Here is a 112,500-nt window from a genome sequence, read left to right as displayed (position 1 = left end):
TTCTCCAAATTATTACCTTGGTCCTATGTTGAACATAAAAAGTGATAAAGCATGAGTTGCAAGCTTTCCTACCAGGATTTTTTTTTTCTTGGCTAAAAATGGTATCCTCGGGACTCTTCTCTGAAACCAAAGTTTAAGTGCATCATTCATTCCATTCTGCTTGTTCCAAGTTCAACTTTCACTTCTGTAGAGCACCATCAGCAATTCCCAAAGTCTAATTCTGCATTAGGGCTCTTCAACTTTAGTCCTAGGTAAATTTTTAGTGTAGTTTTCTCTTAAAATATTTTTTCCATCGCATAATGAGCAACATTGATATTTGCAAAAAATTTAATTTCCAATATTTGTAATTTGCAAAAATTACCCCCCATTTAAATCTAAATATTCTAATGAGAAAATTGCATACTAGACTGTTTAACACATCTGAACTATTTAACTTCTGCTGTAGAATTCTGAATCAATTCTATAAACATATCCTAGCAAGAAAGCTTGTAAACACTCTTTATCATCTCTCAGGTTCAATGAAGCATCACATAATTGTGCCATTGTTGATTATTGTAGCTTTTTATCTCCCCATTTGTAGTTTGCACTATATGAGCTGTGAATTCAAAATAATGTAGCTAAAGAGAGGGAATATCTTGAGCAAAATGCTTCAGGCTTAGTGTATTTGTCTGCGGAGAGGGGCGGCATACAAATATTATTATTATTATTATTATTATTATTATTATTATTATTATTATTATTTATTTTATTATTATTATTATTATTATTATTATTGTTGTTGTTGTTGTTGTTGTTATTATTATTATTACTACTACTACTATTACTATTTCTCTTCTTTGGATCTGTGTAAAAAAATTCTTGAAGACATTCTCAGCAATCTCCATCCAGAATCCTACACTACTGATAACAAGCCGCCTACTACCAGAACAATTATTTGGAATGACAGTGTTAGAAATGGAGAATTGAATTTATAATTCAGACACTGCATGGTGTTCAGAGGGTCTGACGAGGTTGATTTTTTGACATTGCCCACTTTATCTACCTTAGCTCTGTTTTATGTCTATGACGTGGTCAATTTTTCACTGAGGAAGGTGAATCTTCCTTATTGTCCCCGTTATGACTTGTTCCAGTGTCCACCAAGGAAATCTTAATAAAAAGAATCTGATATATTCCCAGTAAATTTTGATGGACAAAAGCTCATTAATTGATGATCCTGAGCAAGTCCTCAAGGAATGAGGAAATGAATCTATTGGTAGAGGGCAGTTTGCATTATTTATATAATTAAAATTCTTAGCTTACAATCAGCAAAATTGTTCCTACTCTGCAGAAACAAAAATAACTTGGCAAAGAGCTTCATACATTTGATGAAGTGTGACACTATCAAAATATCAGACTTGAAAGTGTGACACTTTCAACCAAGAGAGGCTTTTTTTCCAGAATTTGATGTCTCTCCAGAAAAGGGTTGTCATTTTAGCTGCCTAATTTAATGTGAAAGTAGCTAACTTATAAAATAACATCATGAGGATGTCCTATTTATAGCTCTTCTAATAAAGTAAAGTGTTATAAAGTTAAGAAGGGCAGTAGGCTTTTAAAAAAGCCTACAAAAGCTTTTTAAAGACAGCGAGCAAACAATTAGAGCAATTCCCAATCAATTTCCAAAGATTCTGTATGTTATAGATCAGAGGCTTTTTATATCCTTAAAACAAGGGACAACAAAGTGGCACGTTTTGTTGAAATAAGGCTGTTTTCCAGTCATATAGGTAATGTAACTATATGAGTTAAATACATGGACATTCTACGTCTACAGGCATGGACACATGTAGGTCAGTCTTCCAGAGTTTGATGCCCTCCAGGTATGTCAGGCCAGACATCTGACAAACACCAGACGTGCTAATGCTATCTGTAACTTGGTATTCACAAGCAGTACAGTTAAGAATTAATGTAGATTATTCTGATGAAATAACTAAGAATTATCAGTCTATATTTATGTCTGTACAGAAAAACTTTGGGTTGAATTCTCTATCTGCAAATACATTTGTGATTTTTGACCTCTTCTTTGGATCTTTCACTTTCTCTTCTAACTTCCACCTCACTTCCTGCTTAAGCCACCATCAGAGCGTTCCTTGCAAAGGATTTGCTTATCTATCGCTCCAGGAGCTGTTATCTCAAGACCAGCTTGCCTGGTGCCCCAGCTGTTTTTATCAGCTTGAAGTTTAAATAATCATTGTCAGATGCCCTTTGTCAATTCTAAATCACTGCACTCAACACCAGAGGAAGAAAAAAAAATGGAGCTAATTTCTATTAAAGAATGTCTGCAGATTAATGCAATCCTGGGTCTAGAAAGCTTAGAACTACGACGCCTAAAACACGATTTAAGTATTGCCCACAAGATCATATGCTGCAACGTCCTTCCGGTCAATGACTACTTCAGTTTCAACCGCAACATCACAAGAGCATGCAACAGATTCAAACTTAATATTAACCGCTCCAAATATGACTTTAACAATCGAATTGTCGAAGTGTGGAACTCATTACCAGACTCAATAGTGTCAACCCCTAACCCCCAACATTTCTCCCTTAGACTATCCATGATTGACCTCCCCAGGTTCCTAAGAGGTCAGTAAGGGGTGTACATAAGTGCACTAGTCTGCCTTTCATCTCCTGTCCAATAGTCTTTCCTTTATCTCATATATCATATATATTTTCTTCCGTTCATATATCTTCTCCTCTATTTTTATATATTTTCTTTATATATATTACTACATGTCTACTCTCTTCCATATGTATTGTGTATCGGACAAAATAAATTAATAAATAAAATTAATAAATAAGATTAATACAATAGATAAGACAGACTGCTCCTTGGAGGATTATTTATCTAATTCATGGCCATTGTCTCAGTAACCTAGCCAGTGCCATTATAGTTGACTGACTTATTCATTTGCTTCTCCTTTCTAGAATGATACACCACGCACCCATCCAAACCCACACCAACACCTCTGCTCCCACACTCATCCACTTACACCCACACACATGACGATTCTCTTCTTCCTCTCTCCGCAGAAAGATTCCCAAGTGTGCTCAGTCAGAAGTGCAATTCAGCCAGAAGACAAAAAAAAGGTTGGACGGCGAATCTACAGGTCTGTTGATTGCCCTGCACAATGTTCTGTGGCTGTCTGGTATCACTATGGAGGAAGAAAGGCATAGGTCACAAAGTGCCAAAGGAATCCAGCTGTGAACCCTATTATCTTTCTCACTTGACAGGCCCTCTGCTTTGTGCTAGACTCCCTGCGAAGTCTTAGCTTGGCTATCTTCTTATATCAATGTGTGTTTTGACGCTTATTTTGACTCTTACTATTTCTTTCTCTCTTATTTCTCTCAGCAGTGAGTGACTCTGCCTATAATTTATTTTCTTTGTTTTTACTTTCAAGTTTCATTGGGAAGAACCTGGAGTCTGGTAGAATCTTTCCGGCCTTCACAAATTTTATTAAAGGGCATGAGCTTTCATGAACTGCGGTTCACTTCATGAGATACAACTAGGAAAGTAAGCTGCAGCTCAGAAAAAATGTATACCTCTTAATAATGTTTGTTAGTTTATTTATTTATTTTTATTTATTTATTTATTCATTTGTCCAATACACAAATACATAGGAAGAAAAATAGCCATGTGATAATATAAAAGAGGGTGAAAGTGAACTTAGAGGAGAGGATATATGAAAGGAAGATAATATATAAGATAGGTGAAAGAAAGGAAAGACAATTGGACAGGGGACGAAAGGCACACCAGTGCACTTATGTACACCCATTACTGGCCTCTTAGGAACCTGGAGAGGTCAATCATGGAGAGTCTAAGGGAGAAGTGTTGGGGGTTAGGGGTTGACACAATTGAGTCCGGTAGTGAGTTCCACGCTTCAATAACTTGATTGTTGAAATCATATTTTTTTCAGTCAAGTTTGGCGCGGTTCGTATTAAGTTTGAATCTTGTGTTATTGCGGTTGTGCTTTTGTGTTATTGCGGTTGATGCTGAAGTAGTCATTGGCTGGTAGGACGTTGCAGCATATGATGCTTTCAAGGCCCAGGCTTGTTAGTCTATTTTCGTAGGATATTCTGTTTCGGGTGGAGGAGTGAAGGGCTCTTCTGGTGAAATATCTTTGGACATTTTCAAGGGTGTTGATGTCTGAGATGTGATATGGGTTCCAGACAGATGAGCAGTAGTCTAGGATGGGTCTGGCAAAAGTTTTGTAGGCTCTTGTGAGTAGAGTGAGATTGCCTGAGCAGAAGCTGATTTCAGACTCCTCTGATTTTTATTTTTTTTGCCGCCATAGACTAACAAGGCTCTTCTACAATGGGAAGAATCTAAGAATAATGGAACTGCCTCGGTTCAAGCCAAATGATTACTCGGGATAGTCAAACTTTTGAAACTGAAATTGGTAATTTTGCATGCACTCACACAAACCTCTCTCTTTATATTGTTTCCCAAATTCACATAGATAAACATTTATATTCAGAGATGTTTGTAAGAAGCAAAAGTCAATGTACATCTCTCTGTGTTTGCCTATACAGATATAACCCAAATATATGAAAAAATAAAGACAACAATATTAAACAAGGATAGGTTTGTTCATATAAAATATTTCCACTTACTGCTTAAAAGTACTGTATGAAGAATACATCTGGGTTAAATCATCTTGGGGGGGGGCATTGCGCGTGTACATGTTCATTCATATATAAAACACATATTTCATTTATTCATTCATTCATTTATTTATTTATTTATTTAGTCAAACAATTATAGGGTGGTAATTTGTACAAATCAAACATTAGATAAGTAATGATAAAAAGTAACAAAAGAAGACAATAGGACAGGGATGGTAGGCACAGTGGTGCGCTTATGCACACCCCTTACAGACCTCTTAGAAAGGGGGAGAGGCCAGTTGTAGATAGTCTAAGGATAAAGGTTTTGGGATTAGGAGTAGAAACCACAGAATCAGGTAGTGCATTCCAGGCGTTGATTACTCTGTTGCTGAAGTCGTATTTTTTGCAGTCAAGTTTGGAGCGGTTGACATTTAGTTTAAATCGATTTCGTGCTCGTGTGTTGTTGCGGTTGAAGGTGAAGTAGTCGTATATAAGAACAGTGAATGTGTTCACAGGATGGGAAGACACAGGAAGTTGTGGTCAGATGGAGTAAATGGCATCCTGAAAGAGAGAGAGAGGGAAAGAAAGAAAGAAAGAAAGAAAGGGTTAAAAAACAAAAGACAACATATTCTCAAAAAGCAACAAAGATGCTTTTCCAAAAAGTAACTGGACTTTCTTGGTTTTTTTCCTTGAAGACATTTTGCTTCTCACCAATGTGCATTCACTTCCAACAAAATATATTTCCTGATTCATTTTCTATACATTTACCATAATTTCATCTCATACACACAGATTCTTGAATCTCGATACAACAGAGAATCAGAACTATTGGATTGGAAATGGTGAAATTAAAAATAGAAATACTCCACATTTTTTTGAATTTTATATTGGATAAAATAGGTCCATTCGTTTATTTATTTATTTTATTTATTTATTTATTTTGTCCAATACACAATGAGGGTTTTAGTGGGTATATATATATATATATATACACATAGTAAAATACATGATGAAGGTTATAGAGGAGATACTCATAGTAAAATATATCTAAGAAAAAATAGAAAAGAAGATATAGTAATAGAACATATCAATGAAAGAATAGAAGAAGAGATATAGTAATAGAAGAATGATGTAAGTGTTCACATTGCTTCTTGTTGCTGAATTGGATAGGAAACCCAATAATTGATTTCCAGTGTTGTATTCCATCTCAGCAACTTATAGATAACAGATCACTGGATACTTTAACCTATTATTCAGAGTAAGAGAAAGTGATGAAATGGTCCATCCTTTCCTCAAAAAAACCATTGTTAGATCCACCTGGGTTTGTCCCATCTTCAGGTCCTTCTGGTACTTTTCTACCTTACTGTGTTAAGTGGGGCTAATTGGTATTGATAAGAGGTGGGGATCTATCACTAGATCCTGACTCCTCGTGTGTCTTCTGGGCTCCACTTATACTTTATTTTTACTTTATTTATTACATTTATTTGCTGGCTACCTATGGGGCCACCCTAGGCTACCTAGGCGTCTTTCAACAGTAAAAACAGAAAGATGAAAAGAAGTGTAAATGTAACAGTAGCAAAATAGTGAAACAATGAAATATATGAGGAACATACAGTAATATGAGATTTAAAAAATGGGCAACAGGGAAAGAAGCAGGGAATGAAGTCGGAGGGTGGGGGGGAGGATTTGCTATGAATTTAGTAGCCATCTACAGTGTGAAATTATCCCATTGGGTATCCAGCAAGTTAGTTGATCTAAGTCTTCGGGCTCTTAAAGGACAGGCAGATGGGGATGGAGTTCGTGCTGGGGACAGGATGTTCCAGGGGGTAGGTGCCATGCAGTGATGGACTCCTATAGCAGTGATTTTCAACCTTTTTTGAGCCGCGGCACATTTTTTACATTTACAAAATCCTGGGGCACACCACCAACCAAAATGACACAAAATGACACCCTAAGACACTCTCCTCTCTTTTTCCATCCCTGTCTCTTCCCCACCCTTGTGTGTGTGTGTGTGTGTATACATACTCTTGAACCATTTCCAAAAACAGGTGAGGGCTGGGTTTTTTCTCTTATTCTTTGGGTGCTTTTTATCATATGCTTTAAATCAAGAGTCACTTCTCTCTCTCTCTTTTGTTTCTCTCTCTTTCCTTTCATTCTCTGTCTCAATCATTTTCTCATTTCTCTTTTTTCCTCCCCTTTTTGCTCATTTCTCTCTCTCTCTCTCCCTTCCTCTCCTTTTCTCTCTCTCTTGCTTTTTCTCTCTCACTCTTGCTTTCTCTCCCTTTCTCTTTTCTTTCTCTCTCTTGATTTCTCTCTCACTCTTTCTCTCTCTCTCTTGATTTCTCTCTCTCTCACTCTCTCTATCTCTTTCTTTCTCTCTCTCTCACTCTCTTTCTTTCTCTCTTTCTTTCTCACTCTCTCTCACTCTCTCTCTCAGCAAAAAGTTGCGAGACCGGAACCTGAGCTTACTTCTTCGCGGCACACCTGACCATGTCTCGCGGCACACTAGTGTGCCACGGCACACTGGTTGAAAAACACTGTCCTATAGGTATGGGCAGGTACGTAGTACCGGTAGAAAGATTTTGGTCAGGTACATAGTACCTGTGAATTTTTTTTCTTTTTTTCCCTTCTGGGCTCTGAGTATGTTTTTCCTATTGCAGTAAATGAGATTGAATGTGTATAATTTTAGAAGAACTCTGTGTGTGTGTGTGTGTGTGTGTGTGTGTACATAGACATGCTGGTTATATAGTAGATAATGTATATTTCTGTGTGCCTGTGTGTGTAATATGTATGTACACTTCTGGCATATATACTGTATTTTTCGCTCCATAAGACGCAGTTTTTTTCCTCCCAAAGTAGGATGAAAAATCAGCGGCGTCTTATGGAGCGAAGCTGCAGGCAGGGAGGGGGGGGGGGAGGCGCTGGAGCAGGGGGGGGCGGCGATATACTCACCTAAAGTGTCCCGCCTCTGTCGCCGCCTCTCCTCTTCCCAACCCTGAAGAGAGCCGCGCCTTTCGGCCTCCGGGAGTGCTGGGCCGGGGGACGCCTCCACCGCGCAGGTTTAGGAGGTGGAGCGGCACCGGAGGAGCGTTGGCGGTTCCGAGCCTTTGGGAAGGCTACGGGAATCGCTTCAGGAGGCGGGGAGGTCTCGAAGCACCGTTCACCGTGTCTTCGCCTCCGTGCGCCGCCTCCGCCCGGCCGAAAACAAAACGGCTCCAAAAGTTGGCCAGGCTCCCGGGAGGCGGTGCGCGACTGTTTCCTCTTCGCTGCAGAGCCACACGGAGGCGAAGACACGGTGCCCGGCCACGCTCCGCCTCCCGGGAGCCCAGCCGATTTTTGGAGCCGTTTTGTTTTCAGCTGGGCTCCCGGGAGGCGAAGCGTGGCCGGGCACCGTGTCTTCGCCTCCGTGTGGCTCTGCAGCGAAGAGGAAACAGTCGCGCACCGCCTCCCGGGAGCCCGGCCGACTTTTGGAGCCGTTTTGTTTTCGGCTCCAAAAATCGGCTGGGCTCCCGGGAGGCGGTGCGCGACTGTTTCCTCTTCGCTGCAGAGCTGTCGGGAAGAGGCGAAGACAACGGCGCCCTCCACTCTCTCCCTCTCTCTCTCTTTTTCTCTCTGTTGCCGGCGTGGTGAACGAGAGAGAAAGAGAGAGAGAAAGAAAGGAGGGGAGAAAGAATGAGAAAGAAAGCGAAAAAGTAAGCAAGAGAAAGAGAAAGAGAGGGGGGAAGAAGGGGGAGGGAAAGACATAGAGGGAGGGAAGGAGGGAGAGAGAAAGAACAAAAAAGGGAGGAAGGAAGAGAGAAAGGAAGAGGGATGGAGAGAGAGGGAATGAAAGATGAAGGAGGGAGAAGGGAGTAGTTAGGGAGAGGGAAAAGGAAGGGCTTGGAGAAAGGCAGGGGGAAAGAAAGATAGAAAGGAAAAAGAAAGGAAAAAGGGAGGGAGGAAAGAGGGAGGGAGAGATAGAAAGGAAAGAGGGAGGGAGAGATAGAAAGGAAAGAGGGAGGGAAAGATAGAAAGAAAAGAGGGAGGGAGAGATAGAAAGGAAAGTGGGAGGGAGGAAAGAGGGAGGAAGACATAGAAAGGATAGAATTATGGATGCAAGAACTTGCTCATGTGTGATAGCTACTTTTTGGCTCAAAATATTTTTGTTCTATTTTCCTCCTCTAAAATCTAGGTGCGTCTTATCAGCAGGTGCGTCTTATAGAGCGAAAAATACAGTACATAGGATTAAATAGTATATTTTGGATGTTTAATAGTAGTAAATAGATAAGGAAATTGTATCTCTTTGTATCTCCTTGACGTGAGTGATGTCAAGATGGCCACCTTTAAGTCAGTCACGTGACCTTTAAGCCACCCCCCCAGGCACATGATTGGCAAGCCACTCCCTCCTGGTTACATGGCCAGCAGCCCACACCCACAAAATAAGCCATGCCCACAGTTTGGTAGTAAAAAAATGTGCAGCCCTTCACTGGTGCCATGGCAGAGAAAGTGCTTTTTCTGGATCTCAGCAGTTCTTTGACTGAGTGGAGTGGGCCTGACCTAGCGGGATGAGATACACAGAATAGAATAGAATAGAATAGAATTTTTTTATTGGACAAGTGTGATTGGACACACAAGGAATTTGTCTTAGCACATATGCTTTCAGCGTACATAAAAGAAAAGATACATTTGTCAAGAATAATAAGGTACAATACTTAATGATAGTACAAATAAGCAATCAAATCATATTAGGAACCAGTCAATATAAATTGTAAGGATACAAGCAACCAAGCAAACAAGCATACAGTCATTTGTGGGAGAAAATGGGTCATGGGGAACGATGAGAAGATTAATTGTAGGGCAGACTTAGTAAATGTAAATATAACATCACATCTGGTTTGCAACTGTTTCTGTATATATGTGAGTTTAGAGATTATTATGGGGTTTTCTGTTCTTATTACTAATTATTTGACTTTTTTATTGTATGTACTATTTATTGTTATAAGCTGCCCTGAGTCCCATATATATAATATCTATCTATCTATCTATCTATCTATCTATCTATCTATCTATCTATCTATCTATCTATCTATCTATCTATCTATCTATCTATCTATCTATCTATCTATCTATCTATCTATCTATCTATCTATCTATCTATCTGAAGGTCTTGGCATATTCGGGTTTCTTCCCGTGTAGGATTTAGAGATTTCTGGCAATATTTTGATGAGGTCCCACTCGTCATCTTTAGGCTGGTGCTTCTGTCCTTGTTTAGAGATTTTGCCAGAAATCTGTAAATCCTACACGGGAAAAAAGCCGAATATGCCAAGACCTTCATACCTCTACCCATGAAAATCTACGAACACACACACACACAATATATATATATATATATATATATATATATATATATATATATATATATATATATATATATATATATATATTATTAATTAAATATTATTAATTAAATATTATATATATATATATGTTTTCATAGATTTTCACGGGTACAGGTATGACAGTCTTGGTATATTCATGTTTCTTCCCGTGTAGAATTCGGAAATTTCTGGCGACATTCAGAAGCACCAGCCTGAAGATGATGAGTGAGACCTCGTCGAAACGTTGCCAGAAATTTCCGAATCCTACACGGGAAGAAACCCGAACATGTCAAGACCGTCATATATATAATATTAAATTTCCTGACAGTAAGAACAATCAACTAGTGGAACTACTTGCCTTCAGAAGTTACTTGCTGCTCCAATGTTTGAGGCTTTTAAGGGGCTTGTCTAAAATGATATAGGGCAAGGGTGCCACAGGTGGCACGCGGAGCCATATCTGCTGGCACGCGAGCCGTTGCCCTAGTTCAGCTCCAATGTGCATGTGTTTGCTGGCCGCTGATTTTTGCTTCTCGGAAGCTCTGGGATGGCATTTTTGGCTTCCAGAGAACATTCAGTGGAGTGGAGGAGGGCTGTGAGTTGATTGTGTGTGCTTGTGTTTGTTTGTGTGTGTGTGTGTGTGTGTGACTTTTTTCTTCTGTTTTACTTTGTGGATGTATGGGTTAATTGCAGTTGAAACTGGGTGGCCGTACGAAGCAATAAATATAAATTCTAGGCATACACTATATATATGTAGCACATAAAATTATTCTTAAGGACAGAGTTTCAGATAAAAACTTTTTCCACAAATTCTGGATAATCTCACTCATGCAGATTACATTGCTTGGCCTGAAACTCAGTTTTAATCCATGTTATCTAATGATGAAATGGATTGTTTCTAAAATACATAATTTATAGCAGCGAAGACCATTGGTCTGTCAACAGCTGTGTAACCAATGTTTCCAGCGCTCCAATGGCTGGCCTCTAACAGATGTGAATTATCTCATCACATACATATGCTGTGGAGAAAAAATGCTTGGTTTACAGTTCCCTATTGAACAAGTATGACTGGTACTACCAGTTTATGCTGACATAAATAATAATTACTCAACATCTACTATAACAATCTATGAGAAAATCTTACGCAGCAGATGTTTCAGGTAAAAATCACAGCCTGTTTGTCTCAGTCACATATAGCTTATCTTTTTTCAGGCACCCCAACTTTTTAAGTATTTAAATACTTACATTTTTCTGTGCTATGCCTACAGTTCTAACCATGCTTGTGTGTACAACATGCTGCTTTAATAAGCACAGGTAGAATAGAATAGAATAGAATAGAATAGAATTTTTATTGGCCAAGTGTGATCGGACACAAAAGGAATTTGTCTTGGTGCATATGCTCTCAGGGTACATAAAATAAAATATACATTTGTCAAGAATCATGAGTTGCAACACTTAATGATTGTCATAGGGGTCAAATAAGCAATGAAGAAACAATCAATATTAATAAAAATCTTAGGATTCAAGCAACAAGTTACAGTCATACAGTCCTAAGTGGGAGGAAAAGGATGATAGGAATGATGAGAAGAACTAGTAGAATAGAAGTGCAGATTTAGTAGAAAGTCTGACAGTGTTGAGGGAATTATTTGTTTAGTTGAGTGATGGCGTTCAGGGAAAAACTGTTCTTGTGTCTAGTTGTCTTGGTGTGCTCTGTAGCGACGTTTTGAGGGCAGGAGTTGAAACAATTTGTGTCCAGGATGGGAGGGGTCAGTAAATATTTCCCCCACCCTCTTTTTGACTCGTGCAGTATACAGGTCCTCAATGGAAGGCAGGTTGGCAGCAATTGTTTTTTCTGCAGTTCTTATTATCCTCTGAAGTCTGTATCGATCCTGTTGGGTTGCAGCACCAAACCAGACAGTTATAGAGGTGCAGATGACAGAGTGCTTGTTTCACATTTTCAAAGTGTGCATACCCCACAAAACGCATGGTAGTTTATTCCCTGTTAGAGACTAGACTAGGGATTCCCAGTTCCAGGTCCATGGCCTGTTAGGAGTCAGGCCGCATAAGTGAATAAGCTTCAGCTGCACAGCATGGGATCTAGGTAGTGAGTGAAACACTAGTGGCTTTTAAGCGCATGCGCAGAAGCATCCCTGGCAGATGGGCAGAGCCTCCCATCACCACCTCTACTGGCTCACAGAACCAGATGGAATCAGGAACAAGCCTTCATGGCATCGGACCAGAATATCTCCACCTTCTGCCGCATAAATCCCAGCGACCGGTTAGGTCCCACAGAGTTGGCCTTCTCTGGGTCCTGTCGATGAAATACAGTGATCCCCCGCTCGTTGCGAGGGTTCCGTTCCAGGAGCCCCCGCAACGAGCGGGTTTTCGCGAAGTAGCGATGCGGAAGTAAAAACACCGTCTGCGCATGTGCAGATGGTGTTTTTACTCCCACAGCGCTAGCGAGGAGCCGAAGATTGGGGGCGGCGCGGCTGTTTGCCGCCGGCATGGAGGGCTTCCTAGCAGTCCCCCAAACCCGGGTTGGGGGTCCGGGGGGCGCTGTCTCTCGGCGCTTTCGAGCTGAGTCCGGGAGCGAACTCGCTCACGGACTCGGCTCGAAAGCGCCGAGAGACAGCGTGGACAGGCCCGTTCCTTGGCGCTGTCTCTCGCCGCCTTCGAGCCGAGTCCGGGAGCGAACTCGCTCACGGACTCGGCTCGAAAGCGCCGAGAGAGAGCGTGGACAGGCCCGTTCCTTGGCGCTGTCTCTCGCCGCCTTCGAGCCGAGTCCGGGAGCGAACTCGCTCACGGACTCGGCTCGAAAGCGCCGAGAGAGAGCGTGGACAGGCCCGTTCCTTGGCGCTGTCTCTCGCCGCCTTCGAGCCGAGTCCGGGAGCGAACTCGCTCACGGACTCGACTCGAAAGCGCCGAGAGAGAGCGTGGACAGGCCGTTCCTTGGCGCTGTCTCTCGCCGCCTTCGAGCCGAGTCCGGGAGCGAACTCGCTCACGGACTCGGCTCGAAAGCGCCGAGAGACAGCGTGGACAGGCCCGTTCCTTGGCGCTGTCTCTCGCCGCCTTCGAGCCGAGTCCGGGAGCGAACTCGCTCACGGACTCGGCTCGAAAGCGCCGAGAGAGAGCGTGGACAGGCCCGTTCCTTGGCGCTGTCTCTCGCCGCCTTCGAGCCGAGTCCGGGAGCGAACTCGCTCACGGACTCGGCTCGAAAGCGCCGAGAGAGAGCGTGGACAGGCCCGTTCCTTGGCGCTGTCTCTCGCCGCCTTCGAGCCGAGTCCGGGAGCGAACTCGCTCACGGACTCGGCTCGAAAGCGCCGAGAGAGAGCGTGGACAGGCCCGTTCCTTGGCGCTGTCTCTCGCCGCCTTCGAGCCGAGTCCGGGAGCGAACTCGCTCACGGACTCGGCTCGAAAGCGCCGAGAGAGAGCGTGGACAGGCCCGTTCCTTGGCGCTGTCTCTCGCCGCCTTCGAGCCGAGTCCGGGAGCGAACTCGCTCACGGACTCGGCTCGAAAGCGCCGAGAGACAGCGTGGACAGGCCCGTTCCTTGGCGCTGTCTCTCGCCGCCTTCGAGCCGAGTCCGGGAGCGAACTCGCTCACGGACTCGGCTCGAAAGCGCCGAGAGAGAGCGTGGACAGGCCCGTTCCTTGGCGCTGTCTCTCGCCGCCTTCGAGCCGAGTCCGGGAGCGAACTCGCTCACGGACTCGGCTCGAAAGCGCCGAGAGAGAGCGTGGACAGGCCCGTTCCTTGGCGCTGTCTCTCGCCGCCTTCGAGCCGAGTCCGGGAGCGAACTCGCTCACGGACTCGGCTCGAAAGCGCCGAGAGAGAGCGTGGACAGGCCCGTTCCTTGGCGCTGTCTCTCGCCGCCTTCGAGCCGAGTCCGGGAGCGAACTCGCTCACGGACTCGGCTCGAAAGCGCCGAGAGAGAGCGTGGACAGGCCCGTTCCTTGGCGCTGTCTCTCGCCGCCTTCGAGCCGAGTCCGGGAGCGAACTCGCTCACGGACTCGGCTCGAAAGCGCCGAGAGAGAGCGTGGACAGGCCGTTCCTTGGCGCTGTCTCTCGCCGCCTTCGAGCCGAGTCCGGGAGCGAACTCGCTCACGGACTCGGCTCGAAAGCGCCGAGAGAGAGCGTGGACAGGCCCGTTCCTTGGCGCTGTCTCTCGCCGCCTTCGAGCCGAGTCCGGGAGCGAACTCGCTCACGGACTCGGCTCGAAAGCGCCGAGAGACAGCGTGGACAGGCCCGTTCCTTGGCGCTGTCTCTCGCCGCCTTCGAGCCGAGTCCGGGAGCGAATTTGCTTCAGGACTCAGCTCGAAAGCGGCGAGAATGAACGGCGTGGGCGGGCGAAGGGCGGGCGGCAGCGAGGAGTTTGCGTGGGCGGTGGGGAAACTCCTCGCTGACGCCAGCAAGATGGGGAAGACCCAGGAAAGCCACCCAGCAGCTGATCTCCCAGTTGCCATCTACGCATGCGTGCCCATAGAAAAAACACACGCATGCGTAGATGGTATTTTGACTTCCGGGTTGAAAAATCGCGAAGTACCCTGTTCGCAATGGTTGGGGACGCAATAAACGGGGGATCACTGTAATGTCATCTGGCGGGACACAGGGGAAGAGCCTTCTCTGTGGCAGCCCCGACCCTCTGGAATTAACTCCCCCCGGAGATTAGGATTGCCCCCATCCTCCTTGCCTTTCGCAAACTCCTCAAAACCCACCTCTGTCGCCAGGCATGGGGAAATTGATTCTCCTGGGCCACTTCCACTTTGTGTATGGTCTGTAGGAGATGCATGATTGTTTTTATATTAAGGGTTTTAAAGTGTTTTTAGGTATTGAATTTGTACTGTTTTTGTTGTGAGCCGCCCCGAGTCTGCGGAGAGGGGCGGCACACAAATCTAATAAATAAATAAATAAATAAATAAATAAATAAATAAATAAATAAATAAATAAATAAATAAATAAATAAATAAATAAATAAATAAATAAACGATAGATAGATAGATAGATAGATAGATAGATAGATAGATAGACAGACAGACAGACAGACAGACAGACAGACAAACAAACAAACAAACAAACAAACACCCACTGCTGGATTATCTTCCCCCCCACCTTTTCTGGCTCGTGCAAAAATGGTTTCCCCTCGTCTGGTGGTCCCTGGTACAAAAAAGGCTGGGGGGCCCTGGTGTTCAGCAATGTTTCTTAACCTTAACAATGCTAAGATATGTGGATATCAGTTCCCAGAATTACCTAGTCAGCCATAGGAGTTCTAGGTGTTAAAGTCCACACATTTTGAAGCAATGCAGATTGAGAAACCCTTGTCTAAAGGGACCATCTAGAAATAGAAACAGCACTTGGATTTATATGCTGCTTCATCTCTCTCTTATTTTATTGATTGATTGATTGATTGATTGATTGATTGATTGATTGATTTTGTCCAATGCACAATGAGGGTTTTAGTGGGTATACACATAGTAAAATACATAATGAAGGTTATAGAGGAGATACTCATAGTAAAATATATCTAAGAAAGAATAGAACAAAAGATATAGTGATAAAACAATCAATGAAAGAATAGAAGAAGAGATATAGGAATAGAAGAAAGGTATAGGAGATATAGGATAGCAATAGGACAGGGGACAGAAGGCACTTTAGTGCACTTGTACTCGCCCCTTACTGACCTCTTAGGAATCTGGATAGGTCAACCATGGATAATCTAAGGGTAAAGTGTTGGGGGTTTGGGGATGACGCTATGGAGTCCGGTAATGAGTTCCACACTTCGACAACTCGGTTACTGAAGTCATATTTTTTACAGTCAAGTTTGGAGTGATTAATATTAAGTTTAAATCTGTTGTGCGCTCTTGTGTTGTTGCGGTTGAAGCTGAAGTAGTTGCCGACAGGCAGTTTATAGAGTCAGCCTATTGCCCCCCAACAATCTGGGTCGTCATTTTACTGACCTCAGAAGGATGCAAGGCTGAGTCAATCTTGCAGAAAAATTAAGTTAGAATTTCCAGCAAGCCCCATTCCACTCAGTTTTGTTACTAGTATAGAGATAATAGAAGGTATTTCAAAGGATTCGATTTTTCTCCAAGCAGTTCCTTAGCTTCTATATAGTTTTTCCAATAGCTTTTGTGGCTTCATTAGGGAAGCCCCTCTTCAGCCTTAAACAGGAAAATTCAGACAAAATTTCTTCAGTCCAAAGAAATTATGTTTGAGAGACAGTTTTCTGTAGTAGTTAAAGCACCAAGCTATAAACTAGGAGACTGTGACTTTTAGTCGTGCCTCAGACACAAAGCCAGCTAGGTGACCTTAAGCCAGTCCATACTCAGCCCAAGGAAAAAAGCAATGAGAAACCACTTTGAATTCTTGCCAAGGAAGTTGCAGGAATTATTTCAAATAGGTTACCAGTAGTCAAGATTAACTTGAAGACAACACACACACACAGAAATTGTTTAGTCCAAAATTAAGACAGGGTTGCTGGAGATTAAGAAAAAAAGAACAAATACCATGACCCCAGTTTACAAGCCCGTGTTCAAACTTTTTCTTCTTCCATACGTGATGAAAGTTTTGGAAAAGAACAGCCAGAGGAGACTTTCTCGGCACTCAATTTCTATGGCCATTTTAACTTCCCAACCCCTGCAGCTACTCAATGAGGTAGAGCTTAGGTAGAAGTTATAAACTTAATTATAGTTCATAAAATCATACACCAAAATGTCCTACTTGTTAATGACTACTTCACCTTCGACCGCAACAACACACAAGCACAAAATCGATTTAAATTAAATGTCAACGGCTCCAAACTTGACTGCAAAAAAATACGACTTCAGCAACAAAGTAATCAACGCCTGGAATGCACTACCTGATTCTGTGGTTTCTACTCCTAACCCCAAAACCTTTAACCTTAGACTATCTACAATTGACATCTCCCCCTTTCTAAGAGGTCTGTAAAGGGTGTGCATAAGTGCACCACTGTGCCTACCGTCCCTGTCCTATTGTCTTCTTTTGTTACTTTTTATCATTACTTATCTAATGTTTAATTTGTACAAATTATCACCCTATAATTGTTTGACAAAATAAATAAATAAACAAGCAAGCAAGCAAGCAAGCAAGCAAGCAAGCAAGCAAGCAAGCAAGCAAGCAAGCAAGCAAGCAAGCAAGCAAGCAAGCAAGCAAGCAAGCAAGCAAGCAAGCAAGCAAGCAAGCAAGCAAGCAAGCAAGCAAGCAAGCAAGCAAGCAAACAATAAGTGAATGGAATGTTTTAAGTTCCTGCTTAGCAGCGCCTTCTCCCTCCCCAATTGGCAACTCCAAATCTCAACCAAAAAATGCTCTGTCCTACATATTGGCAAAAAGAATCAGAACACCAAATGCAAGCTGAATAAACAAGATCTTACAGACAACCCTCACTCCGTAAAAGACCTTGGAATACTCATATAAAATGACATAAATGCCAAAGCCCACTGCAACAATATCGCCAAAAAGACTTCAAGAGTTGTTAACCTAATCCTACGTAGCTTCTGCTCCAGTAATCTCACACTACTAACCAGAGCATACAAAACTTTCACCAGACCAGACCTTGAATACAGCTTATCTGTCTGGAACCCATACTGTATTTTGGACATAAACATTCTAGAAAATGTCCAGAGATACTTTACTAGAATACCCTACAAAACTAGATTTACAATCCTAAATTTAGAAAGATTAGAACAACGTTGCCTTAGACACGACCTAAGCAGAGCCCATAAAATAACGCCGGCTGACTCACCGGCCCCACGGCGATGTTGCTGAAGGGCCGGGCAGACTCGGACCCTTCAGATGGCGGCCGCCATCTTGTTTTCGGCCGAAATCTCGCGAGACGAGATTTCGGCCGGGAATGCCCTGCCCACGTGGCCGGGCATGACGTCGGGTCCGGGCGGGGCCTGCTGGCCCTATTTAAGGGGCAGCAGGCCGGGAAGCAGCCTTTTCGCCCGGACCTGGTTGCCTGAGCAGACACTCGTTTGGTGCTGCTCGGCCGCCATTTTGGGTCTCCCTCGTGTTGCGGCCACCATTTTGTGGCCTACCGAGGGGGCGAAAAGTGCTGTCAACGAGGTTTATTCGAGGCGCGATTGTCGCTTGAAAACTTTTCCTGCTCCAAGACGACGTTGAGGCCTTACTCCTCTCCACCTGGGAGCAGTCTTCAGCGATCCCCCTCGGGCCCGAGGGGGACTGGTAACCTCCTCCCGGCTGGGAGGAGGGCGCGGTGGGGGGTGTTCGGTCTGGGCCCCCGGTCTTGGGCGGTTGTTGTTCGGGAGGCCGGATTGCAGGCCTTTAAGGCCTGCCTGCGCAGGGAGGCCTGCCAAGAGCAATATAATACAATAAAGAATAATAAATACTGTATTAATATAAATATAATTATAAATATTATATTACAATAAAGGGGTCGAGGGGGTAGCACGGGCTTCCCTCCCTTTTTTCTCTGGAACCAGGCCCTAGGTAGGGCCCTGCGGTGGGGGATTTGTGCCTGCCACTCGTTCAGGGGGTTCGGTCCTAGGTTGTTTTGGTGGCTCATTGCATTCTAGGGGAAAACCTGTGATGGCTCCTAAGAAGAGGCCTGCCACTGCTCCGATGGCTCCGCCAACGGCGCGCCCCAGGAGGGCCCTTAGGCCTTCTGCCCGGGCTCGGGCCAGTAGGGAGGGGACTGCGGGGGTGGTCCCTGACCAGGGGGGGGTGGTCTCGTTGCCTCCTGCCCCTCAACCTGATCTTTCTCCTGCTATGTCTTGGGCCAGGGTGTTGGAGAGGCTCGACGAGCTCGAGCAGTGGAGGAGCGGTGCGGTCCCCGGAGCGTCCAGCGATCCAGTACCCGCGGCGTTGGGGAGAGATCCGGCAGCGGCCCAGGCTGGGCAGATGGCTCCGTTCGGACGACAGGCCCCGGCAGGGCCTATGGCGGCTTTCCCGGGCCCTGCAGCATTGGGCCCCCCGTGGATGTCATCAACCCCGTACGGGGCAGGTGAGGCTGCACCACACACTACATCACTGTCCTTTCTTCCTCCCCCCGCCCCGGGTTTTCCCCCGGCGGGGGTCGGGAGCGGGTCCAGTTTTTTGGGGGCCTCCGCGGGCACCTGCGGGCAGGTATGGGCCCCGCCGGTTCCCCCTCCGGGGCCGCAGGCGGCCGGTGCTGCCCCGCTGTCCGGGACGGGCCCTGCGGGGACACCTGCGGTGCCAGGTACAGGGGGGTGGGTTCCCCCGGCCCCTCCTGTCATGCCCCCGCTCCCGGTTTTCCCTTATCCTCACGGGGCGGGAGTTTTTGGTGTGGCGGCCAACTCGATATGGGACCCGTTCGCTTGTATTAAAGCGGGGGCCATACCGTGCGGGCTGCCGTCCACCCCTCTAGGATGCCACCTTCACCCGTCGGTCAAGGAGGCTATTTGGCGGGGTGAATACGTGGATCTTTTTTCGCTTTTGAACCGTGAGGTTCCCAAGCAGGAGAAAGAGATTGTCCCGGGGGAGAAAACGAAGAAGACCAAGGTAACGAAATGCTTCAGCTCCTGGCTGTACGCTTTTCTTACCTACGGGTCTGTGGTGATCCAAAGGCAGCCGGCTATGGCCTCTGCCATGTTTAAGTATATAGACTTGATTGCCAGGGCCCACTTTGAATATAAGGGCACCATCTGGCGCCATTATGATAAGGGTTTCCGTATGAGGATGTCGGTGGAGCCTAACTTGCCGTGGGATATGGTGGTCCCGGACCTGTGGTTCCGGGCCACGCATATGTCCGGGAAGGAAGGGTGTGAGCGCACGGATAGTGGGCACTTCATGGAGGAGGAGCCTGGCGCGGCTTCGCCGGCCAAGGCGACTCCTGGTGTGGCTGGCAAGGGGGCCTCGCCCGCTTGTCATGAGTTTGCTGCAAAAGGGGCGTGTTTTCGTCCCTTTTGTAAGTACAAGCATGCCTGCGGGAATTGTGGGGGGTCCCATGCAGCTTCAGTCTGTCCCCGCCCCAAGAAAGGGGCGGAGAAGAAGGGCGGGGGTCCAGGAAAACCTCCCCCACCGGCTGGGGGAAAAGGGGCCCAGCCCAATTAATGTATCTGTGCTTGAGGGTTGGTTGTTCGACTACCACCCTCGCCCGAGAGCCGAGTTGCTCTTGAGGGGCTTCTCCGAGGGATTTAGGATCCCTTATGTGGGTGTTAGGAGGGCCTTCATGTCCGACAACCTCAGGTCGGTTGTCGGACATGAGGACATTGTACGGGCTAAGATTCGAAAGGAGGTGGCTGAGGGCAGGGTCCTCGGGCCCTTCCCGGAGCCGCCCTTTCCGAATCTTCGTGTGTCCCCCTTAGGTGTGGTCCCCAAAAAGGCGAGTGGTGAATTTAGGTTGATTCACCATTTGTCTTTTCCAAAAGGGGAGTCAGTGAATGACTTCATTCCTGACGAGCTGTGTTCGGTCCGGTACGCATCCTTTGATGCGGCCGTGGCCATGGTTAGGGAGTGTGGGGTGGGAGCCCTTATGGGTAAATGCGACATTAAGTCGGCATTTCGGCTCCTCCCCATTCACCCAGGCGACTTCGAGCTGCTGGGCTTCCATTTCGAAGGTGGGTTTTACGTGGATAGGGCATTGCCTATGGGCTGCTCTGTTTCATGCTCCCTTTTTGAGAGCTTTAGCACCTTCCTGGAGTGGGTGCTCAGGAGGCGTAGTGGCCTGGGGTCCGTCGTTCATTACCTTGATGATTTCTTGATGGCCGGGCCTGCGCAATCGGAGCAATGCTTTGCTTTGATGCGGGACTTCGAAGCCCTTTGTGCTCAATTGGGGGTGCCTTTAGCCTCTGAGAAGACCGAGGGCCCTGCCACCAGGATTACCTTCCTTGGTATTGAATTGGATTCAGTGGAGCAATCTTCCAGATTGCCCCTGGATAAGTTGATTAAAATCAGGTCCAAGCTTGAGGCGGTCTTGGGCTGCAGGAAGGTTACTCTTCGGCAGCTCCAGGAGTTGGCTGGGATTCTTAATTTTGCTTGTCGGGTAGTGGTGCCTGGTAGGGCCTTCTCTCGCCGGTTGTATGATGCGATGAAGGGGCTAAGTTTGCCCCACCATCGTACCCGCTTATGTGCAGGGGTCAGGGCTGACCTCTGCGTGTGGCGGGAGTTTTTGGAACGTTTTAACGGGTTGTCGTTTTGGCGGCAGGAGCTTCTTTGGAAGCGGAGCTGCAGCTGTGTTCCGACGCCGCAGGGACTTGCGGTTTTGGGGTAGTGTTAGGTGACCAGTGGTGCTGGTCGGCATGGCCTCCGGAATGGAGTGCCTGTTCATTGGTTAAGGACTTAACTTTTTTGGAGCTTTTCCCCTTAATAGTGGCCTTAGAGCTCTGGGGGGAGCAGTTCAGGGATAAGACTGTGCATTTTTGGTGTGACAATCTAGCGGTTGTCCATGTTGTGAACGCCCTGTCCTCTAAGAGTGATAGGGTGATGCGGCTTGTCCGCCATTTTGTGCACAGGTCCTTGTCTTTGAACGCCTTGTTTTTGGCTAGGCACGTCCCTGGTTTAGATAACGGGGTGGCTGACGCCTTGTCCCGTGGTCAGTTGTCCAGGTTTCGGACCCTGGCCCCGTGGGCCCGAGAGTCGCCAGAGGTGTTTCCGGCCCACCTGTGGAGCCTGGGCGGGCTCTCGAGAGCTGGAGAGACGAGGCCTCCAGGGCGATCGCCTTATCGGTAGCTCCTAGCACCCTGCGAGCTTATCAGCGTGCAGGTAAGGAGTTTGGGGATTTCAGGCTGGGTAAGGGTTACCCCCATTGCTGGCCTGCCCCGGTTGAGCACCTAGCTGAATTCTGTGTCCTGCTGAAGGGGCGTGGCCTTTCAGTGAGGACTATCAGGGCTAGGTTAGCCGGCCTCGCCTTTCTGTCCAAGGCGGGGGGGTTTGGTGATTTTACGGGTGATTTTCGCATCCGGAGGATGCTGGAAGGTTGGGTGAGGGAGCGACAGGGGTTCCCCTCTGACACTCGTCGGGCCCTGACGGTTCAGCAGCTGTCTCTGATTAATCAGACATTTGGCAGTCTGTGTGCCTCTCTTTACGAGGCTCGGCTGTTCAGGGCAGCGACTTGCGTTATGTTTTTTGGGGCCCTCAGGGTCAGCGAGGCAATGGCCTCCTCACAGTCTGACTTGTCGCTCCGCGCCTTCCAGCTCGCTGATCTGACCTTTAGACAGGGGGGTGTCTCTCTTTTGGTGAGACACTCCAAGACAGATCAGTTACACAGAGGGGTTAGACTTGAACTTAGCGCAGCCACCGATAAGTCTGTTTGCCCGGTGGCTGCTTTGCAGCAATTTTGTGTTTTGCGTGGGTCAGGGCGTGGGTACCTTTTTATACACCAGGATGGTTCCCCCCTGACCCGGTATCAATTCTGGGCAATAGTGTCTCAGGCAATGTCTCAGGTAGGCATGGATCCCGCCGGCTACGGAACGCATTCGTTCCGCATCGGCGCCGCCACTAGCGCGGCACTTTCTGGTTTCCCGGCCCAACGGATTCAGGAGATCGGCCGCTGGCGGTCAGCGGCATATTTGGGTTATGTTAGGCCCGCTGAGGATTCTGGGCAGGGTTTAGGCTAGGTAACCTCTCTGTGTGTGTCCTCTTCCAGGTTCCCAGTCCAGGCAGAAACCGACGGCGCTGCTGTGTGGCCACAGCATGGTCTTCTGGGCCGGCCGCTCCGCAGCCAGAAGCACCATCGGGACCCAGCTGTCGTTGGGACGGTGGGTCAATGTTGTTTGGATGGGCCGGAGGGGTATGCGGTGGGAGGGGCTCCTACCGACGTTGCTGGGTACTCAGCATCTCAGGGCGGTACCCGGCGCTGCTGGGCGGGCGGCTACCCAGGGTCGCGCCCAGATGGGACTGGGTGGTCGGCAGCCCATAGCCGCACCCAGATGGCTGGTCTTGCACCTCGGTGGCAATGACCTATGCCTGCTTGGCGGTCTACCGTTGATCGTCCAGGCGCGCGAAGACCTGCGGCGGCTTCGCACGGTATGGCCCACCACGCAAGTGGTGTGGTCAGAGATCCTTCCAAGGATCGTTTGGAGGGACGCCATTTCCCTTAGGGCCATCCACCGGGTTAGACGCAGGGTGAATAAGGCCGTGGGAAAAACTGTCAAAGAATTAGGTGGGGTGGTAGTGGCCCATCCCCTCATCACCGTAGATCGGCCGTGGCTTTACCGGGCCGATGGCGTTCACCTGTCAGAACAGGGGAACGCCATTTTCTTACAGGACCTGCAGAGGTCTCTGTGTGAGCTGGCGCAGATAGAGGGGGGAGTCGGGGGGCCAAGATAGAGATCTGACCCCCGCTCCGTGGCAGGTTAGGGGCGGAAATCTGGGTGGTTTCAGCAACTGCGCGTTCTCCCTTGGGCATCTTTGGGGATGATTGACAGGTTCTCTCCAAGTCCATGGTGGGTGCTACCTGCGCACTTGGGGGGAACCTGTCTTTGGGTCCCGCTATTGAAGTCCCAGGGTAGGGGTGAGCCGGCGGGACCCCCCTCATGCGAGTGTATGGCAGGGTCTCAGGTGAGGGAGAGGTCCCTCACCTGGACCAGCATCGATTACGCCCATAGTTGCCCAGGAATGTTGACCTTTTACGTCATTTCCGCCCCGGAAGTGTTTGTTTGACCCTGCAGGTCCACTGTTTCCGGGTCATAGTTGAGTATGTTGATTTATGCAAATTTATGCTAATTCATGCTAATTTAATTAATAAATTATGCAAATTTATTATAATAAAAATGACCCAAGTTTAAATCCAGCTCTGGTGTCCGAGTCGTTACTCCGTCTCTTCTGCAATAATCTGCTACAATGTCCTTTCTGTCAATGACTACTTCAGCTTCAACCACAATAACACACAAGCACACAAAAGATACAAACATAAAGTAAATTGCTCTAATCTCGACTGCAGGAAATACTACTTTAGTAACCGAGTAGTTGATGCGTGGAACTCACTATCAGACTCTGTAGTATCATCACATAACCCCCAAATATTTTACCCTTAGACTACCCACTGTTGACCTCACCTGATTCTTAAGAGGCCAGTAAGGGGTGTGCATAAGTGCCCCAGAGTGCCTTCCGTCCCCTGTTCTAATGTTTCTCTCTTACTAATATCATGTATATAAATATTGTTGTATCTTTGTATATCACCAATGTGTACTTAACAAAAGAAACAAATACAAATAAATAAATTTTGTCTTCAGTGGTCCTCTCTGCCTTTCTGTAGCATTATTTCTATATAGTTTTCTCTCCAGGTAGGAAAGATATGAAAAGTATGTAACACTCAGCTGCTGGAGGGTGGGGGTGGGAGATGAACAAGGCATGGTGGCTTATGAGTTACAGACTTAACCCATTGCTGTTCAGAGTAATTTATGGCAGTGGAGGGAAAACAGTTCTGTGCCTGGATCCTGGAAGCAATTAATGTGGTAAAGATGGTGTTAAGATAAACCGCAGCAGCAAGAGCTGCAGCTGGGAAGCTGCTATTTGCAGTTCAATGAGATTTCTTTTGAAATAAATAATTTGGATAGTTGATTCAGGGATGGGCAGGCACCTGGGTGCCAACCCATTGCACCAATGTCTGGTCCCATGTCCTCTCTGACCAGCCTATTAAATCAATCCACTCTTGATAGGGGTATATATTTATCCCCATTTTTAGAAACCAATAATAACAAAAACAGCTACAATCTTTCACAATTAAAGTTCTGATTAAAAGCTGTGATTTATATTCTAGGACTACTGAAAGGTGAAATCTCTTACAGGAAGGATTTATGAAATTCTGCAGGAAATCAGTATTACCCATAATTGTTTCCTGCTGGGAAAGATCTTAGAGAAAAACATTGCTTTGCTTCTCAGCTATCATTTCTTTAATGCAGATTGAAAGAGAGCTTTTCTCCCTATTGCAAGATCCCGCAGCATATTTTGCTAAAATATTGACACATTATATTGCTGGAAAAATGCAAAATTCTATTGTATGGTTTTAAATGACGGGTTTTTTAGATTTTTTTAAAAAATATTAGATTTGTTACATTGTCATATTGTTATTATTATTGTTGTGAGCCACCCCAAGTCTGCAGAGAGGGGCGGCATACAAATCTAATAAATAATAATAATAATTATTATTATTATTATTATTATTATTATTATTATTATTATTATTATTATGTCAGTACAACACAGCAAACGAGATCACTATGCTGGATTTTGTATTTCATCACCAGTCGGGCGCTTCCCAAGCACCTAGGACTGCGTGATGTAGTGGCGAATTATGTTTGCCAATCCCAGTAAAGCGGCCTTTTGCAATTGACAGATGGAGATTTTGTCAATTCCAATGGTTTTCAAATGTCTGCTGAGATCCTTTGGCACTGCGCCCAGCGTGCCAAGTACCACTGGGACCACATTCACTGGCTTATGCCAGAGTCGTTGCAGCTCGATTTTTAGATCTTCGTATTTCACTAATTTCCCTAGCTGCTTCTCCTCGATTCTGCTGTCTCCTGGGATTGCGATGTCGATGATCCATACTTTCTTTTTCTCCACGATCACAATGTCTGGTGTGTTATGCTTCAGAATTCGGTCAGTCTGAAGTCGGAAGTCCCACAGTAGTTTTGCTTGCTCATTTTCGACCACTTTTTCAGGCTTATGATCCCACCAGTTCTTTGACACTGGGAAATGGTAGTTCCGGCACAAGTTCCAGTGGATCATCTGTGCCACAGCATAATGTCTATGCTTGTAGTCAGTCTGTGCGATCTTTTTGCAGCAGCTGAGTATGTGATCGATTGTTTCATCTGTTTTTTTACAGAGTCTGCACTTTGGATTATTATTATTATTATTATTATTATTATTATTATTATTATTATTATTATTATTATAACTCTGCAAACAACAAACAAACCAATTTGACATGTAAGCAATCTTCAATAAGCAAGTTATCAGTTAGCACTGACCTAAGACGTGCTTAAGGATTCATTGGAGAGAGAAAAAATTAAACAGTGCTATAAACATTAAAACCAATTGCCAGTTAGCTAACAAGCCATTCGTCCAGCACAAAAATTCACATCAGATATATATATTTTTAACTAGATACCAAGGTAATCACATGAATTTTATTTATTTATTTATTTATTGGATTTGTATGCTTCCCGGGGAGAATGCAATAATCACATTAGCTTAGCATGGTTCTAGTTACCGTTGAATGCATGGTGGTAGTAGCATTAGCAGCAGCAGCAGTAATAGTAATTATTATGAAATATGAGATTTCTCTGAGCTCTTTCTGATTTATAGCCTGGTCTCTTACCCAATGTGCCCTAAAGAACTTATGAATTGTACAACAATGAACAATAATTTACAAGATGCTTTGGGAAACCATAAGTGAAAAGATAATTCATACTGCTTCCAGCATGCAGCAAAAAATATATCATTGCAAAATTTTGTTAATTGATATTTCATTCCAAATTATATAACATTATGTGATGTTTTTCTCTCTTAATCTGTTTCCCTGCTTGTATTAAGCAGGTGTTTTTATATTCCTGCTAGCAAATTAGAGAAACATCTTTCCGCTGTGGCGAGGGGGGCATTTGCCCAGGTTCACCTGGTGCACCAGTTGCGGCCCTATTTGGATCGGGAGTCACTGCTCACAGTCACTCATGCCCTCATCACCTCGAGGCTCGACTACTGTAACGCTCTCTACATGGGGCTACCTTTGAAAAGTGTTCGGAAACTTCAGATCGTGCAGAATGCAGCTGCGAGAACCATCATGGGCTTCCCTAAATATGCCCATGTCACACCAACACTCCGCAGTCTGCATTGGTTGCCGATCAGTTTCCGGTCACAATTCAAAGTGTTGGTTATGACCTATAAAGCCCTTCATGGCATCGGGCCAGGTTATCTCCGAGACCGCCTTCTGCCGCACGAATCCCAGCGACCAATTAGGCCCCACATAGTTGGCCTTCTCCGGGTCCCGTCAACTAAACAATGTCATTTGGCGGGACCCAGGGGAAGAGCCTTCTCTGTGGCGGCCCCGGCCCTCTGGAACCAACTTTCCCCAGAGATTAGAATAGCCCCCACCCTTCTTGCCTTTCACAAGCTTCTTAAAATCTACCTTTGTCGTCAGGCATGGGGGTATTAAGATATTCTTTCCCCCTAGGCTTCCACAATTTATGTATGGTACGTTTGTATGTATGATTGGTTTTAAAATAAGGGTTTTTAGCTTCTTTAGTATTGGATTGTTGCACGTTATTTTTATTACTGTTGTTAGCCGCCCCGAGTCTACGGAGAGGGGCGGCACACAAATCCAATAAAATGAAATTAAATTCAATTCAATTTTTCCACGCTAGTTCTATCCATCCATACACACAGACACACACACACACACACACACACCCTATGCATGTATTCATCAAGCCTCATCTGCACATAAATTGAGATAATTTGATTTTAAATAAAAGTGATCCTTCTGAAATGAAATTCTTGGATAGACATAATATAATGTCAGGCACATAAAAGGAGAAAAGGTCATAAATCAGCATGCTTGCACAGGCAAGGAGAATGGGCTCCAATGCTCTTTCAAAACTTGCTTTATTTTTGCAAAATGAAAGTGTGAGTCATCTCAAAGGTGCTTTTTCAAAAGGACTGTTTTTTTCCTTGAAGAAGGGCAAAATATTTCTCATCCAAGAAACTTCATCAGTTGTGATGGGAGAGTGGATGGAGGGATAGGTACTGGCAGATGAAATTGGATGATGGGGGGATGGGGGAATGGAAGGATAATAAAGGTAGAAAATAAAACCAATAAAGAGATAAAATAAACAGAACTATTAACACGGAAAGGTATCCTTCGGAACTTATGCCTCCATCAAATCTAGAAAAAGATCCATCAGGAGCTCCTCAATTACCGACAAGACGAAAACAACAAATATAGCAATGTTGTTATTCCAAGAGACATACTGTGCAATGTAATCTATGCAATATAAATGCAGTGAGATTATGGCAGATTTGTACCTTGGTGAAACATAACAACCACTTCACAACCACATAACCACAACAGACGAGATCCAATCCATCAGGGGAGTGCATAAGTGCACTAGAGTGCCTTCCGTCCCCTGTCCTAATGTTTCTCTCTTACTAGCATCATGTATATAAACATTGTTATATTTTTGTATACTACCAATATGTACTTGAAAAAACGAATAAATAGATTCAGAGGTCCATCTGCATTTGAAAGACACTGTTTTGAAAGCAACGTCCACATTTTGGATAGAGAAGAACATTAGTTTGAAAGATGGGTAAAAGAATCCATGTACAGTGGTACCTCTACATAAGAACGCCTCTACTTACCAACTTTTCTAGATAAGAACCGGGTGTTCAGGATTTTTTTGCCTCTTCTCAAGACCCATTTTCCACTTACAAACCTGAGCCTCCGAAACTGTAACCGGAAAAGGCAGGGAGAAGCCTCCGTGGGGCCTCTCTAGGAATCTCCTGGTAGGAAACAGGGCCTGAAAAGGCAGGGAGAAGCCTCTGTGGGGCCTCTCTAGGAGTATCCTGGGAGGAAGCAGGGCCTCCACCCTCCCTGTGGTTTCCCCAATCACACACATTATTTGCTTTTACATTGATTCCTAAGGGGGAAAATTACTTCTTCTTCCAAACTTTTCTACTTAAGAACATGGTCACAGAATGAATTAAGTTCATAATTAGAGGTACTACTGTAAATCATAAGGAGAGGAATATTCTACCTATCTACAGTCTACAATGCAATCCTTGCAGCTTTTCCAAGAAGATTCCACAACCAATTGCACCCAGATTCAGATGTCCGTGAGATCAAAGTTACCCCCCCACCCCCCATAGCCTCATGGCCTCACCCTCTCAACAACAAGATAACTGCAAATAAATTTGTTTGTTTATTTGTTTTGTCCAATACACAATGAGGGTTATAGAGGATATAATCAGGTAGAATGTATTAAAGGGGGAATAGAGCAGAAAATAAAGGAGTGAAATATAACTATGAGAGAATAGCAGAAAAAGATATAGGTATAGAAGAGAAGAGAAGATATAGGAGATATAGGAGAGACAATAGGACAGGGGACGGTAGGCACTCTGCTGCACTTATGTACGCACCTTATTGACCTCTTAGGAACTTGGTGAGGTCAACTGTGGATAGTCTAAAGGCAAAGTGTTGGGGGGTTAGGGGATGATACTACAGAGTCTGGTAGTGAATTCCACACTTCGACAACTCGATTACTAAAGTCGTATTTTTTAGTCAAGTTTGGAGCGGTTAATATTAAGCTTGTATCTGTTGGGGGCTCTTGTGTTGTTGTGCTTGAAGCTGAAGTAGTCTTTGACAGGCAGGACGTTGCAGCATATGATCTTGTGGGCAATACTTAGATCATGTTTGAGGTGTCTTGGTTCTAAGCTTTCTAGACCCAGGATTGTAAGTCTAGTTTCGTAGGGTGTTCTGTTACGGGTAGAGGAGGGAAGAGCTCTTCAACCCTTCAATTCCATCACCATCACCATCTGGTCAGAACCTACTCTTCCATTCCCTTCCAACATCCAGTCTCAACTGTCAGTAACTATCTTTACATTCCTCCCCATCACAACTGAATGAAAGTTCTTGGATGAGAAATGAAAAGGTTTTGTTCTTCTTCCTCCAGGAAAAAAAGCACTCCAATTTTCTTTTGCAAAAAAGCACCTTTGAGACATTGATGACCTGATGGCTGAGAATCTCCTCAAATAGAAAGGACGAGTTCAGCTGATTTCAAGACATTCCTCATTTGCCTGGGACAGGTTGTTGACTTCAGCAAACAAAAGTGGCAAGTTACGATACAGTTTTCCAGGTAGAATATGACACCTTTAAAAAGCAGGTGGGATTTTAGGACTGGAATGCAAAACGGGCAATTCTAGTCAAACTGGAATGTAAGATAAGCCAGTTCCCGAATCCACCCTGTCATAATTGTCCAGAATTCAGCTGCGCAAGTGGTTGTGGGTGCACCTAGGTACATTCACATTACATCAATCCACCACAAGCTGCACTGGCTCCCTATTGGTCTCTGGGATCAATTCATGGTGTTGGTTATTACCACCTTCTACCTCATAGTTCCCAGCGATCGGTAAGATCCCACAGAGCTGGTCTCCTCCAGGTCCCGTAACTAAACAGTATTGGCTGGTTGGCCCGCAGGGAAAGGCCTTCTCTGTGGCTGCCCCGGCTCTCTGGAACCAACTAGCCCCTGAGATCCAGACTGCCCCCACTCTATTGACCTTCTGGAAAACATTGAAGACCCGGCTTTTCCAGCAAGCTTGGGGGCGTTGATCTCGCAATTTTACCAGGTCTGGCCTTGAATGCTATCTAAGTGTGTGATTTTTAAACTGTTTTTTTCCTTACTCTTTTATGATGTTTTAAAATGTGTTTTATATCCTGTTGTAAGCTGCCCAGAGTGCTTCGGGTGTTGGGCGGCACATAAATACAATCAATCAATCAATCAAAGACGTGTGCTCCTTCTGGGCTATGAAGTACAGTAGAGTGGTACCTCTACCTACGAGCGCCTCTACTTACAAACTTTTCTAGATAAGAACTGGGTGTTCAAGATTTTTTTGCTTCTTCTCAAGACCCATTTTCCACTTACAAACCAAACCCTCCGAAACTGTAACCAAAAAAGGCAGGGAGAAGCCTCTGTGGGGCCTCCCTAGGAATCTCCTGGGAGGAAACAGGGCCGGAAAAGGCAGGGAGAAGTCTCTGTGGGGCCTCTCTAGGAATCTCCTGGGAGGAAACAGGGCCGGAAAAGATGGGGAAAAGCCTCTGTGTGGCCTCTCTAGGAATCTCCTGGGAGGAAACAGGGCCTCCATCCTCCCTTTGTTTTCCCCAATCGCACACATTATTTGCTTCCTATGGGAAAAATTGCTTCTTCTTACAAACTTTTCTACTTAAGAACCTGGTCACGGAATGAATTAAGTTTGTAAGTAGAGGCACCACTGAATAAATTACGATCAAGTCCTATTTATTAAATTTGTATGCCGCCCATCTCCGAGGACTTGGAGTGGCTCGCAACAAGCAGTACAAAATACAAATTCAATATTAAAAACAATTTAAAAACCCTTATTAAAAAACAACCATACAACCCAAAGAAATCATACATAAAATGGAACAGCCGAGGGCTATATATTGATTCCAGAGGGTTGGGGCTGCCTCAGAGAAGACTCTTCCTCTGGTTCCCACCAGACGACATTGTTTTGTCGATGGAACCTGGAGAAGGCCAACTCTGTGGGACCTAATCGGTCGCTGGGATTTGTGCGGCAGAAAGCAGTCCCGAAGGTATTCTGGTCCGATGCCATATAGGGCTTTATAGATCATAACCAACACTTTGAATTGTGACTGGAAACTGATCGGCAGCCAGTGCAGGTATAGTGCAGGTATTACCCCAGGTATAGACATCCTGCCCTTTATCTACAGAAGAAATCACAAACTTGCTATGGAATGCCTATGCAAAACATAACTCATCCATTAGTATAATGGTCTGCTGCAATGGTTCCCAACTGTTCTAATGCCGCGACCCCTTAATGCAGTTCCTAATTTTGTTCCTAAGTCTAGCGCCAATTCTCCCAACAGAGCTTAAAGCTGATTGGCAGGAAGGTCAGAGAGACAACCCCACTGCAAACACCTGATTGGTTGGATTGTAAAAATATGTTCCAAGGTGCCAGAATAGAAGTTTTAGTTCCTAACACTGTGGGAAATTTGTCTCTCCCCATGATCTTAGGCGATCCCTGTGAAAAAATTGTTCGATCCCCAAAGGGCTTCTGATCACCAGGTTGAGAACCACTGGTCTACTGAAAGAGCACTAAGTTTTATTACTTTGGTAGGAATGCAGTAGAAACATAGAAACATAGAAGACTGAGGGCAGAAAAACACCTCATGGTCCATCTAGTCTGCCCTTATACTATTTTTTGTATTTTATCTTAGGATGGATCTATGTTTATCCCAGGCATGTTTAAATTCAGTTACTGTGGATTTACCAACCACGTCTGCTGGAAGTTTGTTCCAAGGATCTACTACTTAAGCCTAAAACTTATCAGGAAAAACTTAATGAACTCAATGTGTATAGTCTAGAGGACAGAAGGGAAAGGGGGGACATGATCGAAACATTTAAATAGGTTAAAGGGTTAAATAAGGTTCAGGAGGGAAGTGTTTTTAATAGGAAAGTGAACACAAGAACAAGGGGGCACAATCTGAAGTTAGTTGGGCGAAAGATCAAAAGCAACATGAGAAAATATTATTTTACTGAAAGAGTAGTAGATCCTTGGAACAACTTTCCAGCAGATGTGGTTGGTAAATCCACAGTAACAGAAGTTAAACATGCCTGGGATAAACATATACCCATCCTAAGATAAAATACAGGAAATAGTATAAGGGCAGACTAGATGAACCATGAGGTCTTTTTCTGCCATCAATCTTCTATGTTTCTACATATATGAAGGTCTTAGCATATTTGGGTTTCTTCCCATGTAAGTTTTAGAGATTCCTGGCGACGTTTCGACGAGGTCCCACTCGTCACGTAGTTGCCACACGTGTTCGCCCTAGCACAAGGACAAAAGCACCAGCCTGAAGATGACGAGTGAGACCTCATCAAAATGTCACCAGGAATCTCTAAAACTTACACAGGAACAAACCCAAATATGCCAAGACCTTCATACCTATACCCGTGAAAATCTACGAAAACAAATATACATATATATATATTCATATAGATACATACACACATATATATGTATACATTTAAATACATAAATGCACACACACACACACACACAATCACTAAAATAACACAGGTATGATTTGCAAATTAGCCAATCATTTAAAACCGGGATACTGTTTATTGAAGATAGTTGGTGATCTCCAGTTAGTATAAAAAAACCAAATAATATATTTTCTAGTGTGAATTGCACTTTAGTAAATTGCACTTTATCTCTATATTAGAACATTGATGTCTTATCCATGTTGGAAGAATGGTATTTTTAGAAAACCTAGAAAGCTTAACAGATCTCAGTACTCATTTGGTCCCAGAATCCAGAGCAGTTGTTATAAAGTTGGATTGACTCCAAAATTGCTTGATTTGATTCATGTCCCAGATTTAAAATTAAATTAAGAAAATCAGTGTTCTTTGCCTCCTATTAACCATCATGGGTATCCAGAAATGGCAGTCACTTCTTTGCAAAACAGGATTAATTTGTAAGCAAGGAAAATAACCCCAAGAGGAAACTGCTGTTTAATTCAGAGCCTAGCAAGGCTCCTTTAAATGCTGATTTAAATAGAAACAAAAAAAGGCTTATTTCTTTTTTTTTGCCATAATAAAATACCTTTACATGAATAGTTGCTTTCTTTGGTGGGAATAAAGCCTACTAAAGCTTAGAAAGCTAATCATAAGAAGGGTTGTGCAAGGTGAATTTTTATAGATTTGGTTGTTTTTTTTAAAAAAAAGCTCATTTCCTTTATTATATTGAAATGGTTATTTATCGCTTTTATTGTTCAATTAGGAAATTTTACAAAATGGCATGGATTGCTAACAAACTTCGAACATAGAGATGGCTAAATTTAAAATTGAGTTAAGTACCAGGTATCAAATGGAGACTTGACTTTTACTAAAAAGCAGGAAATAGCAAAACACTAGTTTGTATAATATGCCCAAATTCTAGCTAAAGAAATTTGCCCTATTGTGCAGGGCAAATCCAGACAATGTTGTTTAGGTATCATACAAATCTAGAAAATTGGATTCAGTAAAACATAACTTCATTATGTTGTACAGCCCACCACATGTACAATGCAGCATCTCCCCAGAGCATTATGATTGGAACAGGCCTTGATATAGTCCATTATCTGCAATCCTTAATCCCTGATTTAGATACAGTATATGGGAAAAGAACAATTCTCTTGCATGTTGTCTTCTGGGCTTCAAAATATTCAAAAGGCTCAGTCAAATGTGGCAGCTCTAAAGGGAATCCTGTTTTATCTAATTCCACAAATAGCCTAAACCAACCTGCTTCTATTAAATCCAGTTTATTTTTCTAAATATCAGCATATCTGATCGAGCATTTAAGGGTCTAAGGCAGTGGCGGCGAACTTTTCCCCCCCTTGGGTGACAAAAGAGCGTGTGCATGTGCTATCATGCATGTGTGAGTGCCCACACCCATAATTCAATGCCTGGGGAGGGCGAAAACAGCTCCCCCCCCCCGGAGGCCCTCTGGTGCGTGGAAATGGCCTGTTCCCCTGGTGGACCCAGTAGGCTCGTGTTTCGCTCAGCTCCAAAGGCTTCCCTGGAGCCAGGAGAGGATAAAAACAGCCTCCTCCACACCCCTAGAGGCTCTCTGGAAGCCAAATATGCCCTTCCAGAGCCTCTGTGCAAGCCAAAAATCAGCCGACCAGCACAAACATGAATGTTGGAGCTGAGCTAGGGCAACGGCTCACATGCCAACAGATACGGCTCTGCGTGCCATCTGTGGCACCTGTGCCATAGGTTCACCAACACTGGTCTAAGGAAAAGAAATGTAAATACAGTGTTCCCTCGATTTTCGCGGGTTCGAACTTCGCGAAAAGTCTATACCACGGTTTTTCAAAAATATTAATTAAAAAATACTTCACGGCTTTTTTCCCTATACCACGGTTTTTCCCACCCGATGATGTCATACGTCATCACCAAACTTTCGTCCGCCTTTAATAAATATTTTTTTAAATAAACTTTAATAAATAAACATGGTGAGTAATAATCTAAATGGCTGCTAAGGGAATGGGAAATTGTAATTTAGGGGTTTAAAGTATTAAGGGAAGGCCTGTGATACTGTCCATAGCCAAAAATAGTGTATTTACCTCCGCATCTCTACTTCGCGGAAATTTGACTTTCGCGGGTGGTCTCGGAATGCATCCCCCATGAAAGTAAAGGGAACACTGTATATATAAAAACGAGGCAGGGCATTAATAGCACCATCATAGATGTGCACAAACCTCTTCTATGATCTTTTACATTTCCCCCTGCAATCTCTTGAAATCTCTGTGATCGAGGGAACACTGTATAGTTATTTGAATTAAGGAATTGGAAGCACAACACATTTAGAATGTTTTATTTTTTTCAATTTTTTTAATTTTTTAATTTTATTGTTTTGTCAAGTGCATATTGGTGATATACAAAGATACAACATTGTTTATGTACATGATGCTAGCAAAATAGAAACATTAGGGCAGGGGATGGAAGGCACGGTGGTGCACTTATGCAGACCCCTTAATGACCTGTTAGGAATCGGGAGATTGAATGTTTTTCTTTTTTCAAGGTGCAGATCACTGCGCTTGTACCACATGATGAGATTAACTCAATCCATGAAGGGTTATTATGACTCCGTGTGACACACTGAACCATAAAATATCTGCTTTGCCTGAATTTGCACAACACATTGCTAGGGTGAAGAGCTGTGACAGATTTGTATTCTGAGCTAACAGAATCAAACTTGTAATACAGTAGCTCTATGCTAGTTCAAAAGCAGTTTTGTGATCCTATTAGGTTAGTTCTCTTTGAAGGCTTTAAAAAACAGAGTACGAAATGACCTTGGATATCTTGTAGTCCAACCCCCCATTCCATACAATTTTTTAAAAATGGTAGTCCAATCTCTTCTTAAAGACTCCAGTGTGGGAGCACCCACAACTTATGAATGTGAGTCATTCCACTGATTTATTGTTCTAATTGCAGAATATTTCTCCTTAGTTCTAGGTGGCTTCTCTCCTTGATTAGCTTCTACCCATTGCTTCTTGTCCAGTCCTCAAGACAACAGCAACAAAACAGCAACAAGAGCAGCATTGAAGGACTACCCCTCTAGTTGATCCAGCATCACTCTGCTTAGAAAGGAACCTGGGGTACACACTTTGCTCTCCCTAAAGCAGTGTTTCTCAAATAGTGGGGCGGGGGGCCCTGGGGGTGTAAGGAGTGATGCCAGCGGGGCACGTGACCCTGGGGGTGTGCTTTTTTTGCCGCAGTGAGTAGGGGTTTTTTTTTTGCACCAAACAATAGCAGACAGCACGCAGTAGGAGATATGAAGTGCATATAATAAACTCTTAAGAGACACCATGGAAATATATTTAACAGGGATGAAAAGAAAGGAGGAGAGAGACGGAGATAATGAGACAAACGTAAGTCTCCCGAAAGCTAAGATGAGATGAGAGGCGAGGAAAGACTGGTATGTTTACTGTTTACTGTGTCTAAAAATGTTGGCAGCAGACAGCATGAAGCCAAATAAACACATCACTTAAACACATTACACCCCAATCACACTGATAAGCAACTTGAGTTTTTTCAGCGAAAGCGTGTTGAATATTGCAAACAATTGTCCCACTGGAGAGTTGGGGGGACATTGTAAAATGTTTATTTCTTCTTAGGGGAGATGTAACAGAAAATAGTTGAGAAACACTGCCCTAGAGAAACAAACTCTTTGTGTTGATCTTGCGCATCTATCTTCACAATATCCTAGCCATGGTCTTCCTCTATCGTGTCCAAGAGGCAGGAGTTACACTTTGCCACTTTCATTATGTTTTGAAGGGCTTCTACTGCCAGACCCTCAAGAAGGTTCCCCTCTGCTTAGTCAGGAAACCCTATACTACAAATGGTTATCCAACATCTTCTTAAAAGCTTCCAGTGTTGGAGCATTCACAACTTCTGGAGGCAAACTGTTCCACTGATTAATTGTTCTATCAGGAAATTTCTCCTTAGTTCTAATCTACTTCTCTCCTTGTTTAGTTTCCACCCATTGCTGCTTGTTCTACCCTCAGGTGATTTGGAGAATAGCTTGACTCTTCTTTGTGGCAACCCCTGAGATATTGGAACACTGCTATCATGTCTCCCCTGGTCTTTCTTTTCATTAAACTAGATAATATATCCAGTTTCTGCAACTGTTCTTCATATGTTGTATCCTCCAATCCCTTAGTCATCTTTGTTGCTCTTCTCTGCACTCAACTTCCTTTTTGCATCGTGGCGACCAAAACTGAATGCAATATTCCAAGTGTGGCCTCACCAAGGACTTACAAAGTGGTATTGACACTTCACGTGATCTTGATTCTTGATTCTATCCCTCTGTTAATGCAGCCTAGAATTGTGTTGGCTTTTTTGGCAACACACTGCTGGCTCATATTTAAATGGTTGTCCACTAGGACTCCAACATCCCTCTTACAGTTACTACTATTGATCAAAGTACAGTACTATATATACTGTACCTGTGCATTTTGCTTCTATTGCCTACATATATAACCTTACTTTTTTCACCATTGAATTTCATTTGAGATTCCCATGTCTGTAGAGAAGAATTTCTAAATGACAGCCCTCACAAAAAAGGAAATAGAGAATTTTAAATTTTCAGGAAGCTCAAACTGCCCAAGAAGCTGCTGATACAGTTCTAGAGAGGATTCATCGAGTCTGTCATCTGCACCTCTATCACTGTCTGGTTTGGTGCTGCAACCCAACAGGACACAAACTCCCGAGGATAATCACAACTGCAGAAAAAACAGTTGCTGCCAACTTGCCTTCCATTGAGGACCTGTATACTGCACGAGTCAAAAAGAGGGCGGGAAAAATATTTACTGACCCCTCGCATCCTGGACACAAACTGTTTCAACTCCTACACTCAAAACGTTGCTACAGAGCACTACACACCAAGACAACTAGACACAAGAACAGTTTTTTCCTGAACGCCATCACTCTACTAAACAAATAATTCCCTCAACACTGTCAGACTTTTTACTAAATCTGCACTTCTATTTCTACTAGTTTTTCTCATCATTCCTATCATCCTTTTCCTCCCACTTAGGACTGTATGACTGTAACTTGTTGCTTGTATCCTAAGATTTTTATTAATATTGATTGTTTCTTCATTGCTTATTTGACTCCTATGACAATCATTAAATGTTGTACCACATGATTCTTGACAAATGTATCTTTTTCTTTTATCTACACTGAGAGCATATGCACTCAGACAAATTTCTTGTGTGTCCGATCACATTTGGCCAATAAAATTCTATTCTATTCTATTCTATTCCATTCCAATCTATTGAGGCCTACTGTGCTTCATGAGAAAGGAAATAATTGAAAGTGGAGAAACATTTGCAAATTTTGATGTTCATCAAGAACAATTACAAGCATTGACCCTCTTGGCAAAAGGTATGGCTCATACAAGAAAGAAATAACCCAATGTTTCATTTGGCAGAAAGAGGTATCTCATAAAAGATCATGTTTAATAAGAGGACACTATTTGACTCAACACAGAGATTGGAAACCCTGCAGCAGCTCTTTCATATGCCAAGCAATGTATCCTAGCACACTGATGCTAGTTCCAAAGCATTCATTTACAAGATAGCTTTGTAGAGTTTCAACAACCACTCACCAATGCAATGTAAACAAAAGCCATTTATCTAACTGGCTTGCTTTGAATGCTGGTTATTTCTTTCCCTTCCGTTTCTTATGGAAACTGCAGTTTAATGTTTCCAAATGTAAAATAATGCACTTGGGGAAAAGGAATCCTCAATCTGAGTATTGTATTGGCAGTTCTGTGTTAGCAAATACTTCAAAAGAAAAGGATTTAGGGGTAGTGATTTCTGACAGTCTCAAAATGGCTGAACAGTGCAGTCAGGCGGTAGGGAAAGCAAGTAGGATGCTTGGCTGCATAGCTAGAGGTATAACAAGCAGGAAGAGGGAGATTATGATCCCGCTATATAGAATGCTGGTGAGACCACATTTGGAATACTGTGTTCAGTTCTGGAGACCTCACCTACAAAAAGATATTGACAAAATTGAACGGGTCCAAAGACGGGCTACAAGAATGGTGGAAGGTCTTAAGCATAAAACATATCAGGAAAGACTTAATGAACTCAATCTGTATAGTCTGGAGGACAGAAGGAAAAGGGGGGACATGATCGAAACATTTAAATATATTAAAGGGTTAAACAGGGTCCAGGAGGGAAGTGTTTTTAAAAGGAAAGTGAACACAAGAACAAGGGGACACAATCTGAAGTTAGTTGGGGGAAAGATCAAAAGCAACATGAGAAAATATTATTTTACTGAAAGAGTAGTAGATCCTTGGAACAAACTTCCAGCAGACGTTGTAGATAAATCCACAGTAACTGAATTTAAACATGCCTGGGATAAACATATATCCATCCTAAGATAAAATACAGAAAATAGTATAAGGGCAGACTAGATGGACCAGGAGGTCTTTTTCTGCCGTCAGACTTCTATGTTTCTATGTTTCTATCTTAATTTACTCTGGGTGTTTTCATGTGACATGCTCCTCACTTTTAAACAATTCATTCAAACCCAATTTTCTGGATTTGCAGGACACAACAAACCACTCGCCAAAGCTGAGTTTGCAGAATTTGCTTAAAATGTGTGTGGTGTCCTAATGTGTTTCCTGGACACAGCCTCTGAGTAGCAATTGGGGGTGGTTGATGAAATGAAAGTTTATCAGGCCTGCTTTTATTTTTTGTTAAAGACAAATGAGAAGATAACAGCAAATCCTACATGGCAAAGAGGGAGAGATGCCTCTTTAAACTGGCAATTTTAAAACTTGTGGACTAATTAAGCCTATGCTGTCTAGAGAATTCTGGGAGTTGAAATCCACAAGTCTTAAAATTGGCAAGTTTGATGACCTCTGCTGTACAGCACAAACAAATGACATTGTCACTAATGCTACATTGATGAGATGACAACATCTCTTGCAAATTATTTTCTCTTTGCATCATGGCTCCGAAAACAGAACAACCTTTTATTGCATGTTATCATGCAATAAAATAACTGAATAATCAGTTATTTTACGTTTTAAGAGAGCATATGCACCAAGACAAATTCCTTGTGTATCCAATCACATGGCCAATAAAGAATTCTATTCTATTCTATTCCTATTCTATTCCTATTCTATTCCTATTCTATTCCTATTCTATTTCTATTCTATTTCTGTTTCTCTTTCTGTTTCTCTTTCTGTTTCTCTTTCTGTTTCTATTCTGTTTCTATTCTATTCCATTCCAGTCAATTCCACTCCTCTCTGCTCTATTCTATTTCCATTCCATTCCATATTTTCTATTCTGTTCTGTTCTATTCTACTCTAATGTTATGAATTATTAATCTCTATTCTTGCTTGATATGCTGTCTCTACACAACTAGAGTTACACAGTTTTGATTTGCTCCAGGATACTTAAGGATCTTTTTGTATCTTCTCTGAAACATCTTCCAGACATCTGGAACAATAATTGGTGGTGGTAATTGGTTTAGAGGCTTGATCTGTCTTCTTTTCCTTCTTGATGATAGATAAATGACATTTCTGTAAGTAGGTCTGTCTTGATTGCTGGTGATTCCCCCCCCCCCTTCATCTGTCTGTTTCCAGAGATCGGTGCTGAAATTAAACAGTCCACAGGCTTACCATGTTTAGAGTCATGGCATGGAGAATTGTTATCTGCCTCTTAAACTTTCTGTCAAGTATTTTCTACACTGGATCTTGACCAGAGCTGCATCCCAAGGACTGATCTAATACAAATCTAGATTTGAGATGGAGAATAGGGAACTGCTTTCATAATAAATGAAGCCATCACACCTCCCACCAAAGCAGGCTCTTTGCCCAAGTGGCCTAACATTAGGTAGCTTCCCTCACACCTTAGGACAAACTCTTAAAAAAAATACTTTTGAGGAGGACATAATAAGTTTGGGGCATTGCACAGGAGTACCTCAGTACATCAGGCGAACGCCTTTGCCTGAGGTACCCTGTTTTGGGCTCCCAACCCAAAGTTTATTTAGGCCGCACCAAACTTCCTGCTCTTGTCTCTTCCATACGAAGCAGGCGAAGGAGCTCCACAAGGTGCTCAGGGAGGGGACGTAGGGAGGGGAGGGACGCGTAGCCTTTTGAAACCTTGCCCGGCGCGCGAGCCGCTTTCTCACTTCAAAGTCGGGTGCAGCGCAGCGCTTGGAGAGAAGAGAGACGCGCAGGCATCTCGGACTCTCGCCCTCCACCGGGCGTGCTAGGCGGCGATGCTTCCTCGCCAGATTCCCGAGTTCGGGATGACGACGGCGGGCGGCCGCCAACGCCGCCGCCGCCGCCGCAACAGTCCAGCACGTAAGTGGCCAAGCGCGCGTGAGGCGCGGGGTGTGTGTGTGTGTGTGTGTGTGTGTGTGTGTGTGTGGTATCCTGACGCTTCTTCTGGGCTGTAAACTCCCGGAGCTTGTGGAGACGTTGGGGGACACTTCTTTTTCTCTCACCACCGCCCGGTTTGCAAACTGGAATCACTGTTGCGCAACTGCCAACGATTCGAGCCTGGCCTCTTCCTAAGTTTTTGGCAGCGCTTCTTGGGGCGAAGTGGGTTGCCTCCGTTCTTTCCTGTTTCTTCCCTTCTCTCTCTCTTGAGATCCAGGAGAGGGTGCGGTTACTAATCGCACGTGCGTCCAGATTTGGGCTTCTTGTTACTGGGGGAGGGGGGGGGGGTTGTCTTCTTACCTCCACGTTGGTAAGAAGACAATTTTGGGCGCCAGATTGCCCTACTAGCTGAGACAGTTGACCTTCTGAAGGGGGAAGTTGTTTTTCGGGAAGGTTTGGGGGTGGGGGTGGGGGTGAGATGTAACTTTTGTGCCCGTCTTTCTTTACTTACAACAAGTCGTCTTCCTTGGATGTGGAGTCGTAGTTGCTGGGTTTACGGCGCTGATTTTCCTAGTATCCCGCAGGATTGGAAAGAGCCGCCTGATTTGGAGAGGGTGTTTCCTCCGCTCGAAGCAGCGCCTTTTCCAGCTGTCTGGCGTTGGATGAGCCGAGGGGTATGTCTGTTGGACGGGCTGAAACTTTTCGAAGTATTCCTAACTAGTTATATTACAGGCTTGGCCAATAACTAATCAACTACAATTTGGGTCAACGGGATGCCAGCGCTAAAATTAATGTCTGCATACTTACCCTAGGTAGTTTAGACAGGATCATACCAGGATCCTGATCCTGGTTACTTTGATAAACCAAATTAAACCTGTGTAATGTGAAGGCAGATGTGGCTGCCGGGCCATGTGTGTCTGAACAGAAGACATGAGTGTAAATCTTGGGTTTTTTTTCTTTATCTCCTCTGTGGTTCATCATTGAGCTGGGTGCTGCATAATTGTTCTGTTAGTTTTATCCTCAAAACATCCCTGCTAGCTAGGTAGAGAGAATGCAAGAAAATCTCCAAGAATATTTTTTTATAAGGAAGAGCTTATAACTTTCTTCTCTTAAAGAGAAATTAATATTGAGTGCTTGATATTTTGTTTCAAGGATTGTATTTGTAACTCAGTTGTGTGGTAAATCTGTTTTGGGGGTGAAGGGAGGAAAGGAGGAAGGAAGGAAGGAAGGAAGGATGGAAGGAAGGATGGAAGGAAAGAAAGAAAGAAAGAAAAGAGAGAGAGAGGAAGGAAGGAAAGAAAGAGAGAGAGGGGGAAGAAAGAAAGAAAGAAAAAGAGAGAGGAAGGAAGAAAGAAAGAAAGAGAGAGAGAAGAAGGAAGGAAGGAAGGAAGGATTGAAGGAAGAAAAAAGAAAGAAGAAAGAAAGAAAGAAAGAAAGAAAAAAACAATCTTGCAACTTTTGGGGATGCTGAACTATGCTTTTATTCCTGGTAACTTTCACCAGATGGCCATTTAACAAATAATAGTAACAAACAATAACAGTAGCTGGTAGAACTTTGAATCTGATACTATCTATTTTTAGTCTATAGCAATGGCTGGTATCAGCTTCAAATCCAAGTTCCTGTGGATTGCCAGGGAATTCCTAGGAATCTTAGGCCAGGTTTCGGGACAGGGAAAATCTGCAGTGCTATTTTAAGAGCGTTACTGGTACTTATGTATAATGCCAAGGCAATGTGGCTTTATAGATCCTGCGCGTCTTCAATAGAAGAAATCACTGCATTTATCAGGGATGTGAAGTCTACAGTTATTGCAAGAAAAAGATAAGTGTTCAGAATCCAGAAAGCTTCAGGTTCAAGGCTAGGCTGAAAAATGAAAAAAACACCAAAAAACCAAAAATAATCCATGCAAAAGGAGGTAGCACAGCATACCATCTATGTAGTTGCCAAGAAGGCAATGCTGATGTACAATAAAATCATTTTAACTTGCATATAAAAGAAGAGGATGCTTTTCACCCAGGATTACTGGATCTAGGATTGTCATTGGCTCTCGATTAGAAAGTTGATGTTCAGTATTAGCTTGTCCCCATCTTAAGAAGGACAATAAGAGCCACTATTCCACTAAAGGCCTTCTTTCTCTCTTAACTCTGCCACCAAAAATGTTTGCTGGCAGATAGGCTAATAGAAAACATTTAATCTCACAGCTTTTTTTCCTACTGTAAATACATTTTTGAAAGTAGGTATTTGACCTAAATACATTTTTATTTGTGTATATCCCACCTTTCTACTCTGATGGTACTGAAAGTAGCCAAAAGAAATGATATTTTATAAAAATCTAAAAAGTTTTTTTTTAAAAAAGAAGTCTTAAATTAACCTTGTAGAAACATAGAAATACAGAAGACTGACGGCAGAAAAAGACCTCATGGTCCATCTAGTCTGCCCTTATACTATTTCCTGTATTTTATCTTACAATGGATATATGTTTATGCCAGGCATGTTTAAATTCAGTTACTGTGGATTTACCAATCACGTCTGCTGGAAGTTTGTTCCAAGGATCTACTACTCTTTCAGTAAAATAATATTTTCTCATGTTGCTTTTGATCTTTCCCCCAACTAACTTCAGATTGTGTCCCCTTGTTCTTGTGTTCACTTTTCTATTAAAAACACTTCCCTCCTGAACCTTATTTAACCCTTTAACATATTTAAATGTTTCGATCATGTCCCCCCTTTCCCTTCTGTCCTCCAGACTATACAGATTGAGTTCATGAAGTCTTTCCTGATACGTTTTATGCTTAAGACCTTCCACCATTCTTGTAGCCCGTCTTTGGACCCGTTCAATTTTGTCAATATCTTTTTGTAGGTGTGGTCTCCAGAACTGAACACAGTACTCCAAATGAGGTCTCACCAGCGCTTTATATAAGGGGATCACAATCTCCCTCTTCCTGCTTGTTATACCTCTAGCTATGCATCCAAGCATCCTACTTGCTTTTCCTACCACCTGACCACACTGCTCACCCATTTTGAGACTGTCAGAAATCACTACCCCTAAATCCTGTATAATACCCCTAAATACCCCTAAATCCCATAGCAAGCATTTAATTTATTAATTGAAAGTATTGGCAGATGAACTGTCTCTTCTTAGATTTTTTTTTTTCCCCAAAGGCTGAGATTGGGAAATTATTGCAACTTCTAAGGAATGTGTTTCCTAAGTAACACAGGAGAAGGACCTTCCCATTTGCCATAAAAAAATGAGTCCAGGACAGGAGCATCTTCGAAAGAGTCCATCTGCCCAGCCCCCTTCCAGGAAGACTTTCCTGGCTGGATAAGTTCCTAATAGGTAAAAAACCGAAATCTTATGGAAGCTTAGGAGTGTAGTGATGATGAAAGCACATCAAATGCTGCCATCCTGACCAGCAGTGTTGTCAGTTCTGATGCTTCAAGATGCTTCAACATCTTTGGGTCCAAATGTAAGAAAGTAAATATGGATTCCCACTTTTACTCCTCTGAAGGGAAACAGAATGCTTAATAGAACAGCGTACAACCTTCAACAGTGGAGTTTTGGAACATGTGAAAGCAGATGTAACTCATCTTTCTCTGGCTAATTAGAGCAGCTGTGAGTCTGGCAATAGACACAACTGCCTTAGACGTTCCGAAAGAGGAAATACTCCTACACATTCCAAAGGGAAGATATGGATAGTTCTGGTGGTCGGGTTATTTTTTTCTCGTGCTCTTCTCCTTATAGAAATAGAAATGTTTGGTTTCTGAATAAATATACTTAGGTAATTATATTCTACATCGGGTAGGGAGATTAAAGTTTGGACTGAAAATAAACCATGCAGTCTGACTGTTCTACAACCCCCATGGATACTAACATTTAGACTACAACAGGGGTTAGTATTCTGTGGCGGTTCTAGAACTGTCAGACTACATGGTTTATTTTCAGTCCAAATTTTACTTAATCTCCCTGCCCTATGTAGAATATAATGACCTAAAGGATTTTAGACTACAGCCTAAAGGAGCCTTGGTGGCGCAGTGGTTAGAGTGCAGTGCTGCAAGCTGCTTCTCCTAATAGCTGGCTGTAGTTCACCAGTTCAAATCTCCCCAGGCTCAAGGTTGACTCAGCCTTCCATCCTTCCGAGGTGGCTAAAATGAGGACCCAGATTGTTGGGGGGGGGGGGGCAATCTGCTGACTCTGTAAACCAGGGGTCCCCAACCACCGGGCCGCGGACCAGTACCGGGCCGCGGGGCATGTTGCACCGGTCCGTGGAGTCAGCAGCTGCCGGCCCTCATGCCGCCACCCCCTCCCTCCAGCGCTTCACCTCCCGCCTGGCAAGAGGCCTCAGGAGGCAGGTTCTGCCGGCCACAGGACGATGGATGGGACAGAGGGGCGGGAAGGACCGAGAGGCTCAAGCCTCTTTTGGCTTCTGCCGTGGGGCGCTTTTGTGTTTTTGGCTGGGGAGAGGCAGGAGGGCCAGCCTGACCCCCTCTCTCCAGCGCTTAGCTCCCACTGGGCAAGAGGGCTTGGGAGGCAGGTTCTGCCAGCCATAGAGCGATGGCGGTAAAGAGGGGTGGGGAGGACCAGCACCCCCATGCTTAATCCCGCCCCCAACCACACCCCTTTCTGCTCCCACCGGGCCATAGAAAAATTGTCTTGCTGAAACTGGTCCCTGGTGGAAAAAACGTTGGGGACCACTGCAGTGTAAACCACTTAGAGAGAGGTCTGTAAAGCACTATGAAGCAATATATAAGTCTAAATGCTATTGCTATTTAGACCCCTTGAAGTCTAAAGGACTGAAGGACTATCACTCCTGACTATTATTATTATTTTATTATTATTATTTATTAGATTTGTATGCCGCCCCTCTCCATAGACTCAGGGCGGCTCACAACAGTGATAAAAACAATACATGGTAACAAATCTAATAATTAAACTCTAAAATAACAGTTTTACATTACAAAGTCTAAAAAGAAAAACAATAGATAAAATACATACACACAGTCATATCATGCACAAAATTACATAGGCAAGGGGGGGATGTCTCAGTTCCCCCAAGCATGATGATAGAGGTGGGTTTTAAGGAGTTTACGAAAGGCAAGGAGGGTGGGGGCAGTCCTAATCTCTGGGGGAAGTTGGTTCCAGAGGGTCGGAGCCGCCATAGAGAAGGCTCTTCCCCTGGGTCCCGCCAGATGACATTGTTTAGTCGACAGGACCCAGAGAAGACCAACTCTGTAGGACCTAACCGGCCTCTGGGATTTGTGTGGCAGAAGGCTCAGTGGCTAAGACACTGAGTTTGTCAATCAGAAAGGTCGGCAGTTTGGCGGGATCAAATCTCTAGTATAGATCTCCCGCGTGAACAGCGGGTTGGACTAGATGATCTCCAAGATCCCTTCCAACTCTGTTACTGTTAGGGGTATCAAACATAAGGTGTGTGGGCCGGATTTGGCTGCGATGGGGTTAGATCCAGTCCATAGGGCTGTCCTGGTGTAATCAATGCGAAGGGGAAAGATCAGTCCAACCTAACTTTGGTCAACACCATCCAATGCAAAGAGGAAGCATTTGGGGAGTGGGGTCAAATTGGCCTCACCCACCCAGTCAGCCACACCTTTCCCCCTGAGGTCAACCACAGCCCTGATGTGCCTCTCAATGAAATAAGGTTCAGGAGGGAAGTGTTTTTAATAGGAAAGTGGACACAAGAAAAAAGGGGGCACAATCTGAAGTTAATTGGGGGAAAGATCAAAAGCAACATGAGAAAATACTATTTTACTGAAAAGTAGTAGATCCTTGGAACAAACTTCCAGCAGACGTGGTTGATAAATCCACAGTACCTGAATTTAAACATGCCTGGGATAAACATATATCCATTGTAAGATAAAATACAGAAAATAGTATAAGGGCAGACTAGATGGATCATGAGGTCTTTTTCTGCCGTCAGTCTTCTAGGTTTCTATGTTTCTATGAGTTTGACACTCCTGGACTACAACATGCAAAACCAAGATCAAGAAGAGTGTTCTTGATTGTTCAATGATGATAGCCAATCCTTGTGCAGCAGGAAATTTCAAATAATTTGGAATGTTGCTATCTCTCCTTAGTAGCCAAAAACTGCAAGTTATGTTTTCTCAAGCCCCTGAAGCACAACCACCCAGGCTGGGCATCTCCTTTCTTGAAGTTCATCCATCAGCGGACGCCTTACTCCAAAGTATGCATACAGTCTGTCCCTTCCCTCACATTGTGCTGATTTCATTGCTCATTTTGAATTAAAAGTATTTTTTAATATAATTTTTTTTATTGGTTTATTTACTAAATTAACAACAAACAAAAAATACTTAAAAGAAAAGGTGCCCAACACCAATAAAAACCCCACCACCATTGAATTAAAAGTATTGATACCCTGCATTATCTATGCTTTAAAAAGTTTTGGATTTTATCGTGTTTTCAAAACGTTGTTAGATGCAGTTAGGCAATACTCCCGGTATTTTATAAAGGGAAATTAGAGCTCAAACTTAAAGAGATAATCAGTGTATTCAATGCCTCAAACTATAGTTTTGCTGTCTTAAGTTAAAGCTTTGTCCTAAGATAGGAGTTCTAACTGTGTTGAATTACATGGTTGTATTTTTGGCCTCTCATTCTCTGGATTTCTGAGCATAAAATTGTCTGCTATTTTAGATAACCTTTATAATGGGTATGAAGGAAATGCAAAAGCACTCCATTAAAAAAAAATCAGATAGAACTACGGATTCAAGCAAACGTTGGCCAAGTTTTAAAAGTTCATAATCCAAAGATGAAAGAGTTTAATGACAGATTTGATTCCTTTGATCAGCAGATGCGGTCAGTAGATCTGGGTGGATAGTCAAAAGCAGAAACAAATCTTGTTTTTCACTACTCTTTAACAACTCATCTTAGGATTGTATTTTGGCCAAGGCCAGCCCAAGATAATTTGGCTCAGAAAAATCAAAATAAGACACACTTCCCACTAATTGCCATGCAGAAGAATCCATTGCAGCCTCATAGAAAAGGCAACTGCTCCATTTTCATGTGAACGGGGAGATGGGGGAAGAATATAATCTTTTTTTAGCATAATAGGATCTTGGTATATCTACTAAATCAGTGTTTCCCAACCTTGGCAACTTGAAGATATTTGGACTTCAACTCCCAGAATTCCCCAGCCAGCGAATGCGAATGCTGGCTGGGGAATTCTGGGAGTTGAAGTCCAAATATCTTCAAGTTGACAAGGTTGGGAAACACTGTATTAAATGATAAGATGATGTTAATACAATTTTGACTATTATCTTTTGGAATAATGATTGTTTTAAATCTGGAGGGTCAGGGAAGGATCTGATTAATGTTCCTTAGACCAGTGATTTCCAAACTTTTTTGAGCCGCGGCATATTTTTTGCATTTACAAAATCCTGGGGCACATTGAGCGGGGGGGGGGGGAAAGTTTGGACAACCCCCCCTCTCTTCCTCCCTTTCACTCTATTTCTCTCTCCCTCCCTCTTTCTCTCTCTTCCTTCCTCTTTCTTTCTCTCTCTCTCTGTCCCTCTTTCTCTCTTCCTTTCTTTCTCTCCTTTTTGCTCTCTTTCTCTTTCTCCCTCCCTCCCTCTGCCTTTCTCTCTCCCTCCTCCCCCTCTTTTTCTCTCTCTCTCTTGCTTTCTCCCTCTCTCTTTCTCTTTCTTTCTCTCTCTCTCTCTGTCTCTCTTGCTTTCTTTCTCTTACAGAGTCCGGTAATGAGTTCCACACTTCGACAACTCGATTACTAAAGTTGTATTTTTAAAAATAAAACTTTATTAATTTTTCATTAAAAACTGTATTTTTTACAGTCAAGTTTGGAGCAGTTAATATTAAGTTTGAATCTCTTGTGTGCTCTTGTGTTGTTGTGGCTGAAGCTGAAGTAGCCGTTGAAGGCAGGATGTTGCAGCATATGATCTTGTGGGCAATACTTAGATCATGTTTAAGGTGTCGTAGTTCTAAGCTTTCTAGATCCAGGATTGTAAGTCTAGTTTCATAGGGTATTCTGTTTCAAGTGGAGGAGTAAAGGGCTCTTCTGGTGAAGTATCTGGACATTTTTCAGGATGTTAATGTCCGAGATGCGGTATGGGTTCCAAGCAGATTCAAGGATGGGTCTGTTGAAAGTTTTGTAAACTCTGCTAAGTAGTGTGAGATTGCCAGAGCAGAAGCTATGTAGGATTAAGTTAACAAATCTTGAAGCCTTTTGGTGATGTTGTTGCAGTGGGCTTTGGCACTTAGGTCTTTTGTTATTAGTATTCCAAGGTCTTTTACTGAGTGTGGGTTATTTGTGAGATTTTGTTTATTCAGTTTATATTTGAAGTTCTCGTTCTTTTTACCAATGTAGAGGACGGAGCATTTGTTGGTTGAGATTTGGAGTTGCCAGGCATTAGACCAATCAGAGACAGAGTCTAGGTCTTTTTGGAGAATAGCTGTGTTATCAGTGGTGTTGAAGAGTTTTACATAATCGGCGAAGAGAACACAGTTGCTTGTGATGTGATCGCAAAGGTCATTGATGTAGAGAATGAAGAGTGTTGGTCCCAGTACCAGTACGCTGCCTTGGGGAATGCCGCTTTTAACAGGGACGGGATTGGAAATGGCACTTCCTATTTTGAAAACTTGTCTGTTTGATAGGAATGCTGTAATCCAGTGGTGGAGGAATCCTGAGATACCATAGAATATGAGTTTTAGGAGTAGTTTGTTGTGGACCACTGAATTGTGGCAAGAAGGGTCATAAAATGGAACAAAACTCACTTAACAATTGTTTATTTATCAATGGAAGCATTGGACTCAATTGTGGTCATAAGCTGAGGTCTAGATCACTCTGGGCTTTCCTAAATATGCCCATGTCACACCAACACTCCGCAGTCTGCATTGGTTGCCGAGCAGTTTCCGGTCACAATTCAAAGTGTTGGTTATGACCTATAAAGCCCTTCATGGCACTGGACCAGAATATCTCCGGGACCGCCTTCTGCCATATGAATCCCAGCTACCAGTTAGGTCCCACAGAGTTGGCCTTCTCCAGGTCCCGTCAACTAAACAATGTCATTTGGCGGGACCCAGGGGAAGAGCCTTCTCTGTGGCGGCCCCGACCCTTTGGAACCAACTACCCCCAGATATCAGAGTTGCCCCCACCCTCCTAGCCTTTCGTAAGCTCCTTAAAACCCACCTCTGTTGTCAGGCATGGGGGAATTGACATGTTCCCTCCCCCTAGGCTTATAAAATTTATGCATGGTACACTAGTATGTATGGTTTTAATTTGTGGGTGTTTTTTTTTTTAATTAACTTAAATATTAGATTTGTTTTACATTGTATTGTTATTGCTGTGAGCCGCCCCGAGTCTGCGGAGAGGGGTTGCATACAAATCTGATTAAACTTAAACTTAAACTTAACACACAAAACCAAATAGGATAAATATACAAAAATGAACAAAACACATCCTATAGAGATACTTTATTACTAGGTCTCATAATCACAAGAGTAAATGGGATGGTTGACAGGTACTATATATCTTCTATACAAAACACAAACATATGGTCCGATGCCATGAAGGGCTTTATAGGTCATAACCAACACTTTGAATTGTGACCGGAAACTGATCGGCAACCAATGCAGACTGTGGAGTGTTGGTGTGACATGGGCATACCTGGGGAAACCCATGATTTCTCTCGCAGCTTCATTCTGCACGATCTGAACTACTTACCTGTTCTACTGGCTCGCTAAGGTGTGCACATTGCCTGTGCACATGCACGCTGTCATCTGCGCATGTGCAGAGAGTCAAAACCCGGACTTGACAACATCCCGGTTTTGCAGGGTAGAGCCTCCCATTGCCAATTCTATGGGCTCTCATGAGCCAGATAGAGATGGTTGCATTTCACCTCTGGTTGTAAGTCAAGAACATGTGGTGGAAAAGACATTTTCCACCACTTCACAAAATTTTATTCAAAAATAACACCCTGGAAAATCCTTAATCAAGGGTCCCCAATCTCTGGGCCATGCCCCACTGGTGCCATGAGCTATTTGCAAGTGGGGTACAGAAACAGTGGGTGCATGCACATCTCATTTGCCTGAGCAGTGGGGTGATGGTGCACATGTGCATTCCATTTGTATGAGTAATGGGCATGCATGCCAGATGGAAATACCCCCACCTCCAGTTTGTATAGCTGGAAAGGCTGGGAAACGCAATCCTAAAACATCCTGTGAATCTGGCACTAAAGACTTTTTTCTTTGGCATGAGAATAAATCTGTCCGAAAGTTGGAAAACAGATATCATCACAGCCAACTCTGAGTTGTGGCAAGAAAAAGAGATCATGTCAATGTTCCAGGTAAGTGTTGGTTATGACCTATAAAGCCCTTCATGGCATCGGACCAGAATATCTCCGGGACTGCCTTCTGCCGCACGAATCCCAGCGACAGGTTAGGTCCCACAGAGTTGGCCTTCTCTGGGTCCCGTTGACAAAACAATGTCATCTGTCGAGACCCAGGGAAAGAGCCTTCTCTGTGGCGGCCCCGACCCTCTGGAATCAACTCCTCCCAGAGATTAGGACTGCCCCCACCCTCCTTGCCTTCCGCAAATTCCTCAAAACTCACCTTTGTCATCAGATATGGGGAAATTGATTCCCCTGGGCAGTTTCCGCTTTATGTATGGTCTGTATGAGATATATGATTGTTTTTATATGAAGGGTTTAAAATTGTTCTTAAGTTTTATAAGATTTGTACTGTTTCTTGTTGTGAGCTGCTCTGAGTCTTCAGAGAGGGGCGGCATACAAATCTAATCAATCAATCAATCACCCATAGAAAACAATTCTGAGATGATGATAATAATAATAATAATAATAATAATAATAATAATAATAATAATTTATTGGATTTGTATGCCGCCCCTCTCCGTAGACTCGGGGCGGCTAACAACAATAATAAAAACAACATGTACAATCCAATAATAAAAAACAACTAAAACCCCTATTATAAAACCAAACATACACACAAATATACCATGCCTAGGGGGAAGGGCTATCTCAACTCCCCCATGCCTGGCGGTATAAATGAGTCTTGAGTAGTTTATGAAAGACAGGGAGGGTGGGGGCAGTTCTAATCTCCGGGGGGAATTGGTTCCAGAGGGCCGGGGCCACCACAGAGAAGGCTCTTCCTCTGGGGCCCGCCAAACAACATTGTTTAGTCGACAGGACCCGGAGAAGGCCAACTCTGTGGGACCTTATCGGTCGCTGGGATTTGTGTGGTAGCAGGCGGTTCCTGAGGTAATCTGTTCCAATGCCATGTAGGGCTTTAAAGGTCATGACCAAAGAGATAGCCAGATTCCTCAAAGAACAGTTTATTGGATATTTCATATTGGCACAACTGGTGAAAGCCGACTCTGAAATTTCCCGCAGCTTTCACCTGATTAAAGTTTCTCCTCTCTCCCTAAGTCACTGGTGGTGACGCTGTACAATCCAGGTGCTGGCGGGTCGGTTGGTTACTTGCTCCTTCTCTAGCCAGCCACCTGCGAGAATGTCCTTGCTTCCCACAGGGAAACTTTATTGTTTGGCTACAAACCCCATCTAACTATTTCTCCCCTCCTGCCACTATTTTGTGGCAATTCTGAAGCCTCCGAGATGGCTTCAGCCAGGTTCACTTCAGGGTTGACAGCTCATTTCTCCCCATCATTTTGTGCCAATTTCTGAGGCCACTCAGCCATTATTGTAAAGGGGCAAACCTGTCTTCTTTGATCTTGTTATCGAAAGTCATAGAGAAAACCTTGGTGAAAATACAGTGATACCTCATCTTACAAACGCCTCATTATACAAACTTTTCGAGATACAAACCCGGGGTTTAAGATTTTTTTGCCTCTTCTTACAAACTATTTTCACCTTACAAACCCACCGCTGCTGCTGGGATGCCCCACCTCCGGACTTCTCTTGCCAGCGAAGCATTCGTTTTTGCGCTGCTGGGATTCCCCTGAGGCTCCCCTCCATGGGAAACACCACCTCCGGACTTCCGTGTTTTTGCGATGCTGCAGGGGAATCCCAGCATCGCAAAAATGAGCGCTTCGCTGGCAACAGAAGTCCAGAGGTAGGGTACCCCAGCGAAGGGAGCATCAGTGAAATTGCAGCATCGCAAAAACACCAAAGTCCTCGAAACCCCACCTCCGGACCTCTGTGTTTTTGCTTCGGGCGCTTCGGCTGGCAAAGGGGGTGAATTTTGGGCTTGCACGCATTAATCGCTTTTCCATTGATTCCTATGGGAAACATTGTTTCGTCTTACAAACTTTAAGAACCTCGTCCTGGAACCAATTAAGTTTGTAAGACAAGGTATCACTGTATTTGAAAATGGTTGCAAAAGAGTTTGGTGGTTTAAGGCATGAAGCTAGAAACTAGGACATTGTGAGTTCTAGCCCCTCTTTAGGCATGGATGAGGGTGGCATAGTAGCACTGGAGGCTACTTCAGCTAACTGCTAGATGTAGTTCAGCAGTTCAAATCACACCACCGACTCAAGGTTGACTCAGCCTTCAATTCTTCTGAAGTGGGTAAAATGAGGACTCATTTTTTGGGGGGCAGTAGTCTGATTCTGTAAAATGCTTAGAGAGGGCTGTAAAAGCACTAGGAAGCGGTGTATAAGTCTAAGTGCTATAATGCTATGGATGTTGGACAGGAAACCTGAGCCAATCGCTTCTTCTCCTCTCAGCCCATCTCATCTGTGAGAAAATTAGGAAATTTAAATTAGTATGTGAATTTAATGAATTTATAGTGTATTCTTTTTCTGTATACAAATAGCCTTCTAAGATGAGAGGGGTAATTGTAACCCCACTTATTTGTTTAATGTTTGTAAGTCTGTTCGTCAATTTTATGAAAATCAATAAAGTTTATTTTTTAAAAAAGAGAGAGAGAAAATTAGGAAGAGAAAGACATGCTCACTTCCCCAAGTTACTTATAAAAATAATAAGGTGAAATAAAAACAATCTTTTTTTAAAACAAGCAAAATGGACAGAAATGTTCCTTTAGCCCTGGAGGGAAAAAATAAAGTATTAGGAAGAGACTCAGACCAGCTCCTCCCTGTCTCACTGGGTTATAAGAGGGAAAGAAAAAGAGAGACTTGCAACATTGTTTACTATAGTTTAATTTAATAAAGTAGATTCTAGTCTTGTTTCCTGATTTGGATAACCATGAAAGGCTGGCATCCATGGAGACATGAGGAAAGTTGGATGACAGTAAAAGATGAGAGTAAGGAAATGCAAACTTTGTTTGCGTGATTATTTATTTATTTTGTCAAGCATGTGTTAGATCAGTGTTTCCCAACCTTGGCAACTTGAAGATTTTTGGACTTCAACTCCCAGAATTCCCCAGCCAGAGAATGCTGGCTGGGGAATTCTGGGAGTTGAAGTCCAGATATCTTCAATTTTCCAAGGTTGAGAAACACTGTGTTAGATAACAGATATAAGTATAAATAGCACTATGAATATACGAAATAGATACAAATAAAAGGGAACATTAGGACAGGGATGGTAAGCATCCTGGTATGCTTATGCACGCTCCTTAAAATCCTCTTAGGAATTGGGTGAGGAATGGGGTGAGGTCGACAGTAGACAGTCTTAAGGTTATGATGATTTGTTATAATTAGGGGTAGTGATTTCTGACAGTGTGAAAATGGGTGAACAGTGCAGTCAGGCGGTAGGGAAAGCAAGTAGAATGTTTGGTTGCATAGCTAGAGGTGTAACAAGCAGGAAGAGGGAGATTGTGATCCCGCTGTGTAGTAGAGCATTGCTGAGACCACATTTGGAATACTGTGTTCAGTTCTGGAGACCTCACCTACAAAAAGATACTGACAAAATTGAATGAGTCCAAATACAGGCTACAAAAATGGTGGAAGGTCTTAAGTATAAAATTTATTAGGAAAGACTTCATGAACTCAATCTGTATAGTCTGGAGGACAGAAGGGAAAGGGGGGGGGACTTGATCGAAACATTTAAATATGTTAAAGGGTGAAATAAGGTTGAGAAGAGAAATGTTTTAAATAGGAAAGTGAACACAAGAACAAGGGGGCACAATCTGAGGTTAGTTGGGGGAAAGATTAGAAGTAACGTGAGAAAATATTATTTTACTGAAAGAGTAGTAGATGCTTGGAACAAACTTCCAGCAGATGTGATCAGTAAATCCACAGTAACTGAATTTAAACATGCCTGGGATAAACATATATCCATCCTAAAATAAAATACAAGAAATAGTATAAGGGCAGACTAGATGGACCAGGAGGTCTTTTTCTGCTGTCAATCTTCTATGTTTCTATGTTTCTATTATTAATCCCCATGTTTTGTTTTTTACTCACAATCTGCTACTATTATGCAGTGCTCTACATGGGGCTACCTTTGAAGAGCATTCGGAGACTACGGTGGTGGAAAATGCAGCCACGTGAGCTGTCATGGGCATGCTGAGATATTTATTTATATTATTGGTCTTAAAATCCACCCATCTCCGAGGACTCAGGGCGTTTCTCAATCACTCCGCGAGCTGCATTGGCTGCTGACTTGTCTCCAAACGTAATTCAAAGTGTTGGTTATGACCTATAAAGCCTGGCATGGCATGGGACCAGATTACCTACAGGATTGTCTTCTGCCTTATGTATCCAAGTAGCTGGCTAGGTCCCACGGAGTTGGCCTTCTCCAGGTCCCATCAGCCAGGCAATGCCATCCCGCAGGGCATAGGGAAAGAACCTTCTCTGTGGTGACCCCATCCTCTGGAATCAACTCCCCCTGGAGATTCGTACCCCCCCATACCCTCCCATTCTGCCATAAGGCTCTGAAAATGCATTTCTGCTAACAGGCTTGAGACCACTGAAATCTTAACATCTACTCTGGCCTACAAGTGAAGAATTCAAAGTGTTGGTTTTGACCTATAAAGCCCTTCATAGCATCGGACCAGAATATCTCCAGGACCGCCTTCTGCCACACGAATCCCAGCAACCGATTAGGTCCCACACAGTTGGCCTTCTCCGGGTCCCATCGACGAAACAATGTCATCTGGCGGGACCCAGGGGAAGAGCCTTCTCTGTGGCGGCCCCGACCCTCTGGAACCAGGTCCCCCCTGAGATTAGATCTGCCCCCACCCTCCTTGCCTTTCGTAAACTCATTAAAACCCACCTCTGTCATCAGGCATGGGGGAACTGAGATAACTTCCCCAAGCCTATACTGTTTATGTGTGGTATGTTATGTGCATGTTTTTTAAATTATGGGTTTTTAGTTTTAATTATTAGAATTGTATTATATATTGTTTTCTATTACTGTTGTGAGCCACCCCGAATGTGGATGATTGGTTTATTAATATTTAGGGTTTTAGAATACAATGCGCCACCCTGAGTCGCTTCGAGAAGGGTGGCATAGAAATCTAATAAATAAATAAGTAAGTAAGTAAGTAATTAAGTAAGTAAGTAAGTAAGTAAGTAAGTAAGTAAGTAAGTAAGTAAGTAAGTAAGTAAGTAAATAAAGATTTTTAATGGGTTTTTAGTACTGAGATTTTTTTACAATATAATAATAATAATAATAATAATAATAATAATAATAATAATAATAATAATTTATTAGATTTGTATGCTGCCCCTCTCCGAAGACTCGGGGCGGCTCACAACATCAGATTTCTTCATGTTTTTGTATTTGTTTACTTGTGAGCTAACCTGAGTCCCAGGAGAAGGGCGGCATAGAAATCTTATATATATAAATAGTTAGTTAGTTAGTTAGTTAGTTAGTTAGTTAGTGGTTAGTTAGTTAGTTAGTTAGTAGTTAGTGGTTAGTTAGTTAGTTAGTTAGTTAGTTAGTTAGTTAGTTAGTTAGTTAGTTAGAACTGTGCTAGGATAGTTTTGCACAACAACCTGCCATTATACCGAGTTGGATCCCTGTTCTAAACCAACGTTGCCTCGTTGGTTTTCCCAGCAGTGTGCTACTACTACTACCCCCTTCACTTTGCCCCAAAGTGCCTTCCAAAAGTTTGGTTGTAAATCCTGAGGCTGAACTTGTAATCTGCAAAACATATGTCAACCACAAAGCGATGAGATTCAAAGCTCTTTTATTTTCTGATGAGATCATCCCGTGTTTTGCTTATGGGGTGGTCTGTTCTGTGTTGCCTAGAGTGGATGGAAATTGCATGTGTTGGCCTCTTAACCCCTTGATTTGCATACGGTTATCCTGTGGCAAGCAGCCATTGCCAGAAGTGTGTGTGGGATGAGGAAGCAATAATGCTATGGTATTCCTAGAAGGGCTGTATTTTTTCTGTCTCTTTCTGAAGAACTACAATGATGTATTGTTCTGCAGATTAATAATCAGGCCCTGCTTTTCTGATTGCTGAGGGAGGGGAAACAAATAAGAGCTTTTTTGTTCTCTAAATGGGGGGTGGAACCATGTAATCTCTGCAAAGAGCTTAATTAAGATGAGTTCACAGTGGAAATCATGTTTCTGGATAGTTAAAATAGCCACCTGTATAAAGGGTTCGTAATATTATTTTTCCCCAGGTTGACTGTTTCTGAAGTTGAACGGCTCAGTATGAAATGTGAGTGATGGGCTCCTATGGGTATGGTCAGGAACGCAGAACCAGTAGAAAAAAATTGATATTTTTTTTCTTTTTCCCCCCTTCTGGGCTCTGGATATGTTTTTCCTATTGCAGTAAATGAGGTTGAATATGTATAATTTTATTATTATAACAATAACAACAACAACAACAATAATAATAATAATAATAATAATAATAATAATAATAATAATAATCACCCGACTGGTGATGAAATACGAAATCCAGCATAGTGATCTCATTTGCTGTGTTGTACTGACATAATAATAATAATAATAATAATAATAATAATAATAATAATAATAACAACAACAACTACAATAATAATAATAATAATAATAATAATAATAATAATAATAATAATAATAATATATTAGATTTGTATGCCGCCCCTCTCTGCAGACTCGGGGCGGCTCACAACAATAATAATAACAATGTGACAATGTAACAAATCTAATATTTAAAAGAAAGCATCTAAAAACCCATCATTTAAAAATCATACAACACAAGCATACCATACATAAAACAATATAAGCCTGGGGGAGATTTCTCAATTCCCCAATGCCTGGTGATTTATTATTATTATTATTATTATTATTATTATTATTATTATTATTATTATTATTATTTTAGAAGAGCTGTGCATGCATGCGTGCGGGGGTGTACATATATAGTAGATAATAAAAAATCTAAATAAATAAATAAAATCTACGAAAACAAATATAGTAGATATTGTATATTTTTGTGTGCCTTTGTGTAATATGTACGTGCACCTATGACATATATACATAGAATTAAAGAGTATATTTTGGATGTTCAGTAATAGTAAACAGATAGGGAAATTGTATCTCTTTGAGGTGAGGAGAGGCCAGGCATCCTAACCTTAATCCAACCCCTTTATGTGAGTGATGTCAATTTGGCCAACTTTAAGCCAGTCACACGACCTTTAAGCCACCCCCTGGTCACATGATCGTTAAGCCACTCTCACCTGGTCACATGGTCGGAAGCCACACCCACAAAATAAGCCTCGCCCACAGTGTGGTAGTAAGATTTTTTGCAGCCCTTCACTGCCCATTAGTGAACAGTTTTGGCACCCTATCCAGAATGTCTCTCTATCTGCTCGATAGAAGGGAATATTGTGACACAGCAGGAAGTGCTGGCTGCACTGTACAAACCTCCTTCCCTGTACCAATACTCTGTAAGTGACTGTCTGAATCATCTTCAATCAGTTTCAGCATAATTGTGTGTTTTTATTTTATTTTTATTTTTTTTAATTCCTTCAGAAGCCATCTAGCCAAAATATTTGTGTCAAGTTACAAAACTTTATCAGTGCTCTCTCACCCAGTGGTTCATCCATTCTTGCAGTATTAACTGGCTTTACCTCATAAATCATCATAGAGCCGGGGTGGCGCAGCAGGTAGAGGGCTGTATTGCAGGCCACTGAGGCTGACTGTAGATCTGTAGGTCAGCGGTTCAAATCTCATCACCGGCTCAAGGTTGACTCAGCCTTCCATCCTGCCGAGGTGGGTAAAAGGAGGGACCCGGATTGTGGGGGCAATAGGCTGGCTCCGTTCAAAAGTGCTATTGCTAACATGTTGTAAGCCACCCTGAGTCTAAGGAGAAGGGCGGCAATAAAAAAATTGAATGAATGGATGAGTGAATGAATGAATGAATAAATGAATGAATAAATGAATGAATGAATAAATAAATAAAGAATTAAATGAATAAATGAATGAATAAATGAATGAATAAATGAATAAATAAATAAATAAATGAGTGAATGAATGAATGAATAAATAAATAAAGAATTAAATGAATGAATGAAGTAATGAATGAATAACAAATAAATAAATAAATAAATAAACAAGCAAGCTTTGTGCACTAAACAGTGGTTAATTTAGAACTGTGATGGCAAACCTATGGCACGTGTTCCATAGGTGGCACATGGCGCCCTCTCTGACAGCACGCAGGTTGTTGCACCAGTTCAGCTCCACCGTGAATGTGGGTGCGCCTTCTGCCATCCAGCTGGTCTTTGGATCTTTTCTGCGCTTATGTGGGAGGCGGGGCCCATAGGGGCCTCTGTACAGTGAAGGGCTGCAAAAAATCTTACTACCATACTGTGGGCATGGTTTATTTTGTGGGTGTGGCTTGCTGGCTGTGTGATCAGGTGGGAGTGGATTGATGATCATGCAACATGACCGAAGTGTATAAAATCATGACATGACTTGATCAAAGTGTATAAAATCATGCATGGGATAGAAAAGGTGGATAGAGAAAAATAATTACTAGGACGAGGGGGCACTTCCTAAAGCTCATAGGTCAGAAAGCATGGACAAAATTATTTATTTATTTCTCCGTACTGAAGGAGCGGGTCCAGCAGTCACATGGGTTGCTCATGTCCAATCCGGTGGAACTGAGCCTAGTATTAAAAAAGCTTGCCGGATCCGCCCCTTCCCCAGAATTCGCTCAGTTCGCATATCCTGCGGTTGTATTGTGATAGCTCGTTCAACATTCTAACACCTTCCCTTCGATCCTTTCCTTCAAAAAGTAGTAAGATTTACTGTCTTTTATTATTTACTTGCACTAATTGCGCCAGCCGTTTAAAAGAAAAAAAGAAAAAAAGCGGCTAGGCTTTTTTGCTTGGGAGAAGTTGCGGTTTCGTTTTCCCCCGGCGGTTTTGCCGGTTACGATTCCTGCGGCCGCTTGTGGATTCTTCTAATCCTTTGGCCTGGAGGTCCTGGTGCAAGTATTTACCAATTGAATTATTGATTATTATTGTATACAAAAATATTTAAGGGCTTAAGAAATACCTCCTGCGGAGTGAGACGCCTTCTAGTCTCCTGGACTTAGTCGATCGCTTCCCCTTTAAGAAATCTTACGCAGCGATCTTTTTCGGCGCGAAGGCCTTCGCGCCCTTTTTAAATCTAGGCCTCTCGTGTTGGCCCCCTGCCAGCCGTGTAGGCCTCAGTCCACCGCGTGGATCCCGGAGCGGGCCTTGGGGGTCCCAGGCTAAATTCTCCACCGGCTAAGCCTCCAACCAGAGTGCCTTGGTTTACTTAATTACAAAGTTTAGGGAGGCTGGCCCCGCTGGATTTGGGGGCACGAACTCTGGGTTTGCCCAGATTGTCCTCACGTCTCAGCAGCTTCGAGGCCTCGAAGCAGGATCCATTCCTCTTGGGAAGTCCTTGAAATCTTCTCCTTATAATTCAGTTATTGGCTCAGCCTTGTCTTCTGTTAATTGTCAGACTATGGCTACTTTTCCCAAGAGAGGCACAACTAAAGGTCCCAGAGAGGCCAGGCCTACAGGCGATGAGATTACTAGTATCCCCCAGGCCTCTTCCTCCTCTTCTCCAGGGGCCCGCCCCTCGACCAAGGTCACCAGGGCCGAGAAGAGAAGGGACCTAGCCCTACAAAAAATCCATGACAAATCAGCAAAACGTTTGAAAGTGCAGGCCCAAGTAATCAGTAGTCAAGACCCACCAGAGGCCTCTAGTCTGCCTCCCTCTGGGGTCCCTGTGTTATCTCTGGATGAGCCAAACCTAGACAGACCCCAACCTAACCTATGGGGCATAGGTCCAGAGGAACCAGATATTATTGAAGATTCCCCCCAGCCAGGATCCTCCCAGGCCTTTAGGGATTCTTCTGCCATTTCTGCTGATATTTCCAGTTTACCTCCTGAGTTCCAATCTATTTTTGCTGTGTTGTCCAAAGCCATTGATGCCAAACTCTCCACCATCAATGAGCTTCCTTTACCTCTTCCTCCTTCTCGTTCCTCCCGCCCCTTGGGTTCTTCCCCAGCGGTCAGAGCTCCTATTCAGGATGATTCAGAATCCTCCCAGGATGAATATGAGGATGTAGAGGAGGATGAAGACCCTTTTCAGGGCTTATCAGAGGATGAGGAATCCCAAATAAAAGTCCCTCCTCCAATTACTATTTTTCCTTCTCAACTGTTTAAATCTCTCCTCCTCAAAGCTAGAATTTCTACGGGATTAGCGGCCCAGGAGAAACAAGCCTCCACTTCCACTGATCCCCCGGAGGAGAATTTACCTTACTTCACAGAGGAACAGGAGGATAACGAGGTAATTCCTATGCCTAAATTGTTTAAAGATGCCTTACTCAAACAGTGGGAATTTCCAGCCTCTGGCCTTAATCCCTCCACCAAGGACAGAAAGTTGTACAAACTTTCCTCTTCCTACGAAGAGCTTCTATCTTTTCCCAAACCAGATGAACCTGTCAAGATTCTTCACTCGGCAGCGGCTGTGCCAGGCGAGGCGGAGGAAGTCCTCCGCCCAGAGGACAAGCGCATCGAGCAAATGCTCAAAAGAGGATTCGCCGCTGATTCCTGGGCCATTAAAAGTTCTGCAGCGGCCTCCTTCTTCTCCAGAGCCATGCTGCTGTGGCTTCGCCAACTTCAACAGCACATTCCTCCCGATGACTTGAGAGGTCAACAAGACTTCAACAAGGTCTTTGCAGCTGCCCAGTACGTGGCTGATGCCACCTTGCAATCTACTAGATTTTCTGCTAAGTCTATTGCAGCCTCTACAACGGCAAGAAGACTCCTATGGATTCGCCCTTGGCAAGCGGGAGTTCGCCAAAAGTGGCAGTTATCCCAGGGCCCCTTAAAGCGCGACCTTCTCTTCGGTGATCTTCTGGATCCACTCCTCACGGAGACCACGGACAAGAAGAAGGTTTTGGGTCCAACCACCAAAAAGGTTACCAAAACGCAGTCCTTTCGTCGCCCAGGGCGCCAGCAAGATCAAGCGGCTTCCTATCAGAGATCTCCAGGTCAGTATTCCCCCCGCTTTCGTTCCCAAGGTAGGAACTCCAGGGGTAGAGGTTTTCGTTTCCAAAGGGGAGCTTCCTCTAACAGGGCTTCAAAAAAACCTAGATGGTAATCTTACCTCCATTCCCATAGGGGGTCGCCTAGCTCATTTCGCCTCTAATTGGCGTCTCACCTCCAAGGACCCTTGGGTCATTGACACTGTTCAAACAGGCCTTCTTTTAGAATTTATTTCTCCTCCCCCTAAACGTTTTATTTCCTGCCCTTCTCCCAGGTCATCCTCAGATTGTAACCGTATGGAGGAGGCCATTTCTCATCTTTTGTCCATCAGAGCCATTCAACCGGTTCCTTCCGGTCAGAAGGGCCTAGGTTTTTACTCCATCCTATTTATGGTTCCAAAGTCTTCCGGAGGTTGGAGAGCCATTTTGGATTTAAAGAAACTAAACCTTTTCATCAAATATAGGAAGTTTAAGATGCACTCCTTGTCTTCTATTTTGGCCGCCATTCACTCGGGAGATTTCATGGTCTCCTTAGACCTCACTGAGGCCTACCTTCACATTCCTATAGCCAAATGCCACAGAAAATTTTTACGTTTTTCCTTTCAAGGCAGGCATTTCCAGTATAGGGCGATGCCATTTGGCCTTTCCTCGGCCCCTCGGGTCTTTACAAAGCTCCTGGGGTCCCTGGCGGCCTATATCCGGGCGTCTCCCATCCACATTTTATGTTATCTTGATGATATTTTAATTCATGGGAACTCCCTAGAGAGAGTGAAAACAGACCTTTCTGTCACCATGTCAGTCCTTCAGGACCATGGTTTTTCCATCAACTTTGATAAAAGTCACCTCCAACCTTCCACTTCCATTTCTCACCTGGGATCCATTATTGATTCAAAATCCTCCCAGGTTTTTCTCTCTCCAGAGAGAAAACTCAGTATAGTGGAGTTAATTTCTAACATTTTATCTAATCCTTCAGTATCCATAGTTACTCTATCTTCCCTTTTGGGGAAGATGGTGTCTTGCATAGGCATCATTCCCTGGGCTCGCCTTCATGCTAGGGAACTCCAGTGGCTCCTGTTGCCTTTTCAGAGATCGGGGCACAGCAACTCAAATCGACGCATTGTCATCCCACTGAGTGTTCGCAGATCCTTCAAGTGGTGGAAGTCTCCGGCCATGGACAGAGGATCCCCGTTCAGGTGCCCGGATCAATTTGTCATCACCACAGATGCCAGTCTATCGGGATGGGGCGCCCACGCCCAGGGGATGATAGCCCAGGGCACGTGGTCCCCGGAGGAAGCTTCCAGGCCAATCAATTGGCTAGAGTTAAGAGCCGTTTCCCTGGCTCTGAAGCATTTCTCTCCTCGCATTCCCAACCGGCACGTTCTCATTCTCACCGACAACATTGCCACAAAAAGCCATATCTGCAGACAGGGGGGCACGAGATCCAAGGCTCTCATGAGGGAGGCCCTCAAGTTGGGCCTTTGGGCGGAAAAACATCTCCAGTCGCTCCTAGCCGACCACATCTCGGGGAGCCTCAACGTCCAGGCGGATTGGCTATCCCGAGCAACGATAGACCCAGGAGAGTGGAACCTCCATCAAGACCTGTTCCATCAAATCTCCCTCAGATTCGGCCTACCAGTCCTGGATCTCTTCGCGACCAATGCGAACGCCCAACTCCCTCGCTTCTATTCCAGATTTCCATCCCCGGGAGCGGAAGCAATCAATGCCCTCCGGAGTCCATGGCCTCCAGGCCTACTCTACGCATTTCCTCCAATTCCAATCCTCCCGGACGTGATTCACAAGGTCCTCACCGAGAGGGCCCGAGTAATCTTAATCGCCCCGCATTGGCCCCGCCGGCCCTGGTTCGCGGACCTCCAACAGCTGTCCGTCCAGGACCCTTGGCGACTCCCCGTTTCGGGGGATATGCTGCGGCAGGGGGCCTCCTTCCATCCAGACCCAGAGTGGTTCCACCTCACCGCCTGGCTGTTATCAGGAGAGATTTAGAACTGCGTGGTCATGACCCCGATTCAGTGGAGGTCATTCTAAAGGCCAGGAGGGGCTCGACCAATCGAATCTACGACCACACGTGGTCCAAGTTTCACCAGTGGTGTCTACAGGAAGGTCTCTCCCCTCTGTGCATCCCCATACACAGAATTATTTCCTTCCTTATGCAAGGCTTCCATAAAGGACTTTCCACCAGCACCCTCCGGCGTCATCTGGCAGCCATTTCATCTGTCCTAGGGGGTCCCCGCAGACAGCCTCTCCGATCCTTCCCTGAAGTTCAGGAATTCCTCAAGGGCATAGCCAACCTCAGACCTTCCAAGGTCCACAGGTATCCATCCTGGGATTTGCCACGGGTTCTCCATTCCCTCACGCAGGCACCATACGAACCCCTAAAATCGGCATCCCTCAGGTACCTATCCTTTAAGGTAGCTTTCCTGGTGGCTATTACCTCTGCCCGGCGCATTTCGGAGCTGGCTGCCCTCTCAATCAGACAGGACCTTTGTCAATTCCATCAGGACAAGGTAGTCTTGCGACTGGACCCTACCTTCTTACCCAAGGTCAGTTCCATGTTCCACAGATCTCAGGATATTGTCCTACCTTCCTTCTGCCTCCAACGAGACCATCCCTTGGCAATTAGATGGCACACCCTGGATCTCACCAGAGCGCTGAGAATATATATCCAACGCACAGGACCCTTTCGGAGGTCGGAAGCACTTTTTGTAGCCTATCATCCCAGAGTCATGGGGGCCAAAGTGTCTTCAACAGTAATAGGCCGTTGGATCAGAGGGACTATATCTAAGGCCTATGAGTCGGCCTCCCTCTCAGTTCCAAGGAACATCACTGCGCATTCCACCAGGAGCGCAGCCACCTCGGCCGCTTGGGCGACTCAAGCCCCGTTGGAGGAGGTCTGCAAAGCAGCCACTTGGGCCTCGCCAAATTCCTTCATCAGGCACTACAAGATTGATTCTTACGCTTCAGCGGACGCTGCCTTCGGCAGAAGGGTACTCCAATCCGTTATCTCACACGATAGCAAGCTAATCCCACCCTAGGGACCATCTATTGGGTATGTCCCATGTGACTGCTGGACCCGCTCCTTCAGTACGGAGAATAGGCGTTGATTGCTTACCTGAACGCCTCTTCTCGTACGGTGAGCGGGTACAGCAGTCACTTCCCGCCCTTGTATGTGTCTTCTTTACCTTTCTATATCTTTCTTCCTCTAACAATGAGAGTTGAACACTACAGAGCTTCACAACTGAGCCTAGTCTATGGATTCGCGAATTCTGGGGAAGGGGCGGATCCGGCAAGCTTTTTTAATACTAGGCTCAGTTCCACCGGATTGGACATGAGCAACCCATGTGACTGCTGTACCCGCTCACCGTACGAGAAGAGGCGTTCAGGTAAGCAATCAACGCCTATTTTATTTATTTATTTATTCGATTTTTATGCCGCCTTTCTCCTTAGACTCAGGGCGGCTTACAACATGTTAGCAATAGCACTTTTTAACAGAGCCAGCGCATTGCCCCCACAATCTGGGTCCTCATTTTACCCACCTTGGAAGGATGGAAGGCTGAGTCAACCTTGAGCCGGTGAAGAGGTTTGAACCGCTGACCTTCAGATCTACAGTCAGCTTTAGTGGCCTGCAGTACAGCACTCTACCTGCTGTGCCACCCCAGCTCCTTAAATAAAGGGAAATATTTCTTCACCTAGAGGGTCCTTGGTTTATGGAATTCACTTCCAGAAGAGGTCATGACAGCTGTCAGCCTGGATAGCTTCAAGCCAGGATTAGACAGATTCATGGAAGCCAAGTGTATTGGTGGTTATTGAAACGGATGTCCATGTGCCGCCTCTATGTTGGTTGAGGCAGGCAGGAGTCCCTTGGGTACCATTTGTTGGGGGTCAAGGGAAAGGGAGGGTCTTGCCTTCTCTTTCTGCTCAAGATCCCCATGGACAATTGGTGGGCCACAGTGTGACACAGAATACTGGACTTGATGGGCTTTGGCCTGATTCAGCAGAGCTTTTCTTATGTTCTTATGACAGGGGGAATGGCTTAAAGGTCCTGTGACTGGCTTAAAGATGGCCAACTTGACGTCACTCACGTCAAGGGTTTGGGTTAGGGTTATGTGCCTAGTTTCTCTTCGCCTCAGAGAGATACAATGTCCCTATCTATTACTGAACGTCAAAAATATACTATTTAATTCTATATATATATGCCATAGGCGTTCATACATATTACACACAAGCACACAAAAATATACATTATCTACTGTATAAAATGAATGTGTATGTACACGCACACACACACACTGCTCTTCTAAAATTATACACATTCAACCTCATTTACTGCGACAGGAAAAACATACCCAGAGCCCAAAATAGGAAAAAAAAAGAAAATAAAAGAAAAATTGTTCTACCTGTTCTGTGTACTTGACCATACCCATTGGGGCTCATCACTGCATACATTGAGGAGCTTAGGGCGTGCTGTGTGGCCTTGAGCACATGTGTGGGGCCGCATGTGCAGGGGCCATGCATGCATTATTTTGGGGGATTCTGCACACATGTGTCCATTGGGCACTTAGACTGGAAAAGGTTAGCCATCAGAAGGTTTTGAATGTCCCATTGAAGTATAAGATTTTATCTGGATTGAGTTGTGTAAAGGCTGTCTGTCTGTCTGTCTGTCTGTCTGTCTGTCTGTCTGTCTGTCTGTCTGTCTGTCTGTCTGTCTGTCTGTCTGTCTGTCTGTCTGTCTGTCTGTCTATCTATCTATCTATCTATCTATCTATCTATCTATCTATCTATCTATCTATCTACATAAAGAGCTGATAGATAAATTAGTGAAGATTGGACTTAATCCCTGGATAGTTCAATGGATTTGCAGCTGGCTGAAGCATAGACACCAGAGGGTTGTTGTGAATGGCGAGTATTCTGAGCAGAGTCAGGTTACAAGCGGTGTGCCACAAGGGTCTGTTCTGGGTCCTATTCTTTTTAATATGTTTGTGAGTGACATAGGGGAAGGTCTGGTAGGGAAGGTTTGCCTATTTGCCGATGACTCTAAAGTGTGCAATAGGGTTGATATTCCTGGAGGCGTCGGCAATATGGTAAATGATTTAGCTTTACTAGATAAATGGTCAAAGCAATGGAAACTGCAGTTTAATGTTTCCAAATGTAAAATAATGCACTTGGGGAAAAGGAATCCTCAATCTGACTATTGTATTGGCAGTTCTGTGTTAGCAAATACTTCAAAAGAAAAGGATTTAGGCGTAGTGATTTCTGACAGTCTCAAAATGGGTGAACAGTGCAGTCAGGCAGTAGGGAAAGCAAGTAGGATGCTTGGCTGCATAGCTAGAGGTATAACAAGCAGAAAGAGGGAGATTATGATCCCGCTATATAGAATGCTGGTGAGACCACATTTGGAATACTGTGTTCAGTTCTGGAGACCTCACCTACAAAAAGATATTGACAAAATTGAACGGGTCCAAAGACGGGCTACAAGAATGGTGGAAGGTCTTAAGTATAAAACGTATCAGGAAAGACTTAATGAACTCAATCTGTATAGTCTGGAGGACAGAAGGAAAAGGGGGGACATGATCGAAACATTTAAATATATTAAAGGGTTAAATAAGGTCCAGGAGGGAAGTGTTTTTAATAGGAAAGTGAACACAAGAACAAGGGGACACAATCTGAGGTTAGTTGGGGGAAAGATCAAAAGCAACATGAGAAAATATTATTTTACTGAAAGAGTAGTAGATCCTTGGAACAAACTTCCAGCAGACGTGGTAGATAAATCCACAGTAACTGAATTTAAACATGCCTGGGATAAACATATATCCATCCTAAGATAAAATACAGAAAATAGTATAAGGGCAGACTAGATGGACCATGGGGTCTTTTTCTGCCGTCAGACTTCTATGTTTCTATGTTTCTATGTTTCTATCTATCTATCTATCTCCGGGACCGCCACATGAATCCCAGTGGCCGGTTATGTCCCACACAGTTGGCCTTCCCCGGGTCCCGTCAACTAAACAATGTCGGCTGGCGGGACCCAGGGGAAGAGCCTTCTCCTTGGCAGCTCCAACCCTCTGGAACCAGCGCCCCCCAGAGATTAGGACTGCCCCCATCCTCCTTGCCTTTCGTAAACTTCTTAAAACCCACCTCTGCCGTCAGGCATGGGGGAACTGAGACATCTCCCCTTTCCTATGTAATTTTAAGTATGGTATGTTTGTGTGTATGCTTTTTATATAATGGGGCTTTTAGGCTTTTGATGTAAAATTGTTATTTTAGACTTTAATATTAAATTTGCTATTGTACATATTGTTTTATCACTGCTGTGAGGTGCCCCGAGTCTGCGGAGAGGGGCGGCATACAAATCTAATAAATAATAATAATAATAATAAAAAATAATAATATCTATCTATCTATCTATCTATCTATCTATCTATCTATCTATCTATCTATCTATCTATCTATCTATCTATCTATCTTCTATGTTGCCCAATCCTGAAGGGCTCAGGGCGGCTTACAACATGTTAGCAATAGCACTTTTTTAACAGAGCTAGGCTATTGCCCCCACAATCTGGGTCCTCATTTTACCCACCTCGGAAGGGTGGAAGGCTGAGTCAACCTTGAGCCGGTGAAGAGGTTTGAACCGCTGACCTTCAGATCTACAGTCAGCTTTAGTGGCCTGCAGTACAGCACTCTACCTGCTCCTTAAATAAAGGGAAATATTTCTTCACCTAGAGGGTCCTTGGTTTATGGAATTCACTTCCAGAAGAGGTCATGACAGCTGTCAGCCTGGATAGCTTCAAGCCAGGATTAGACAGATTCATGGAAGCCAAGTGTATTGGTGGTTATTGAAACGGATGTCCATGTGCCGCCTCTATGTTGGTTGAGGCAGGCAGGAGTCCCTTTGTTGGGGGTCAAGGGAAAGGGAGGGTCTTGCCTTCTCTTTCTGCTCAAGATCCCCATGGACAATTGGTGGGCCACAGTGTGACACAGAATACTGGACTTGATGGGCTTTGGCCTGATTCAGCAGAGCTCTTCTTATGTTCTTATGACAGGGGGAATGGCTTAAAGGTCCTGTGACTGGCTTAAAGATGGCCAACTTGACGTCACTCACGTCAAGGGTTTGGGTTAGGGTTATGTGCCTAGTTTCTCTTCGCCTCAGAGAGATACAATGTCCCTATCTATTACTGAACGTCAAAAATATACTATTTAATTCTATATATATATGCCATAGGCGTTCATACATATTACACACAAGCACACAAAAATATACATTATCTACTGTATAAAATGAATGTGTATGTACACGCACACACACACACTGCTCTTCTAAAATTATACACATTCAACCTCATTTACTGCGACAGGAAAAACATACCCAGAGCCCAAAATAGGAAAAAAAAAGAAAATAAAAGAAAAATTGTTCTACCTGTTCTGTGTACTTGACCATACCCATTGGGGCTCATCACTGCATACATTGAGGAGCTTAGGGCGTGCTGTGTGGCCTTGAGCACATGTGTGGGGCCGCATGTGCAGGGGCCATGCATGCATTATTTTGGGGGATTCTGCACACATGTGTCCATTGGGCACTTAGACTGGAAAAGGTTAGCCATCAGAAGGTTTTGAATGTCCCATTGAAGTATAAGATTTTATCTGGATTGAGTTGTGTAAAGGCTGTCTGTCTGTCTGTCTGTCTGTCTGTCTGTCTGTCTGTCTGTCTGTCTGTCTGTCTGTCTGTCTGTCTGTCTGTCTGTCTATCTATCTATCTATCTATCTATCTATCTATCTATCTATCTATCTATCTATCTATCTATCTATCTATCTCCGGGACCGCCACATGAATCCCAGTGGCCGGTTATGTCCCACACAGTTGGCCTTCCCCGGGTCCCGTCAACTAAACAATGTCGGCTGGCGGGACCCAGGGGAAGAGCCTTCTCCTTGGCAGCTCCAACCCTCTGGAACCAGCACCCCCCAGAGATTAGGACTGCCCCCATCCTCCTTGCCTTTCGTAAACTTCTTAAAACCCACCTCTGCCGTCAGGCATGGGGGAACTGAGACATCTCCCCTTTCCTATGTAATTTTAAGTATGGTATGTTTGTGTGTATGCTTTTTATATAATGGGGCTTTTAGGCTTTTGATGTAAAATTGTTATTTTAGACTTTAATATTAAATTTGCTATTGTACATATTGTTTTATCACTGCTGTGAGGCGCCCCGAGTCTGCGGAGAGGGGCGGCATACAAATCTAATAAATAATAATAATAATAAAAAATAATAATATCTATCTATCTATCTATCTATCTATCTATCTATCTATCTATCTATCTATCTATCTATCTATCTATCTATCTTCTATGTTGCCCAATCCTGAAGGGCTCAGGGCGGCTTACAACATGTTAGCAATAGCACTTTTTTAACAGAGCTAGGCTATTGCCCCCACAATCTGGGTCCTCATTTTACCCACCTCGGAAGGGTGGAAGGCTGAGTCAACCTTGAGTCGTTGATGAGATTTGAACCGCTGACCTGCAGATCTACAGTCAGTTCAGTGGCCTGCAGTACAGCACTTTACCTGCTGCACCACCACGACTCATTGGAAGGTGGAAGAAAAGCCCAAGTTTTTAAAGTTGGTTCATTTATTATGTGTCATCAAGTTAGTGTTGTCTTTTGGTGATTGTGTACATATCTGTCCCCAACCCAGACCTTCAAATATTCCAATAATGTATCCATTAATAAAGGAGAATACAGTGATCCCCCGATCATTGCGAGGGTTCCGTTCCAGGACCCCTAGCAATGATCGGGTTTTCACGAAGTAGCGCTGCGGAAGTAAAAACACCATCTGCGCATGCGCAGATGGTGTTTTTACTCCCACAGCGCTAGCGAGGAGCCGAAGATTGGGGTTCCTGTTTTAAAACGTTGCCGCCGGCATGGGCGGCTTGCCAGCACCCCCCAGGCCCCCAACCCGGGTTTGGGGGGCTGCTAGGAAGCCGCCCATGGCGGTGGCGACGTTTTAAAACAGCCGCGCGGCTTTCCAATGAGTCCCGAAGACAAACGCGGAAGTTTGACGTTTGTCTTCGGGACTCATTGGAAAGCCGTGCGGCTGTTTTAAAACGTTGCCGCCGGCATGGGCGGCTTGCAGGCACCCCCATGCCGGCGGCGATGTTTTAAAACAGCCGCGCGGCTTTCCAATGAGTCCCGAAGACAAACGTCAAACTTCCGCGTTTGTCTTCGGGACTCATTGGAAAGCCGCACGGCTGTTTTCAAACGTCGCCGCCGGCATGGGCGGCTTGCAGGCACCCCAATGCCGGCGGCGACGTTTTAAAACAGCCGCGCGGCTTTCCAATGAGTCCCGAAGACAAACGCGGAAGTTTGACGTTTGTCTTCGGGACTCATTGGAAAGCCGCGCGGCTGTTTTAAAATGTCGCCGCCGGCATGGGCAGCTTGCAGGCACCCCCATGCCGGCGGCGACGTTTTAAAACAGCCGCGCGGCTTTCCAATGAGTCCCGAAGACAAACGCAGAAGTTTGACGTTTGTCTTCGGGACTCATTGGAAAGCCGCGCGGCTGTTTTAAAATGTCGCCGTCGGCATGGGGGCTTGCCAGCACCCCCCCGAACCCGGGTGGCCGGGCAAGCTGCGAGCGAACGGCGGGTGGCCGGGCGAAGGGCGGGCGAGCGGCGAAGGGCGGGCGAGCGGGTGCTGGGGAGGGCTTCTCGCCCTCCCGCCAGCAAGAGGGGGAAGACCCAGGGAAGCCGCCCAGCAGCTGATCTGCCCGGCGCCATCTACGCATGCGTGGCCATAAAAAAAAGGGTGCGCATGCGCAGATGGTGTTTTGACTTCCGGGTTGAAAAATCGCGATTTAGCCCGTTCGCAATGATCGGGATCGCGATACCCAGGGGATCACTGTATTTGTAGTTCAAGTTAAAATGAGGGGTCCTTGGTGCTTTCTGAGCTTGCTTGCTTTCTTGTAAACGTTTCATTACCCAAACTAGGTGATGTCATCAGGGTTGTGCAGTGTATCCATCTTTACATAATTAAGTTCAGCCTGGTTTCCTCTTTATTGATACCTTTCTCATCATCAAACCTTGAGACAAAATCTGGAGCTGGAGTCCCGGAAGCAATTCGTGACTATGTACAGCCACATTCCGATAGTTCCTGCAATGTAGCTTGAATGAATCGTATTGGCTTTGCCATTATATTGCATTATATAATAATAATATTATTAATAATAATAATAACAACAACAACAACAACAACAACAACAACAACAACAACAAAGTTAAAAGGGACTTTGGATGTCTTCTAGTCCCACCCCCTACTTAGGCAGGGAACCCTACACTATTTCAGACAGATGGGTATCCTATATCTTCTTAAAAACTTCCAGTGCTGGGCAGTGTTCCCTCTAACTTTTTTTCGGTGTGGGCAGAAAAGTATAGTGTCTGAGCGGCAGTCCCTTCGGGACTGAGCGGCATAGAACTCAAATAAATGAATGAATGAATAAATAAATAAATAAATAAATAAATAAATAAATGTGTGGGTGTGCGCCAGTGTTCCTTCTAATTTTTTGGGGGGGTGGGCAGAAAAGTATAGTGTCTGAGCGGCAGTCCCTTCGGGACTGGGCGGCACAGAAATAATAAATAATTAAATAAACAAACAAACAAACAAACAAACAAATAAAAAACCCACCCTGTTTTGCCTCAGAGAATTTCAAAATAAAATACTGTACTGTGTGTCTATAACAGTGAGCTCATAATAGGGCAACTCTATCAATATCAAAATGCCACTTAAATAGTTGAGCTAGTTTCAAACTAGATTTTGATTTTCTTTCTCTCTTCCTTACTCCCATTCTTTTTCTTTCTCTTTTCCTTCCTCTCTTTTTTCTATCTGTTTCTCTCTCTTCCTCTCTTCCTCTCTCTCTCCTTCCCTCTCACTCGTTCCCTCTCGGCTTCTGGGCAGGTTTGGAAAACTCTGAGTTGATGATGATTTTTAAGTGAGCGATTGCTCACTGCTCAGCTTAGAGGGAACTATGGTGTGCGCTATTATGCATGCGCGAGTTCTGACATTCATAATTCGCTCCCCCTCCTTTCTCTCTCTTTCTCTCTCCTCCTTCCTCTCTCATCTCTCTTTCCTTTTCTCTTTCCTTTCCCTCCCTCTTTCTCTCTATCCTTTCTATCTCTCTCTTTCTTTCCCTCCTTCATTCCCTCTTTCTCTCCCTCTCTCTTTCTCTCTATCCTTTTTATCTCTCACTCTTTCTTTCTCTCCCTCCTTCATTCCCTCTTTCCCTCCCTTTCTCTCTCTTTCCTTTCTCTCCCTCCCTCTTTCCGCTGGGGCATTCACAACTTTTGGAGGCAAGCTATTCCACTGGTCAACCGTTCTGACTGCCAGGAAATTTCTCCTTAGTTCTAAGTTACTCCTCTCCTTGTTTAGCTTCCATCCATTGCTTCCTGTTCTACCATTTCAGAGATTTGGAAGGTGGAGATATCTGCTGCTTGGATAAGAGTCAATCCTCCATACTAACCAGTGAAGGACTACCAAAATTTTTACTACCGCAGTGTGGGCGTGGCTTATGCAGGACGCCCTGCATTTTCTTTCAACATCTTTCAGTGAAAATTGGGTACACTGGGGTGGAGCTCCATTTTCTCTACCCTAGTGCATTCCCCCTGTCCACCCACCCCTGATACTAACCTACCCAGGTCTCGTGCTCTGGAGAGGTTACTCCAACTTTGCATACGGCATTTTAAGAACTCTTTCCAAGGCATGATACCATAGTCTTTTGAGACTGAAGGATGCCAATGATGATGACAAATAAGATTTGACCAGGGCAGATTACTATTACTGCCATTACCAGTGCATGGTGTGCGCAGCTTCAGTTGTCTTGTGTGCATATGCACATGCGTCCCCAGTGTTTTTGCTTCTACGCATGTACAGGAAGCAAAAATGCGCTGAAATTGCACGAGGGGACGTACGTGCGCCCGTGATTTCTCGCACACACGCACATTGCCTCACAAGATTTTGCTTCTGCACACAAAGCAAAAAGTACAAAAACTTGAAGGGAAAAGATGGCGGCACCCATTGAACTGGCACCGGAGCGATTGCTTGCAAATTGCGCAATCTGGCGACCTCTACTGGTGAACAGTCGCCTACTGCACCAGTAGCAACCCACCCCAGTCATTTGTGCCTCAAGTGGGAACATGGACTGATTTGTTCAGCAATTCATTGGGAGGTGGGTTTGTTTTGGCTGTGCCGTAATATTCTTAGGAGTCTTACTCTTTCATGCTTCTTGATGGTACTTTATTTTTTTTTAAGTACAGTGATATCTCATCTTATGAACTTAATTGGTTCCGGGATGAGGTTTGTAAGGTGAAAGGTTTGTAAGATGAAACAATGTTTCCCATAGGAATCAATGGAAAAGTAATTAATGTGTGCAAGCCCAAAACTCACCCCTTTTGCCAGCCGAAGCACCTGTTTTTGTGCTGCTGTGCATGGGAAACCCCACCTCCGGACATCCGTGGGTTTTTTATGCTGCAATTTCGCTGAGGCTCCCCTCACTCTGAAACTCCACCTCTGGACTTCCGTTGCCAGCGAAGCACCCATTTTTGCGCTGCTGGGATTCCCCTGCAGCAGCATCGCAAAAACACGGAAGTCCGGAGGTGGTGTTTCCCATGGAGGGGAGCCTCAGGGGAATCCCAGCTGCGCAAAAACGGGCGCTTTGCTGGCAACAGAAGTCCAGAGGTGGGGCATCCCAGTGGTGGCAGCTTGTAAGGTGAAAATAGTTTGGAAGAAGAGGCAAAAAAATCTTAAACCCTGGGTTTGTATCTCGAAAAGTTTGTAAGACAAGGTGTCACTGTATAAGAAAAAAATATTGTCAAATCTTTAAAGATATAGACATGGTGTGGTATCTGAATATCTTTTCGAAGATCTTCCTTGCTCATACCAAAACCAAAAGCTGTAATTTTTAACTGTTGGTTTCAAGATTTATTATCAGGAGTGATAATATACCCTAAAACAGTGATATCAAACCTTTTTTTCCTTGGGTGCCGAAAGAGAGTGCGCACACACTATCACGCATGCCCAAGTGCTCACACCCATAATTCAATGCCTGGGGAGGGCGAAAGCAGCTTTCCCCACCCCCAAAGGCTCTCTGGTTGCAGGAAAGAGCTGTTTCCCAACTATTAGTGGGCCCAGAAGGCTCGTACTTCTCTCTCCCCAGGCTGCAAAGTCTTCCCTGGAGCCATGGGAGGGTGTAAAAACACCCTCCCCCATCTCCCCCGGAGGCTCTCTGGAAGCCAAACACACCCTTCCAGAGCCTCTGTACAGGCCAAAAATCAACTGGTCGACACACATATTCACATTGAAACTGAGCTAGGGCAATGGCTCATGTGCCAGCAGATATGGCTCTGCGTGCCACCTGTAGCACCCATGCCATAGGTTCTCCATCACTGCCTAAAAGGTAGAAGCTATGCTTGACTTCAGAGTCTTTATGTCAGTTTCAAGGGTGGCTGTGTCATGTTGGGTTGTTCTCATGTGTTTTTTTTTAAATAAAAAAAATCTGCCCCTTGATGTTTCCCTCTAGAATTGCCAGTCATTCATATTTTCAGTTATCATAGTGGAGTCATCATCATCATGGCACAGACTATTTATGTTTCCTCCTCCAGTTGTAAAGCCGCATTGCTATTCTTACAATTCAGACCCCCTTAACAAATATTCAGCATACTGGTTGAAATAAGTAAGGAGGGTCTACACAGCTATACAGCAGGCAGCCTCGCAAATAGATAACACCTGTGGTTGCTGTTGTCCTGCCTCTTTAAGCCTTCTCTCCAGCCCGATGCTGTAACCTATAAAAGCTATGCTGGGGTGTGGTTATCTTTAAGGCCAAGAAGGAGTGATGCCGAGAGCGAGAGAAGGTATGTTTGCATGGGGTCGGTGGAGCAGCTAAAAAGATAATTTTGGCAGTGGTTTGCTTTCCAGCCCAAACTAAAAGTATTTTTTATTATTTCAGAGATAATTTTCTCTGTTCTAAAGATGCTTTTGAAAACTTTCTTGGTGTTTTTTTTTAAACTTGAAAACCAAGGAAGTCCAATTGTCTTTTGAAAAGAACCAATTATGTCTCCATAGATATAATTTTCTCTAGCAATACTCACTAAGAGTAGGGCTCACAAGGAGCTGTAGTTGGAGCAGCAGTGGGGAAGAGTAGTGTAGTTATGGGCAATGAGTAATAACTCTAAATCCTTGTTTGTGTTGCCTAGGGACATCTGCCTGTTGGCTGAGTCCAGAAAGAGTTGGGAGGCTTATAAATCAATTAAATTAAATTAAACTTTGTGTTTGGAACCCATTAAATTGGCTTTAATTAAAAACCTGTGAGAACAGCCTTGTCTTGCTGTTTTGCCATTATGGAGCCCATATATTTTATCATTTTCAGCCTTCACTATAGATTTCTGTCCTGTGTAAAGGCTTTATGTAGGAAAAATTAGATGTTATGGGATTCCCATTTTTCTAAAAACGTCCCACAACTTAACATGGCTGACTCAAACAAAAGTTTTGCTACTACTGCTATTCCAGCTACTACTCCTTGTGAGTCCTACTACTACTAGTGACTATTGCTTTAAAAAACCTCTGGAAATTCTCAGTCATATCAGTCTGAAAGTTGGCTTGGGGTTCCTTTTTTTTTTAAGTTTTCAAGGAACACCCACCCCCACGCCAAGAAAATTCAGTTGTAGTTTGAAAAGAACCTTTCAGATTAAAAAAAATACCTCTTTCTAGCTGCTTTGCTTGAATTAAGCTTGTATTGGTTTCCTTTTTGGTATTCTTTGGGCTTTCTCAATTTTCTCTTGTTTCTCAGCCTTTTGCAAAACTATTTTAACATCCAGCATCTCCCTTTTTTACATATAGTTCTAATAATCTGCATTATATAATCCTAAACATTAAATTGATAGCATGTAAAATTAAAGATATTGTGTGATACAGTTTGTGTGCTTTTAAAACTTTTAGTATTGGTATACTAACCTCCTTCAATCTAGTGATTACTACACCACTTTCCAGATTTGCTGGAATTGTTTGCCACAATTTTTAATCTTCTCTGCTGCCAATTGCTTTATTTGTGACAACAATACTGTTTGTCTTTTGGCTATATTGTTTAAATTTGGTAATGGAGCGTTGTTCTAACTTTCCCTTCCTAGCATTAGAGGTTTTTGTAAGTAGGGAATATCTTCTATGGTGTTTTGAATATTGAAAGCTCTATAATTTGGGCAGAATATCAAAATAGGTCTCACCGAATTCTTTCTGAGCTCAGACTTTTTGTACAGCTTTTCTGGTTTTTTGTGTTTTTTGTGTATTTTTCCAGCCTCCGTGCCTTTACAAATGCTGCTTTATCACTGGTTTTTATGTCTTCTATAGGTCTTCTATACATCTTTTTGGTTTTGGCTTCTTTTCTTTTCCTGGCAATTTCCACTTTTTCTTGGGTTAACTGGTTTGCATACATTTGCTTCTTGGTCTCTCTTCACATTCATCCTTAATACCTTAAATTGGCTTCATGGTTCCCATGGTCCTCCATTAGTTCAAAACTGTTCCTAATATTCTTATTGGAAATGGTGGTTAAATGTTCAAGAGGACATAATGGAAGATTTGCATTTGTTCTTCTGGTTTACCTTGACTTAAAATCAGAAGAACAAACAAATGAATGGGAAGATAGACTTCCAATGACCAAGAAACATTAATTTGTAATATATATATATATGTTATTGATATATTTTAAGGTAATATGCATTGATGTATATATAGTATATGAAAAATGTGGAGAAAAAGTTTAAAAATTACAAAAAGAACAATTTGTAATTCAAGTTGGCCCCTAGCCATGGTTTGCTGTTAAAACTGAATTTATTTATTTTCTTTGATCACTAATGCAGCCAATGTGATTTCTGTATCCCTCATGCGGCAATGTCCATGCATGGTGAACATGCAATCTCCATACAAACTGTGGTTTATTGTTAGCTTTGTCTGTACTGGTAGTTTCTTATCACATTGTGCTCTCTGACCTTGGTAGGGTTTTTTTGCAGGTGTTTCATCATTCAAAGTAGGAAATTATCTTCACTGCTAGTAGGGAGTAGAGTTTGCTCTTATTTTTCTGTAATACTGGCTTGTTCTCTCGTTGTTAAAGGTTGTCAGTTTGAATCCCTAGCATAGGTCTGATGCGTGAGCAGTGGGTTGGACAAGATGACCTCTAGGGTCCCTTTCAACTCTGTTACTGTTAATAGGAATTTGGGGCTTGCTTTGAAATTCAAGTGGCTTGCTATGTTGGTTGGTTGCAATGGTTCTGATGATTCCTTGCTTAGATTGTAGTTTACCATTAGTTTGTTTGTCTGCATTAACAGTTCTTTGATTGGTATATGGTTTAGCTGACATTTTATTTGTTTATTATTTATTAATTTGTTTATCTAATTGTAATTTAATTTAAATAGGTTGATTCCTTTTTGGTTTATTATGTTTTTCTTAATGTTCTTATTACTAATTATTTGACTTGTTTATTGTGTGTGCTATTTATCCTTGCAAACAGCTCTGAATCTCAGCATAAAAGTCAATTAAATTAAATTAAATTAATTAATGTTTCAGCATGCGCGGAAGCAAAAAACCCCTCAACTAAACATGGGCACACCTGTAGCTCCATGCGCGATTTTGCTACCTCCACAGGTGCAGAAGCAAAATCGCACTGGCCCTACAAGCACTTACAAGCCGTGAGGGTGAGCACAATTTAGCATTCCGGCTAGTAGCCCACCACACTCCTTGGTACTCCCTAAATTTGGTTGTTTTCTTCCAGGCGTTTTATTACCCAACTAAGTAACCTCAGTGCTAGTAGGGAAAGGGGTTTGCTCTCATTTTCTAGTGACTTGCTGTATCATTGTTTGATAGCACTGGTCTTGGGTGGTTCCTTGGTTAGGCTATGTGGTTTGTTAGTTTGTTTGTCTGAATTGGTAATCCCTTGATTGGGATATCGTTAATGGTGGATGCAAATCTTAAATTGCTTTCTTTCTTGCAGAGGTTTCATTACCAAAGCAGGTGACATCAGTGGTAGCCAGGATTAGGTTTTCTTTGCTCTCACATTTACATACTAATGGCAGTGTTGGTAGAAGTGATCTTAGTGCCTTCTTTTGGGCTGTGATTTACTTCTTCCGCAGCTCAGGGGCTCTCAGTATTCTCTTAATTTGGTAGTGGGGGTTTTTTTGCAGAGGTTTCACTACCAAACTAGGTGACATTATTTATGATAGTGGAGTTTGGTCTTTGATCTTATATTTATATACTTGTGGATTGGCATGCCAGTGCTTTGGTGAGAGTGGTCCTGATGTTTCCCTGTTGCCATTGTGGGTTGTGGTTTATTGTTAGCTTGTTTGTTTTCCTTGGTAGCTCCTTGACTGGGATAGTGTTTACTGGGGTCCTTGGTGCACTATGATCTTGGTGCTTCCTTGATTGGGCTGTGATTTACTGTTGGTTTCTTTGCCAGTTCAGGAGCCCTTTGGGTATTCTCTTAAATTGGTTGCTCTCTTGCAGATATTTAATAACATCAGGACTACTGGGGATTGGGGTTTGGTTTTACATTCTAGTGGCTTGCTCTGTCCATGTTCATTGCAGTTGATTCTGATGGTTCCTTGATTAGGCTGTGGTTTAATGTTAGCTTGTTTGTCTGCATTGGTATTACCTTTTGTATTGTTCACTGTGCAGTTATTGGTGCTTTGAGTTTGCTTGCTTTTTTTTTAAAAAAAGCCATTTAATTATCAAACTTAGGTAACATCATTGGTGCTAGTAGAGATTTGGATTTGGTCTTGTTTTATGTTTCAGAAGCTTGCTTTGTCAGGCAGTTTGTATGGTTTATTATTCACTTGTTTGTCCGCATTGATAGTTCTTTGATTGGGATATTATTTATTTTGGGGTCCTTGGTATTTATTCTGTGTTCTTGGTTGGTGGTGGGTTTTGGGGTTTTTTTGGCAGATATTTCATTCCTGCCTCATTGATAGTTCTTTGATTGGGATATTTATTTATTATTCATTCATTCATTCATTCATTCATTCATTCATTCATTCATTCATTCATTCATTCATTCATTTGTCCAATACACAAATACATAGGAAGAAAAATAGACATGTGATAATATAAAAGAGGGTGAAAGTGAACTTAGAGGAGAGGATATATGAAAGGAAGAGAATAAGATAGGTAAAAGAAAGGAAAGACAATTGGACAGGGGACGAAAGGCACTCCAGTGCACTTATTTATGCCCCTTACTGGCCTCTTAGTAATCTGGAGAGGTCAATCGTGGAGAGTCTAAGGGAGAAGTGTTGGGGGTTAGGGGTTAGGAGTCCGGTAATGAGTTCCACGCTTCGATAACTCGGTTGTTGAAATCATATTTTTTACAGTCAAGTTTGGCGCGGTTCGTATTAAGTTTGAATCTATTGCGTGCTCTTGTGTTATTATTTATTTTGGGGTCCTTGGTATTTATTCTGTGTTCTTATTTATTTATTTTATTTATTTATCAGATTTGTATGCTGCCCCTCTCCGCAGACTCTTGGTTGGTGGTGGGGGTTTTTATTTGGCAGATATTTCATTCCTGCCTAGGTAACATCATCACTGATAGATAATAGTGACTGGGGTTTGCTCATAGTATTCTAGTGCCTTTCCCTCCTAGTGTTTTGGTGGTCCTACTGGTATATTGGTTAGATTGTGGTTTATTATGTATTTGTCAGCATTGATAGTCCCTTGATTGGGATATTGTTTACAGTGGAGGTTATTGGTGCTCTCTAAGCTTGGTGCTTTCTTGCAGAAGTTTCATTACTAAAGTAGGCATTACCATGAGTGCTAGTAGGGATTCAGGTAAAATACTTTTTGCCATTGCATTAAAACCGCTGCTGCTTTGAAATCTGTTTGCACGTGGGTTTCTCTCTACAGGAGACCTTGAGTAGAACAAGATGAGTGTTCACAGACAGGTGAAGACAATTTTGGGGAAAACTGATGTAATACCGTGCAATCTTGCAATAGACTTGCCGCCTTAAAAGAGCAGCGTATTACTTGTGCTCCTGCAAGCAATAAAGATAATTGTGCAGCCCTGAGATGTTTGAGTAACAAACACATCCTGTAATTATCTTCCTTTCTCAGCTCTGAATTTGGGCGGCTGATTGGGATGCAGAGCAAGTATTCAAGAGTTGGGATGGCCACCAGTGGCAAAAATGATGCCGTCCCCTCCTAGCTTGAAAATAATATTGGTGAAACCATTTTGGCTGTAATGAAGTGGGCAAGGGAGCACATGGGCAGAGGTTATAGTCAGAAAACTATCCCACCAGTGTCCATTGTCTAATCTCTGCCCAATTGGCAAGTACATTTCAGCCCAGTTTATAGCCAAATGCCAAGATTTTGAACGACACCAGGCGTATATCCCTATTTGCTTAAACCCATGCCAGATAGTTGATCAATGAAATAGTAAGTAGAATGGCCAGTCATTCTATTTTGCCAAAGCCATGTGTACTTTTATTCTTGGAATTTCTTGGAGAGTCTTCGGAGAGGGGCGACATACAAATCTAATAAATTGAATTGAATTTATCTTGCAACTACCCAATAATCTAGTTCAGTGATGTCGAACCTATGGGATGGGTGGCACTGGTGGCACATAGAGCCATACCTGCTGGCACATGAGCCGTTGTCCTAGCTCAGCTCCAACATGCATGTGTGTGCTGGCCAGCTGACGTTTGGCTTGCACAGAGGGTCTGGAAGGGCATTTTTTGCTTCCAGAGAGCCTCCGGAGGAATGGTGGAGGGCGTTTTTATCTTCTGACGGCTCCAGGGAAGCCTTTGGAGCCTGGGGAGGGCAAAATACGAGCCTACTGGTCCCACCAGAAGTTGGGAAACAGGCTGTTTCCAGCCTCCAGAGGGCCTCCGGGGGACAGGGGGAAGGTGTTTTCACTCTCCCTGGGCATTGAATAATGGTTGTGGGCACTTGCGCATGTGCAGTAGTGCACACACATGCTCTTTCGGCATCTGATAAAAAAAGGTTCGCCATCACTGATCAAAGTTTGTGACTGGTATTAATTAGAGTACTGTTTCCCAACCTTGGAAACTTGAAGATATCTGGACTTCAACTCCCAGAATTCCCCAGCTAGCATTCGCTGCCAAGGTTGGGAAACACTGAACTAGAGCAGTGATGGTGAACCTTTTTTTCCTTCAGGTGCCAAAAGAGTGTGGACGTGTGATGTCACGCATGCACAAGTGCTCACATTATTATTATTATTATTATTATTATTATTATTATTATTATTATTATTTATTATTATTAATTAGATTTGTATGCCGCCCCTCTCCGTAGACACTCGGGGCGGCTCACAACAATAATAAAACAATGTATAACAAATCTAATAATTAAAAGTCACTAAAAACCCCTTATTAAAAAGCAAAACATACACACAAAGATACCATGCATAAAACTATATAGGCCTGGGGGAGATGTCTCAATTCCCCCATGCCTGACGGCAGAGGTGGGTTTTAAGGCAAGGAGGCCTTAAAAGGCAAGGAGAGTGGGGGCAGTCCTAATCTCTGGGGAGAGCTGATTCCAGAGGGTTGGGGCCGCCACAAAGAAGGCTCTTCCCCTGGGTCCCGCAAAACGGCATTGTTTAGTCGACGGGACCCGGAGAAGGCCAACTGTGTGGGACCTAACCGGCTGCTGGGATTCGTGCGGCGGTCCCAGAGAAAGATAGATAGGTAGGTAGGTAGGTAGGTAGGTAGACAGGCTAGATAGGATAGAATAGGATAGGATAGGAAGGTAGATAGATAGATAGATAGATAGATAGATAGATAGATAGATAGATAGAAAGAAAGAAAGAAAGAAAGAAAGATAGATAGATAGATAGATAGATAGATAGATAGATAGATAGATAAGGTAGGTAGGTAAGTAGTTAGGTAGGTAAGTAAGTAGGTAGATAGATAGGTAGGTAGGTAAGGAGAGAGAGAGAGAGAGAGAGAGAGAGAGAGAGAGAGAGAGAGAGAGAGAGAGAGAGAGAGAGAGATAGCCTTTACACAACTCAATCCAGATAGAATCTTAGACTTCAATGGGACATTCAAAATCTTCTGATAGCTAACCTTTTCCAGTCTAAGTGCCCAATGGACACGTGGGTGCAGAATCCCCCAAAATAATGCATGCATGGCCCTGGCACATGCCGCTCCACATATGCGCTCACGGCCACACAGCACGCCCTAAGCTCCTCAACATATGCAGTGATGAGCCCCAATGGGTATGGTCAGGTAAACAGAATAAGTAGAATAATTTTGATTTTTTTTCTTTCCCCCCCCCCCCCCTTGGACTCTGGGTATGTTTTTCCTGCCGCAGTAAATGAGGTTGAATGTGTATAATTTTAGAAGAGCAGTGTGTGTGTGTGTGTGTACGTACATACACATACAGTTTATACAGTTTACAAAAGGCAAGGAGGGTGGGGGCAATTCTAATCTCTGGGGGAGTTGGTTCCAGAGGGTTGGGGCCACCACAGAGAAGGCTCTTCCCCTGGGTCCCGCAAAACGGCATTGTTAGTCGACGGGACCCAGAGAACGCCAACTCTGTGGGACCTAACTGGTCGCTGGGATTTGTGCGGCAGAAGGCGGTCCCGGAGATAGATAATAATACATACATAATTCACTGCCTGGGGAGGACAAAAACAGCTTCTCTCGCCCTCCGGAGGCCGGAAATGGCCTGTTTCCCAACTTCTGCTGGGCACAGTTGGCTCATGTTTTGCCCTCCCCACGTTCCAAAGGCTTCCCTGGAGCTGGTGGATGATTAAAAACGTCCTCCCGTATCCCCTGGAGGCTTTTTGGAAGCCAAGAACGCCCTCCCAGAGCTTCTGTGTGAGCCAAAAACCAGCTGGCTGGCACATACATGCACGTTGGAACTGAGCTAGGGCAACAGTTCATGTGCCAGCAGATATGGCTCCGCGTGCCATCTGTGGCACCCGTGCCATAGGATCGCCAACACTGAACTAGAGATAACTTTGCAATTTGATTTCCCATTTAATAGTTTTCAGATACAAGTCAGATATAAGTTTAACACAACTGCCAGTTCAGTCAGGTACTGATGGGCAGTTATAAGAGTCTACCTCCAACACAGCTAGGAATTTTTACAGTAGTTATTTTGTGAGTCTGAATCTAAAATGTGAGCCCCAAATCAATTAATTACATCTCACATGCCAACATCAAATACTTTCCTGGCAAATTTGGTGCTAATTTGCACTTATTTTTGATACAGGCTATCTCAAGCAACAGCATTGTATTAAACTGAGTTTAATATTGTATCCCGAGAAGTTGATTTGGCACTGTTCTTGTTTAGTAGATCCTGCTAAGAGTTTCCCACTCCATCTGCTCAGTGGGTTAAGGGTAAATAACAGCAGAAGTGATTAAATTCTCCTTCACACCATTGGCTCAAGATAGATCCTACCATTGGTTGCTTTTGAGTTTTTATTTTAATTGCTTTCTTTACCAAATTCCTTTTGCTTTTCTCTTCGGCCCCTCTGATGTTTTCTCCAAACCTATTAACGTTGAGAGAAAATGGGCAATTGATTGATATGAAAGAACAGTGTAGCTGCTTTGATGGAGGGATTCAGATTAACATTTGTTTTCATGTGCAGTGGAAAACCTATGAAAAGAGGAATGTGCTTTGAGGAAACTCACACCCTGCCATGCCAAGTACTCGAGATGTCTGCAACAAGCCCTCTAGGGAATGCCAGTGAATGTTCTGCTAGAATTCCTTCCTTTCTCCCTTCCCTCATTTTATGGAGAGCAAATTTGGCTTGTTGCATTATTTGAATGCAGTCCTCCAACAGTCAGCATCATTAAAAATGAAAATATCTGTGTCTATCTGTCTGTCTTCTCTGTCTGTCTGTCTGTCTGTCTGTCTGTCTATCTATCATCTATCATCTATCATCTATCATCTATCATCTATCATCTATCATCTGTCTGTCTGTCTGTCTGTCTGTCTGTCTATCTATCTATCTATCACCTATCAACTATCAATCCATCAATCCATCAATCCATCAATCCATCAATCCATCATCTATCTATCTGTCCATCTGTCCATCTGTCCATGTATCCATGTATCCATCTATCCATCATCATCTATCTATCTATCTATCTATCTATCTATCTATCTATCTATCTATCTATCTATCTATCTATCTATCTGTTCTTTCGGGGTCTCTGGTAGAATCCTCCCAAAAATTCACAGGTACAAATTTCAGACACACACACGTTTGAAAATTCAAAACAATGTTCTTTATAATGAAAATTCACTTAAACCAAGCCCTCTTTTGGTATAGCAAAGAGCACTTGTCTCTAAACAAACTAGTAATTTGTACAAGTCCCTTATCAGTTCTGTGATACTTAGCTTGCAGCTGTGAGGCAATTCACAGTCCTTCTTCTTTCACAAAGTGAAACACACTTTGCTCTGGTTTAGTTTCAAAGCGGGGAAAAATCAGCACACAAAAAGTCAAAGTCAGTAAAGCAGTCACGAAACACAACAATCAGATAATCCTCCACAATGGCCAAACTCACAGCCCCACCCAACCACAGGTGGCCTCATTTTCTTTGATAATAATCTCTCAGTTGTTGTTGCCAATGCATCGCTCTCTGCATGCGTGGCTGTATCATTAACTCTTGTTCTGAATCCAAGGAGGAGCTAGATGATTGATCTCCTTCTCCTCCTCCCTGTCACTCATGTCTTCTTGGTCAGAGGAGCCTTCATCATCAGATTCCACTGGGCGGTAGGGGCAAAACAGGCCTGCAGCATGTGGATGTCTCCCCCATATCCACAGTCCTTGGGGCAGGAGCAGGGCCAGACCACAACACTATCTATCTATCTATCTATCTATCTATCTATCTATCTATCTATCTATCTATCTATCTATCATCTATCTATATATCTACGCTGATAACTTCTTATTTTTTTGAACTTTAAAATCTGGTACTGTATAGTTGGACTAGATAATTTTCTTTTTAAAATAAAAATATTTAATTGCATCTGGAAGGGAGATGGAAAGCGACTGTTCTGTACCTGTCGGCCTTTAAAAATAACCCCAGGATGCTGAGATTTTTATGAAGATAAGCAGGAAGGGTCAAGAAGGATGTGCTTCCAAGCCAAAGGCAGCCCTAATGGCGGGGGAAAGAAGTAAACGCATGGGAGACGATTTAGAGCAGGGGCTCTCCAACCTTGGCAACTTTAAGACTGGTGGATTTCAATTCCCAGAACCCCTCTGGCAGCTTTGCTCCTCAGCTTTATTAGCTGAGGAATTCTGGGATTTGAAATGCACAAGTCTTGAAGCTGCCAGTGTTGGGGACTCCTGCTCTAGAGACCATAAATTCTTGCAGGCAAAACTCTGCACACCTCAGTGATCAAACTACATATTTCCTCTCCTGTTTGGGGGATTTGAACACAGCAAGGCAGACCCATCTCATGAAATCCAAACAAGCTTTGCTGAGAAATTCTGGGAGTTGAAGTCCACAAGTCTCAAAGCTGCCACGGTTGGAGACCCCTGATTTGGAGCACATAGAGGGGTAGCCATGAGCTTGTAACTATTCTGAGTAGGATCATCCTTGAGCTGAATGACTTGTGAAAATAATACAGTGATACCTCGTCTTACAAACGCCTCATCATACAAACTTTTTGAGATACAAACCCAGGGTTTAAGATTTTTTTTGCCTCTTCTTACAAACTATTTTCACCTTACAAACCCACCGCCGCCACTGGGGTGCCCTGCTTCCGAACTTCCATTGCCAGTGAAGCACCCATTTTTGCGCTGCTGGGATTCCCTTGAGGCTCCCCTCCATGGGAAACCCCACCTCCGGACTGCCGTGTTTTTGTAATGCTGCAGGGGAATCCCAGCAGGAAGTCCGGAGGTGGGGTTTTGCAGTGAGGGGAGCCTCAGCGAAATCGCAAAAGCACAGCGGTCCGGAGGTGGGGTTTCGAGGACTTTGGTGTTTTTGCGATGCTGAGTTGGGTTTCCCATAGAGGGGAGCCTCAGGGGAATCCCAGGAGCGCAAAAACGGGCACTTCGGCTGGCAAAAGGGGTGAATTTTGGGCTTGCATGCATTAATCGCTTTTCCATTGATTCCTATGGGAAACATTGTTTCGTCTTACAAACTTTTCACCTTAAGAACCTCATCCCGGAACCAATTAAGTTTGTAACACAAGGTATCGCAGTAGTTCACATATGGGGATGGGGATAGGGGAGAGAAATATGAGCTGAAACTCAGAGTGGCTTACTGCTTTAGATTCTTCTATGTGTGGCTCCTGTGTAGAAATCACAAAATTAGCTGTCTCACTTCAGTGAATAGCTATTTCTATGTCCTGACAAAGACTGAAGACAAGATCTGCTAAGAAAAAAAGTGGTCTCATTGCTTTTCCTTACTACCGAAAGGATCAAGCATCCTTGGGAGATGATGACCAGTGTAGGTAGCCCAAAAATATCTAGCTTAGTTTTTCATAACTGCTCTTGCTGAACCCTCACAAATCAGAAACTCTGGGAAGATAGCCAACATCCTGAGGAAGTGAAATCTCTGAAATCTGTGACCTCATTGGCAAACAAAACAAAGCTACTCCAGGAAGACAGTTTTCCATTCTTTAAAAAAAACTTGCATCAAATTAGGAGTCCCAATACTCAAACTCTGTTCTTCTAGTGAAGGTGTTTTGAAAGGTTTACAGTGTTTGGTCTGTATTTATCCACATAGGGAAAGATCTATACCAGTGATGTGAACCTATGGCACGGGTGCCACAGGTGGCAAACGGAACCATATCTGCTGGCACAGGAGCCATTTTATTTTATTTTTATTTATTTATTCTTTGTCCAATATACAATACATATGAAGGAGAACAGACATTAAGTAATATATATAATGATAGAAAGTAAGAAAGAAGAGTGGTTGGAGGAAAGGAGAGAAAATGTATGATATATGAGATAAGGAAAGAAGATTGGACAGGGGACGATAGGCACATCAGTGCACTTATGTACGCCCCTTACTGGCCTCTTAGGAACTTAGAGAGGTCAATCGTGGAGAGTCTTAGGGAGAAATGTTTGGGGCTGGGGGCTGACACCACTGAGTCTGGCAATGAGTTCCACGCTTCGACAACTCGATTGTTAAAGTCATATTTTTTACAGTCAAGTTTGGAGCGGTTGATGTTAAGTTTGAATCTGTTGCGTGCTCTTGTGTTGTTGCTGTTGAAGCTGAAGTAGTCATTGACCGGAAGGACGTTGCAGCATATGATCTTGTGGGCAATACTTAAATCGTGTTTTAGGCGTCGCAGTTCTAAGCTTTCAGGATCCAGGATAGTTAGTCTATTTTCGTAAGGTATTCTGTTACGAGTGGAGGAGTGAAGGGCTCTTCTGGTGAAGTACCTTTGGACGTTTTCGAGAGTGTTGATGTCTGAGATGTGGTGTGGCTGAGCTCCAACGTGCATGTGTGTGCCAGCCAGCTGATTTTTGGCTTGCTCAGAGGCTCTGGGAGGGCGTTTTTGGCTTTCAGAGAGCCTCTGGACAAGGTGGGGTTTTTTTTCCCATTCCTGGCTCCAAGAAAGTCTTTAGAGCCTGGGGAGGGCAAAACATGAGCCAACTGGGCAACCAGAAGCTGTGAAACAGGCCGTTTCCGGCCACCAGAGGGCTGTTGGGAGGATGAGGGAGGTGTTTTCACTTTCCCCAAGTTTTGAATTATGGGTGTGGACACTCACGCATGTGTGATAGCATGCATACATGCTCTTTCGGCACCCAAGGGAAAAACGGTTCGCCATCACTGGTCTGTACCAATGTTGGCAAACCGTTTCAGCACCAAGTGCCAAAAGTGGGGTTCTGAGCTTCTGGCCAACACATGCACAAGCAGACCAGCTGGCTGGCATATGTACGCACATTGAAAACTGGAAGCTCAGCTTCCTAGCGCACGCATACAGGCTGGGGAGCTGCTGTTCTGGTTCCCAGTGCTCCCATGCACGTGAAGACCAGCTGGCTGGCACACATGCGCATGCTGGGACCTGGAAGAGCAACAGGCAATGGCTGGCATCAGCGGTGGGCTAGGAGCCAGAACGCTAAATTGCGCTCACCACCGCGGCTCATAACTTCTTGTGGGGCCAGTCCAATTTTGCTGCTGCACCTGTGGAGGTAGCAAAATCGTGCCCGGAACCGCAGGTGCACCTGTGTTTCCACATGCACGAAAGCAAAAAAAACCTCACTGAAACACGAGTGCACCTGCAGCTCCGGCTGTGATTTTGCTACCTGCACAGGAGCAGCAGCAAAATTGCACTGGCCCCACAAGAACTTACGAGCCATGGCAGCGAGCGCAATTTAGCGTTCCGGTTCATAGCCCACCACTGGCTGGCATGTTCAAAGAGATGGCTCTGCATACCACTACTGGCACATGTGCCATAAATTCGCCATCAGGGATCTACAGTTTACAACTACAGTGATCCCTCGATTTTCGCGATCTCAATCTTCGTGAAACGCTATATCGCGATTTTTCCACCCGATGATGTCACTCCTTTCCTTTCTCATCTTTCTTTCTCTCTCTCTTTCTCTATCTTGCTTCTTCCTCTCTCACACTCTCTTCCTCCCTCTCTCATCTCTTTCTTTCCTTCTCTCTCTTTCTCTATCTCTCCCCCTCTTGCTCTCGAGCGGCAAGCGAGCAGCCGGGCGGGTGAACGGGCAAGCGGCAAGCGAGCGGCTGGGTGGGCGGGTGATGGGCAAGCGGCAAGCGACAAGCGAGCAGCCGGACGGGCGGGTGAACAGGCAAGCGGCAAGCAGCAAGCGAGCAACCGGGCGGGCGGGTGAACGGGCAAGCGGCAAGCGAGCGGCCGGGCAGGTGAACGGGCAAGCGGCAAGCGAGCGGCCGGGCAGGTGAACGGGCAAGCGGCAAGCGAGCGGCCGGGCAGGTGAACGGGCAAGCGGCAAGCGAGCGGGCGGGCGGGTGACGGGCAAGCGGCAAGCGGCAAGCGGCAAGCGATCTTGGGGTTTCCCCTTTGCCTGGGCGGCGGGAAGACCCAGGGAAGGTTCCTTCGGCCGCCCAGCAGCTGATCTGCTCCGCAGCGCGGCAGCAGCGAGGAGCCGAAGATGGGGTTTCCCCTTTGCCTGGGCAATGGGGAAACCCCATCTTCGGCTACTCGCTGCTGCCGCGCTGCGGAGCAGATCAGCTGCTGGGCGGCCGAAGGAACCTTCCCTGGGTGCCGCCCACCGCCCACGCAAACTCCACCATCTGCGCATGTGTGGCCATGAAAAAAATGGTGCGCATGCGCAGATGGTGTTTTTACTTCCGCAACCCTACATCGCGAAAAATCGATTATCGCGAGGGGTCTTGGAACGGAACCCTCGCGATACTCGAGGGATCACTGTATAACTGATTGTTATTCACCATTTTTCCCCTCGGTTGTACAAAATTCTAGGAAAAATATTCTTTCTACTGAGAAGTAGAAATAACCATTTATAAAAGCATTTTTTAAATGCACAGACTGAATAGGGGATCAAGCAAAATAAATAACTTGTTTTTCATAGTTTTATTATACTAGTGTTATTTCTAACTTTGACTTTTATGCAGAGGAGGAAGAATTTGGGCAATTGACCAGTATGGAAATGCAAAGAGTAAACAAGTGATCAGCTACACTATGCCAACCCTTTAATTAGTTTGGGTTACACAGCCTATGTTTTGTCCTTTCAGATGTTGTAACCATTTTTTTCCCTGCTTATTTTGTAAGAACTATATGGTAACTTTGAAACGTGGGTAGTTCCCCGCTGTCATTATAATACGCAAATTTCCTTGGAACTTTTGTGCCTTCCAAAATTTTTTGCATTTATCAGCCTTTCCCAGCTTCATGTCTTCTGGATTGAATTAACACGTATCCATCATCTCCAGCCAGCAAATCCATTTGATTTTTGTGGTACCCAAGTCAATTAAGGATGCTTTACATATTTCTTGGCTAGGAAAAGGAAGGCTCTGTTTCTTGAAGGAAAAGCTGGGCATTATTTTGCTTGCATTGCTCTTTTGTCTATTCACTTCCACAGCCAAATCCACTTTAAAAAAGGAAACAGTAAAACAGCCTTGTGTACTATTTTTTGCTCAGAAATGGGTGTGTTATTAGCCAGGAAATGGATGCTGTACGCTTCACTAGTACCTGGAGTTTATGTAGCACCAGGAAAAGCGCCAGTCTTCCTTGCACTTGTGACCCATCAGCTATGCGACTGTTTTATAGGTTGCCATATGGATCCTCTATTTTGAAATTGAATTGTTCTAGCAACCAGCTGTCCCACATTCCCTTTGTGTAGAGTCCTAGCCCAGTTCCAGGTGTTCATGGTTGAAAAATAATTCAGGATGGAAAAATAATTTCCATCCTGAATTTTTCCATCTGTTTTAACGTAGTTTAAAATGTGACCACCACCCCCCTTCCATAATTTGAAATTGACTGTTTTCTACGTTAGTTCTGGGTTTGTTTGTGAATTTAAGCCTAGCTCATCTCCCTTAAAGGATCTACATCAGGGGTCCTTAAACTTGGCAACTTTAAGATTAGTGGACTTCAACTCCCAGAATTCTCCTATGCTGGCTGGAAAATTCTGGGAGTTGAAGTCCACAAGTCTTAAAGTTGCCAAGTCTGATCTACTTGGATGTCATGATGGGAGCAAACCTTTTCAAACCTAAGATTATCATGTCGATAAACCATATGGCCATAAATCTCACAGTAAATCATATTGAAGAACAGCATATCAGGTTTGAGATCAATAGGTTATCTCATGCCCGCAGTCCAGGTAGTCTTATATTAGTATGGTAGCTTAAGTTGGGAGAAAGTTAAGAGAAGCAGTGACATACAAGTAAATATGGCACAATGGATACATAAGCTTTAAAAGAAATTATGATAGTTATGATATGAAAGGTGCTGAATATGGCTGACGTTGAACTATACATGTGAACCACTGCTAGCTTTTGACCTTTCAAATGTAATTCAGGTTTCCTGCTTTAATTAAGGAGGAATTGTATTACAATAAATTGTATTCCACTATTATTCAAGTCTAAGGCTTTAGAAGATAACTATCTATTTACTGTACTCCCATGTATATTTTTAAAAGTCACTTGCTTAAAATTGCGTTGTGATTTTGTTAGACATATTTTTGGTTTTCAACTTAAATTCATGATAGATAGATAGATAGATAGATAGATAGATAGATAGATAGATAGATAGATAGATAGATAGATAGATACAGAAGTTAGATAGATAGAAAGATAGAAAGAAAGAAAGAAAGTCAGACAAACAATTACAAGCAGTGCATTCATGTGCATGTTCAAACAATCCAATACTTTTTCTAAACCAGTTTTTTATGATGAGCTGAAGACATAATCCTTGACCAATTGCTCTAGTGGAGCCAGCCTATTATGGTCACAAATGGTGACCTCCATGAAATGAGACAGACATGCTTAGCACACACTCCGCCCACCTCTGTTCTCCCAGGTGTCCATGTTAAAATGCAGATTAAGACTAGCATGGGGTGGCTTCATGAGTGGGGCAGTTCCTCGGAGGCTTGTCACCCAGCTGGGACCATCCATAGCAATAGAATTTAAACTTATATACTGCTTCACATTGCTATACAGCCCTATCTAAGCGGTTTACAGAGTCAGCCTATTGCGCCCAACAATTTGGGTCCTCATAAAAGAGGCAAACAAGCAGCAAAAAGCTTTGCAAACCCAAAAGCAGACCAACAGGGAGGAAGATCTCAGCTAGCTTAGGTCCTAGAGCAGTGATGGCAAACCTGTAGTATGTGTGCCACATGTGGAACACGGAGCCACATCAGATGGCATACGTTGCCCTATGCCAGGTCCAGAACACATGTGTGCACTGGCCACTGTGTTTTGCCCTCTGGAGGCTTCAGGGAAGCTTCCCTGAAGCCCCAGTGTATAAAAAAACCCGCCCAATGGGCAAACTGGAAGTTCAAAAAACCCGGACTTCCGGTTTTCCCATTGTGCTGGTTTTTTACACTCCGGGGCTTCAGGAAGCTTCCTTGAAGGCTCTAGAGTGCGAAAAACCAGCGAACGGGCAAACCGGAAGTCCGTTTTTTTCGAATTTCCAGTTTGCCCATTTTTTTAATCATTCCAGGCTTCAGTGAGGCCTGTGTATATGCGCGGGGGATGGTGGGGATTGTGTGCAGGGGGCAGTGTGAGGGTGTGTGCATGCGTTGGGGGAAGGAATGAGTGTGGATACATGCACATCTGCTAGCACACACACAAACAGTCACTTGGCAAGTGAACCAAAAAAAGTTTGCCATTGCTGGCCTAGAACTATTTGCCAATGCCAGAGAGGCTTCCAAACAAGCCTCTGTGCTTGGCTGATGATGAAGCTACCCTTGTGGGCTGGGTTTCTGCCCCAATCAGCTGACTGTCAGGAGACCTCAAACTTCTCCTGGTTCTTGCTAGGCTTTGGGGAAGTCAGCCACCTCCATGTAAAGGCAGCAGCTTCCCCAACCCCTTTTTTTTTGCTTGGCCTTTCCTCCTTTCTCTAGAAACCTAAATTTTTCAATTAAAAAAACAACAAAAGGACAGACTTTTGTGCATTATTATTATTATTATTATTATTATTATTATTATTATTATTATTATTATTATGTCAGTACAACACAGCAAACGAGATCACTATGCTGGATTTTGTATTTCATCACCAGTCGGGCGCTTCCCAAGCACCTAGGACTGCGTGATGTAGCGGCGAATTATGTTTGCCAATCCCAGTAAAGCGGCCTTTTGCAATTGACAGATGGAGATTTTGTCAATTCCGATGGTTTTCAAATGTCCGCTAAGATCCTTTGGTACTGTGCCCAGCGTGCCAAGTACCACTGGGACCACTTTCACTGGCTTATGCCAGAGTTGTTGCAGCTCGATTTTTAGATCTTTGTATTTCACTAATTTCTCTAGCTGCTTCTCCTCAATTCTGCTGTCTCCTGGGATTGCGATGTCGATGATCCATACTTTCTTTTTCTCCACGATCACAATGTCTGGTGTGTTATGCTTCAGAATTCGGTCAGTCTGAAGTCGGAAGTCCCACAGTAGTTTTACTTGCTCATTTTCGACCACTTTTTGGGGCTTATGATCCCACCAGTTCTTTGCCACTGGTAAATGGTAGTTCCGGCACAAGTTCCAGTGGATCATCTGTGTCACAGCATCATGTCTATGCTTGTAGTCAATCTGTGCGATCTTTTTGCAGCAGCTGAGTATGTGATCGATTGTTTCATCTGCTTCTTTACAGAGTCTGCACTTTGGATCGTCTGATGGCGTACCCATCAGTGGGGTTGTTATTATTATTATTATTATTATTATTATTATTATTATTATTATTTATTAGATTTGTATGCCACCCCTCTCCGGAGACTCGGAGCGGCTCACAACAGCATTCCTGCCCCCCCTCAAAAAAGCCCCCTAAACTCTCCATCTCTGCTTCCACTCTTGACAATTTTCAACCCTACTTCATTTGCTAAATTTACTGCGTGCCCGGAAAGAGGGTGACAAACTCTGTAAGTTACTTACCTTGATGAGTGAACTGTCAGGTTGAGGAAGGAAGGAAGCAAAGAAAACATTTCTGCAACTTGTTTGCCTTGAGCAGCTGGTTGAAAAATTCATCTCTTAAAAAAAAAAAAGCATTATGAACATGCACCAAAGGGTCATGCGGAAGAGAACTACATCTCTTTATATGAGTAAATGGGTCCTAAAGGCAGTAAGACAAGCAGCCAAAAGCTTGGAAAGTTTTTTACTCTTTCAGTAGCCAATAGTCACAGAAAACTGAAAACACCCGCCAGTTTATTATTAATTTATTTATTAATCAGATTTGTATGCCGCCCCTCTCCACAGACTCGGGGTGGCTCACAGCAATAATAATACAATGTAAACAAATCCAATATTTAAGTTTAAGTTAATTTAAAACCCCAATTTTAAAACCAATCATACATACTAACATACCATGCATAAATTTTATAAACCTAGGGGAGGGAAAGTCTCAATTCCCCCATGCCTGATAACAGAGGTGGGTTTTAAGGAGCTTACGAAAGGCAAGGAGGGTGGGGGCAACTCTGATATCTGGGGGGAGTTGGTTCCAAAGGGTCGGGGCCGCCACAGAGAAGGCTCTTCCCCTGGGTCCCACCAAACGACATTGTTTAGTTGACGGGACCCGGAGAAGGCCAACTCTGTGGGACCTAACTGGTCGCTGGGATTCGTGCGGCAGAAGGCGGTCCCGGAGATATTCTGGTCCGGTGCCAGAAAGGGCTTTATAGGTCATAACCAACACTTTGAATTGTAACCAGAAACTGATTGGCAACCAATACAGACTGCGGAGTGTTGGTGTGACATGGGCATATTTAGGGAATCCCATGATTGCGCTCGCAGCTGCATTCTGCACGATCTGAAGTTTCCGAACACTTTTCAAAGGTAGCCCCATGTAGAGAGCATTACAGTAGTCGAACCTCGAGGGGATGAGGGCATGAGTGACTGTGAGCAGTGACTCCCGGTCCAAATAGGGTCGCAACTGGTGCACCAGGCGAACCTGGGCAAACGCCCCCCTCGCCACAGCTGAAAGATGTTTCTCTAATGTGAGCTGTGGATCGAGTTGCGGACCCTCTCTGAGGGGGTTAGTAATCCCTCCCCCCAGGGTAATGGACGGACAGATGGAGTTGTCCTTGGGAGGCAAAACCCACAGCCATTCCGTCTTATCCGGGTTGAGTTTGAGTCTGCCAGCTGCCTGAAATGCTGGCTGCATCCTGGAGGCAATGGGGAGCACTATGGGGGTCTCATCAGGGCAGGTTGGAGGGGGGAAAAGAGAGATGGGGAGGGTGTTGCTGTGGCCAATGGGCAAATGGCTGCAAGAACACAGAAGCTGCCATAAATTTGAAACAGGATTGTATGAAGCTTTGTTGGGTCATAACTTCAAACAGCTGTTAAGCGACTTGTCGTATCTCAAGAATGTTCTACTACTTACTCATATGCTGCAACGTTCTACCTGTCAATGACTACTTCAGCTTCAACCGCAACAACACAAGAGCATGCAACAGATTCAGACTTAATATTAACCGCTCCAAACTTGACTGTAAAAAATATGACTTCAGCAACCGAGTTGTCAAAGCGTGGAACTCATTACCTGACTCAGTGGTGTCAATTCCTAACCCCCAACATTTTCTCCTTAGACTATCCACGATTGACCTCTCCAGGTTCCTTAGAGGTCAGTAAGGGGCGTGCACAAGTGCACCAGTGTGCCTTCCATCCCCTGTCCAATTGTCTCTCCTTATCTCATTTATCTTTTCTTCCCTTCAAATATGTTCACCTATGCTTTTATATTATTATTATTATTATTATTATTATTATTATTTATTGGATTTGTATGCCGCCCCTCTTCGCAGACTCAGGGCGGCTAACAACAGTGGTAAAACAACATGGACAATCCAATTAATAAAAACAACCCTTATTATAAAAAAACAAACATACACACAAACATACCATGCATAACTTGTAGTAGCCTAGGGGGAAAGGATAACTTAACTCCCCCATGCCTGGCGACAAATATCTTTTCTTCTATTCTTTTATTTATATTATTACATATCTGCAGTCTGCATTGGTTGCCGATCAACTTCCGGTCACAATTCAAAGTGTTGGTTATGACCTTTAAAGCCCTTCATGGCACTGGACCAGAATATCTCCGAGACCGCCTGCTGCCGCACGAATCCCAGCGACCGATTAGGTCCCACAGAGTGGGCCTTCTCCGGGTCCTGTCAACTAAACAATGTCGGTTGGCGGGCCCCAGGGGAAGAGCCTTCTCTGTGGCGGCCCCGGCCCTCTGGAACCAACTCCCCCCGGAGATTAGAACTGCCCCTACCCTCCTTGCCTTTCGTAAGCTCCTTAAGACCCACCTTTGTCGTCAGGCATGGGGGAACTGAGACATCTCCCCCGGGCATATACAATTTATGAATGGTATGTTTATATGTATGTGTGTTTAGAAAATGGGGTCTTTTAAATATTTTTAAACAGTAATTTAGATTTGTTGTAAATTGTTTTCACTTTGTTGTGAGCCGCCCCGAGTCTGCGGAGAGGGGCGGCATACAAATCTAAATAATAAATAAATAAATAAATAAATAAATAAATAAATAAATAAATAAATAAATAAATAAATAAATAAATATCCTCTTCAATGTGTATTATGCATTAGACAAAATAAATAAATAAATAAATAAATAGAAATTCTTTGCCTCCTTTTTCAGTGATGGTGAGATACTGAGGTAAATAAAACAACGGCAGTATGTTCAGCAAGGATGGCCTTCTGATTACATCTGCAGTTCCAGTTGACAGAAATAAGAACGGAGATATTGGTAGGCGGTCTGGTCAGGCACCCCTGAATGGTTTACCACTCCATCCCGGAGCCATACCCAAGACCAATACAGCAAGAGGACACGACCAAAGTAATCTGGTCGACGGAGGGAGGCAATGGAGTCCCTCCTGTGAAAATTTCACAGGTCCAGTCAATGTACAAAGAGGGTAAGTATTTTCTTTCTAAATTTTCTCAGCTATTTGTCAAGTAATGTTGAAGTGCAGACACCAGGAGTCGTAATTGGGCTGAAAGCATCATAGAACAATAACATGTGCTTCAACAGGTTGAATGCACTACATATATCACAGTGAGAAACTGTGTGGCCAGGTAATGTGGGTCCCTACCTCCTTAATATTAATAATTTAGGCAAAGTTAATAAGCAGTGTTATGTTTTTCCATGTACTTATCAATTCTATAGATATATTCTAGAAACTCTGAAGAAAAACACAGCCAACCTTGCAATATTTTAATGTTATGTTTGTAATCCTATTTGGACCAGAGTTTGCAGCTTTTACAAAAGAACGTAGTATGTCCTCTCCATCTTGCTCTCTATGTAGCCAAAATATGTAATTAAAATATGAAAAAGGCCTCGAGAATTTCCCAAATAGCTTTTTGGAATTGGTAAGTGTTTTTACCTCAGTTACAAAATTATTTTTTTCAGCACTGTGAAAGCTTTGAATGGTCTCTGCAGAAGGCAATTGGTAAGTGAGGTCTGCCTATACTTTCTTCTGATTACAGAATCACAAAAACTGCCTTGTGCAGTGACCATTCAAAGTTATTATGGTGCTGAAAAGATAACTTTGCAACCAAGGCAAAATAAATAATATAAAATCAAGTAGTGACTGGCTCCTAAATTGAGGTGTTAAAGAAGCTCTAATCTTTTTATATGCTTTTAACTCTAAATTTAGACACTTTCTATTTTTTAATCATCTACCTTGAGTGTCAATCAATAAAAGTTAGGATGAAATATTTGATGACAAAATCCTTTTACAAGGAGAAAAAAATAACCTATGATATCAACTCCAATCCTTTTTTATTGTAACTGAAAACTTGTTGTGACTTTTATGTAAAAAAGATTGCCCTGATTTCTTCTCTGCTTGTTTTCACTGCAATTTTTGTGGGGTGCGGATGGAGTGTTAAGTGTGAAAAATATTTCATGCAAAATTGACCCAATTTAGAAAAGGTAGCTGCTCATAGTTTTTAATTAAAAAAAAAACTCATTTCAAGTTGTTATAAAACGTTTACAGAGAACTTGCTTGATATTATGTCTGAGGGGATTATTGAATGAGTAATTCAATCGCACGAGTGATTGAAGAAAACAGAAAATTCAGAGGGCAGCTTTTGAAAATGGATAGAAATATAAATGACTGCAGCCACCCTGATGAAATGTTTTCTAACTTAATAAAAATTAGCTGTTTGCTTGGTAAATGTAATGCTTGGTTTCTGCTTGAAGGAGGAAAGGGAATGTTTAAAGTTTAAAAGAATGTTTAATGTTTAAAAGAAGAAGTTTAATACATGAACAATAGGATCAGTGAGTCTTCGGAGAGGGGCGGCATACAAATCTAAGTAATAAATAAAATAAATAAAAATAAATCAATATTTGTATTATGTACTCAAATACACACACATTTTCATTATATTCTGTAAAGTATGACTTGTGATAGACATACATATTCACACACAATATCTCCAACACTGATTTTGTTAACAGAAATTGGCAATGCTAGGAAGATAACATGTGGAAGAGAAGAGTGGATTGGTTTCTTTGTTGCTTAGTTTTGTTTTTAGAGGTAAAATTGTCTTAAATTGAAGATTTTAAATTAACATCTTCCTTCTAGATAATGTGTAATATTATCTTACCTGCCAACATATACTCCAAAGTGAGAGGAAGAATTCTCTTCTAGTTTATACAAAATTTATTTCATGCTATCTGAAATTGTGGTTCTCTTGATATCCTGCATTGCCTTAAACTCCTGCTACAAATATCAATAAACTGTGAGAAAAAACCTTTTTTTCCAGGAGTCATTGGAAGGTCAAGTTAATGAACAAAGACTAAGCATTTAACTGCATACAATGAAAATATTGAATATTGTCATAATTCAGGGAATATAATTGCACAGGTTCTAGACCCATTTTGACATCCCACAGATGTATATCTTCTCATGCATCTCCATTTTTGCTAAAGTATTCTGATTTCTCTTTTTTTATTGTGCATCTTCAGTTTGCCACAACTTAAAAATGAGACATAGTTACATGTCCCCAATTGATATTTTAGGATTTCAAAAGAGCATAAAGTTTACTGGATGGCAGGCTGTGCTGAAAAGAAGAGTGTGTATAATTAAAAATAATTTGTGTTCTAAAATTTGTTCCAGGTCCACAACTGTAACTCTTTTTAATTTTAAGAAGCTATATTTGGAGGGAGGGATGTCGATGTGGTAAAATGTAACACAGCAGTTTCCTATCATGTATACATTATGCTGAGGAAAGTGAGGCATGTTAATTATAAAATATAGCTACAATCCAAACTCTTTTGAGATTTGTTGTGAAAAGTTCTGTTTTTTGAAAATATGAGGCAAATAAGTTGAATGTCTCATGATTGTGGCTGGCTCAGATTCTTTACTAACTTAGATCCGAAGAAAAGAAAACATTTACAAAAATCTCTTCATTGGTACTTCCTTTCATTTGCAGGCTTTATGACCAGCCCCTGCTAAGTAGGTCTTCACATTCGAAGAAAGAGAAAAACAATAACTTCCAAAGACAACTGTGTCAAGATTTTGGTGCTCATGATTATTCTGCCAGAGTAGATTCTGAAACAATAGGAATGGCTTCAGCCTCCGTCTTGCTTGAAGGTAAAAAGTGGTTGAACAAAGAAGGATTAGAGGATATGAGGAGTAACAAAGAGGGAACCGTAAAACCTCTCGATGACTACAGAAGACAAAGTTCTGACAAATATTTGAAACAACCAATTGCATTTGGACAATGTGAGCCTGATATAAATAATAAAGAAAGGCCGCTTCAAGATGTGTGTTCAGGAAGGCAAAACATCGTGGCTTCCCATGTTAAGAATAAAGCCCAAACTTTCCCAAGATTTATTTCATCAGAGATTTCGAATTATGTTGAAATTCCTGCTGTAGGCAGCAGTGAACAGTATAAAGGAAATCCTGAGTTGGAATCTCTGAAACAGTCTGACCCAACAGCTAGGCCCAAGTCTGGCAGACCCCTGAAGCCTCCTTCGTATGAATTTCATCAACAGAGTAGGGGAATTGTGGAAAGCAACCCACCACAGGATGGACAGCAAAAACCCAAAACCATTTTCTATGTGACCAGAGTTGAAGAATCTAGCTTAGAGCCCCCGTTGTACATACCCCCTCCATCTTACAAATCTCCTAGTGAGCAAAGTAACAATCAACCTGCACCTGACTCCAATGAGCAGTCCTTTGAGGTAATACAAAATGTAGAGGAGAGTACTTGTAGTAGTTCCGAGTCTTCAATTGATCAGCTACAAATGGAAGACGAAGAAAAGAGTTTGCATAGTAATGCACAGGTGGGGTTTCTGGAGAAACACCTATCTTCTGTTCAATATATTCCTTTCAATGACCCTCGAATACGGCACATTAAAGTAATACATCCAGGTGACTTTCAGGTGGAGGATCAAGCAGAGGGTGCAAATAATACTAGTATCGTCAATAAAAATCATGTGGACCAGGAGTTCAAAAATTCAGCTCTTGATCAGAACAGTTGTGCCTTGTCCACCCAAAGAGGCTTTTATGACACAGGCAACGGGATAAACTTTGAATATCCCAAAGCAAGGCAATCGTCTCAAAGCTCAGGTGCAATACTAATATCCCCTGAAATTTGTACGAAAGTGAAAACCTTTCCTTTCCAAGGAAAAAATCACTTAAATAAAAAAACGAACGAAACTATGTTTTGTTTGGTGTCTGTACCTTCTCAATCTGAACCAAACATTCCAGTTTCGGGTAGAGTACAGGGTGCCAGTGGGGAGGATAAATCTGAGAGCAATAGAGATCTAAAAGAACAGAGTTTCCTGAGTATGTCTTCTACTGATTTAGAGCTGCAAGCCCTTACAGGAAACATGATCAATAAAGATGTGTCAGAGAAACAAGATTTTCAGAGAGCAGAGTTCAAACAAATGCACAATCTCAGCTCCAAGAAGTCTCCTAAGCACAAAGAGCTTGGGTGTTTTGGCTCCTGGACATCCAATGAGTATAAAGACCCGGAAACACAAACTAGTTTCAAAGAACAACCCAAAGCTCGGCCTTTCCATGGGTCACAGCTGCCTCTCTATGGGTCATATCTGAAAAAAACAAGCACACTGACCAATGGCCACTTCTTAAAGTATGGTCCATCTACTACAGAATCGGCACCAAGTAGTTTACCTGCTGATAACAGGAACAATAGACCAATCCCTCCCCCTAGGAAAGCTCCGCTTAGCAAGCCCAATGGCCACGTCTTGTTAAAGCATGGTCCATCTACTACAAAATCGGCACCAAGTAGTTTACCTGCTGATAACAGGAACAATAGACCAATCCCTCCCCCTAGGAAAGCTCCGCTTAACAAGCCCACCAAACCTGAGTGTCCTAAGACTCTAGTCAATCCCAAAACAGGCCAGAATGAGGTTGGTACTTCATCCACAGGGCTCCCCAGGCAGAAAAATGAACCCAGTTTTGCCCCTAAGGAAGAAAGGAAATCACCTTGCAGTATCAAAGAAGCTTTTGGGCAGTTTCTCTTAAAGCCTGTGGGTCGGCGACCATGGGATGCAATCAGCGAACTGGAAAGTTTTAACCAGGAAATTCAAAAGCAAGAGGACAGGGATGATGGTGGTAAAGAGAATGAGGGAAAGTATGAGAGAGAGGAGGAGGAGGAGAAAAAAATGAAAAAAGCAGAGGAAAAAGCATCTAAAACCGATGAAGCCAGCCAAGACCACAGATGTAGCATCCAGACAAAAAAGGCAAAAGTAGCCAGTCCCTTGTTTAAAAAGGGAACCAATAAAAGTAAACATGAAAGTGAAAATATTTCTAAACCCACAGTTTCAAGAGCTGTACTTAGTGAACTTAGAAATGTTAGATCAGAGCCAAGAGAATTGGATAAAACAGTAAAGAAAACGAAAGGAAACATAAATCAAAGACATGATAATACAAGAAAGATTATTAAACTAGCTATCCGTCTGCCTCCAGTGAAACCAAACATTTCAGGTTGCTCAGACAGTGCAAAGTCTAAACTATTCAACACCCTTAATACTAGGGAAGCCAATGCTGAAAACCATAACAATAAAGATTTGGATAAGCTGAAAATGGCAGCAGGCAAATATATCCCTACTTTAGAAACGGCATCTGTAGCACCATTATCTTTTAAAAAAAGGAACCAAGGGCATTCTGACCCAAATCTGAGATCTGTTGACCTGGATGGCAATGGAGGAACAAGCATTTCTTCTACAAAGAAGATTCCATCCAATGAATCCCTTCATACAAGAGCATCTAGGATCCTGGGCATAGAGGTAGCTGTGGAATCTCTAACCACTGATAACAAAACTCTTCCTCCTAAAAATTCTGATAAAATGGCACAGAGCAATCAATTGCCAAGCAAAAATATACCGAGGGCTGAGATGACAACTGGTATAGCTTCTTCCAAAGGAAAGCCAAAAAGCACTTTCATTGGAGAAAGCGTCTTAGGATCAGTGAAGGACCAGCATAGTGGTGGAAAAAAGTTGACCCAGTGTTCTCAGCAGCATCCTGACCTTAGTAAACACCAAGCAGGGCATGCTCAATCTCTTAGAGCCGCTGTGCCTCCACTTGACGAAAGAAAATCACTCCCATCAAACGTAGAAAAGAAAAATAGACGTAATTCAAAGATAACTGTGATCAGGCAAGGCCAAGTGGCCTCGGCTGCAAACCGAGCAGCCTTGGATCGCATGGCGCGGATGAAAGAAGTCCATTCAGTTTCTCGTATGAGACTTCTCAGTACAAAGAATGAGAAATCTGGTGAGGATAGAGAGGAAGAAAAGGAACCAGGAGGGAAACGCAATGATTCTGCTGTTGGCCACACTGAAACCCCTCGCAGACTGTCCCAAGGCAGTTGTGTTTCCAAGCATGTAATCTCACTGAATGAGAAGGAACATTTAGGCAATAGGACTACAAAGAAGCATGAAAGAGATTTACCTAGCTCAGGTAAGATACATTTTTCTCCAGGATTTGTATTGGGAGATGCATACATATTTTCCCAGAAGGGTCTTAAAAAGAAAATGCAATTTCCAATTTGAATCTTAGGTCTGAATTCTGCAGATGGAATTTGTTTTGGCAGGGAAAAAGAAGATAGACAATAGTTAGATGGGTACCTTACCAGATAAACCAGCTGTTTGGGGTTTGGGGTTTTTTTTTTTTTTTTACAGGTACAGTATACACCATTATAAATGCCCTAGAGTGAAAGATGCTGTAATCCTGAAGGAATTTGCTATCTTCTTTTCCACATGCCCAGTCTTATGTTTTTAACTTAAATAACTTCTGGTTCTGCTTCAATGCTCACCCATCATGATTTCCAGAAATGAAGAGAGAGAAATAAATGTTTGGATCATCTGGGGCTTCATTTAAAGCAAAAACAGTTGCCCACATGCTGAATGTGAAATCTCATAAAAACCAGGTTCTCCATTTTCATATTTTTGCGGAGTTGTTAAGTTGCCTTCAGACTCTCTGTAAATGTCTAAAAGCTGAAGGTTCTTATGGAGCCATTTTTCCAAATGGTTCTGTACCATATAGTTTTGTTTCTTTTCATTATTGCTTATTTCAACAGTGGTTTCATTTTACTTTTGAGCAGGGGAATCAGTTAATTTAGATTAGTTCTTTTATTTATTTAGTGCAGCGGTCCCCAAACTACAGCCCGCGGGCCGCATGCGGCCCACTGAGGCCATTTATTCGGCCCGCGGGTGAGTCACAGGAGCACATCTAATTTTCCATGAATAAAATGTGGTATTTTGTTAGTAACTAATATCAATCATCAAAAAAGTTGCAAAAGTTTTTTTTTCTAATTTTGTCATCCAGTTACATTCATTTTCTTTTAATTAAATTCCCTCCTCAAAAAAGTACACCAATTATATTTCTAACTTATTAACCATTATGCCAAAGTGCTTCCTTCTTTCTTTATACATTTTTCTATAAGCCAAGAAAACCTTGTGTAGCCAATCAGATGTTAACAAAAGAAAATTAAAAACAAAACATAAACTTATATGAATTTCAGACTTCTTCCCCCCCTCTAAATAGTACATTCCCATTTTGTTTTTTACTTTAAAATAAGGTATGTGCATTGTGCATAGGGATTTGTTCATAGGTTTTTTTTATAGTCTGGCCCTCCAACAGTCCGAGGGACAGTGAACTGGCCCCCAGTGTAAAAAGTTTGGGGACCCCTGATTTAGTGTATAAGAATTGCTTTAATCTGATCTTCCATCATTCGGAGCAAGATGAACAAACATCACAGAGAAGATGGGAGGTGGAATCTTAACATTCCTGGCAGACAACATATTGGGGAGGACGCCTTAGAAATTTTGTTGTTTATTAGTCAGATATTCCATTTGGGGTTTGAACAAAGGTGAGGGATTCCAGTTATATGAGGGAGGGTGAGATTGAGAGCAAGATTCAAAACTGTGCTCCAAACAGGATGTTTTAATGACATGAGCTTTAATTAATTTTCTTAACATCTTTAGAATCTGTTAGGTAAAGCATATCCACAGGTGATCTAAAATATGGGGTGAGTTTTTCTTTCTCCCCAAATGATGATCCTGTTACAAAGACATTTATATTTCTAAGGAATGACTTCTAAGATAACTATAAAAAGTAACTATAATTTTAGAATGAGGCAGATAGCTTCCAGAAAAGCCACAATGCAGAGATTGTGAATGTGTTTTAAAATTTTCTGGATCCTTTAAGTGCTTTTCCATTCTTCTATCCTTATTAGCAGGCAAACTTTAATTGATATTTCTTTGTTGACATTTCTTAGTGGTAAAATGAAAGCATATGTATTTAGTTTGTCAACAAATTGCTTTAGTATAAAACTTTTCGCAATTTTAATTTGGCTGTCTAGTACAAACAGAATATAGAAGCATAAGAAATAATAAAAATCCTGTATAGATATAATTGTTATGAATTACTAGTACTAATAACCATGCTCGCTTCCTATTTTACAGAGGTCTATGATCCGAGCCAGGTTGAAAGGGTGTGATACAAAAAGAGCTGGATTTCAAGAGTTTTCAAATCTTTGTGAGGCATTTTGCTAAGTGGCACCATGTGGAAATATCCTTATGCCTCCGTGTTTAGAGTGTGTTGGGAAAACATCGTACCTGCTAGAGAAGAAAAAACAAGTCTTTGCAGAGAATGTATGCTTTCTGGAAACATACATTCCACTTTCATGGAAGAAAGTGGGATGTCCTTAATCTGGAACCACCTGTTTTTCAAAGCATTAAGATTTAATGGCTCTACTTGGCATGGGTTGGCCATTTTAAAACTGAATTGAATACTGTTCAGTCAGAATGGTAAACAGAATTTTTGGGAGGGGCTCAGGGAAACGGTTGCTTATTCCTCTGTAAAAAATGTAAACAGGAGAGATTAACAAAATTATTTTTTTCCAGAAACAATGTGAATTCCTAAGTTAAATATCCAAACTTTTGAACTCTCAGCCTTGTTGGACATAAAATGGGTTGCAAGAAAACCACTGTTGCCTTTCTGTTCAAGGGGATGCCTGAGAACAGGACTGAATGCCAAATGTCTAACTCTGAAATCACTTGGGACTTGGTGTAAAACAGCTTTGAGTGGAACTTTTTCCTTCTTGCATGTCAAGACAATGCAGACAAATGTACCCTTGGAGGAGGTGAACCCAAAATACGCCAGATCATTTTGCCGCCTCTGACCTCTGATCAAGTCAAACCAGGATCAGCTCCATTTTGACTGCTGTTCTGCCTTCACTGTTGTGTAGTTCATTCTGTTTCCTTTTTCCTTTTCGTAGTTTTGGCTCAACATTCATTGCACCACCAGCTTGCTTGTTTGCTACAGCACACATCCTTTTCTAATCCAAGCAATACTTTTGCAAAATGTGACATTCATTTTCTATCATGTGGGCAGTTTACCAATTCTTTCATTGGTAAGGCCTCTTCCCACCTCATTCCTGCTCTTCTAGGTGAAACTACTTAAGAAGAATTTATTTCTGCATCTTCTACACATTCTACATTAGCGCCTCTCTACAGCTGCCATGCTGTGTATTATAATATTTGTTTATGTGTATATAAATAGTGTTATAAAGGAGGTACCTAAACCTAGAGGGGCTAAATTTTCTTATTGCTTGGATTGGTCCTTTTAGATGAGGATGTTGCTGGTGTTGGTTCAATCGATTAATTTCCACCAAGTTAATTTCCAAAACTTAAAAAGATCAGTTTAATATGTTTGCATCCTTAAGTATGTAAATTTTGTTTGTAGTGATGCAAATCCTTGTACTACATATGTACCCATCAATAGAAATAGGAATCTTTTGCCAGTATTTAATTCTTGGAGAAAATCTGGGACCATCCCTATATAATAACAAGGAGATACTGCTTCTTTTCACTTGCCGTTATGGCAACTCTAGCAATAAGCAACAAAAGAATATGTAATTTCAATCATTGAGGCTCAGTGACATCTTTATGATGTTGTGATTTGTGCCTATATTTGAAACTCTTGAGCCTGATTTGTAAGCACCCATCTTGGTACAGAAATTCAAAAAATTGCCCACCTTCATATTTGAATGTTATATTTATACCTGTTTTGTTTAAGGGAAATCGTATAGGATCCATACTTGTAAGCACACAAAAAAGTTATTTTTGTCACTTAAAAATATGTTTCTTTGGATTTAGGGAAAAAGCTTATCCATTTTTCCAGGAGTAATAACAATTACTCAGTATTTATGTATCTAATTTGCCTGTTATTCTTGTTATTTGCTAATATACGTCTGGATATAATAGTATTCGTGCCTGCCTGTTTTGTGTCTTTTTGTTATTCTATCAGGACCATGTTAACCTATTAAGTATTTTAGATTAATAGGTAACATACAGGTGAGATACAGAGACAGACAGACACACACACATTCACCCACAAAAACTTATTTGACAAAATAGACTGCTTTTCACCCCCCCAGCAGCTATAATCCCTTATTGATAACTTAGCTAAGAAATTTATCTAATATTTAAAATGTATTATACATTAAGAAAAATAATGTATAGTTTCTTACTTAGATTTCTTTCAATTCTATTTCACACTTCCAGCAGTTAAAAGATACCAGGGTTTTTTTTACTTCTAACCAGATTTTAGCTATTTAAAGGAAGGATCCTAGATATTTCCACTTTTTGATGCTTTGGAAACAATTGACATGGATACATTATCCATTGTCATTCAGGTGCTAAGTGCTAAGTCTGTACACAAGGTATATTCACAAACATTATTCAGCTTGCATCCAATGCATTTTATTTGTTTTTATTTTATTTATTTATTGGATTTGTATGTCGCCCCTCTCCGGAGACTCGGGGTGGCTAACAGCAATAACAAGACAACATACAATAATAATCCAATACTAAAAACAATTTAAAACCCATTATTATAAAAACCAAACATACATACAGACATACCATGCATAAAATTGTAAAGGCCTAGGGGGAAAGAGTATCTCAATTCCCCCATGCCTGGTGGCAGAGGTGGGTTTTAAGAAGCTTACGAAAGGCAAGGAGGGTGGGGGCAATTCTAAACTCTGGGGGGAGTTGGTTCCAGAGGGCCGGGGCTGCCACAGAGAAGGCTCTTCCCCTGGGTCCTGCCAAGCAGCATTGTTTAGTTGACGGGACCCGGAGAAGACCCACACTGTGGGACCTAACTGGTCGCTGGGATTCATGCAGCAGAAGGCGGTCCTTGAGGTATTCTGGTCCGGTGACATGAAGGGCTTTATAGGTCATAACCAACACTTTGAATTGTGACTGGAAACTGATCGGCAACCAATGCAGACTGCGGAGTGTTGGTGTAACATGGGCATATTTGGGAAAGCCCATGATTGCTCTCGTAGCTGCATTCTGCACGATCTGAAGTTTCCAAACACTTTTCAAAGGTAGCCCCATGTAGAGAGCATTACAGTAGTCGAGCCTCGAGGTGATGAGGGCATGAGTGAATGTGAGCAGTGACTCCCGGTCCAAATAGGGCTGCAACTGCTAGCTGGAGAAATATGGGAGCAGAAGTCCACACGTCTTAAAGATGTTGATGTTGGAAAATTATTTTACTGGGAACAGAAATTTATAATACAGTTATTATAGGTAGTACTCACATAATAATGACTGATCGCTTTATAAATGTATAAAGGCCAGAGAATGAGTGTTTTTCAGCCTACAAAGCATCTCTGGCTACTGAAAAGACCCCGTTGTCATAAGAATACATATGGGGTAGCTTTACAACTGGTTGTGGTATTCTGCAGTCACATGATTGTGACTTACGTCTTTGATTAGTCTCCTGCAAAAAGACATCCGTTCAAACAAATGGGTTCTCTTAATGAGTATCACATTTACTTAATTGCCACTGTGAAAAAAATGAAAACTTGCTTCTTGGTGTATCTTGGTTTAGGACTATAACAACTTATCACTTCTAGGCTCAATTAAAATCATATGCTGAGAACTATTTGTACAAGGTGAATAGTAGACATGTTTGCTTGTTCATTTTAAGTAGCCCAAACCCAAGGAAATTAAGTTACTGAAAATAAGTTACAAAATAAACTCTTTTAACAATCAGTTGATCAGAGAAGTAACCAATTCTAATCATGGAGTAATTCTCAACTATTAATGATAAGGCTTATTCCCTAAAAAACAATAAGTATTTATTTTTATTTATTATTTATTTATTGGATTTGTATGCCGCCCCTCTCCGTAGACTCGGGGCGGCTAACAACAGTAATAAAAAACATCATGTAAATCCAATACTAAAAACAACTAAAAAACCCTTATTATAAAACTAAACATCCATACAAACAAACATACCATGCATAAATTGTAAAGGCCTAGGGGGAAAGAATATCTCAATTCTTTTCAAAGGTAGCCCCATGTAGAGAGCATTACAGTAGTCGAGCCTCGAGGTGATGAGGGCATGAGTGACTGTGAGCAGTGACTCCCGGTCCAAATAGGGCCACAACTGGTGCACCAGGCGAACCTGGGCGAACATCCCCCTCGCCATAGCTGAAAGTTGTTTCTCTCATGTGAGCTGTGGATCGAGGAGGACGCCCAAGTTGCGGACCCTCTCCAAGGGGGTCAATATTCCCCCCCCCCAGGGTGATGGACGGACAGATGGAATTGTCCTTGGGAGGCAAAACCCACAGCCACTCCGTCTTATCAGGGTTGAGTTTGAGTCTGTTGACACCCATCCAGGCCCCAACAGCCTCCAGACACCGGCACATCACTTCCACTGCTTCGTTGACTGGACATGGGGTGGAGATGTAAAGCTGGGTATCATCAGCGTATTGATGATACCTCACCACATGCCCTTGTACTTGTGACTTACTGTAGTACAGACTTAATTAAAGGAAGCATCCATGAAAGGGCCATCAGACATAATTTGGGGAAGAACTTACTCTTCACTGTCTTTGATATTGTTTATGCATTTAAAACAACATAGAGTTTATTTATGTTCATATTAACTGCCAATTTCCCCCAGAAGAAAGGATAATTTGCAATCCATACCATGTAGGTGAAAGAAAAAAAAGTACACTCCCCTTTTCTTTTTCTGGTATTTATCCCCCATGAAATGCAGCTTTCTTGAATCTAACAGGCTTTGCATTATGTCACAAGAACCAGAAAAGTAGTCCAATCATGTCAACAGGATGCCAGTTTACATTTTCCTTGCTGCTTTGCACAGGAAAATAAAAGCAAATTTTGGAAAGGGTCTGAGAAGGGTATATTTTAATTAGATTCCAGGATTTTGCCCAGATATTGGCATAAGATCACATATCTTGATCCGTACAACTCGCCGCTTAATCTCATAATTTCAGCTCTTGAGATTTGCAGGATGTGCTGAAAATAATACCATAAAGTTTAATGTTTTCTTGATAGAATTTTGAATTATTTTTTTTTGTTGAGAGGCAATAAAGTCATGACTGTTAGTTCATCAAGCTTTTATGTACATAGAGCAGGTAATATTTATAACATAAGACAAATTCTTGTAACCTTTCAGCATCTCCCCTTAATTTCTACTACTCAAAGTATGGGGGCAGGGATGATACAATAATCCTACTGAGAATAATTCTTCCTTCTCATGTTCTTGTAAAGAAAATATTCTGGTTCATATTTAGCAAAACAATCATATATTGGGAATAGAAAGATTGTCAGTGATGCTTAGTCTTCAAAGATAAAGGAACTGAACTCAAATGTCTAGTATCTAAGTGGACTATCCATAAATACTGGTGAAATGTCTACAGCCATTAAAGAAAACCAGATGCATCTTATTGCGTATTGCTTTTACGTTTTCAATTATCGGTTAGTCCTCTCTACAAGGGAGTGGAACAAATCTAAATTCCTTTGGTTTTCAGTCCATTAGGAAAGTTCTGTCCTATGAAACAGCCTCCCACCCATTGTGTGAAATATATTGGCAACATTATTAGAATTATCACAGCAAAGGGGCTGGGGAACAATTGAGCAAACACCATATTTTAAAAAGGAAATTATATGGCAGAAATTAGGAATAAATGGCATTCACCAACCAAGAAAATCAGAATAAGATTGTGTTTATGAAACCAATTAGGAATTTTTCCATCCTGGACAGCAAACAAGCCCAAACAAAAACAACCCCCCCCCCAAAAAAAAAAAACATTGGTAGCAACAACTAGATTAAGAATGTGGATGTCAGTCTCTGTACTTGTATCTTGAAGCAAAACAAGCTATTTTCTTTCATAAGGGACAATTTTCACATAGGTGGTACTGTTTTTCATTGTCAAAAAGAATGGCGATACACTGCTCAGCAGTAGTAACTGTGAGAGGGATCTTGGAGTCCTAGTGGACAACCATTTAAATATGAGCCAGTAGTGTGCAGCAGCTGCCAAAAACCCCAACACAGTTCTAGGCTGCATCAACAGAGGGATAGAATCAAGATCACGTGAAGTGTTAATACCACATTATAAGGCCTTGGTAAGGCCACACTTGGAATACTGCATTCAGTTTTGGTCTCAACCATGCAAAAAGGACATTGAGACTCTAGAAAAAGTGCAGAGAAGAGCAACAAACGTGATTAGGGGACTGGAGGGTAAAACATATGAAGAACGGTTGCAGGAACTGGGCATGGCTAGTTTAATGAAAAAAAGGAGCAGGGGAGACATGATAGCAGTATTCCAGTACCTCAGGGGTTGCCACAAAGAAGAAGGAGTCAACCTCTTCTCCAAAGCACCTGAGGGTAGAACAAGAAGCAATGGGTGGGAATTAAACAAGGAGAGAAGTAACTTAGAACTCAGGAGAAATTTCCTGACAGAACGGTTGATCAGCGGAACAGCTTGCCTCGAGAAGTTGTGAATGCTCCAACACTGGACGTTTTTAAGCAGATGTTGGATAAACATTTGTCTGAAGTAGTCTAGGGTTTCCTTCCTAAGCAGAGGGTTGGACTAGAAGACCTCTAAGGTCCCTTCCAACTCATTATTATTATTATTATTATTATTATTATTATTATTATTATTATTATTATTTATATTGTTATTATTATTATCATTATTATCATTATCA

At 43.1% G+C, this 112,500-nt stretch overlaps 1 protein-coding gene across 3 annotated transcripts; it reads left to right on the top strand.

Annotated features, from left to right (window-relative positions):
* Positions 1–40,991: 40,991 nt before the first annotated feature.
* Positions 40,992–107,738, top strand: JCAD (junctional cadherin 5 associated). Of its 3 annotated transcripts, XM_070766824.1 has the most exons (5): positions 76,250–76,291; positions 94,644–94,685; positions 97,636–97,909; positions 100,431–103,927; positions 105,934–107,738. In XM_070766824.1, the coding sequence occupies exons 3-5, from the start codon at positions 97,674–97,676 to the stop codon at positions 105,966–105,968; spliced, it is 3,768 nt and encodes a 1,255-aa protein (XP_070622925.1). In that variant the 5' UTR covers positions 76,250–76,291; positions 94,644–94,685; positions 97,636–97,673; the 3' UTR covers positions 105,969–107,738. The 3 variants fall into 3 exon arrangements, with proteins under 3 accessions (XP_070622927.1, XP_070622925.1, XP_070622926.1); XM_070766826.1 differs by lacking the exons at positions 76,250–76,291; positions 94,644–94,685 and adding an exon at positions 40,992–41,050; XM_070766825.1 differs by lacking the exon at positions 94,644–94,685 and having other exon boundaries at positions 76,256–76,291.
* The last annotated feature ends 4,762 nt before the right edge of the window (positions 107,739–112,500 follow it).

This window comes from Erythrolamprus reginae, chromosome Z (assembly GCF_031021105.1).
Source record: "Erythrolamprus reginae isolate rEryReg1 chromosome Z, rEryReg1.hap1, whole genome shotgun sequence".
NCBI classification, from domain to species: Eukaryota; Metazoa; Chordata; class Lepidosauria; order Squamata; family Dipsadidae; genus Erythrolamprus; species Erythrolamprus reginae.
Note: the sequence above shows the minus strand (reverse complement) of the source record. Positions and strands in the feature narration are given on the sequence as shown.

Excerpts from the sequence above, each read along its gene's own strand:
- JCAD (XM_070766826.1), top strand. The coding sequence starts at position 97,674 with ATGTTCAGCAAGGATGGCCTTCTGATTACATCTGCAGTTCCAGTTGAC. Across the intron at positions 97,910-100,430 it reads CCAGTCAATGTACAAAGAGG|GCTTTATGACCAGCCCCTGC; the intron begins GTAAGTATTTTC and ends TTTCATTTGCAG. Across the intron at positions 103,928-105,933 it reads AAGAGATTTACCTAGCTCAG|AGGTCTATGATCCGAGCCAG; the intron begins GTAAGATACATT and ends CCTATTTTACAG.